General features: G+C 40.2%; 3 protein-coding genes and 1 pseudogene across 4 annotated transcripts; 2 read left to right on the forward strand and 2 right to left on the reverse strand.

Annotated features, from left to right (window-relative positions):
* Positions 1–10,121: 10,121 nt before the first annotated feature.
* Positions 10,122–14,907, reverse strand: LOC117270203 (alpha-(1,3)-fucosyltransferase 7-like). The gene is made up of 3 exons (XM_078162208.1): positions 14,825–14,907; positions 12,163–12,291; positions 10,122–11,304 (listed from the first exon to the last, which is right to left on the reverse strand). Exons 2-3 carry the CDS (start codon positions 12,163–12,165, stop codon positions 10,216–10,218), a joined length of 1,092 nt encoding a protein of 363 aa, XP_078018334.1. The 5' UTR covers positions 12,166–12,291; positions 14,825–14,907; the 3' UTR covers positions 10,122–10,215.
* A 5,716-nt stretch (positions 14,908–20,623) lies between these two features.
* On the reverse strand, positions 20,624–28,988 carry LOC117269902 (alpha-(1,3)-fucosyltransferase 7 pseudogene; annotated as a pseudogene).
* A 5,761-nt stretch (positions 28,989–34,749) lies between these two features.
* On the forward strand, positions 34,750–39,702 carry clic3 (chloride intracellular channel 3). Its single transcript, XM_033646379.2, has 7 exons — positions 34,750–34,940; positions 35,129–35,216; positions 36,023–36,132; positions 37,844–37,969; positions 38,133–38,239; positions 38,335–38,510; positions 38,652–39,702. Exons 2-7 carry the CDS (start codon positions 35,181–35,183, stop codon positions 38,823–38,825), a joined length of 729 nt encoding a protein of 242 aa, XP_033502270.1. The 5' UTR covers positions 34,750–34,940; positions 35,129–35,180; the 3' UTR covers positions 38,826–39,702.
* Positions 39,703–41,391: 1,689 nt separating this feature from the next.
* pnpla7a (patatin-like phospholipase domain containing 7a) lies at positions 41,392–89,758 on the forward strand. 2 transcript variants are annotated; one of them, XM_033647286.2, is made up of 36 exons: positions 41,392–41,506; positions 41,979–42,030; positions 42,152–42,226; positions 44,553–44,640; positions 44,827–44,909; positions 45,323–45,423; positions 45,785–45,925; positions 46,021–46,180; positions 47,712–47,792; positions 49,760–49,888; positions 50,071–50,151; positions 51,451–51,580; positions 51,684–51,755; positions 51,896–51,972; positions 52,097–52,252; positions 52,462–52,539; positions 52,928–53,133; positions 54,822–54,953; positions 55,138–55,261; positions 59,039–59,152; positions 60,999–61,065; positions 61,161–61,310; positions 62,549–62,612; positions 62,866–63,034; positions 67,860–68,042; positions 68,308–68,426; positions 70,797–70,953; positions 72,144–72,260; positions 72,391–72,460; positions 75,831–75,947; positions 77,520–77,668; positions 77,811–77,963; positions 78,082–78,201; positions 82,263–82,347; positions 84,741–84,856; positions 87,951–89,749. In XM_033647286.2, the coding sequence occupies exons 2-36, from the start codon at positions 41,980–41,982 to the stop codon at positions 88,056–88,058; spliced, it is 4,023 nt and encodes a 1,340-aa protein (XP_033503177.1). In that variant the 5' UTR covers positions 41,392–41,506; position 41,979; the 3' UTR covers positions 88,059–89,749. The 2 variants fall into 2 exon arrangements, with proteins under 2 accessions (XP_033503177.1, XP_033503178.1); XM_033647287.2 differs by lacking the exon at positions 84,741–84,856 and having other exon boundaries at positions 87,951–89,758.
* The last annotated feature ends 39,329 nt before the right edge of the window (positions 89,759–129,087 follow it).

The following is a 129,087-nucleotide window of genomic DNA, read 5'->3' on the forward strand; positions in this document are numbered from 1 at the left end:
TGTAACTACCGTATTTCCACAATTAAAAGCTGGTACTCCACAAATTTATGGAGCCGTGAGAGCCACTGCATTGTCAACCACACTGTCATTCATATATTTCACAATTAAAAGCCTCGTGTTAACAAATGAAAGGATTTTGTCAACAGAAATGTGGTCAGAGGGCTTTTGATTTGAAACAGAAACAGGAAAGTTAGAGTTAAAAAGATTTTTTAATATTTTTTCATGACAGATAAAGACATTGAAACTGTAGTAAAATGTGGTGTAATGCCAATATGGTTGTCAAAAGACCACTTTCACTGTCCATTTGGCTGAAAAACTGAGCACGGCATGTGGAAGAAAAAAAATACTCCTATTCTCTAGGATGTACCACAGCCAGTGTTGGGGGTCATTACTTAAAAAAGTAATGTATTACACATTATACATTACTTTGGAAAAAAGTAATCTCTTACTTTACTTGATTACTCTCTGGGGAAAGTAATTAGTTACAATACTCATTACATTACTGGTTACTCTGTAAAATTGCCTGAAATGCATTGTCACATAATTTGCCAGTTAACGATATAGCATTAAACCTTACATATGTGTAACAATCCTAAGGTAGTATAGTTAACTAGATGGATATACCCAGAATTGGCTTCATGAGGGGGCAACACATGAAGCGTCCAGCGTGTCCAGCCGGTGTTGTGCCGTATTAAGCATGCCTGCTGTGAAAAGCACCCCTGGTCGCGGCGGGAACGCGTATTCCCAAGACCATGGGTGCTTTTCACGGCTGGCGTGCTTCATACGGCACAACACCAGCTGGACACGGAGGACGACCCGTTGGCAACAGCCTGAAGCCCGTCGTCACTAACTCTTAAGGAAAGGGAAGCTCTAATGATGAATTTATGTAACACAAGTAATGACTTAAGTGTTTGATTAGTAACTGTAATGTGATTGCTGCATTTAGGGACAGTAGTGCCTTACACTACTCGTTACTGAAAAAAGCCATTTTTGGCGGTAAAGCGTTACTTTGTTATTTTGTAACACGTTACACCCAACACTGGCCACAGCTGAGCAGCATTGTTCATGCAGGCAGTGTGGCTGCTGTAACCTGTTAACATTGGTGACAAAAAAAAAAATACAACAGGTTCCGCGATGCACGCACTGCTCATGCAGGCAGCGTGGCCGCAGGCATCAGAGACTCCTCGGCTCTAACTGATTGTTGCTGACCACACTGTGGTTTGAAGTAACTACGTTCACACTGTTTTTCATACATGAAGAAACTATAGGCTAAGTATAAAATGAAAGGGAGTTTTGCTGCCTTTTCATCTTTACTAGTTAACACTTAGCTAGCTGTGCCTCTAAAAGACTACTGCCGGTGTTGTGTCAGCTCCTGGCAACTTACAATACAATATGTAGCCCATTTCGTAGAAAATACAGAGATATATATCGCCTATCGCCAGTCAGCCTGTAAATATCGAGATATGAATTTTTGTCCATATCGCCCAGCCCTATGCACAGGTTCCTCTGCATGGTGAAGAGGAAGTACAGTAAGAGCCTAATGGAGCAGTGAGTAACCGCAACCCTGCTTACATGTAGCAGTACTGTCTGCAGTGGAAACGCTTAACAGATCTAGGGTTTAGGTACATGTTGGTAAGGGTTACACATGGCTCTAAAGGTACTAAACCTATAAATGTGGTTTATCTGTCACATGTACTTCTTTCAAAATGTCGTGACAGTTTCAGCAACAATGACACAAAGTTATTCTCATAACCAACTGTGTTTTTAATGCATTCTACCATCCTTTACGACTAACTTTGGTATATAATGCAATGTATATGAATACTGAGCACTTTGGGCACAAAAGTTAAATGTTATCCTCTCAGGACCCACACACTAATCCTAGCTCTTTGTCCAATACATAAAGTCACAGTCTGTCTCTCTGTCCCTACCCAGGCCCTTTCATTGCTGATTTCCATCCATCCACTAGATGCCCCTAGACTGCCAGGACACTATTGTAATCCTAGTTCTTGTTCTTGTTCTTGTTCTTGTTCTTCTTGTTCTTGTTCTTCTTGTTCTTCTTGTTCTTGTTCTTCTTCTTGTTCTTCTTGTTCTTGTTCTTGTTCTTGTTCTTGTTCTTGTTCTTCTTCTTCTTCTTCTTCTTCTTCTTCTTCTTCTTCTTCTTCTTTCGAGGAAATCACTGTTACGTTGCTACTTGCCAATTAGCTCAGAGTGGTAGATGACTGCCTTAGGTTCCAGAGGTTGTGGATTCAAGCCTCAACTGGTGCAGAATCCACATTGTAATGTAAACATCTTCTTGTGCTCCAGCTTATTGCTTAAAATTGCCTGAGCTTGACTGATCACTGTGCAGCATCTTCAAGTCTTTTTTCTGCTAGAAAATCTGCCTTCTCATGCTTGAAAATAAACCAAACTTTGCACAAAGATCCAGTGTCAATACTTCAGTGTGAAACCATCTGAGGCTTCTCACTTTGCACATAGCTCAACTAGTTAAACATCAGTTTTTCACTTATGAAGCAAATCAATCATTGTTAAAATAAATTACCAGCATCATAGCACTGAGACAGCACTAGTTAAAATTACAAATGACCTTCTGATTGCTTCAGACAAAGGACTTGTCTCTGTACTTGTTTTATTAGATCTTAGTGCGGCGTTTGACACAATTGACCATCAAATTCTACTGCAGAGACTGGATCACTTAATTGGCCTAAAAGGTTCTGCACTAAGCTGGTTTAAATCTTATTTATCTGATCGTTTTCAGTTTGTTGACGTTCATAATGAATCATCCTTACGTACCAAAGTTTGTTTTGGAGTTCCGCAAGGTTCTGTGCTCGGACCAATCCTATTTACTCTATATATGCTTCCTTTAGGTAACATCATTAGAAATCAGTCTATAAATTTCCATTGTTATGCGGATGATACTCAGTTGTATTTATCGATGAAGCCAGAAGAAAGTAATCAATTAACTAAACTCCATAACTGCCTTAAAGACATAAAAACTTGGATGAGCACTAATTTCCTGATGTTAAATTCAGACAAAACTGAAGTTATTGTTCTTGGCCCCAAACAACTCAGAGACTCTTTATCTGATGACATCTACATGACACCTCTAGCACTACCGTAAGAAACCTCGGAGTAATATTTGATCAAGATTTGTCTTTTAATTCTCATTTAAAACAAACCTCACGGACCTCACGTATTTTTTTTTTTCATCTGCATAATATTGCGAAAATTAGGCCTATCCTGACCCGAAAAGATGCAGAAAAATTGGTCCACGCTTTTGTTACCTCTAGGCTGGATTACTGTAACTCTCTATTATCAGGTAGCTCTAGTAAGTCCTTAAAAACTCTCCAGCTAATTCAGAATGCAGCAGCACGTGTACTAACAGGAACTAAGAAACGAGATCATATTTCTCCTGTTTTAGCTTCTCTGCACTGGCTCCCTGTAAAATCCAGAATTGAATTTAAAATCCTACTGTTAACTTATAAAGCTCTAAATGGTCAAGCTCCATCATATCTTAGTGAGCTCATAGTGCCATATTATCCCACCAGAACACTGCGCTCTGAGAACGCAGGGTTACTCGTGGTCCCTAAAGTCTCCAAAAGTAGATCAGGAGCCAGAGCCTTCAGCTATCAGGCTCCTCTCCTGTGGAATCATCTTCCTGTTACGGTCCGGGAGGCAGACACCGTGTCCACATTTAAGACTAGACTTAAGACTTTCCTCTTTGATAAAGCTTATAGTTAGGGCTGGCTCAGGCTTGCCCTGTACCAGTCCCTAGTTAGGCTGACTTAGGCCTAGTCTGCCGGAGGACCCCCCCCCCATAATACCCCGGGCACCTTCTCTCCTTCTCTCTCTCTCTCTCTCTCGTATTCAATTACTGCATCTTGCTAACTCGGCCATTCTGGATGTCACTAACTCGGCTTCTTCTCCAGAGCCTTTGTACTCCACTGTCTCTCAGATTAACTCATATCGCAGCGGTGCCTGGACAACGTGACGTGTGTGGTTGTGCTGCTGCCGTGGTCCTGCCAGATGCCTCCTGCTGCTGCTGCCATCATTAGTCATTAGTCATACTTCTACTGTTATTATACACATATGACTATTGTCACACATGTATACTGCCAGATATTAATACATACTTTCAACATATTGTACCACAGTAGCCAGAACTATAACTATAATATTATTACTTTCAATAATGTTGTTGTAAGCTACTGTTATTACCTGCATCTCTCTCTCTCTCTCTCTCTCTCTGTCTCTCTCTCTCTGTCTCATTGTGTCATGCGGATTACTGTTAATTTATTATGCTGATCTGTTCTGTACGACATCTATTGCACGTCTGTCCGTCCTGGAAGAGGGATCCCTCCTCAGTTGCTCTTCCTGAGGTTTCTACTGTTTTTTTTTTTCCCCTGTTAAAGGGATTTTTTTGGGGAGTTTTTCCTTATCCGCTGCGAGGGTCATAAGGACAGAGGGATGTCGTATGCTGTAAAGCCCTGTGAGGCAAATTGTGATTTGTGATATTGGGCTTTATAAATAAAATTGATTGATTGATTGATTGATCTCCATGCTGTCTAGATGCAGTATGTGTATTTTCAGATTTTTGTTTCGATAACTGAATTTTTTTTACAGTGGTCTGAAATCTGCTTTTCCATGCATGGACGGCTGCTAAACCTGCACGTCTGGCTTAGTCAGTTTGTGAAGCTACACATGAACTGTCACTGATTAATTAGCTCAGTGAGATAGAAATTGATTCTTAGTCTCAGAGATTGTGAGTTCAAGCCTCAGCTGATGCAAAAGGCAGATTGCGTTGCTAAATTCCTAAATGTCTTCCAATTCTTCTGCTTGTTGCTCAGAATTGTCTAAAAATGCCCAGACCCGACCCATCGCTGCACAGCAGCTATAGATTACTCTGCAGTTTCGAGGCCGTCTCCACCCAACTTTTCACCTATTTAAATAACTCTAATTGACTACATGCAAATTATAATTTGTGGATTCAATAGCAAATAGTTATATGTCAGTATGTGTCCTCGCCTAAAACAACACCGTGTCATGTCACTTAAACCACATCTCCACCGATCTGTTCCTTTCTGTTTTGGGATCTTTATCACACTCCTTTCAGCTTGTGTTTCTCTTTATGTCAGCGTGCTGCAGGAGTTTTTCTCCCTTACCTCAGTGAAACCTTGTCGAATACCAGCTATATGAGAGCATTTTCTTCCTGTCATGAATGCCGATCAGCAACTTAAAGTAGGCTGTGGGACGAGCCCAAACAAAACACATCAAACTGAGAGGATGACAGGGAACCACCAAAGTACAGAAACACTATTGATGACCCAGAGAGAGAAAGAGAGACGGATATGAAGGCAAGTTTATGTCACGTGAGGAAAGTATTTTCTTGTTGAAATGTAGAGATACATCGTCAGACTTTAAAGTGTATCCTCACTGTGACCATTTTTCTCATTCTCAACATCCCTCTGACATGATTAGAAAATACATCATATGGTCAAAAGTATGTGGACATGTTCTTTTGTGCACATTTGTTCTGGGGTTGTTTTTCATTGTTTGGCCCCTTAGTTCCAATTCATGCAATCTTGATGGTACACCATTCAATCATATTTCAGATAACAGATCCCAACTTTATGTCAACAGTATAGGGAGTGCCCTTTCCTGACTGTTTCTTCATGCACTTAAACAAACAAAAAATGCTATTTGAAAATAACTGCAAGAATGCAAAAAATAAATCAAAATCTTTTAAATCCCTGTTTTCTTTTGCAGATAAACTTTCTTTCAGTACCACTGTTTCTTTTTATAATATCAAAATTTTATTTCTCCTTCTTCTAGCTCCATACTAATACCATAGCCTACAAAGTATCTCACTAACCATCTATTTCTGTGGTTCCCCACCTTAGGAGACACTCCACCTGAGATCAGAAGAGCCCATTGCATTGGTCTTCTTTGAGATAGTGGTACTTCCAAGCCAAGAGTGCTCATCTTTATGTGTCTCTGTTATACACACCAGATTACGCATCATAAAAGCAGCAAGAGACTCACCGTTGGAGGTTGCAGGTAAGGAGGTCCACTTCACAGCAGATTTCAGTGCTGTCACCAGGATCCGATGCAAATCCTGCTATGCTGATCTTGCCAAGGTGGAGGACTTTGTCTCTCTCTTGTGTTTTTGGAAGACGGCTAATTATGAACTGCAATGCTAATTGAGCAGCTCTAACTATTGATTAACTCTATGACTTCTTATTTCCTGTTCATGTCTTTTTCTGACATGACAACAGCATTTAAAAGTTGTTCATCTTGTTTTGGTGGTGAGGCTATGTGACCAAAGGTTTTGATGCTGCTTAGTGGGTGCTGCCCTGTTAATTTGCTTAAGTGTTGGTTTACATGACAGACATAAAGAAAAGAGACTGGTGTGGTCCTTTTCTTTACATATAATTAGAAGTTACACACAATAAAGCTTTTTTTCCATGGGTGGAACAAAGGTGAGGACAGGTGGTGATTGTATGTAGATGGGTTTAGCTCTGACTTGCATCGGTTCATAAACAGAATAAGTGGGCTAAGATTTAACATGAATAAGAGTGTTGATTTGCACTAAACTGCCCAGGAAAGGGTTAAAGTTAGTTGAGATAAATTGGGATGAGATGATGAAAAATCCCCAATGTCTGCAAACGAGTACTTCCGAATTAACAGTGTCTTAGCTTGTTACTGTTGCTAAAATTGCTCCAATGTGTTGCCAAATCAAACTATAGATATTATTGATAACAATATAAACAAGTTTCAACCATAAAATGTGATCAGGTTTTGGACCTTGTCCACTTTTGTGTCAGGATTGGCTTCAGACTGACTTGGCAGAGAGGGCTGCCATCTTGTTTTTACATGGATTAGTGTATTGTGCTCTTACTACCACTAGACGGCACAAAAGGTGTCCACAGACGAGGACAACAGGCCTAAGTTAAGCAGAATGAAGTATAAAGTCTAGTAAACCCAAAATGTGATGTCCTCATATGAGGACACAGGGTTTTAGGAAGTTTGAGTTTAATAGTTAATTTGGTCCTAATGAGGCATGTCAACAAACTGAATCATTACCTACAGTCACTGAAAATACCTCCTGTTTTTCATTGGTTTGACGAAGCTGAGCTTCGTTTGGAGCACATGTTGTTCATGGTGTTTCCTGCAATGACACTCAGTGACAATTTCTTTCTTTCCTTCTTTCTTTCTTTCTTTCTTTATTTCTAAGTCATCCTTTTTATTAGCGTGAAATAAACAGTTAACAGACCAAACCCTTGGACATCATCAAAACCAAATACAGTACAAATATAAAGTGACAAATACCAAATACAAAGAAAAAGAAGGCTTTTTGATATCAAGTCATTCAACATAGTGCCTGCTTTCTGAATGGTACCATATTATGAAAATATAAAAATGCTTAGATAGGATACACTGACACAGCAATTGCAGCAGTAGAGAACTGGAGTTGATTTCAAGCTCAAGGCCTTTTCTCTTTGAGTAAAGAGAGGACATTAAAACTAATCAAACTTTTACTGGTCATGATTTTTTCATATGTTAACACATTTCTATGTACTATGCACCAAAAAAAAAAACAAAGCAAATTCCTTGTAAGTGAAAACCTACTTGGCAATAAATCCATTTCTGATTCTCATGATCCTCCCCTTATTTTCAAGGAGCATCTACAACAAAGTATTTAACATAAAACCAAAAGCAAAACTTGTCTTCAGTTCTTCAACATTCAAAAGTTTTCAGTGTTTTAAAGGTCTCCACCATCGTGTGTCCACCAATGATCACGCAGTAGATTTTGATGGATGTAGGCTACATAATTGACCCTTTGATAAGTAGCTAGCTATGTTTCTGCTACGTCTTTGGAGCATGGGCGAAAATCCCATTTCATAGTTGGGGGGGACAATAAACGGTAAAATTTTAGAGAATAATTCCAGGGGGGGACAAGGAAAAAAAAGTTGTAGCCTGTCTTTTATACCGCAATTTGACGCTTTAATCTTCTCTCTATCTCTCCAACAGGCAGGCATAGGACCTTTCTTAGCACTGGCTGAGTCCACCTGCACATGTCCAGATTTTAAACAAAATGATTGAAATCAAATTAACATGTACACATCGACAACAGTCAGGTGCGCCGTGCTGTCCAAGGTGCTGAGTGTGTCTGGAGCAGAGCAGGTCTCTGTCTCACCATGCGCAGTAGTGTGAATATTTATGCTATTAAGTAAAGGGAAAAAACATGTCTCTCATTGTTTAATAGCAGCAAAACAATAAGGCTTCATTCATCAAAGAGAGAAACTCGATCTCTCTCCTTCTCTCCCTCTTTTTTCTCTGGCTCAGGTGCGTGGAATGGATCCTTTGTCTCTGGCTGGCTGCAGGAGCAAACCGTTTTTTTCTTTCGTTTTTTTACCGGCAGTGAGATCATAACTTTACAAAATGTTTGAAGGTATTTTTACAAGGTATTTTGAATTTTGAAACCTGTTTTATTGACCTGTTTGTAATAAATTACTTTTTTTGGAGTTTAAACATTTATCTCAGCATTGCAAGTTATTGATAACAAGAGTGTCAAGACTCAAGCCAGCAGCAGCCACATGTAGAAAAGTGGACATACAGTGAATGTCTATACTTATGAGAAATGGCGTAACAACTAAACATTTCCTGCAATTAAACTGGTAAACTGGTTTATAAGCAGTGTGCTGTGAGATCTGCCGCTGCGCACCTCACAGTTGTGCGTAATAGTTGCGCGTAATGACCGCTCCTTGACAGTTAAACTGCATGTCTTTCATGTTTGTCTCACTGACACGCGGAGAGCCTACAGCCGCTCCGCCACTGACTGCTCTTGTCCTGTCCTCTCCCTCTTCTTTCTCTCCTGTCCTGACTATCACTAACCTCTGAGCTTAATCATTAGCTTTTAGCTTAGCAGCACTCGTAATTGAGTAGGCTTTTGAACATTCATTCATCTTCTAACCGCTTCATCCTCTTGAGGGTCACGGGGGGGCTGGAGCCTATCCCAGCTGACATCGGGCGAGAGGCAGGGTACACCCTGGACAGGTCGCCAGACTATCGCAGGGCTGACACATAGAGACAGACAACCATTCACGCTCACATTCACACCTATGGATCAATTAACCTAGTCCCCAATCTGCATGTCTTTGGACTGTAGGAGGAAGCCGGAGTGCCCGGAGAAAACCCACGCTGACACGGGGAGAACATGCAAACTCCGCACAGAAGGGCTCCCACGCCCGGGATCGAACCGGCAACCCTCTTGCTGTGAGGCGAGAGTGCTAACCACCACACCACCGTGCCGCCCCGGCTTTTGAACAATGCAGGAGAAATGTTGCAGACAGTTTATATTAGCAGCCTGGGCCTGGGGCTTGTTGTAACAGTAAATGGGATGTGTTGTAACTTGTGTAAGTTAAACTGTGTCTGTGTGAGTGAACATCTTACCCTGCGATGCGTGATGTGGGCAGCCGGGTCCAGCCTAGCCCCGCCCGTTTGGAAGAGTGTGGGATATACCACTACTAGGAATGGGAGGGGGGGACTAAATCTTTTAAGATTTAAATAGCACATTATTGCACGATTATAATGAGCACCGCTTACATTGTGCTTTTAATAAATACTACTGCATTGTTCAAAAATTATTAATTGTGTCTCAAATTATTCTAGGGAGGGTACAGCTTAATTGAGAGGGGGTCATGTCCCCCCTGTCCCCCCCGGATTTCCGCCCCTGCTTTGGAGAACATTTTCCTAAGTCTCAAGAATGTCATTATTCAGTTTTTTTTCCTGCAGTGTTCAAATTTTCATTTTCTACCATTTTTTGTCAGCTATGTTTCTCTTGGTCTGATTATCACTGTTTGCAGATTTATTTTATTGGCAGAGCAATAATATTAAAACTAAACACACTGGAAGAAATGAATCATCAGTGATATAAGGACAATAAGTATGATGCACATAAACATTACTAATAATAAAATAGAAATAAAGTGGTCATGATGCCTGCTAATTTGTCTAAAATGTGTACCAAGATGGTGCCACTCATGGCCGCCACAGCTTTTGTGTGTGTTTGTGTGTATTAGTACTTTTAAAAGTATCTTTGTTATATTTTAATTGTTCCTCTTATAACTAATTGCTCGTAAGTGAAAACCTATTTGGTAATAAATCTTATTCTGATTCTGATGTGGTAAGTGACACCTTAACAACTAGGCAAGCTCAGCTGTTACTAGCCTTGTTCCAAGCCTGTAGGTCAGAGTAAACTTTCTTCCGTGGTAAGCTGTTGTACTTCAAGCAGATCTTGCACAGGCTCTCCCTCCAGTCTATGGACAACTTCACTTTCCACTGACGTTTCCAGGCAAAATACTCACTGTAGCGTTTCTTGTCCTCTGCAAGCTGTTGTAGATACTTTGCCAAGTCTTTGACTGAGGCAAACTCATCAACATGGATGAAAGAATTAGGTGGAGCCACGGCTTTGTAATCCTCTAATGGCGGTCCAAGGACGACAGGCACCGCCCCACTTTGGTAAGCATTCCTCCACAGCTTCTCTGTGATGTAATCTTTGGCGACTGAGTTCTCAAAAGCCAAATAGAAGTAGCAGCGAGAGATTGTAGGTAAGAGAGCTGAAGCGTCAAGGGGTGTATTTGCCCATTGACCGTAAACCTTCACAGGAATTCTGGCACTGAGCTCCTTATACACTTGGGTTCTCCTGTGGTGGGCCCTGTAGTTGCTGACCACCCAACAGGCTAAGAAGCTCTTATTCTGAGGGACGTCTTCCGGCAGATGTCCTTCAGCCTTCTTAGGTAGCCGCTCACCATAGGGTATACTGATATCAGCATCCCTCCTGTGGGTTATGGTCATGTTGAAGATATTTGCATACTGGTACAAGTCTCCATTGTGAGCAGGGGACTCCATAGTCATCCAAGCCCACCTCTGGCCCCGTGGCCGTGGAAGGTGCAGGGGCAGTTTTTCGGTGCCCTCTGACAGCTCTCTGTTGTGGAACACCACCACATCAGCAAAGGGGAACAAGGAGCGCTGGTCCACCAGTTTACAGTTAGGGATGCGGTGGAGATCCCAGCAAACATCACCCTGCAGGCTTGACGACTCACCGAAGGGCCGGTGCCACATCAAGATGGTGACTCGTCTACTGCTGCTCCACTTACGGAAGGTTGAGGGATATCTGGCTGTCAGGGTGTGGAATCCTCTTGGCCATCCAACGAGAAGACCCAGTGTTAAAAGACATAGAAAGGAGAGGAAGAAGCGGCTCTTCATGAAGATGAGTACAGTCTTTGTAATGTTATTACACCCCTGTCACAAAAGGGAATGAAGAAGTGGCATTATAAAGGAGCAATGAGGCTTTTGTTGTTTTACCTTTTGCCTTAAGCAGATGTTATATGACCATATCAGCAATATTTGCAAGTTTAAAACTGGTGTGCGGGACTTTTACAAATGAACGTCTATTATAATCAAGCCCTTGCCAGTTTTCTGGAGTTGATGCTCCATATAAAAACCCTGAAACTCAGCATTCAAAGGAAGGATTAAAGACAAACAAGCATGAATTTGCAATGGCTGCAACCTCCAAGCCAAATTTCAGCCTCCTAGGGCAAAATCTGTGGCAGCCAAAGGCTGGGGACAATTGTTGTTGACCAACTGACCAACCAACCAACAGAGTGAGCTATAGGGCTGCTGGTCGTAGCTAAGAAGGACTTAAAGAGAGTGCTGCAGTTTTTTTTTAAAAAATTGGATGCACTTTTCTTTCTGTTTCATGCATCCATTAGTTTCCATTCATTTTTCAGATGGTGTAAAAACAATGGCTGTGAGTTAATGCAACACAGACTTTTTAAATCAATCTGTGGATGCCCTGGTGAGTGTAGATGTTAATGGACTGATGATGAATTGTAATGTCTCCAGTTTGAGTACAGCTGAGGATCTTTGTTGCATGTCAATCCCCATCTCTCTCCCCTCATTTCCTATCATCTCTACTGTCAAGAACAGGAAAAGGGAGATTCTTAGGGTGTGGCAGTGTGAAGCAAAAACAGTGGAAACCAAATAAATTTTCTTAGAGCTACTGATGGATGAAAACACCTTTCTGTACATGCCGTGCAGGTTTTGTTTTAGTGTCTGTGTAACTGACCAACAGCAGTGATGACTGTAATGACGACTCACCATCAGGTTCTCCAACAAGTCAGCCTGTGACTCCCAGCATGAAGAAGACTCACCACCACTCACTAAAACCAGAGACGGCTTTCTGCTCCTCCACAACTGGAGAAACTTATTTTTAAGCTTCCTTTTTTTCTACATGGACAAAAAGGGGAAAAAAAGCAGAAAGTCGTGAGTGCTGTAGAAACCAAAACACACATTAAGATCCATCAAACATTTCATGCAGTTACTTTACTGCATGAACTAATGTTTGGTCCTCGCTGACCTTTTATTATGTTCAATACATAGACACCCAGGTCACTAGGACCTCGCACCAGTCACAGTAATTTCAGTTTGGTCGTCGGACCCTTAATTTCTGTTGCTGTCATGCTGAAAATTGCTGACTTTAATTTATGTTTGGTCACCGGACATTAATGTTCCTTTTAACATTTTATTTAAGTTGGTCTTCTGACCTTAATTTCTGTTTGGTCTTACAACCTTTTATTTCAGTTGGTCTTCACTGACCTTTTATTATGTTATGTCTGCAGAACCATGCACTTTTCAGCCTTCCTTTCTGGCGTATCACCATCACTTCTGTTGTCACAGTTTACTTAATCTTTGTCTTATATATTATCGGGCCGTTAGACCTCATCACGTTTGCTCTCTGCATTCCTTTTCAATCCATCATCTATTGTCATCCATTATTTTGCGGCTCCCTAGCTGTCATTCCAGACATATCCCTACCACACGTTCTCATCAGAGTTGTATTATCTCATTCGGGGCTCATTTTGTCATATACTAACAATGCACATATCCATTTAGTCTTTCACGTTTGCTTTATGCATGTTCTCTAGCTACGCATCTTCTCTTGATTTCTCTTTACTTATTTATTAGAAGCCTATTGCCTGCATGTAAGGTAAAGATCACCTCATATCAAATAGTCAGTCGTCCCTCTCCCTCCTTACTCTTCTTTTGGGGGAGTTCCCCATTCAACTATGGATTCATCACTCTCCTTAAATCAAACCATCTCTATGGGGGCTAATTGCCAAAGACTTTCCACATTCTTATTCATTCGTTCACATGTTAATAAATATTCTTTTACCATAAAAACGTGTCTCTCCTGATTGAAATGTGGTTTATCTGTCACATGTACTTCTTTCGAAATGTCGTGACAGTTTCAGCAACAATGACACAAAGTTATTCTCATAACCACGTTTTTAATGCAATCTACCATCCTTTACGACTAACTTTGCCTGACTACTTTTACTTTTATATAGCTCTGTTCCACTGTAGACGGTATATAATGCAATGTATATGACTATTGAACACTTTGGGCACAAAAGTTAAATGTTATCCTCTCAGGACCCACACACTAATCCTAACTCTTTGTCCAATACATAAAGTCACAGTCTGTCTCTCTGTCCCTAACCGGGCCCTTTCATTGCTGATTTCCATCCATCCACTAAATGCCCCTAGACTTTCCCTACTTTCCCCATCACCCGACTGCCCCACACATATACACATCTACTTCCACTTGCCTCATTTACTCTGCAGTTTCCAGGCCTTCTCTACCCAACTTCTCACCAAAAAACTCTAATTGACTACATGCAAAATAATTTGTGGATTCAATAGCAAATAGTTATATGGCGGTATATATGTGTGTCCTCGCCTAAAACAACACTGTCTCATGTCATTTAAAACACATCTCCACCGATCTGTTCCTTTCTGTTTTGGGATCTTTATCACACTCCTTTCAGCTTGTGTTTCTCTTTATGTCAGCGTGCTGCAGGAGTTTTTCTCCCTTACTTCAGTGAAACTTTGTCGAATACCAGCTACATGAGAGCATTTTCTTCCTGTCATGAATGCCGATCAACAACTTAAAGTAGGCTGTGGGACAAGCCCAAACAAAACACATCAAACTGAGAGGATGACAGGGAACCACCAAAGTACAGAAACACTACTGATGACCCAGAGAGAGAAAGAGAGATGTATATGAAGGCAAGTTTATGTCACGCGAGGAAAGTATTTTCTTGTTGAAATGTAGAGATACATCGTCAGACTTTAAAGTGTATCCTCACTGTGACCATTTTTCTCATTCTCAACATCCCTCTGACATGATTAGAAAGTACATTATATGGTCAAAAGTATGTGGACACGTTCTTTTGTGCACATTTGTTCTGGGGTTGTTTTTCATTGTTTGGCCCCTTAGTTCCAATTCATGCAATCTTGATGGTACACCATTCAATCATATTTCAGATAACAGATCCCAACTTTGTGTCAACAGTATAGGGAGTGCCCTTTCCTGACTGTTTCTTCATGCACTTAAACAAACAAAAAAATTCTATTTAAAAATAACTGCAAGAATGCAAGAAATAAATCAAAATCTTTTAAATGCCTGTTTTCTTTTGCAAATAAACTTTCTTTCCGTACCACTGTTTCTTTTTTTAATACCAAAATTTAATTTTTCTCCTTCTTCTAACTCCATACTAATACCATAGCCTACAAAGTATCTCACTAACCAGCTATTTCTGTGGTTCCCCACCTTAGGAGATGCTCCACCTGAGATCAGAAGAGCCCATTGCATGGGTCTTCTTTGAGATAGTGGTACTTCCAAGCCAAGAGTGCTCATCTTTATGTATCTCTGTTATACACACCAGATTACGCATCGTAAAAGCAGCAAGAGACTCACCGTTGGAGGTTGCAGGTAAGGAGGTCCACTTCACAGCAGATTTCAGTGCTGTCACCAGGATCCGATGCAAATCCTGCTATGCTGATCTTGCCAAGGTGGAGGACTTTGTCCCTCTCTTATCTTAAGATAAGAACTGAACAAGCCTCTTGAATGAAAGGTGAAACGATTACCATAACCCGGATGACTGAGAATCTTCACCAACACGTCTCTCTCTTGTGTTATTGGAAGACAGCTAATTACCAACTGCAATGCTAATTGAGCAACTCTAACTATTGATTAACTCTATGACTTCTTATTTCCTGTTCATGTCTTTTTCTGACATGAAAACAGCATTTAAAAGTTGTTCATCTTGTTTTGGTGGTCAGGCTATGTGCTATGCAACAGGTGGGATGTTTTTAGCATAGATCTCTTTTATAATCATTTTTCTCTGTTTAATGGATTGTATGTATATAGTGCAAGTTCGTTGCATTGGTGTGTTTTTGGACACTTTTGTCTGCTCATGGGCATCATTATGTATTTGTTGATTAGCATTGCTATTTTTGTATTGTTGCTTTATGTATGTCTCAGGTCTGGGACGTTCAGCCCTGTAGACTGTTTCTCTCAGGCTCGTGACACCTGTTGCCTTTCATGTTGATTCCTGAGACCACACCGCTTCCATTTGAGGAGGCCACATGTGTGTTTGCACACATGGATCCTATTGTATAGTCATATGGTCTTGTCACTGATTGGACTTTGGGTCTCACCTGGTTATCTATATTTGTTTTGTCATTTCTTTTGTTCTCCACGCTGGTGATGGCTTTACGCTGAAATGCATTTGTTTTCTGTCCACAATTAAAATACAAAAGAAGATGGATCAGTGAGTGCCGTTGTTTTGTTTGTTTGTTTAGTCTTTATCGCAACTGTTCACCCGACATCATCTTGAGATTTTGAGTTGTGTGCACTGTTTCTAAGTACCAGTTATTATTAGACAATATAAATGCAATCCCAGGGTTCAAGCCTTTTCTCATTTAACAGAAGAAAGCAGACCAGTTGATTTGCTATGCCCCACCCCTTCGTGATGGTCCGACAAGCTGTCACAGTAAGCATGGAGCCCACACTGTCACTAACTGCACTCCCTGAAGAAATATGATCATATTTTTGGAAATATGAAACAGTGATTCCAGAGAGAAGCAGACAGAGGGGTCTATAGTCTGTGTTTGAAGGATATATCCAGGATGTCAAACTGACTCAGCATCAACAAGAGGTTAAAAAGACAAAGATAGTTAGAAGCTAAAGCCGAACTATAGGCTACAGATCACAGTGTAAAAGTGAACCACCACATCACTGCTGATCACCAGAGAAGACAATGACTATAAAGGGATAATTTGCTGATATTGAACCAGCTGTGTGGCATCGCAGTGTGTGCAGATGAATGGTGTTTGGTGTAATCATTTAAAAGCAAAAGCAGCATGTGTATACATTCAGTAGGCTATATCTTCAGTAGCTAGCTAGCTAACCCTACACTTTTCAGGGTTTGATTTTGGTTTTGGAACAGGGAAGAAACGTATACCATTTTCCAACCTCTCCAGATAACGAGTATCATTGATATGAAAGTGCTTTGAGTGGTCAGAAGACTGTTTAGAGTACATTTATACCATATATATTGAGCCTGCATGCTCTCCTATGTCAGCATGGGTTTTCTCTGAGTACTCTGGCTTCCTCCCACAGTCCAAAGACATGCAGGTTAATTGGTGACTCCAAATTGTCCGTAGGTGTGAATGTGAGTGTGAATGGTTGTCTGCCTCTATATGTGTCAGCCCTGTGATAGTCTGGTGACCTGTCTAGGTGAGGTGCGCTGAGATGGGTGTGGCGGTGCAGCAGGGGGAGGTGTTGACAGATCCAGCTTGGCGCAGTGACAGTTTCATGCCAAAAGGCTTCGCCGAAGGTGCGCGAAAAGCTTGCCAACTGAAACCACGTCTACTGTCAGCGCAGGGGGAGCGCAGCCGGTGTAAGCCGAAGTTTGGTTGACCGGCGGACAGTGCGCACACGTCACCAAAACCTCACAGGCAGGTTTCCAGAATATCAGGCACATTAACGATGCAATAAATACCCAAAAAACCACTATTCAATGCAACTATCTGCAATCAGCACATAAACGTATCTCTATATCGACTGTCCCGTCACATCTGATGTCAGATCAAAGGGGATTGGCACCGTTTGGCATATTTGGCACGCGTAATGGAAACCCAACCTGATTTGATTAACACAGCTGCAAACTAATGAGTTCACATCCCTCTCAGCCAACCACAAACAGCCACAGCATCAGACTGGGAGTACATATTCAGCATCTGTCATCTTAGAAAAGTCACAAGAAAAGAAACAGAGTGAGACTGCGAGAGAGAAAGAGAGAGTGCGCGCGCACGAGAGAAACGCAACATTGATTTACAATTGTGGTGACCTCCTCCCAGGCTACCTTTGCATCATCAGCCCGTGGAGGTCTGCTTGCAGTTCCGTATATTCGGACACTGCCAGCTTGGACCTCCCGGACCAAAACATCAGTTTCCTCCTAGGAGAAGTTTGGCCTTCTGACGCTGCTGCTCTCTTCCGCCATAGCGAATTGAGTAAACTCTCATTACGCCTTGGCGTGGTGCATTTAAGGGCGAGGAGAGGGGCTCATTTGATTGGTGTAATATGTGTAAAACCCACTCCACGCCTTCTCTCCTCCCTCTTTCCGACTTGCACCGGTAGGAGGGACAGAGGTGGGATAGAGGAGTAGCTGTTCCAGGGCGCAGGGTGTGCCAAACTTACAAAATCCGCCTGGCCACACCCAGTTGGTGAAGCGCAGGTGCGCTGCGCCTCCACCGCACCCGGTCTGCGAAACTAGAGCCCTAGATGTTATTTAGTCACTCCTCTTGACTGTACCTCACATGAATTAGAAGTCCCTATCCTCCTGAGACCCAAAGTTTTTTTTGGTATGCATTTATAATTTCTCCTAGCTATTTGGGATCAGTAGGACCTGATAAGTATAAAAACTAAACATCACCAATGATAATAAAGTCCTAATGTCCTCAAATGAGATGATAATAAAGTGCTAGTGCCCTTCAATGAGCTTATGAAAAATTCCCAATGTCTGCAAATGAGTACTTCCTAATAAACAGTGACTAAACTTGTTACTTTTGCTAAAATTGGTCAAATTTGTTGCCATAACTAAAAAAACTAAAAATGTTATTAATCATTAATAAACAAGTTTCAACCATAAAATGTGACCAGGTCCTTGTCCACTTTTATGTCGGGAGCAGCTGCAGACTGACTTGGCAGAGGTGGCTGTCATCTTGTTTTTACATGGATCAGTGTATAGTGCTCTCACTCACTCACTCAATCAATCAATCAATCAATCAATCAATCAATCTTTATTTATAAAGCACTTTTCATATAGGGATGTAGCAAAGTGAATGCTAAACAATAGATGGGAGATAAAAATAACAATTAAGACATCAATAAAAGACTAAGAATGATATTAAAACATCAGTAAAAGACTAAGAATGGCAATATAATATCAATAAAAGACTAAGAATGACATTAAAACCTAAGTAAAAGTCTTGATGACAAAAAAACATCAGTAGACTAAGAAAATATTCGTTAAAAGCACAATTGAATAGGTAGGTCTTGAGCCTGCTCTTAAAAATATCAACATTCCCTGCAGCTCTCAGGTCCTCTGGCAGGCCATTCCACAAACAGGGGCCATAATACTGAAAAGATGCCTCACCGTAGGTACGTGTTCTAACTTTAGGAATAATTAAGAGGCCAGTGCTGGAGGACCTCAGGGTCCACGAGGGTTTGTAGGGTGCAAACAGTTCTGTAAGATAAGAAGGCCCAAGACCATTAAGACATTTAAAAACCATTAAAAGAACCTTAAAATCAATCCTGAAACACACGGGCAGCCAATACAGTGATTTTAAAACAGGTGTAATGTGGGCCCGCCTTCTGGTCTTTGTCAGTACACGTGCAGCTGAGTTCTGTAAAAGCTGTCTGGCTGTGTCTTTTAGATGATAAAAACTTGTTTTTGTTACATGCTTAATATGTGGAATAAAAGTAAGCTCAGAGTCAAAAATGACGCCCAGGTTTTTAACTTGATTTAATGGGTTTAAGGACAATGCCTGCAGTTTAGATAAGTGTTTCTCTCTCTGAGCCTCAGGACCGATGATAAAAACTTCAGTTTTAATCATCACTACCACTAGATGGCACAAAAGGTGTCCACAGATGAGGACAACAGGTCTTAGTTAAGCAGAATGAAGTATAAGGTCCAGTATACCCAAAATGTGATGTCCTCATATGAAACCACAGCGTCTCAGGAGGATATAGATGCCCGTAAAGTTTCAGTTTAATAGTTAATTTGGTCCTAATGAGGCACGTGAACAAACTGAATCATTACCTACAGTCACTGAAAATACCTCCTGTTTGTCATAGGTTTGATGAAGTTGAGCTTCATTTGGATCACATGTTATTCATGGTATTTCCTGTTATGACACTTAGTGACAATTTCTTTCGTACAAAATACAGTACAAACATAAAGTGACAAATACCAAATACAAAGAAAAAAAAGTAAGCTTTTTGATATCAAGTCATTTAAATGGTGCCTGCTCTCTGAATGGTACCGCATTATGAAAATATAAAATTGCTTAGATAGGATACGCTGACACAGCAATTGCAGCAGTAGAGAGAAAAAAATATAAGACAAAATGTGCAGGAGAGGTCATAAAAACCTGAGTGGGCTTACAAGTGGCCCCCCCTCCTAAAAAAAACAACAATTACAAAACTATATAAGCTTCGTACACAGGCTTACGTCTGTGCTTAGACACAGTTGATTTCAAGCTCAAGGCCTTTTCCCTTTGAGTAAAGAGAGGACATTAAATCTAATCAAACTTTTATTGGTCATGATGTTGTCATATGTTAACACATTACTATGTATGCACCAAAAAAACCAAAGCAAATTCCTTGTAAGTGAAAACCTACTTGGCAATAAATCCTTTTCTGATTCTCATGATCCTCCCCTTATTTGCAAGGAGCATCTAAAACAAAATATTTAATATAAAACCGAAAGGAAAACTTGTCTTCAGTGTTTTAAAGGCCTCCACCATCGTGTGTCCACCAATGATCACTCAGTAGTTTTTGATGGATGTAGACTACTTAATTGACCTTTCAATAAGTAGCTGGCTCTGTTTCTGCTACGTCCTTGGAGAACATTTTCCCAAGCCTCAAGTCTCAGTCTTTTTTGTCAACAATGTTTCTCTTGGTCTGATTATCACTGTTTGCCGATTTATTTCATTGGCAGATCAATAGCATTAAAACTAAACGCACTCTGAAAAAAATGCATCATCAGTGTTAGAAGCAAGATAAGTATGATGCACATAAACATTAATAAAAATATTAAGATAAAAATAAAGCAGTCATGATGTCTTCCACTTTGTCTAAAATGTTTACCAAAACAGCACTGCTCATGGCCGCCACAGCTTTTTTGTGCGTGTTGTTTTTTCTTTTATCGTATATTAGTTATGTATTAGGACTTTTTAAAAGTGTCTTTGTCATATTTTTACTTTAATTGGTGGTTCTGAGTCCTGCTCTGCTCCTCTGTTATATGGGGTTCCACAGGGTTCAATTTTAGGGCCCCTGCTTTTCTCTATTTACTGCCACAGGGTTCCATCCTTAGAAAGCATGGTATTTCTTTCCATTGTTATGCTGACGATAAATATATGTGCAGCTAAAGGAGAAAGATGCTTTCTTGCTTAAACCACTTCTGTTATGTCTCAAAGACAGAACTTTTTTAAATTGTGATGAAAAGAAAACAGAAGTGATGGTGTTTGGTCTTAACTTTCCTCTTATAGCTAATTGCTCGTAAGTGAAAACCTATTTGGTAATCAATTCTATTCTGATTCTGATGTGGTAAGTGACACCTTAACAACTAGGCAAACTCAGCTGTTATTAGCCTTGTTCCAAGCCTGTAGGTCGGAGTAAATTTTCTCCTGAGGTAAACTGTTGTACTGTGAGCAGATCTTGCACACTCTCTCCCTCCAGTCTGTGTACAGCTTCACTTTCCACTGACGTTTCCAGGCAAAATACTCACTGTAGCGTTTCTTGTCCTCTGCAAGCTGTTGTAGATACTTTGCCAAGTCTTTGACTGATGCAAACTCATCAACATGGATGAAAGAATTAGGTGGAGCCACGGCTTTGTAATCCTCTAATGGTGTCCAAGGACGACAGGCACTGCCCCACTTTGGTAAGCATTCCTCCACAGCTTCTCTGTGATGTAATCTTTGGCGATTGAGTTCTCAAAAGCCAAATAGAAGTAGCAGCGAGAGATTGTAGGTAAGAGAGCTGAAGCGTCGAGGGGTGTATTTGCCCACTGACCGTAAACCTTCACAGGAATTCTGGCACTGAGCTCCTTATACACTTGGGTTCTCCTGTGGTGGGCCCTGTAGTTGCTGACCACCCAACAGGCTAAGAAGCTCTTATTCTGAGGGACGTCTTCCGGCAGATGTCCTTCAGCCTTCTTAGGTATCCGCTCACCATAGGGTATACTGATATCAGCATCCCTCCTGTGGGTTATGGTCATGTTGAAGATATTTGCATACTGGTACAAGTCTCCATTGTGAGCAGGGGACTCCATAGTCATCCAAGCCCACCTCTGGCCCCGTGGCCGTGGAAGGTGCAGGGGCAGTTTTTCGGTGCCCTCTGACAGCTCTCTGTTGTGGAACACCACCACATCAGCAAAGGGGAACAAGGAGCGCTGGTCCACCAATTTACAGTTAGGGATGCGGTAGAGATCCCAGCAAACATCACCCTGCAGGCTTGATGACTTACCGAAGGGCCAGTGCCACATCAAGATGGTGACTTGTCCACTTCTGCTCCAGTAACGGAAGTTGGCAGGAATTTTGGCTGTCAGGGTGTGGAATCCTCTTGGCCATCCAACAAGAAGACCCAGTGTTAAAACACAGAGAAAGGAGAGGAGGAAACGGATCTTCATGAAGTTGAGTACAGTCTTTGTAATGTTATTACACCCCTGTCACAAAAGGGAATAAAGAAGTAGGATTATAAAGGAGCAATGAGGCTTTTGTTGTTTTACCTTTTGTCTTAAGCAGATGTTATATGATCATATCAGCGATATTTGCAGGTTTCCAGTATATTTAACATCACATCTAACCATCTTGCAAACTATGCAGCAGTTTTTAAAAATTTGAATGCACTTTTCTTTCTGTTTAGTGTCCATTCATTTTTCAGATGGTGTAAAACAACTGCTGTGAGCAACACAGACTTTTTAAATCAATCTGTGGATGCCCTGGTGAGTGTAGATGTTAATGCACTGATGGTGAATTTTAATGTCCCCAGTTTGAGTACAGCTGAGGATCTTTGTTGCATGTCAGTCTCCATCTCTCTCCCCTCATTTCCTGTCATCTCTCTACTGTTGACTGCAGGCATGAAATGCTCCCAGAAATTGCTAATTAATTTTCATTTAAGGAAATGCCCATGATTTATAACTTTATAACTATTCACATTTAAGTGGTCTTTTAATAACAATGTGCACTTATAACTCGGTAAATACAATGTTTTCAAATTGAATGAGAGCTTTAAATTATACAATGTTGTTAAAATTATACACAAATTTTACTCACTAGTTTCTAACTTTTGGGATAAAAACAGTGAAGATTTGGAGCCCATATATTACATATTCAGGGACACCATATTTTATTCAGTGCATAAAGTTTCCATTTAAAGTCTGCTCAAGGTTACTGCTGGAGGCTCACAGACAGTACCGAAACAGTTGGTAAGCGTGACACTGCCATTTGTAAACAGGAAAAATGAGACACCATCTCAAAGGGAGATTCTTAGGGTGTGGCAGTGTGAAGCAAAAACAGTGGAAACCAAATGAATTCCATATGTACTGATGGATGAAAACACCTTTCTGTACACGCCGTGTAGGTTTTGTTTTAGTGTCTGTGTAACTGACCAACAGCAGTGATGACTGTAATGAGGACTCACCATCAGGCTTTTCAACAAGTCAGCCCGTGACTCCCAGTATGAAGAAGACTCGCCACCACCCAGTAAAACCAGAGGCAGCTTCCTGCTCCTCCACAACTCGAGAAACTTGTCTATTAGCTTCCATTTTTTCTACATGGACAAAAGGGGGTGAAAAAAAGCAGAAAGTCATAAGACATTTCATGCAGTTACTTTGGAAATCTTTTCTGTAATTTCTAAGGAGAGATAGAAAAGAACATTTTGGCTGATGGTTTGTATGATAAATTTGCATTTCTTACACTGAAATTCCATTATGAGCTATTTGTTGCGCCCCCTGTTAATCAGCTCAAAATGCTTTGGTACATTTATTATCCCCCAACATATACTGAACAAATCTACCAAGATTTATTTTTAATGAGTTATGACCAAATAACTGCTAAGCCCTGCCTGTTGAGAAGCTTTTGATTGATGACGGCAATGTTTTTTTAACCGATCTTGCTCATTTATGATAGAAATGTGTCTCTCAATTACATAAGGTGGTGAAGCAAATTTGGTGTTGATAGAGTCAAAATTACCTACCCCTACATAGAAAAAGAGGTGGGTATACCCTGTGTTGCCTATACCCTCGTATAAACAACTGTTCGTCACTAAATGACTTTCCACATTTTGAATGCAATGAACAAAGACACTGAGGCTGTTTGCTTGCTTCTCATACCTGGACAAAGCATGTTTGATGGGTCATCCTTAAAGTTTTGTTGTGTATGGTCTCAAAATGGCATTTGATGTTCTGCAAGCACCGTTTCAAGACATGAAGTCCACACAGCACGCTCCTTCTGACACACAAAAATCCACTCCTCTGTCCACAAGAGCTGGAATGCCCAATCCTTTACTATCCTTTGCTTTCTTAGCCAGCAGGCAAGCCATCATCTATCTAACCTGCACTGGCAGCATTACTGTTTCTTTCCTTAGCCAATCAGAGGTAAATTAGGGCAGGGCATTGTCTTCGCACAATGCATGTGACTGTGATGAAGATAGCTGTGAAAGATGGCAGATTAGATGGCTTGTCAGAGACTCTTTATCTGATGACATAGTTTCTCTAGATGGCATTGGCATTGGCTCTAGCCTCTAGCACTACCCAAAAAACCTCAGAGTAATATTTGACCAAGAATTGTCTTTTAATTCTCATTTAAAACAAACCTCACGGACTGCATTTTTTCATCTGCGTAATATTGCGAAAATTAGGCCTATCCTGACTTGAAAAAATGCAGAAAAATTGGTCCACGCTTTTGTTACCTCTAGGCTGGATTACTGTAACTCCCTATTATCAGGTAGCTCTAATAAGTCTTTAAAAACTCTCCAGCTAATTCAGAATGCACTACTAACAGGAACTAAGAAACAAGATCATATTTCTCCCGTTTTAGCTTCTCTGCACTGGCTCCCTGTAAAATCCAGAATTTAATTTAAAATCCTACTCCTAACTTATAAAGCTCTAAATGGTCAGGCTCCATCATATCTCAAAGAGCTCATAGTGCCCTATTACCCCACCAGAACACTGCGCTCTGAGAATGCAGGGTTACTCATGGTCCCTAAAGTCTCCAAAAGTAGATCAGGAGCCAGAGCCTTCAGCTATCAGGCTCCTCTCCTGTGGAATCATCTTCCTGTTACGGTCCGGGAGGCAGACACCGTCTCCACATTTAAGACTAGACTTAAGACTTTCCTCTTTGATAAAGCTTATAGTTAGGGTCGGCTCAGGCTTGCCTTGTACCAGTCCCTAGTTAGGCTGACTTAGACCTAGTCTGACAGGGGATCTCTTATAATACACCGGGCACCTTCTCTCCTTCTCTCTCTCTCTCTCTCTCTCTCTCTCTCTCTCATGTCCTGATTCTGCATTTTGCTAACTCGGCCGTACTTCATGTCACTAACTCAGCTTCTTCTCTGGAGCCTTTGTGCTCCACTGTCTCGCAGGTTAACTCATATCGCAGCGGTGCCTGGATAGTGTGACGTGTGTGGCTGTGCTGCTGCCGTGGTCCTGCCAGATGCCTCCTGCTGCTGCTGTTATCATTAGTCATACTTCTACTGTTATTATACACATGTGATTATTATTGTCACATATGTATACTATCAGATATTAATAGATACTTTCAACATATTGTACCACTATAGCCAGAATTATAATTATAATATTATTACTTTCATTAATGTTGTTATAAGCTATTATCGTTACCATCTGTCCTGCATCTCTCTCTGTCTCTGTCTCTTTCTGTCTCATTGTGTCATACGGATTACTGTTAATTTATTATGTTGATCTGTTCTGTACGACATCTATTGTACATCTGTCCATCCTGGAAGAGGGATCCCTCCTCAGTTGCTCTTCCTGAGGTTTCTACCATTTTTTTCCCCCGTTAAAGGTTTTTTTTGGGGGAGTTTTTCCTTATCCACTGTGAGGGTCCAAAGGATAGAGGGATGTTGTATGCTGTAAAGCCCTGTGAGGCAAATTGTGATTTGTGATATTGGGCTTTATAAATAAAATTGATTGATTGATTGATTGATTTCAGAAGAACTCCCTTGCATGCATACATTTTGTGGTATGTTAGATGTGTGGTCATGATAATGAAAAATCTGTTTCCTGAAGGACCTTAACATTGACTGGAACTAGTTATGTTGTCATGTTGTCCACTCATGACTATAGCTTCCCACTGTAGCAGATGCATGTGGTCTAACATGAGTAGTATCTAAACCACCTAGTGTGTATGAAAAGTGATGGATCCAAAACATTTACTGGTGTACATTGTATCTTTACTAACTCAATGGAGCTATATTTGAAGTTATGTCAGTGCCTTTTGGATGTAGTGATCATAATGTAATGGCAGTAGTGAGGAAGCCAAAAGTTTCTAAAGCAGGAGCTACGATCATTGTTAAGAGATCATATAAACATTTCCAGAAAGTTTTATTGTTGTACTCTTTTATTGAGGATGTTAAAAATATGTGCTGGGAAAATGTGTCAATGAATGATGATCCACATGAAGTACCTGAAACCTTTAATAAGCTATTTGTGAAAATAATTGATTAGCGTGCACCATTGGAAAAGAGAACCTTTAAATAATGTTATATCCCCTTGGATTGATGATGAATTGAAGAATTGTATGATACACAGGAATCAAGCAAAGGAAATGGCAAATAATTCAAGCTACATATCAGATTGGCAAAATTACTGCAAGCTGAGGAATTATGTATCGAAGTTGAATAAACATAAGGAAACTGTTCAATAATATAAAGTATGACAATAAAAAGCTGAGGAATACTTTTTAATGATATTATATGCAGAAAATCTTCAACTTTTATACTACTACTACAATTTACAATTATTTTAATTGCAAATTAAATACTGAGGAATGAGATGGACCAAACAAACAATTAACAATTTTATGACCTGATAAAAGATCAAGTTTGGCAGGTCAGTCTAGTACCTGCACTCTTTTTATATGAAGCCATGTTTGAAGAAGTAGGGGCATCCCGTAAAAGACTTTATCTAAACCCGTATGTACCTCTCAGCATTCTGGTATTTTCATAGTTGTGTAAATAACCAATGAAGCCACGGGCAATAACACACTAACAGAACATTGCAAATGCTGGCTTTGGATTTTTTTGTTCTGATAACAATCTGAATTCCTCTTTAGCTCAGAAGTCACAATGATTTCCAGAAACAATTTGAAATATGCACTCGTCAGACCACTGCACACTTTCCCACTCCAGTCAGTCCATCTCAGTTAAGCTTGGGCATGAGGAAGTCAGCTGCGTTTCTGGATGTTGTTGTCACATGGCTTTCACTTTGCATGACTGAGTCCTAAGTTGAACTGTATATAAAGATACAAGCTGTATTTAGAAATCTAAATATCAGGTAGTGCAATTGGAGGCTAAATATTGTTGCATTTTTTTTTATTTATTTGATTTGTTTCACATACATAAATGCAAAAAAAAAAATGGAATAAAAAGGTTTTAAAAAGTGCACGTGGAAGAAACCTGCACATGCTTATATGAAAACCATTCCCAGAAGACATAGAAGTGGTTAAGTTCAACAGCTAAAATTTTCAGTAAAAATCAAGAATAACTGGTCTCTAAATCATATTTGTGGTGCTGAAAACATGGTAACAGCAGCTTGAGGGGTGACCAAAGTGTTCTATTTCAGTATATTAAGATATAAATGTACCAAATTTGGCGCTTTTATCACAAAAATGAACAATTTTTTAGCTATGCCGCCCAATTTATTAGTTTGTTAGCAGAATACATAACTGCCTGATGGATTTTCACAAAATTCGGTGGAGGGATGTAACACATGCCAACTTAGAATACATTAAATTTTGGTGTTGGTCCAACTCAGGGGGCGTGTCCACGGCCGCCCACACATGGCCTCCCATTCACTTCCATTCACTTTTTGGATGAGGATTACGTGAAAAGTGTCCAACCGATTTTCACAAAACTTGGCGGAGGCATGTAGCGTGGTCCAACTTAGAAGCCATTACATTTTGGAGTGGATCCAATTAACAGGAAGGGTCCATGGGCAGGTAGGATTCAATTGCCTGCTATGGCCACCAGGGGGCGAGTTTCTGATGCCCCAATATCCAGATTTGTTCTAAATATATTTGTCAACACATCTGCCAAATTTGGTGCTTTTATCACAAAATTGAACAATTCTAGAAAAATATTGAGCTATGCCGCCCCACTATCCCAAAAAATACATTTCAAAATCTCTCAGCTTGCATTAGTAAGAAAAACTTGTAGGGATACAACTGCACTGGCTTCCTGTTAAGTTCCGGATCACCTTCAAACTTCTCCTGCTCACCTACAAATCTCTGCACACCCTTGCCCCTCAGTATTTAACAGACCTCCTTCATGTCCACCACCCGTCCCGGAACCTGCGATCTGCGGACTTGGGCCTCCTTTCAATTCCTCGTACTAGAAGGCAAACCTTTGGGAGCAGGGCCTTCAGTGTGGCAGCTCCCACCCTCTGGAACTCGCTTCCGCTGGAGATTCGCCAGGCACCAACTCTGGACTCCTTTAAATCTCAGCTAAAGAGGCACCTTTTCCTGCTGGCTTTCGCCAGCTAGTTGTGTTTTCTGTTTGTTCATGTCATGTGATTTTGTGGTTGTCTGTGTGATTTTGTGGTTGTTTGCAATTGTGAAAAGACCTTGGGTTTCTTGAAAGGCGCTATATAAAATTGATTTATTATTATTATTATTATTATTATTATTATATGTTTTCATGGAAAGTGAGCATCGATACACAAATAGGAAACTTTATAATGAATACAACAAGGCCTCCAAAATGCCACTGGACAGAACTGCATCAAAATATATAACACAATAATCAAATTACTCTCCACTCTATCAAGACTGCATACTTAAATCCTTCAGCCCCCCAAATGGTAACTGCAGTCAAACAATACAGGTGTCACTTGTGGATGAACCTAACACAGCATATAGAAAAAAAGCCAACACCAATAACACATTTTGAGAAAATCCATCCATCCATTTTCATCCGTTTATCCGGGGCCTGGTCACGGGGGCAGCAGGCCAAGGAAAGCACCCCAGACGTCCCTCTCCCCAGCAACGCTTTCCAGCTCCTTCTGGGGTACCCCAAGGTGTTCCCAGGCCAGATGAGATATGTAATCCCTCCAGCGTGTTCTGGGTCTGCCCCGGGGCCTCCTACCAGTCGGACGTGCCCAAAACACCTCCAGCGGGAGGTGCCCTGGAGTCATCCTGATCAGATTCCTGGACCACCTCATCTGACCCCTTTTGACACGAAGGAGCAGCAGCACTACATTAAGCTCCGTCCGGATGTCCGATCTCCTTACCTTATCTCTAAGGCTGAACCCAGCTACCCTTCGGAGGAATCCAAGATGTCATTCTTTCGGTCATTACCCAGAGCTCATGACCGTAGGTGAGGGTTGAGACATAGATGGACCAGTAAATCGAAAGCTTTGTCTTCCAGCTCAGCTCCATTTTCACCACCACAGATCGGCACAGCGCCTGCATCACTGCAGAAGCCGCACCAAACCGTTAATCCATCTCACGAACTCCCTTGCTTGAGGCAGTAACTCTCCCCCATCCCGGAGGAGGCAATCCACCAGTTTCCGGCAGAGATCCATGGCCTCAGACTTGGAGATGCTGATTCTCATGCCGACCGCTTCACACTTGGCTGGAAACTGGCCAAGTGCATGCTGCTCCGAGAATGGCCACTTTAACATGGTGGAGGGGTTTGCGTGACCCTGTGAGCCTGGGACCTGTGTTGTCTGGGGCTAATAGCCCCTCGTAGGGTCCCCAAGGCAAAGTGGTCCCAGGAGAGGAACCAGACTAAGAGCCATTCAAGAAGACCTTGATGAAACTGACTTTTTGGAAAATATAATATATAAACATAAAGGTCGTAAAGGCCTAAAAAAATCATGAAGAACCTTTGCTTACAAATGTAAAAGGACACAATCAACAGGTCACACTGGTAAAGGAACCTGATAATATGTGCACATATCTCTAAGTATCCATGACTATCTGGGGGTGAACTAGGAACCCCTGGGGTAAATCTTAAAAATCAACTCCAGATTGTACAGAATTCAGCTGCCAGGCTTTTAACCAGAACCAAGAGATGTGGTCACATCACTCCAGTTTTAGCTTCTTTACATCGGCTCTGGTCTCAAGCCCATTGTTGAGGGAGGTTTCAGACGTAAAACGGATTCAGTCCTTTTCAGAGCCAACGTTTGAAGAGTATAAATCTAGTAAGTCTCCCACTGCTTCAGTAGTTTGTCATGGTCATCACCCCTAGGTGGCAGAGTGACCTGTTCAATACCACAGAGATGTGATAAGGAGATGTCATGGTGTGGATCATTAACAGTGTTGGGTGTAATTACAAAGTAACGCGTTACCACTTTTTTCAGTAACGAGTAGTGTAAGGCACTACTGTCCCTAAATGCAGCAATCACATTACAGTTACTAATCAAACACTTGAAGCTCCAGTAGGCAACATTGTTTTGGCATAACCATGGCTCTGTGTTCAGCCTCTAAAGAATCAGTATCGTGCCGATGTGCATCAACCTGTCAAAGGTCAGCTCAGACCACTGCATTCCTATTGGCTGTTCTACTGCATATGTGCGTTCCTGTGCCGCCGGCAGAAGGGGAGAGCAAGCGGCAATGGCAAACAGCGCACCAGGTAAAATAGCTATTCCAGCATTGGCTACAACTGCCTACATGGCTAAACAACCCAAAAAAAGGAAGACAGAACTCGGTTCCCCAGAGCCCTGGCGTGAGGGTTGGCCGTGGGAGCGGAGCCGAGGGCTCTCCGCGGAAAGCGAGACCCGAGCCTCGGGAGTATGTGCAGGTCTGCGAGAGAGGGATGGGGCGGGCTGCTGCGCGGTGAGCCTCGGGAGTATGTGCAGGGCCGCGAGGGAGGGATGGGGAGGGTTGCTGCGTGGTGAGGGAGAGCCGAGGCTCCCAGAGAGGGAGAAATAGAACCAAGTAGGATAAAATACTCGCATGCTCGTCTGGTAGGAGGGGCTCAGGGTGGAGACGAGCAAAACCTAACTCAGATGAGACTCAAAAATCAACCGTTTTCAGGCTTTCTACCTACTGCAGCTTTAAGTCATTACTTGTGTTACATAATTTCATCATTAGATCTTACCCTTACTTAAGAGTTAGTGACGACGGGCTTCAGGCTGTTGCCAACGGGTCGTCCTCTGGTCGCGGGAATGCGCGTTCCCGCCGCGACCATGGGTGCTTTTCACAGCAGGCGTGCTTAATACGGCACAACACCTGTCAGCCGCGAACACAGATGCGGGGACGAGCCAGAGGATGGGAGAGTTTCTGCCGCAAACAAGCACCAAGACCCGGGGAGACATGGGAGCAGCTTCATGTGTTTACAGCAGATAGCAGGAGCGAGGACAGACGTCTCACTCCGCCACAACTATGCTGACAACTCTATTGTCCTACTAAGTATTGATAACAAGCTTAGTATTTTACAAATTCAAGTTTTTTTTTATTTGATGAACATGGCGCAGATATGCAAAAATGAACTAAATGACTGTGGGGCAGTGGGCAGGTAATATAATCATCACACCTTTACACACGGTAACCACCCCCCGCCTGGCATAACAACTTCTCTGGCGGAAACCCTGCAAATACTAGTTTTTGTGCTCACTGATATTTTGTTTGAGTTTTCTGGTGGTTTTCCCAGCAAGCCCACATGGACAGTGTGTCAGGTAGATCATGTGTGGATGCACAAGTCTGGGAAATCTTTAACCTGTGTGGGGATCAGTTTTCAAGGTGCACAGCTGCTGCAGCGGTAGTTGGCTTTAGGGAGGGTATGCAAGCGTGCTTGTGTTTCTTGACTGGATTTCGTCTTATAGTCAAAATCAGCATGGACCAAGTGATCTCTTTAGTCCTTGTGCCCGGCCTTCTCCATAGAGTCCTCCGTGGAGTGACAAATCCCTCTCAATCAGAAGAATTGACTCATAGGGAGACCCTTTTTTCAGGGGGGTATGGTGAAAACTTGTAGCCAGCAACAAGGTGTTTTTGTCAGTGTCCTTTTGGTAGGGTGTTGTAGTGATTGAGTCCTTGTTTTTCATAACCAACATGTCAAGGAAACTCACCTTTTCATTATTACAGTTCTATGTAAAGTGGGGGTTGCTGTCTAAACTGTTCAACAGAATGGCAGTCTGCTAATTCATCAGGACTTCCATCACAAATCCAGAAGATGTCGTCTATGAATCTGTACCATTTTAGAAAATGCAACAGTGCAGCAGTGACGACTTTTGTCTGTCTCAGCCTTCTGTCAGCACAGTGATCACACTAACAATGTAAAATGTTTGTGAATAAGGCCCCTGGACTTTTGCTTAGTGGTATGGTCCAGGGGACATATTCACAAATATTCCCAGAATACTCTCAGAGAGCTCCCAATTTAGACTAAAAAAAATTAGAAAGGAGTCCTAGCTTAGGAGTGATTTAGGAAAGTTCTCAGAGCAACTCTGAGCAAGGAAGGGACAGAAACTTTTATCTTACTGAGGAGGTGTGGCTGCCCCTGTTGCTAGGTATGACGCATTCTTTTAACAGATGTTTGGTTGTCAGAGTAACAATCTTGTGTGAGCACGCAAGGTGTGGACACCCAGTGGAAATGAAATGAACTGCGTGACAGCACGAGACTGTGAAAGTGTTGTCATTGTTCATGTGATCACTTCAGTCACTGCTGCACTGTTGCATTTTTTTTCAGTTTTTCAAATATTTTGATGTTGTGATCATTTTGTTTCTGGCATTATATCGTTATTGCGTTGGGTGGGAAATGTGTGTTTATCCCTAATGAGTTTGACCACAAACATTATCGCTGCACAGTCTTATCTCATAGCATTTTATTTACTCACTGCCATTATGTGTTTGGAGAATATTTAACCCACCTCTTTACATTTCCACCATTTTCTCCTCTCCTTAAGAAACTCTTAAAACTCCTCTTCTCTATTCCTAACAGTTTTTCACCTTAGGAGTTCTTTTAAGGTCTAAGGTGCATTGTGAATAACCTTTATCTTTACAAGGACCTGGTCTTAACTTTAAGGATTCTAAGAAAGCATCATAATTCGAAGAATTTTCCTATAATTTTTTTCACTCTGAGCAGCTCTTTATAGGATGCTTTGTGAATATGACCCCCATGCTTCCATGACCCAGAAAAAGAAATTGCACATTGTGCAGAATAAAACCGCACGTTGTAGCCTTCAATTTGATAAAGTATAATATATAGTCAAGAGGATCTTATATAGTATATACTACTAGGGATGCACAATAATATCAGCCAATATTGGCTTTAAAATAGAATCAGCCAACATGCTTTTTCTTAATTTACACAATAAATTAATACATACATTAAAAAGCACTGCATTTCATGTCTCCATCTGCTGGTGGGCCATCACCATAAGCGCATGCATGCATACTACGATGTTAATTCCACTACAGAAGAGACTTGATCACTAAATTAGGTAGAGAAAAAAGTGGATATGTCAATATCGGTATCGGTTATCCGTCAAATGAGTTGTTACATATCGGCACATCAGATACTGGCAAAAAAAATCCAATATCATGCATCCCTAGTATATGATAGTTAGATTATATGTTTTATTATCTAACACTGGTGTGGGTTACTATAATGATGATGATGTCGAATATTGGAAGTAGGGGAGACAGGGGTCGAATGGCACACTCTTCACTCTTTTACATATTTCTCTGGCATAGTTTATGTTAAAATATTCTAATCAGCAGCAAATGAAAGCTAAAGGTCTCAGCTGTAAATAAATATGTTTTAATGTGCACTTTTTTTTTTCCAGAATTAGGTGATTTGCGGTTAAATTCATGTTGTGCATTTGTGTCACCCAGCCCACATAAGAGATTGGTTGACGTACTGTTAAAATGCTATAGTTACAAAATATGAAGCAACCAATGGAAACAATTTGAGCATTTAATTCAAACGAGAACCAGAAAACATGAACATTTCATAAGATATCTGCCCATTTTTAAAACCAAACATAATTTTTAAGCAAGTTATCAGTAGGAATGTCTAGTTACTTTTGCCATTGACCATTCAGAATAATGATAATTAACTAACAATATAAACATAGTTTTTATTATTTTAAAATAGTTTAAATTTCTCAAAATACAGTTACAGTTACAATTGTTAGATTTAGAATTGATTGGCACATGTGCCAACCAATCCCCCAAATCAGTGTGCCAACCAATAGCGCTCACATTTGACCCAACTTTGTGATGAATTATGTTTGCCAGCTGCCATCACTCATCGCAGACTGTCAAATCATATATCAAAATGTAGCTGATTCCTTTGTCTCTTAACTAGAAATAAAAAAGCTAACACTTTGATGTTACATTTATGTTTCTGTGACCTTCTAAGGACCAAAAAAATAGCTGTGTGCCAACCAACCCTAGTCCCCCCTACCATGATAATATTTTGATTTTTGATTTTTTTTTGCCACAGTGATGATTTTTGCAAGGGCTATTTTGATTTTGATTTATAATAGGTATGTAGAGACAGGTAGATCACTTCATTTTAAAAAAAAAAAAAACTCTGTGGAAGACCTTTGCTTTCAGTTTCACTAACTAGAGTTTTGTTTTGCTGAGTCATTAGTTTAAGGTCCACACAGCCTAATATATTTAGCCTCATACTTGCATTTGGCCATGTCTTGAGGGTGTTGCTGTCTCTGTCAAGTAGCTGTCCATTAGTCGCTTACTCCACAGCAGGAAACAATACTTCAAAATAAAAGCTCTGTGCAGGAAATTCACTGCACTCCAAAATGAAGTGTGTTTTTTACAAACTTGACACATTGGTGAGTCACTTCCAATCCATTCAGTATGGATTCGTGACCCACTTTTGGATGTAACCTATCAGTTGGGAACTGCTGGTATAGAATATAGGATATAGGATAGCTGCTGCTTTGGCTACAGTTAATGGGGATCATAATAAATTAAATTAAGCAATCACATAGGCTATGTTTTGTAATGTTTAGACACATACATACCTTACAGGGTACAAACAGAGTGCTCAAAGACTATAAAGACTCTTCAAGCACTCGAAGAAAAATGAACTTATGTTGTAAGTTATAATCATTGTAAATCAACATTTTAATTGTACATTATTCTAGCTGCACAAAGCCTAAAATCTCTAATTAAAATCAACTGTGCAAATTCTTTGGCTTTAGAAAATACTCGTCATCTTGTGATATGGCTTCTGTGACATGAACTGACTTATTTTGGTGGAGAGAAAGTGACAGAGAGCAAACAGGGACAGACAGAGACAGGTAAAGACCAAAGTGGACAGACTGCAACAGTTACAGACTGAGAGTGGCAGGGTGCTTTCAGAGAATATGCTGGAAGGTTGAGACGCCGAGATCCAGATTTGCTGGTCTGACTGGAAAGGCCGGAGGGGGTGTAGGCTGCTGCCTCTTGGAGCATGACAGGTGTGGTGAGAGACGAACAAAAAACAGAAACAGGCACAGAGGAGAGAGGAGACAGGGAGAGGTGAAAGACTGGAATAAAAATAAAAAATCAACAGGTGCAGCGAGGATAAAGCGGTGTTCCTGCATCCAGTGCTGACTGTGAGTATAGCACAATTTTTTTATACCAGTTTCATCAACACTGTGGAAGAGAGATATGTGTGAGATTGTGAAGGAAAGAATGAGGTTGCAAAACAGTCATGATTACACAAGAATGTAAAGTTCACAGTAACTTTTTCCTGACTTTGGCTTGATGGTGACTGAAATGAACCATTTTGTGGATCCAACAGAGACGGGCGGACATCAGGAGACAGAGAGGAAAAGACAGAAAGAGAAAGAAAAATGGCCGAGGCCCCGAAGATTGAACTCTTCATTAAGGTGAGACCGACAATAATTTTGATGTGCTGTGTTTAAAAAAATCTGCTAAGACACCACAGATGTGGATAACACAATATAAATGCAGTATCTGTATGTTATTATATGTATTTGGTGCTTCAGTATAGTGCTTCAGTATAGTTTATGTACTTCATGAAGTGATTTTCTTGAGCTCAAAATGTCTGGGATGTTCAAACATGCTGCTTGAGCTTGAGCAAATATGTTTGTTACAAAATGTCAGTACCCAAACACTCTAAAATTATCATTTTGTATGTTGCAATAAATTTCAGGGCAATGCTAAACTGAAAATGTACAGTTCTATTGTCTTTTTGTGCTGTACTGCACTGATGAAGAATCCTTAATGTCATTATATGTGTCACTTGTTATTTATGGACAATGTCAGTGTGAGAACTCGTGAGCAGGTGAAACTGAAAAGAGGCCTGTCCAGTTTAGAAACCTGTGTCCTGCCCTCTCAAAAATGCAATTGCCTCCACCTTGCATGCCTGTGACACAATTTAAGACTGTGGTGGAAAATGTATGATACAGCAGAGACACCACACACTATCTAAATACTAGGTTGTTCAATCTGTGTGTAAAGATGCCTCAACTCTCTTTTTGAAATTCCTCAGTGGAGGGTTTGGAGTATCAGAGCAGAGCAGGCTCGACGAGAATGCCTGTGCAGGTATTTGTGGTTTGGTTAAGAGCACAAAACCAACGTCCCGTTTCAAAACATGTTTATTGTTTTAATGTCACAAGCAGTGAGAAGAGAAGTTCATGTGTTCATAATGTCATGTCTATTTGTCTATCAGGCCAGTGACGATGGGGAGAGTGTGGGGAACTGTCCTTTCTGTCAGAGACTCTTCATGATTCTTTGGCTAAAAGGGGCCAACTTTACCCTCACGACTGTGGACATGAAGAGGTGACAACACATCTTTTTTATTTTTTCCATGAAGTTATTTGTATTAACTTTGAAACTGATAGGGGTATGACACATTAAAGGGACAGTACACCCCCCAAAACAAAAATCCATATTTTCCCTCTTACCCGTAGAGCTATTTATAAGTCTAGATTGTTTTGGTGTGAGTTGCTGAGTGTTGGAGATATCAGCCACAGAGATATCTGCTTTTTCTCCAATATAATGGAACTAGATGGCGCTCGGTTTGAGATGTGAAGTGCCAAAAAAATACATTTGAAAAACTCAGCAGCAATGTCTCTTTCCAGAAATCATGATTCAGTTGCTTAAGATAATCCACAGACCTTGTTGTGAGCAGTTTCATAAAGGAACTATTTTCTTTTTACCAAACTACACCTGCCAGCTAATCACCACGCAGAGGGAAGCATGCATTTCCTGCTAGCTCACCTAGCACCACTAAGCTAGCTAATGTTACATCTCAGGAGGATGCCCGAGCCTCTCATCCATGAGTAGTTACACCATTACCTCTGCGCGGTGATGTGGTTGGTGGATGTATATCGATTGAAAAAAAAATAGCTCCTACAGGAAACTGCTCTCAACATGGTCTCCGGATTATCTTGAGTAACCAGGTCGTGGTTTCTGGAAAGAGACATTACTGTTGAGTTTTTCAAATGCTATTTTTTTGGCGCTTTGAGCACCACAGTCCCGAGCACCATCTAGTTTTTTTTATATTTGAGAAAAGGCAGACATCTCTATGGCTGATAGGTCCAACATTCAACAACTCACGTAATAACAATCTAGACTGATTAACAGCACTACACACCTATTGTATTTCAATTTGACTCCAAAGAAAAGGTTGATGTGAGGCATAAAACTCACGAGACAATGCTTGTAGACCATGGAGTGTTATGGTCTGAGTGTCATCAGATTTCAGACAGGTTGTGGGGGGCTGCAACAAAATGCCAACAAAAACGGGGTGAAAATGGTGCAATAACAATGCACATGGACAGACAAACACATTCACACTTACTGTATACTGTATAATTTATAGTTCAGGAGGAAATGAGCATACCTAGAAGACACCCACACACATTGAATAATAATCATAACAATCCAGAGAGATTAGAATTTTAAACACAGTAGTACAAATAGTATTGATAAAGCAGCGGTGCTCCCCAGAGATATTTCTTAGTGGTGGCCACTGAAAATCTTGGGATGGCATAATAAAACTAAAAACCAAAGCTTAATTTCAGGAATTTGCTTACTGATGTGCTGTTGAAGTAAGTGAAAACTATGTGAGAGTTATAGGGACCCCCTTAAAAATGGTACCAATGGATGCCTTAAGTTGTCTAGTCTCACATAATACTGCTTCCTTCATTCCACTCCTACCTTTACCTGGGGGATGGTAGCAGCAGTTGTATCAGGGGGGGCCATAGCACCCACTGGTCCCCCTTAGGGGCACCGCTGCAAGAAAGTTAGAATAACACAATCAAGATTTTCTCAGACAGTAAAGATTTAACTCAAAGATGCTCAGTCTGCTGGTGTCCTTAGATGGTCAGGGAGGGTACAGATACATTTATCAAAGCATGTATCTGAAGTAAATCAGACGAAACCAAGGAAAGCCATCTCATTATTTCTGCCTTCATCATTTGTATTTGTTTAGTTCAACATTTGCCATTAAGATAAACCTTGTTTGTTGTTTGCTGTTGTGTTGCAGGGCACCTGATCAGTTGAAGGCTCTGGCTCCAGGCTCTCAGCCTCCCTTCCTTATCTATAATGGTGAGGTCAAGACGGACACTAACAAGATTGAGGAGTTCCTGGAGGAGACCTTAGCCCCGCCACAGTGAGTAGACTGCATTTTGATTGTTAAACATATTTGTTGTTGCCTGCTCCATTTCCAGACAACTCGAACTCGGTGGAGTTGGCGGATTCCAAGGTCTGGGCCCGGGCAATGTTTCAGTCATTATCCCACTGCATTCACAACATTATCACTGTACCCATGGCAGGTATCCAAAATTGTGCTGTCGATACAAAGAGTCCAACGGTGCCGGAGAAGACATCTTCCAAAAGTTCTCAGCATATGTAAAGAATCCCAGACCTGAATTCAATGAAAGTAAGGGGGCGTTATCTCAGGAAAGCATTTACACTCATTTTGGAGACTGTGACCTGAGGAATAATAAAAGTCTGTTATACCTTTCTGCCATTTAGTGCAGGAGAAGAAGTTTCTTTCATCTCTGGTGAAGCTGAACTGGTACCTGGAGACGCCTCTCCCTCATGAGCTGGACCAGAAGCCCAATGCCACTGTGTCTTCACGCCTCTACCTGGATGGTGACTCCCTCACCTTGGCAGACTGCAACTTGCTTCCCAAACTCAACATTGTCAAGGTCAGCAGAGTTCAGCAGCATAAAAACTCTACTCAGAGATCTGTTCATTTTTATCTCAGTGGCAAAGAGGAGTTAAAAGTGGTAATGAGCCATATCTGGACTGTTGCAAATTATACAATCTTAAAACCCCTCTTCCCTCAGGTGGTGTGTAAGAAGTACCGTGACTTTGACATCCCCACAGAGCTGAAAGGTCTGACGCGTTACCTGGACAATGCCTACAAACAAGATGAGTTTCGTTACACGTGCCCAAATGACTCAGAGATCCTAATTGCCTACCATGCTGTGGCAAAGTACCTAAATAAAATAAAACAATGAGAGTGTAAGTGGGAATAAAGAAGAATAGAGTGAGAAATGTGGAGAAAGAACAGAGAATAGGTGACAAAATGCCTAAAAACTGTACATGATTTATATTTTATTAAGGCCAAAATAAGAGGCTGGATGATAAAAAAAAATTGTTTGCAGTGGCATGATCAATAATTAGCTTTCTATAAAGAAGTATTCTTGTTTTCATCAGTTGGGTTTGAATACATCAGTTGGGTTAAACTACTTCTAAGTCGCTTGAAATGTGTATTTAGACGCACTGTACGTATTGTTGCATGCGCTGATTGTACTGACGTGGATTTCTTTTTTAGCCCCAGTAAGAATGAGAAAGCACTGTAAATCCCAGATAATATTTATGTTATGTCTCACTTTGCATGCATGTGTTGTGTCTAAGCATTTATGCTATGTTGATTGCTATATTTTAATAAGTACATCTTGACGTGAAATCAGATGCAATTTTAAATCAGATGTTATATATTCAGAAAATTACGAGTGTAAACATAAAAAAAAAATGGCCTTGGCTATAGATAAGACAAACTGTAAAGTTGCTCTGTGCTTTTAAAGTGTATGGACATCCCTAATGATTATTCATAGTCCGTCCTCTTCAATTATTTGTTTGTTTGTTTGTGTCTCTGTGTGTAAATGACTGCATGTAGTGACTCAGTTATGTTTAACTTTGACATAGACAAAGACTAATATTTTGATGTGGTAACTATTAAAGACTACGTGAACAAGTTTGGTGTTGGTTGTATCAATGTCGGGATAAATTGCAATGATGTGTATCATTAAATGTCAGGAAAAATATATTAAGTTATACATATAAATTTATATACAATAATTGTATATGATGAAATAAAAGTTTTTATTCTTACGTCTCGACTATATATTCACTGGATTATTATCACTGATGAAGTGATATGTAAGCCGCCTTAAGGAGGTGTTAATTTTAACTAGTTTGTATGCTGTTGTGTATTTAATTTTACTGTAAAATATTTGGCCTCATGTTGCAACATTCTCTTAAAATTTTCTTATATTTTCTATTAAAAAAACCCCCAAAAAAACATAAGTCAACTCTAGATGTACCAAACACTCTTAACAACTCTGCTCTTACCTAGGTCTGTTTAATGATGACTCCACATTGATGATAAATAATCTATTAGCACAGGTAACGCCCTCTAAACACTGTTTAAGGACAGGTGTTGTGTCATGTGCAAAGAATCTGCCACATCATCAACATTTGAAGATGCCACCAAACAAAGGCTGTAAGAAGAAGGAGAACATCTGCAGTGGTGAAATCAATGTTCTGGTAAATACACTTAAACCAAGTAAATGTGGTTTTCCAGTGTGTCTACTGGTGTTACAGGAAAAATCCAACGATGGCAAAACATTAGCCATGTCAGCAGCAGTGGTGGAGAAGTATTCAGATCTTTTACTTAAGTAAAAGTAGTAAAACCACACTGTAAAAAAAATACTCCTCCATACTAGTCCTGCACTGAAAATGTTACTTAAGCAAAAGTATGCATCAAGAACATGTATTTAAGTATTAAAGTAAAACACGCATGCAGACGAGTTAAAACAAATCATAAATATAAGTAATTAAACAAATTAAAAGGAAAAGCAGAAAGTTTTTGCATCAACAATGGCTTAAACAATTGTCAATATAGCTGCCAATTAATTTTCTAATCAATCAACTTATCATTTCAGCCGCACATGTATATTTTCCTGTTGTTTGTGTGCAAAAATCTTCACTTGTAAAGTATGTAATAGCTAAAGTTATCAATTAATTGTGGAGGAGAAAAAAGTAAACTATTTCTGTCTGAGGTGTAGTGGAGTAGAAAGAGATTAAAACAAACAAGTGAGGTACAGGTTCCTCAAATTTGTACTTAAATACAGTACTTGAGTAAATGTACTCAATTACACTCCAGCACTTGTCAGCAGAGAAGTGCACAATAACTAAAATTACATAATTGGATCAATGGAGCAAGTACAGTTGTATTTCTTTTGCCCTGAAATTTAATAATTAATTTAATAATTCAATCGTTATAATTACTCTAAAACATAATCTAATCTTTATATATTAAATTTAAAGATATATGTATATACATATACATATATATATATACATATATATATATATGTATATTTAAATTTAATACTTATGGGAAACAATTTGTGTACAATGAAAGCAAGATGGTTGTCTCTAATCATTTACCTCTGAAACATTGTATAATTATAGTATAAGAGTATAGTATAAGTATAAAGTAGCATAAAATGGAAATGCTCGAGTAAATTACTGTGTTGTACTCAGGTACGGTAATTTGGTTATTGTCCTTATTTATAACCACAAGATCTGATTTGATTTTTAAAGCCTTAATCCTTAAATTAAAATTGTGTGTTGTGCAAATGTAGTCAGTCACAGGACCTGTGATAGGAGATGCTCTCATGTTGTAAATAGGAAGTCCAGGATGTGCTTGCTTCGCTCTGACTGGACAAGTACCTTGAGCGGTACCAAGGTAACGGATGATATCGAAAACGCTATTGGTCGACATATAGACGTGGGCGGGACTAAGCAAGTGACAACATACAAAAACTTTGTTAGCTGCCTGCTAACTCTACTCCATCGTCTGTCAAGCAATGTTACGAGCCTGAAGCAGCACTTGTGAAATCCTCGAAAAGTAAGAACAGTGATTTCTGTCCACTGAGAATTTCATAACGTTAACGCTTAGATGTCAAGTTGACTTTTGTTTTATATAACTAGCGGTAATACGTGTAACTTAAGTCTACCAGCTGCTAGCTAGCTAGCTAGCTAACGTCAAGCTATAGCTAACGTGGAGACCACTTGAAATGAGCAACAGTCATCAGTTACCTTGTTACGGGCTAATTATGCTAACTTGTCGCTAATTTGTCATGTCATGTAGTCTCATTTAAATGAAGACACGAAGCCAAAGGATGAGGGTAGCAGCTGCTGATTCACAAATCCATGTTCCTGTTTTCATAGTTTCCCTTTTTCCCTCTGAACAACTCGTGAGCTCTTCGTGTTACCTCCTCACATGAACCCCCACTGTCTGTGTGTCACAACAGTTCCCCAAATGTCACTTCACATTTGATTTGCCGTGGTAGCGTTTAATTAGCACTGCTGTCTTGCAGGATGGACTGCAAAACAGAGGGTGACGGAGAATTCTGCAGATGGGCGAGTTCAGTAAGCAACACTATTTATTTTAACACAGAGTGAAACATCTGGCATAGCAACGGTGACTTTATTTCAGTTATTACTGATAATTTGATTTAAGCAACTGTGCTAACTGAACTTGTGTTTTTAGGTGCTGGTGAACAGCAAAAATGACCTTACATCACGACTGCAACAGTTTGTGGAGGATAGGATGCAGACAACCATGGTATGAAATAACAATTGAGTGTCACAACCCTTTCTACAAGCAGTTAAAGCACTGCCCTGACCTGTGTTGACAGGGGTTTTGTCTAAGGGCTACTTTTTATTTCATTGATTGAGTAAATATAGTTGTGGAGGAGTTGGGCTTCTTTTTGCACCATTTCCACAGACGAAAATATTCCAGTTTATCGGACCCACCATCCCTCTGGTTAGCATGTTTGAGATTCACAGGAGAGAGAATCAAGAATCAAATGTGATTTTGATTTCTTACAAGTACCTTTAACATGTTTTCCTACTCAAATTACAACCCTGATTTTTTTTTTTTAAAAAATGTAGGGGCGGTGTGTGCAAGTCTTTTCTCTGCATGTAAAGGGCAAGGCTGAAAACCAACATTGAATGCCTGCGACCTTTCACCCCTCAGGCTGCATGGCATTTAAAACTAACATGATTGTATAAAGGATCTTACTACATGGTCTGGGGAACACATTGTACAACCATTGTGGGTAAACACAGTTCCTCGCTGCATCTACAAATGCGAGTTAAGACTCTAGCATGCAAAGCAAAAGCCACATAACAACGATACGCAAAAACGCAGCCGACTTCCCTGGGCCCCAGCTCATCTGAGATGGACTGACACAAAGTATAAAATTGTGCTGTGGTCTGATAAGTCTATATTTCAAATTGTTTTTGGAAATCACTGACATAATGTCCTCCAGGCTAAAGAGTTTAACGACTATCCAGACTGTGTGAAGTTCAAAGCCAGTATCTGTGATAGTATGGAGGTGTGTTCATGTCCATAGCGCAAGTAACTTGCACATTTGTGAAGGTACCATGAATCTTGATACATATTCCAGCAAGACAATGTCAAGGCACGTTCTGCTCCTGTTGTAACAGCTTGGCTTCATAGTAAAAGAGTGCAGGTACTAGGCCGGCCTGCCTGTAGGCCAGACTTGTCTCCCATTAAAAAGGTGGGGCACATTATAAAGCCCAACGTACGACAACAGCAACCCCAGTCTGTTCAGCAACTGAAGTCGTATATCAAGCAGGAACAGGAAAGAATTTCAGTCTCAGAACTTCAATAATTTGTTTCCTCAGTTCCCAAACACTAAAAGTAAAGGTGATGTAACACAGTGGTAAACATGCCCCTGTCCCAACTTTGTTGGAACTTACAGCAGGAATCAAATCCAGAATAAGTGTATTATACGATTACATTTATCAGTTTGAACATTAAACAAATTGTCTTTGTACTGTATTCAATTGAATATATGTTGAAAATAATTTGCATATCATTGCATTCTGTTTTCATCTAAGTTTTACACTATATCCCAACTTTTTTTGGTATTGGGGTTGTATTATCCTGTCATATCACTGAGGTCACGTTACATCTGTTAATTAAAGTGAAGACTAACTGTAGTTTTTAGCATCCTGTCTGGTCTGGAATCACTTCCTGCATAAAGCATGTTTGCATTTATCCTTGCATCAAATGTAAAGAACTTGTAACATGTCTTAAGACCATACAACATACTGTTTCTTTTAAGTATGTATTATAAATTATTTTCATAGTATACTGTTATTTCTAGCTAGTGTAAGAAATCAATATTAGGCCTATGCTGTTTCGTACTAACAAACCATGACTTAGGAATGTTACTGCCAGTCAAACTTCACAAACACACTGCAAAAGATTAACCAAAGATTTAATACTGATTTGTTCCTTTTGCCCAGCAGTTAGCAGGTCTCCTTATTTAATTTTGGCACTCCATTGTGGGACAATATTGTACATCAACAGCACACTCCAAACTAGTGTGTTAATTATAATAACTTTATTAATATAGAGCCTTTGAAAACTACCATTAGAAACTGCTTCACACACAAGGACAAACGAAAAAAAGCAGGAAAACAATAAAATACAATTAACAATGACAAATAAAACAGCTAAAAAATGAAGGAAACTTGATAAAAGTGGACATAAAAGAACAGAATTTAAGATATAACAATTAAGAAAATGCAAGGCAGTAAAAGTGAGTCTTGAGAGACAATTTAAAAGAGGGCAGTAAATGTGGTCTAAGTTCCTCAGGGAAGCTACTCTAAGGGTGGGAGTCCTAACAGTATATGTGCATTGTGTGGTTATATTTAGTCTCTTTCAGTGTGAATTCACTGCATACTCAAAACCTGTCTCAAATTAGTTGATGGTATTTTACTCAAACACAACTTTGGACTTCAAAGCATAATATTACTAAGCTAGAGGATAAAACATCCTATTCTGCGGACAACTACACCACAATGCATTTTTCTGTGTCCATACAATTGTTACACTGCTGTTGTCTGTCTTCCAGCTCACAGGTGTACTGATTGGAGCTGCAGTCGCCATCACACTGATTGGGATCGTGGTGCTCTTCCTTTACAGGAGATATAAGCTGGCTCGTGAGTCATCCAACCTCTTCCTGAGCTTGATTCGTGTTCTAATCCTTTAATACATATTTTACATTTATTCTGTCTGCCTCTGATGATAAGGCTCTTCACAAAGGTATATATTTTCTTTTTAGTTTTCCTCAGAATGTGGTCTTAATGTAGTTTTATCTGCATTTTGTTTTTGGATTCTGTGACAAGGTGAAAAAGAGCCTGGCACACCACATTATCGCTTCAGAAAACGTGATAAAGTGCTCTTCTATGGGAGGAAGATCATGCGGAAGGTTTTCTCTATTTCTATTTCTGTCTCACACTCACACATAAATATTTATAGTCGGGTAGACTCGTCTCAGTGCTGTAAATTAGGCAAATAGACTTATATATTTATTTATACACAGGCATGCTGTGTGAATTTCTATTTCTACATTTACCCTGAATCAAACTGAATGTAATCCTTTAAGTTATTGCACAACAGCATGAAACAAGGCTGCAGTAGCTCATCATTGTAATGCACTCTGATACAGTTAGACTGAAAATTGCTCGCATGATTTAGCTAAATAATGAATGCATGATAAAATTACCTCCCTACATTTAATCAAGCACTTTCTGATATTATTTTCACCCACTGTCTCGATTTATTAGTTTGACTCCTGTGTTAAAATATAAATATAATCTTGAATGTGTTTGTTTTTCTAAGGTCCGGACGCTGTCCTCGATTCCTCCTCCCACCACTACCTCAGTATCAAAGCAAGTGCCACGCATACGCAAAAGAACCAAAGTTCTAAGCATAGCTCGCAAGTATGTACCATTACATTTTTGTGTGTTTTTAAGCAACAAAATCCAAATGTTTGCTAATTGTACGCTTCCTAAATATGCCATTTTCATGCTTTTTCTTGTGCATGATATCAAACTGAATAGCTTTGGATTTCTGGACTGTTGATTGGATAAAACATAACATTGGAAGATGTTACTTGGGGCTTTTGGGAAGTACGCAGGCCTTGGTTCACTAATTTTCTGACATTTAATTAACAAAACGATTAATTGAGAAGATAACGAGCAGATTCATCAATGAAGAAAATAGTTGTTAGTTGCAGCCCTAGTGTGCAACTTGAAACAATTCTTCAGAATTGGTTAGATATCTTTTGGTTTCTCTCGACAGAATCCTGAGGATCCGCAAAGATCCTCCCACTCTGCAGCCCAAGGAGCCCCCTCCCTCACTGCTGGAGGCTGACCTAACAGAGTTTGATGTGCAGAGCTCAAACCTGCCCTCCGAAGTCCTCTACATGCTGAAGAATGTCAGGTAGACAAATAAACAACTTCGACAGATTTAGCCTCTTTCATTGTTTCTCCCATTTGTTTTTATGATGTGTGTGTCCTGCAACTTTGTGGTTGTAGGGTGTTGGGTCATTTTGAGAAGCCCCTGTTCCTGGAGCTGTGTCGACACATGGTGTTTATCGAGCTGCAGGAGGGTGAAGGTCTGTTCAGGCCAGGAGACGATGACGACAGCATCTTCGTGGTCCAGGATGGACGGCTTGAGCTTAGCATCCAGGAGAACGTAAGTGGATTTCATGTTGATTTGTAGTTTTTTTTTTTTCCAGAAAAACTTGTTTTTTGCGTACAGTAATTTACCCATCATATTACACACTCGCATTTGATCTTTTTGAGAAGGTTTAAGCTATTGCACAGCTCTTGTTTCTTTGGCAGAGTGATAAACTGACTGAATATGAGGTAAATATCAAAGTAGTCCCCCTCCAGACATATTTTAAAGTATGAAATATTTGTCCTAATATTTTTGAACATAGTTTCCCACAAATAGACCAAAAAAAGAAAAGGGGCTGGAGGCAGATGTACTCTTCTCCCTCGTTGAGAAATTCTGGATCTGGCCTCTGCCCCGCCCACCTACGCTGCTTGTGCTAGGTTTAGCTTTTGCTAGGTTTTGCTTTTGCTGTCTGCTTTGTCCATCGCTGCTTTTGCTAGATTGACCTGTCCAAGAGTAGTACACACAATGATGGCAAGCGCTAGTGTTAGAGCAGTCATTGGAGAGATTCATTCGTACATGTTTGAGTCTCAGTCAGACCCAAACTCAGATGAGAAGTCTGCTGTGCACCAAAATTTGTGTTTAGCAGACGTATCAGAATGGTAAGTATCATTAGCATCTTTATTTCTGTTGTGTGTTAGCTTGTAGGCTAAGTGGAAGTGCCTGACGTGGTGTTAGAGTTTGTGAATATACACTAATATTTGCTACAATGGGGTTGTTGGTAGACGGTGGAAGGAAGCTCCAGGCTCCAGTTTACATCCCCAAACTGCAAACACTAACATTAGTTAGCAAATATTAGTGTATATTCACTGCAAACTGTACTCTCTGTACTGACAAGTCCGCTCTGTGCTGGAGGTTTCAGGTTTCTTTGCTGGCATTGTGTCGAAGCCTGTTCCCCTGTCAATATGTGTTTGCCATATTACACAGAGACTGGCTTTTGTGTTCGCAACGTAGCTTGTCTCGCTTGCTCAGCATACGTTTGAATGTCAGATTTTAGGGAAGTGCACTGACATCGCCTCCTTCAGTAGAGGAATGTGAAAACACGTCTTTAGTGACAAACTTTGCACAGATACAAGTCACTGTAGTCAAGATCAGACATTTTATGTGACATAAACATAAGGAAAACACATTTTTTTGCAGAGGGGGACTTAAATGAAGTGTGAAGCAAGAGTATATGGATCGACTTTTTCAGTTTCCTCCTACACCTTCCAGTATCCATGTGCATAGCTCATGAAAAAATATGAACAGGAGAGGGCACTAATGCAACATTTATCTAGATGCAGTCTACTGCTTAGGGGTCAGCAAGTAGACAAAAAATGATGGCTCTCTCTACACGTTTTGTCTGTGTTTAAATGTGTTTTCTGTCTGCTGCTTGAATCTGTTTATATGTACAAATCAGGAGTACCATATCATTCCTAATTTAAGCTCCCTGCATTGTGGCTAGTTTTGGAAGTCCTCCTGCATGATCCTGCAGATTAGTTTGAAAGGTGGCTTTGCAGTGAAGTTAGACTCTGTTGTTGGTATCATTTCATGTGTTTTCTGCTTTTAGGATGGGACAGAACCAGTGGTGAAGGATGTGCTCCCAGGAGACAGCGTCCACAGCCTGCTCAGTATCCTGGACATCATCACTGTGAGCTTCTTATTTCCCCTCCACCTCATTTCTCCTCCATCAGACCAACCTCTCTGTCTCTGTCCTCTTTTGCCCTCTGATCTGTTTGTCTCCTCTCAATTGTTCATATTTCCACTCATGCTTCTTCCTGTTCACCTCAATTTGTTCATCTATTACACCCACATCACCTTGTGTCACGTAGTTAATTTAGGTATTTTGTCCAGTGGCTTGCTCTGTCTTGTTTCCATTACCTATGCCATCCTGTTTTATTTCTCCATTCAGGTTAAACATCTTTACTCAAAACTGCATCTTTTAAGCAGACCCTTCAGGATTTTTTTTCACATATTCACCCTGAATTCTGTGCGACTGTGAAATTTTGTTCAGTTACTGCAACTTAACTGTGAATTTGACTAATTTGAAATGGGTAAAATGTAATTTCATTGTAGAGCTGCAAGCAGCTTATTCATTCACTCAAACCTCAACTGTCCAATCAATCAATCCAGTCATTATTAACAGGTTTATTGACAGTAAAGCCTCTTTAGTGTGAATGTAACAGCTCATGTCAGATAATAACTGCTGCTGCGGGTCTTCTGCTCAAGCAGCAAACTATGATGAGTAGTGGTGAGATGTAGGAGATCAAATGATGTAGTGTGTAAGCTCATTTTAACTGGGCGGAGAGCAGGGGGAGATGCTCTCACAAGGACGGTCCTTCAGCGCTATGTCAAATGACATTAATAGCAGATGGGTGGCAAGCAGCTGTTGTTATATGCTTTGTGACGTGGTGCGTTATCCTGCTGGAAGTAGCCATCAGAAGATGGGTACACTGTGGTCATAAAGGGATGGACACGGTCAGCAACAATACTCAGGTCGGCTGTGGTGTTTAAACCATGCTCAGTTGGTACTAAGGGGCCCAAAGTGTGCCAAGAAAATATCCCCCACACCATTACACCACCACCACCAGCCTGAACCCTTGATACAAGGCAGGATGGATCCATGCTTTCATGTTGTTTACACCAAATTCTGACCCTACCATCTGAATGTGGCAGCAGAAATCCAGACTCATCAGACCAGGCAATGTTTTTCCAACTTTCCATTGTCCAGTTTTGGTGAGCCTGTGTGAACTGTAGCCTCAGTTTCCTGTTGTTAGCTGACAGGAGTGGCACCTAGTGTGGTCTTCTGCTGCTGTAGCCCATCTGCTTCAAGGTTCAACGTGTTGTTGGTTCAGAGATGGTCTTCTGCAGACCTTGGTTGTAACCAGTGGTTATTTGAGTAACTGTTGCCTTTCTATCATCTTGAACCAGTCTGGCCATTCTCCTCTGACCTCTGGCATCAACAAGGCATTTATACCCAGAGAACTGCTGCCCACTGGATATTTTCTCTTTTTGGGGCTATCCTCAGTAAACCCTAGAGATGGTTGTGCGTGAAAATCCCAGTAGATGAAATACTCAGACCAGCCAGTCTGGCACCAACAACCATGCCACGTTCAAAGTCACTTGAATCACCTTTCTTCCCATTTTAATGCTCAGGTTGATCTTCAGCAGGTCGTCTTGACAATGTCTACATGCCTGAATGCATTGAGTTGCTGCCACATGATGGCTTTGCAATTTTCACTTGCCCCCCGCAATTTTATTGCAAAGAAATGCCCATAAACATTGGACTATGCATCGCAATTTTTTAGAAAAGCTATCGTAAAATCAGGTTTTTCCAGCTGCAACAATCCCAAAGTCAGCTCGCAAAATCCTGGAGGCATTGTTTAGGGTTCCTGTGATGGTTTGGCATGTGTATATGATTTGTCAACAACTGTTTAGACTCAGGAAAATCAAGAAATCAAAGCTTGTTAAAGAGTTGTGAATAATGCTCTTGGTCCACTTCATTATTACACGGACAGGTTAGGAGGTTATTGACACTGAAGTCTAATATGTGTATGAGATTGACTGAGGAGACTGCTCCCTCTGTCTTAACTTTATTCTTTTTCCTGCCTTTGACAGGGTTATCCAGCTCCATATAAGACTGTATGTGCACGGGCTGCGACTCGCTCCACCATCCTACGTTTACCTGCATCAGCCTTTGAGTCTGTGTTTAAGAAATACCCAGAGACACTTGTTCGCGTCATTCAGGTAACGGATTGTTTAACAATAAATATACACTGTGCAGTGTAGTTTTTCCTCAAGACAAATTTTCCTCCCCCTGGTGCAAAACATTATTGGTTAAATATGATCTAATGTAGATATAACTACAGTCTGATGTATATAATGTTCTGCTCTGTTCACCTCAGTGTTTGATTTTATGTGTGTTGCAGATAATCATGGTGCGGCTCCAAAGAGTCACCTTCTTGGCGCTTCATAACTATCTGGGCCTAACAACTGAGCTCTTCAATCCGGTAGGAGGGAAATTAATTAGTGCACACACGTTTGCGTGTATACACACAGTCACACAGAGGGGTTCACACTGAATGCCTAAGCACCGGTGGGTATAAATTTGTACATAAACAAGCACAGTAAGGCACATACACATCAAGTCACACACATGCAAGCTAATTTCACCCAACATTAAGCACAGTATCATAACTCGGTCCTTCATAAAGCTCTGTGAAAATGAGTAAAATTGATTACGACCCCTCTGCAGGAAACAGGGAAGGCAGTAACCTTTAAACCCGGCTTGCCTCAGACTTTATGATGTAGTATGATAATGAACCAGAACACTCCTTAAAATCATTTGGGAAGGGAGTATGTGGAAAGGTGTTGTCTTTGCCAGTTCCTGAAGGCTTTTTTTTTTAAATTATCTGTTACTGTTTTCATAATAAGTCCAGTACTTGCTGTTAACCAAGTGTTTGAGTGCACATGATGGTTGCCTAACCTACCTTGCACATAGACTATAAAAAAATAGACATAGCTATTGTGATGTCACCCTTGGGTTTGTTGTTTCCTATTTTAAAGCCTCAAGTTCAGCATTTCTTGTTTTTTTTCATTGAGGCTCCATTTTTCAGCCCTGGAGGTTGCCGCTCGATCCTGCGTCTCTTGTGCACGTCCACAGAAATACATGCAAAGCTTTTGCAAAATGTAGCACACACATAAACAGCAGGGGCAGTGTTGGCAGGATGAGAGGAACATACTCACCATTGTCATGACATGCTTGATATATACAATCTGTGATAGCGTGCTGCTGTCGCTTTTTATGATCTCAGAATTAATAATGCAGTTACCTCCTGGAGTGTCTCCATGTTCATTGTAAACATCAGGCAAATCCCAAAGTTCTATATGTCTTGAGGTCTCTGGTGTACCCTCTAGTGGAATCCTTTAGTAACATGTAGTACATAGGCCGGAGGTACAGTATACTTTGCTTTTATCGTAATTGTTCACATACCTGCCTCAAAGTCTTCAAACATTCTCAGGTAACTTATAAATTAAATACAATAGAAAATGAAGAAGGAAGTGATCACCAAATGGAATAAATACCATCAGTGTTTTTACTAGTACCACCCACTGACCCACATTGGATATTTTACTGTTTTTTGATTTTGTTGATTATGATGAGATCAGTGATGATCTCAATATGTTCATTTTCCTGTTCTTCAAATCCACTGTGCATAAACACTTTATGGATATTCAAGGTGTTAGTGTAGTCCTGATTAACTGAAACGTGGACTGTTAACTTATTTGTTTTGTTGCCTAATGGACAGGAGAGTCAGGCAGTGCCCTTGTCCAATATAAACAATGTGATGGGAGAGGCGGCTTCTGGGAAGACGACTCGTCGTTTGCACTTCCAGGACGAGTTACCCGCTGGGACCACGGAGAGCCCCACAGAGACAGGTCACACTCACACACACACATAAACATACTTTGCGCACACATTTGAGATTGCGCTTTGTGTTGTGTTGAGACTGATCCAGTGCTGGCACTCTACCATAAACAGATGGTGTAAAGGACAGCCCTTCAAATAGCTACAGGAAGCCGCGATCCACCTCGGCGCCCGCCGACTGCGCAGGTGGGTCACTGACTTAGACATAAGTGATCACCAAATGGCACATGTCTGCGCTAATTTCCTGCAGTCACTGATCTGAAAGCAAGGACACGGACACCAACGTACCTTAAACTCATAATCCTCCTCTTTGTCCTGAGTTGCAGGTATCGACCTGAACATGGCTTGCGAACGAGCCCGAGTCACTATAGATGAAGCTCCACCCAGTCCTGTCATTCCCAAAGTAAGACTCTCCTGATACATCACCTCTTTACACTGAATCAGAGGGCAGCGGTAAAGATGTAACACCCTGTCCCAGCATCCTCTGCATCTTATGCCACTGCTCTCTCTTATGTCTGTCTTTGTAGTCTAGTCTAAAGAAGAGTGTTACAATGCAGCACACGCCCTCTGAAGTGTTTCACTACACAGACGGTGGGGGGCACTCTGATGCCATCTACCTCAGTAAGAGCTGCACAATCCTCCAGGCTGCAAAGAGGGACCTGCTGGGAATCATCCAGCTGCAGGTGAGAGCTCAATCAAACAAAATGAACACCAAGTGTTATTAATATTTTAGGGCTTACCACATTTTTCAATATTAATTTTGCATATTGTGCAATGTGGCACATCTTATGGGAAAATTCTGATCACTGTTGTGGATAGATAAGGTGTGGCAGTTCTTGTACATAACGGGAGCTTGCTGTCTTTTGTGATTATATAATTTTTTCTGTCCCAGGACCCCAGTCTGCTTGAGGGCAGAGTGACCCTCCATCAAGTCAAAGCTGGCTCCGTGGTGGCTCGTCAGGGAGACCAGGTCAGAACAACAACTTACAAAGAGTTACAACTTCGTTTCTGTGTCATGACACTGAAGATTTATTGCAAGGCTTTTTACATTTTTACTCTAGGCTGTGTAGAGGAACCTTGTGTATTTTTAATGTATTAAACATGCTCTGTGGTCCCTTCAACAGGGAAACTTTAACCGCATTCACCTGTTGTAATTCAAAACAGGAGTTTAAATTCTCATATTGCCTTTAAATCCGCAAGTAAAATTCATATAATATCAATAATGAATTAATGCTGTGATAATTTCTGTGGAATTAATTTTTGACAGCAAATCATTGTGTCCCAGTAGCACACCTGAATCTTGGCATTCGCCTTCAGACTGTCAAAATTTGCACTCTTCTTTTTTCCTGGCACTTTAGGAGGTGAGCATCCAGTTTGTGATTTCTGGCCTCCTCCACGTTTACCAGCGGATGATTGATCGTGAAGAAGACACCCGTCTGTTTGTGACGCACCCTGGAGAGCTTGTAGGTCAACTCGCCGTCCTGACTGGAGAGCCGCTCATATTCACTGTTCGAGCTCAGCGAGACTGCAGCTTCCTCTCCATTTCCAAAACCCACTTCTATGAGTGAGTCACATGGACGCATCTACAAACACACCCATGCAGAAATAGATACAGTGTGGAGTTCTGCGCTACCAAGGGCAGGGACTGTTTGGAAAATGCGAGGTTGGGCGCTGGGTGCTACCCTCGTGCCTACTCTGGGCCAGCTTGTAAGGGCGTGGAGGCAGGTTGTGCTAGATGTTGCCAAGCAACCATACAAAGCACTATATCATAGCCTACTTACTAGACATTGAGCTGATTCTCCTCTAGGCGTTTTTTAAGTTTGTATTAAGCCTATAATATTATCTGTGGGACAAATGTAAAACTCTAGGTAGCCCTACACTAAAATCTCTTCTCCATATTTATCACAGACTGATATTTACAGAAGAAAGGAAAGATATCTGCCAGCTGTGATTGGTTTTTCCTTATCAGATGACATGCAGCGCGTGTTGCTGTATTCCAAAAGTTGAAATTTGTTTATCTCAGGGTGCAGCCATTGCACATTGTGACGGTGTTGCTCTCGCTTTTGAGCGTGCTGTCCAAGCATCTACATTGAAAACAACGGATTTGAGGGCACAGAAAACACAGCGTGTGTACTGGCTCTCACAAAGGCAGAGAGCGGTAACTATAAGTACATGATGAGGTTTTGAGGCCAACTTTTATAAAAGATGTATTGGTTTTAAAACCCTTACTTTAAGCCTTTTTATTCTGATAATAAATAATTGTCACCGAACTGATCTAAAATCTAAACGTTGATGATGACTGATGATCTACAGTCGGTTTGGACCGTCTAAAGGGTGCAAGAAAAATGCATTAGCTACAAACAAAATACGCTCTCACGTCTTCATGAGCTTTCTTGTTCGTTGTAATAAGGAGCCAGTTTAAGAAATTAATCATGAAATAAATATGTTATTTAAATATAGTTTGCCACACAAAATCGTGTTGATTGCAGTAGAGTCAGACTCTGCTAAGCTAGGCAAGGTAGCTGGCCTTTTTTAAGCAAGGTGATTTACTTTTTTACCTTCCATTATTATTTAGGATTTAGCTCCTGTTTGAATTGTGTGGGTAAATTGGGTCAGTCTCACCAGTTCACCGTTTGAATTTACCTCTATTTTCTAGTCCTTAAGAATTTTTGAGGCTTTTTTTCCCTTCACAAAAATGGAGAAATATAATATTTTTATGGTAAGAAAAGACGTCAAAAAGTCAAATTCTGATCTTAAGTCGATGTTGACCAAATATGTAGTTATTGCATTCTGGTTTTGTTAGACATTGTAATCCAGGGGTGTCAAACATACAGCCCCTGGGCAAAACCGGCCCACCAGAGGGTCCAATCTGGCCCACTAGGTGCAAGATTTTAGGAACAAGTTAACTGCACTTATTTATTCAAAACATCCCAGGTTGTTCATCTGTTTTATGAATGGATGAAGGTCTATGGAATGTTCTTGTACTTCTTTACACGAAAAGAAACGGACAAAAATTGAGCTGTTGTTATTTTAGAGGTTATTATGCAATGGTTTTATTGGTCTGACCCACTCGAGATCAAGTTGGGCTATATGTGGCCGATGAACTAAAATAAGTTTGACACCTCTGGCGTAAACTGTAGAGTTAAAAAAAAAACATACCTACACTCAACCAAAATGTTTGAAAGAGTGATGAGAATGGTCTATCATCTTTCTTTTACCTCCTTTTCCTGTTGATTTGTGTCTGTTCCCCAGGATAATGCGTGTGGAGCCGCAGGTAGTGCTGAACGTTGCTCACACAGTGGTGAGGAGGATGTCATCTTTTGTCAGACAGATAGACTTTGCTCTCGACTGGATGGCTGTGGAGGCTGGCAGGGCAGTCTACAGGTATTCTGCTGATAACCGTGTATATCTTATAAAAACAGTTTCCAGAAAAACAACTGTTGACAATAATACATTCATGTGAGAGCAGTCAATAGATGTTAGATCCATACCAAACAAGTCAACAATGGAGGGTCACAGGCTCATTTGCATTTTTGCAGCGACTTGAAGTTATCTGTATATTTTTCAGGCAGGGCGAGAAATCGGACAGTACTTTCATCGTGCTGAGCGGTCGACTGCGCTCTGTAATCATGAAGGAAGATGGCAAGAAGGAGCTGATAGGAGAGTACGGACGTGGCGACCTGATTGGAGTGGTAAGGATCATGATGGTGGGGGGGAAGACAGATGGCTGATAGTAGTTGGAAGACCATGAACATCTACTATGTTTTTCACTTCTAGTATCTTTTTAAATATTAATGACCGTATATCAGGATGAACAGAGTTTTTCTACAAAGTCTATCAAAATTGTGGAGGCCTATCTCTGCAAGTGTGATGGAAAAAAAAAAGATCCTTTATGTCATAATGAAATCAGGGGAGGGAAACTGGTGTTGGAAGTGCTCCATTTTTTGTGTTAGTTCCGCATTGAGGTTGTTTCATTTATTCGTTGTGCATCTTATTCATTCTTTGACCAGAGTCATCCGCACTTGCCTAACCATCCGCTCGCGTTCTTGGTTAGGATTGGGTTTTTGATGTTTAGGATGGCCAGTATGACTTCCTCATCCTGGCAGCGTAGGTTTCTTTGGCGTGCCCTTTTTCCTGTCAGTTGTTCCAGGTGGCGAAACTCTTTGACACAAGTTTCTCCATAACCTTTGCTTAATAGTTCAGTGGTGTTCATTATGTCTTCAGTTTCTGACAATGACTTTAGTTGTTCTTTTATCTCAGACATGTGTTAGGATGTCACATACCTTGACATGTTTTGGCTGAAACTTGCGCCTTCCTCAGAAGTGTCGCTTGGTGGTTGTGACGCATCTTTATCAGCCGATCTATCAATCAGCTAATATGAGGGAGGTGTGACCATCCTGACAGTTTTGACAGTTTTGACTTCCTTATTTTGATAGCCTTGATAGCTGATTGATAGATAAGCTGATAAAGACGCGTCACAACCACCACCAAGTGACACTTCTGAGAAAGGCTGAAGTTTCTGCTGAAACATGTCATGGTGTGTAACATCCTAACTAGGGCTGTAGTCAACCAAAGAAAATCTTTGTCGACTAAAGTACATAATCTTCAACTAATCGATTTTTGTCACTCTGCAGTTACACCTCCAAAACACTAGTTGGCGGTAGAGGACTGTGTTAAGTGCTGTAAAGTTTAGTTGATTCAAAACACACATTAAACATGACTTAATAGGGACAGTTTCAAACACAAGTACGCAAATCAGCTTCACTATAAATGAAAATTGACAAAAACTTGTCTTTATCTGGACACGTTTCCCCCACGAATACAACATGCTAATGTTATTAGCACAAGCCTATGGCACTTTACATTGTATAAATTAGCCTAGTGTCTAGCGATCTTTTCCTCTTCTCATATAAAACCAGGGACAACAGCTACATGTAACAAAGGTTATGGCACATAATTTGGCTCCGTTACAACTCACAAGATTCACAGACAAAACAACTGTCTTATACTAAACACGTTTTCCAAACAAATACAACATGCTAACGTTATTAGTGCCAACCTATGGCATTTTACATTGTATAAATTAGCCTAGCAGCTAGCGATCTTTCCCTTGTCTCATATAGAGTGTGCCAGTAAACCCGGAACTCCGTTAGCGCTTTTAGCACTTCCGGTTCTCTCGTCTAAAAGTCAATATGTGTTTTTGAATGGGATTTTGGTAAAATGCCTCAAATAAGGTCTGTGGTTAACAAAAGCTTAAGCAAGATTCAGGTTTTGTTCTACGACATAAAACATGTCAGTAAATACCTTACTTGTGAATTTTGAAGCTTTTATGTGTCGTAAAAAAGGCAGTTGCTAACAAGTTGCTCAATACGACTACAAACCCTGTTGGGGACATTAAACGTCATCACCCCCGAACAGGCGAGAGTGCTGGCAGTCCGCCATTACAGCTTCTTATTTAGCTTAAACAGGCCGCTTTATTTTAAAAACACTGTATAATGGGGTACAGTGTTTTTAAAATAAAGCGGCCGAAATCAGTTGAAAGCTCAGTGGCGGTGACGTCAAGAGTCATGCGACCGTGGAGCATGTAGTCCGTTAAAGCCTAATGTTAGCTTTTTACTTCTGGCGATCGCATTTAAGCTTCAAATGTGGTATGAAAGGTGTTCATATGTGAAGATTATCTCACTGAACAAAACCTGTAAGTATCATGAAACTTGTGTTAGCCACAGAGCTTATTTTCTGACATAATCCAAAACGCAATGCAAAAATCACATTCACTTTCTCTTCCGGGAACCAGCGCAATGCTAAACTTCCGGGTTTTGACGTCAGCCCTGGCACACTCTATAAAGCCAGGGCCAACAGCAGCATTTAACAATGGTAAGAGCAGTCAATTTGGCTCCATTACAACTCACAACTTTCACCGACAAAACAACCGTCACACTAAACACGTTTTCCAAACAATTACAACATGCTAACGTGATTAGCGCCAGCCTATGGCATTTAACATTGTATACATTAGCCTAGCGATGAGCGGAGATTTCCTCTGCTCATATGAAGCCAGGATAAATCCTGAAGTCTAAATCCCTAAAGGATAAATCACACACAAGACTTAAAATGCTGTTTTAGTGGAGGCTTTACTGTCTTCACAATTTATTGTTTCTTATGTGAAATACAACTAAATACAAGTTTCATTTCCACTGAAGGAAATCGTGTCAGTACAAACAGACAGGAGGTCTGCGTCACCGCGACACTGAGGGTGGGCGAGTTTAATGTTGTGTAAACAAAGGGGGTGCTTCGAAAACACCCCCATTTCACAGGTAACTTAATAAATAAAATAAGGAGTTAGTATCTCAAAATAATGACCAAGTGTCTCGAAATTATGGGAAACTTTTTTCAAAATGGGTTAGTATCTTAGAGAAACTAAGCTAACAGAGAGAAACTTGAGCTAACAATGAGTTATTATTAAGTGTCTCAAAATGAAGGGAAAATTTCTCAAAATAATTGGTTAGTATCTCAAAATAATGAGGTGCTTTCTCAATAAATCACCTCGTATTTCAAAACGAGTTAGTATCTCAAAAAATGATTTTCATTAGGTATCATTTCCCATCATGATGTTTTTTTACTTATTTTCATCACACTGGTGGAAATGGGCTTCCATACAAAACCCTGCAGATTTAAATATGCATGAGGAAATAATTACCAGTAATTACTCATCACTTAACATATTCACTGTCAGTATGTAAAGCTGAAAAAACGGCCTGCCAGTATGCTTTTCAAAAACATGACCATAAGACTGCTGTCACTGCCAGTAAATAAGATGTCAACCAAGTACATCTTATGAATATTGGGGGGGGGGCTGAATACGAGCTACAGACCAGCTGAAATTGAATTCAAACAAAACTTCAAGATAATACTGAATTTATATTATCCTTATATACTTTTCATTGTGACAAATTATATAAAGCAAAGTCACTTTGTCACACTTCACCCACTTTCCCATTGGCCAGCGTGGCTCATCTCTGCCCCGATGCTTCTATTAATACCTGGGTTGATGGATGCTATGGTTACTGTTACCTGGAGGAGGAAAGCTGTCGTGGCAGCTCCTGTGATTGTGATAATAGGATTGTAATAAAGGTAGCTAACGTGCAGACACATATTTAGCGCAGCTGTGTTGACGTCAGCTCTGACTGATGAGATGGAGAGGTCTTATTTATAGTTGCTTTTTTTCTTTTTTTTTTGGTCACTTGATTGATACAAAGCTCAACAGTCACAAAGTAATAGTGAAACTAAGTAAGATAGGTATTCGCCAAAGTGTCTGTATCTTGAAGTGAAGATTTATTTAGTAGTATATCATATCATGTCATGTGTTGTAATGTTCAGGAATGATTGGGGTTGCCTTTTACTTGTGATGGACCTTTTTTTAAAAAAAAAATATAATTAAAGAATTTACTGTTTCCTTTGTTTCTCTGCAGGTGGAGGCCTTGACCCATCAGAACAGAGCCACCACAGTGCACGCTGTACGAGACTCTGAGCTGGCCAAATTACCAGAGGGAGCTCTCAGCTCTATCAAAAGGAAGTTCCCACAGGTAGGGCAAACCTCAACTGAAATGAAAACGCAATTAATTTTTTTGTGTACAGAGTGTATAGTGATTTGATTGTGGTGATTTCCAAAAGGTCAGCTTTGAAAATTAATAGAGTTGATTTAAACCGTACCCCTGACCATGAGCATTTGAATAATTCAGCATCAATATAGTGGGTGAAGGGTTCCAAGACTTTTATTTTAACTGTTTGAATGGAAAAATACTTCACATACATTACATTTTGAAGCATTGTTATGTACATGATGAGGAAACTGCTGCTGTCAGCAGAGTTGGGGAACTCAAGGCACATGACTTGACTCAACAGACTTGAGCTGCAAATTCAAGGACTTGAGACTTGCCTTTGACTTGGTTTTTATTACTTGAGACAGGTGACTCGAATGGGGCTTTATTTTTAGTAAATATGTGCATTTTTCTTTATATAGAGAAGTTCTGTTTTTGAAACATGAGTTAGTTATTTCTAGTGCAATGCCCACAAACCTGGCAACCTACGAAGACTCAGCACAACAGTCGAGGCCAACCCACAAGGCAGCAATCATGGAGGGGGCTGGTCCAGAAATAATATCATTTGGATGCAAGCATTGTTGCTGATGATGGTAGTAAGAATAGAACAGTGCTATGCAAGGTCTGCAGCTCGGAAATTGGTGACACCACCACCGCAAGATTCAGTTTATTGTGTTCTTCTATTTTTCCTTAAGAGCCTTTTAGATGTATAGGGCTATATTATAATTTCAGAGCCCCTCTCTCCACTGTTCTTCATTTCGGAGGCTTGTTATTGGTTGCCACAAAATGTTTAAAATAAAACTTAAATTTTCATGACCACTGTCTGAAAAATTGATATGTGGAAACTGGGGTAGATCATCAGAACTTCATATGACTTGGCTTGTCTGGCTTGACCTATCGCAGGGACTTGACATGCTTGATTCTCATCACAGTAACTTGGGACTCGCTTGAGACTTTTAGGGTAAAACTTAAGACTTGGGGCTTAACTCTTGAGACTTAAGCCCAATTCACATTACACGATTTTCCCCCTGATTTTGCGTCACGGAGACTGTCGTAATCTTTTGAGTGTTCATACCTGGCAACGTGTGTTTCTGTCAGCGGGAGTCTTGCCAACTGCGTTACGACCTGTGTGTGCACACCACAAGATTTCTCCACCGAGCCCTCGCCGACAGAGCCCCAGATAACGCGGTGACGTCACCAAACTTGGAGACGATACATCGTAAAGGCATGGATGTACTTCCCAGTGTTGAATCAGATCTGCCTCCAGGGGCTGGGTCCAAACACAACGCGCTCCCTGTGATCCTGTGGACGCCGCCATAGTTGTTGTTGCTTGCCGGCTTGTCAGTGTTGCCAGATCTTGGGAGAGAAACAAGCAACCAGGGCTATGGAAACAAGCCCAAAAGAAGTGACGGATATATATAGAGAAAGGCGACGTTAGAGAGCAAGCCCAAATAAACAACTCCACTTTAGAAACATGCCCAAAAAACTGCAACCCGACTACCAATATTTGTAAGCAACTTTACAAAAAACAAGCCCAAAAGTTGTGGCTAATAAGCGGACCTGGCAACCCTGCGGCTTGTCCTCCTCACGTTTCTTCCGTCCTCCTGCGTGCTGACGTGGGACGTATCCCGCCTCTCATTGGCTGATGCTCTTTGTCATTCGTGTCAGACTTGCCAGATATCCAGTCCCAGTCAGTTGTGACTTGCTCCCGCCTGTGGCCATCTCTCTGATTACTAGGTTAGGTTAGGTTCTTTAATGTCCCCATAATTGTTTTCACACATCATTGTTGGTACTTACACACAGTCTCTTATAAAATGTTTGTGCCTTTCAGGTTGTCACCAGGTTGATCCACTTACTAGGACAGAAGATCCTCCAGCAGGTCAATGGTCCTCTGACAGGTGTGTGCATCTACATGTGCACCTAGTGTTGTCACATTGGTGTTCAACTTGCGTATGAAGGGGAGTTTTATTAACATGTACACGTTTGTCCCCAGCTCGCAGTTTGGCCCTCCACACTCCTGGCAGTAAGTGGGATGCAGGGAACCAGGCCTCCAACCTCTCCACTGTGACAGTCTTGCCTGTGTCAGAAGAAGTGCCTCTCACTGCCTTCACCATGGAGCTGCAGCATGCACTCCTGGCAATAGGTAAGAGGAACAAAATCAGGAGCTTAAACAGTTTCATATGTGTTAATTTCACTTCAGTCGTCCACAGTGAGGTCAGAGCTCAGGGTTGAGGAAACTTTAGGTCCTATGTGGTCTTTGTAAACATCTTACCACCCTACTGCTGTGCTTCTAGGTCACAAGTTACGTGTTACGTGTCTGGTCCTCATGTATTATAGATACTTCCTGCTATGACGTAACTGCTCTGGCTCTTCTCCCGTAGATTAATTTTAGATGTCCTGTTTACTCCAGTTTTAAATCTGAACTGGGACAGTGTTTGCTGTGTGTGTACTTTGGGTCAAGTACGATTACCGACATTAGTTCACATTAAATTAAGAAATGAGGTTATTATGACAGCACAGTATTTACTGTAAGGCTTAAGGGAATGACTGTAAGAAGCGTGGCAGACCTGGCATGTCTGTGTGTGTGCTTTAGGGCTTTGAATATATATTTAACAGCTAACAGAGTTGTGTTACCTGTACACCAAGTGCAGCCTTGGTTGTTTTGTTGCAATATTTTAATTTAAAGCTTTTCGCCAACTTACGCGCCACCTCTCTAAAGCAGTTTTCTTATATTAACTCCAGAGAATCAAGTCCAGTTATTGTCCGAATTTCTCTTTCACACATGTAGCACACAACAGGAGACTGTCTGTTTTAGACGTCTTCACACCTACTGGAAATACTCTGTTTGGTTTAGGTGAGTAGTAGCGCCTGGGTAGAGTGCGCAGGAGGCAGGATATGAGGTAGATTACACAACAGTCTTATAGCCGGTTCGTAAGTTGGTCATAAACACCAGATCTCTTGCTGTTCCTTGAATTTGTCTGACAGAATTTCCAGAATCTTGTCAACTCTACAGTTAGATATTTACATCACCGTCTTCGTGTAAATGACTCTCATATGTTTGTTTTCTTTCAATTTTGCGTGAGCCGCATGATAGAGGTGTCATCTCGCCCGCTAGCTGTAAATTGTCTGGACTGTTTCCTGATCTTTTCACACACGGACATTACATGGATTTTGTACTCGGGAGCTGGCAAATATAAAATCAATTTATTGTCAAATCCAACTGATGTGGACATTTGCGTTCTCACATACAGCTCCTTCAGGTAATGTCTAGATGATTTCACGTTTGCGGTGCATGTGTGAAGGGGGCTTCAGTCAAGAGGATTTAGTCGAGTGCTTCGACCAGACATATTGATTGTAACTGCTCTAATCTCTCACACACAGGTCCCACTCTTCTGCTGACTAGCGATATTATCAAACAGCGACTTGGAGTTGCAGCACTAGACAGGTAGGTTTTGTGGCTGAAAATGACTGAAAATTTGTGGGAATGTTGCATCCTTTTAAGCACCCACCAAAAACTCATACTACTACTCATACTAGTTTTTGCCTATTAATTTTTGTCCTTGGGCTCTCAGCCTTTTTTGACTCACTCATTAAATTCAGTTTAAGTATGCTTTATTGGCACAGCAGAAAAATGGATCTACTGTGTGCTGCCAGCTAGGCAGTGCCGCCTGTCATTAATGGACTCCTTTTCTCTCCAGTGTCCACGAGTACCGTCTGTCCAGCTGGCTGGGCCAGCAAGAAGACATCCATCGCATAGTTCTTTACCAGACGGACTCCACACTGACCCCGTGGACACAGCGGTGCATCCGTCAGGCCGACTGCATCATTATTGTGGGGCTAGGAGAGCAGGACCCAGCCGTTGGGGAGGTGAGGTGTTTGTGGTGGGTTAAGAGTGAGAGGAGAATGAGAAGCAAAGGTAGCTGTGGGTTTGGGAATTCAGTTTTTGTTTGATTGGTTTAGGGTTGCTTGAATGATGATTTGTTTGTTCTATAAAATGTCAAAGAATACTGTGAAAAAGCCGATGATCAAGATGATATCTTCAGATTGCTAGTTGTGCCAGACCAACAGTACAAAACTCAAAGATATACTTTTATTTGATTATTATTTATTCAATTTACAATTGCATGTGAAAAGCCTGAATCATTTTTCATATTTAAACCTTCAAAACTGATTTCTTTAATTGCCTGCTGCAGCTGAGAACAATGCTTTGAGAGCTGTGAGAGTGAACACGGGTGTTCTCACATAATTCCCCGCATAGTTCCACCCATCCTCCACCTGACAGGGGCGCTAATAATCAGTCAGGGAGATTGAATACACCTGTCTGGGCGTGTAGGGTCTTTCATTTCAACAGTTGGGAACCGTAGATTTAATCAAATGTATTATTGTATTTGTAACATTTCAACAGCTTATAAGTAAAGATTCAACAATTAAGCTATTTCATGTCGTCTGTAGATGGTTGTCTATAGCAGTGGCTCCCAACTGGTCCAGCCATTGGGTCCAGATTTGTCCTTAGTCATCAGTTCAAAGGTTTACACAGTTTAATATATTCAGTGTCATACTTGTGTTTGGCCATGTAATTGAGCTAGTTTGCTGTCTCTGGGCGTACTATCCAAATAAGGTGTCACCGAAGTGATTACTGTAGCTGCTCTGGACTATTTTCCGTGGCATGTTTGGTGAGCTAGTGAGTATTTACTTTAGCAGAGCAGTTGTACAAGGGTTTGACTCAAAATAAACTCATGTTCATCATAGTCACTGAAGTACCACAGAGGAATAAACTATACCAGGCTTTAGACACACACACACACACACACACACACACACACACACACACACACACACGGTAATTGTTAGTTTAGTTCATTGTTTGGTCTTTTCATGGGATTTGTTTGCTGTAAGAAAAATATTGAAAGACTATAACTGCTCTTAAAGGGCTAGTGTGTAATATTTGGCATGGTTTATTGTCAATCGTAATCTGAATCTGAATATTCTGCCCATTAATATGTTTATACAAGTGTATAATCGCTATAAAATAAAATTCGTTTGGTTTTCGTAGCCTTATATAGCCTTTTATTTATATATATATATATATATATATATATATATATATATATATATATATATATATATATATATATATCTATCTATATATACAGTACAGGCCAAAAGTTTGGACACACCTTCTCAATTAATGCGTTTTCTTTATTTTCATGACTATTTACATTGTAGATTCTCACTGAAGGCATCAAAACTATGAATGAACACATGTGGAGTTATGTACTTAACAAAAAAAGGTGAAATAACTGAAAACATGTTTTATATTCTAGTTTCTTCAAAATAGCCACCCTTTGCTCTGATTACTGCTTTGCACACTCTTGGCATTCTCTCCATGAGCTTCAAGAGGTAGTCACCTGAAATGGTTTTCCAACAGTCTTGAAGGAGTTCCCAGAGGTGTTTAGCACTCGTTGGCCCCTTTGCCTTCACTCTGCGGTCCAGCTCACCCCAAACCATCTCGATTGGGTTCAGGTCCGGTGACTGTGGAGGCCAAGTCATCTGCCGCAGTACTCCATCACTCTCCTTCTTGGTCAAATAGCCCTTACACAGCCTGGAGGTGTGTTTGGGGTCATTGTCCTGTTGAAAAATAAATGATGGTCCAACTAAACGCAAACCGGATGGGATGGCATGTCGCTGCAGGATGCTGTGGTAGCCATGCTGGTTCAGTGTGCCTTCAATTTTGAATAAATCCCCAACAGTGTCACCAGCAAAACACCCCCACACCATCACACCTCCTCCTCCATGCTTCACAGTGGGAACCAGGCATGTGGAATCCATCCGTTCACCTTTTCTGCGTCTCACAAAGACACGGCGGTTGGAACCAAAGATCTCAAATTTGGACTCATCAGACCAAAGCACAGATTTCCACTGGTCTAATGTCCATTCCTTGTGTTTCTTGGCCCAAACAAATCTCTTCTGCTTGTTGCCTCTCCTTAGCAGTGGTTTCCTAGCAGCTATTTGACCATGAAGGCCTGATTGGCGCAGTCTCCTCTTAACAGTTGTTCTAGAGATGGGTCTGCTGCTAGAACTCTGTGTGGCATTCATCTGGTCTCTGATCTGAGCTGCTGTTAACTTGCCATTTCTGAGGCTGGTGACTCGGATGAACTTATCCTCAGAAGCAGAGGTGACTCTTGGTCTTCCTTTCCTGGGTCGGTCCTCATGTGTGCCAGTTTGGTTGTAGCGCTTGATGGTTTTTGCGACTCCACTTGGGGACACATTTAAAGTTTTTGCAATTTTCCGGACTGACTGACCTTCATTTCTTAAAGTAATGATGGGCACTCGTTTTTCTTTAGTTAGCTGATTGGTTCTTGCCATAATATGAATTTTAACAGTTGTTATCAGTTATTTCACCTTTTTTTGTTAAGTACATAACTCCACATGTGTTCATTCATAGTTTTGATGCCTTCAGTGAGAATCTACAATGTAAATAGTCATGAAAATAAAGAAAACGCATTGATTGAGAAGGTGTGTCCAAACTTTTGGCCTGTACTGTATATATATATATATATATAGCAAGGGCCTTGCTTTAGAGAGGTCGCCATCTTGCGCCGCCATGTATGTACGGCAGACCGAGCGGACAATCCAGCCAGCCAGAGAACGCGTTTCACGTGTATAAATGAACCAACGAAGACAGCGGAAGGAAGGAAGAAGGAGGATGAAACAGCAGAGAATGTTAGTAGTTTGTCGATAGAGAGTAGTGAAAAGTTTTTTTAGTTACACAGTTTGCGAATGGACCACACTTACCACGCAACAGGAGAGAATGAAACCGAACCGTCATCTGCGAGGAAAAGAAGATGCAACTTCACTCCTTGTGATGCACTCTCTGCGTCGCTTTTCCTCCTGATGATATATCTCCCCAACGATGGTAGCAGTAGCACTGAATCCCATTCTGTGCATTCAGCCTCTCTTCTCACCCGCTCAGCATCAAACACATGGAGTTCCTCATCTGTGTGCTCCGGCTCAAACAGGTATGGCTCTGGGTCTGTGTCCGCTACAAGAAACTCTTCAAAATCGTGTTCAAAGTCGTCCATTGCAGCTACTATAGTCCGGAGATATCGCTAGGCTAAATAAACAGCTGAGCTCTGTTTACCGGCTACGCTGTCAGTCAGTGTGCGGGCTGGAGATTGGCGGAGCAGAGGGGGGAGGGGGTCCCCGCTAGGTATTGTAAACGAGTATGTGTGTAAAGTTATGGAGTGTGTCTGTTACGCTAGAAGGGTCAGAGTTTGGGACGGAGTCTTTTACCCCCTGGAGTGTTACCGGAGTTTTTGGAGTGCTCAAATAATCAGGCCTTTTTTCCGAACGCTCCTCTGGTCTCCTGCTCGTGAGGGATTCATTACAATATCGTAACATGGCTTAGATTTCTAAATAAACATTCACCTCGTCGCTAGATAGACCTACTCCCGAAAAACTCGTGCGCAAGGCTTTTTGTTCCTACGAGGCCGCCGTCATTTACCCGACGGGAGGGGTGAGCGAGTGAGCCCTGCAATCTAGAATTTGGCCACTGATGTCACTGTTTTCAACCCATTTTACACACTGGCCCTTTAAACATTGCTGTCGATAAATTACTTTGTTGACTCACCTTTTCGACACTTGACAGGTGTTGATATCTGGAGTTGAAAATATGTCTGAACCTCTTGTGGAGCTGAAGGTGAACTAAAGACAGTAATGGGCTAATGGTGCGTGTTACAGCTGACCATACGTTCTCAAGCCTTTTCTCTCCAGAGAAATCATCACACCAATTACTATTAACACGTCTCTGTCTGGTTTGATATTGGGGTCAGTGCTGATCATTATGCTCTTAAATCGTTCTTATACCCAGGGGTTTAACCAACTTAATGGTCACACCGATCGTGAAAGGTTATTATCTGACTCTTGGGTATATTTGCGAAATGACCAAAGTGGATGTTGTGACAGAGAGGTGTGGTGCGAGAGAAAGGAAGTGCGCGTCCAGCTGATGAAGCTGAGGTAATTGCCTTCCAAAGGAAAAATGGGCACAGAGAAATGTAAGGAACGTATCCCCGTTTAACAGGAGATGGTGGGAGAAATGGAAAGAGGGATCAATATTTGCTCAGGCTCAGAATGAGTCATAGCTCTCTGGGTTGATTTTATCTTTCAGGGCACACACACAGACACCCTCTTACCTTGCACATACACTAAACCTTTAGAAGAGGGCCTGTTGTCTGAGTAACAGATCTGACCTTCCTCGCAGACTATTTAGCCTTTTAAAAAAACATAAAAAACAACCTCTGCAGGGAAATTGCACTTGGAAAAAAGCAAATTAAAATGTAATTAAAAACGAATCTCTAAAATAATTGCCAAGTCTGTTCTTATTTCCCAAAATGCTACCCAGTATTATAGTGAATATAATGGTTTATTTCAAAATAAGAGTCTTACTGAAATTGCTTCTTGATTTGTCCCTGCAAACATTAAAATTTTTCCCAAACATAAATATGAAATTACAGTCACATACCTGTACACGTGTAGTTATTGTGCTCACTTAAACTCTAGTAGTCACGAGTTTGCAGTAATTTTCTTGGCTAGCACTCAAAATTCTGTGCAAGTGCTTCACAGGAGCCACTCAGAAGAAAACTGAGGAGAATAAAATCGTCTGAAACATCTGTGCTCGATGTCTTCCCTCTAGCTGGAGCGTATGTTGGAAGGAAGTGCAGTGCGTGCCCAGAAGCAGCTGGTGCTGCTGCACAGAGAAGACGGCCCCCCACCCAAAGGAACTGTGGACTGGCTCAACATGCGAAGCTGGATCTCCAGACACCTCCATCTCTCTTGTCCCCGAAGGGTCTTCTCTAAGAGGAGCCTGCCCAAACTGGTAGGAATGGAAAATATGGCCAGAGCGTTTTTTTTTTTTTGTTTTTTTTTGTTTTGTTTTGTTTTTGTCCTCATCTGCAGATCAAAACACTTTCTTCAGTCCCTTTCAGGCTGCTCTCCTCTAAGCTTCTCATTTACTACTCACAATCCTCTCTTTTTCATTCAACATCTACATATTTTCTCTCATCCTCTCAGTTCTTCTTTATCCTCTTACCATCTCACTCGTTCCTCTCTACTTTAATTACAGTGATTTCCCTGTTTTTCAGATGGAGCTGTATCAACGTGTGTTTGAGAAGCCAGCAGACCGCCACTCAGACTTCTCCCGCCTGGCTCGAGTTCTAACGGGCAATGCTATTGCTCTTATCCTGGGTGGAGGAGGGGCTAGGTAACATTACCCCACTGTCTGTCTTCCCAAACAGTTATTCTAAGACCTCATGTCATATTAAAGCAATGTCCCGATCGAGTTTGTGCTGCTGTTCTGAATATCAGCATGGCTGTGATTCGGTGGCGGCCTCATGCTGAAGATGATCACAGCTGACAGACCTCAAGTGTGATATTGCTTTAATACAACAGTTCTACAAGCACCCTTAATTAGTTAACAGTAATACACAACAACAGATTATGGTTTGTTTATTTATTTGATCATTTATTTGGCTCCGCTTACATAAGTAGTTCCACACCTAGACTGGGACTGGACTGTTGCCAGGGGACACAAACATTTCTGCGCAGGGGTTTGCTACTTTGTGTAAGCTAGGTGTACACATTACTGTGTTTTCAAGTTGGAAAAAAAAGAAAAGAAGAAACGGTGAGTGGGGAATAGGGGCTGGTTAGAGCCACGCATAGGTACAGAACAGGGTTTTCCAACTAACCAGACAATAGGTGACATCCCTTTGTGTATACGGTCCATTTTTCCCAGTATTTTATATTGATCGAATCTCAGTCTTAAAGAAAATATAAGTTTCCCTATCCAGTGAATTTTGTTAATAATTGCAATCCAGTCATCCTTTAAAAGGGGGCTTGCCTGTAGCCACCTCTGTGTGATGGCTTTCTTGCTCGCGGCCAACTTAACTTTGTAAAGGTAATTGTCCTGGGTCATGAGATTGTCCGGGATGACAAAAGAACAGTCGACTTCGATTCCAAAGATGATCCGTATCTCTATGGCAATCTCTTGCTAATATGGATAAATAAGTGGGCATTAGTGTTGTCACAGTACCAAATTTGGGACTCACAGTACGATACCAGTGAAAGTATCATGATTCTGAGTAGTATCATGATACCACGGCAAAAATGAGGCAGATGTGCCTTTTGTCATTTATAAAAAGATAAATCACTTTTCTATAATACATCAATGATATTTCAATTGAATAAATTAATTACTTACTTATTCATACTTCAAAAACAGCATCAATAAGTGATTAATATAGGGGGGATTGAAATAAAATAAATAAATAAATAAAATAAAAATCAACCAGCCACCCTCCTCCCCTGACAGGTAAAGAACAGTGCCTTAAATACAGTGAGGTTTGTGGACCGTTACCTGCCACAAAGAGAGAAATGTGAACGGCTCGTCTCTCCTCTGACACGTCACATACTTGTGTGCCGCCACGGCTCGGCTGTTCAGGTATTTCTGGGCAGTCATGACACCAACGAAGACTTAGTGGACCTTCTCAGTCACCGGTAAACCGTTATCTTGCTCTGCAGAGCACTATGGCCGCCGTATTTGACAGGAATACGTATTCCTGTTTGTGTCTGTGACCCCTGTCCAACCCACAACCGGCAGGATTCGCCTTTCGTTTCTTTTGCTGGTTGAAATCTTTGAACTTATCCCACAGTAGTGGTTCCATGAGGTACCGTAGTACTACGGTACTCCAACATTATGGTATCATATGTACCGTGGTGTTTTAGTACCGCGGTCTACCGTTGGTACCAGTATACCGTGCAACACTAGTGGGCATCCCCAAAAAATATGAAAGTGGTCCGCCATTGATTTACCACACAGCCTCCAGCATTCATCCTGCCCCTGAGACCCCTGTTGTAGTCACAAATTATCATATTAAGTTTTTCCAGCAGAACTCCCACCAGGATCTTGAAGTGGTGGTCTGGTATCTTTAGTCTTATATAAGTATCATGTACCTTTATTTATATATTTACATTTATGGTGCAACCAGTGAAATAAGAGTCCGTTTACCATTGCTTTGGTGGCATGTATGATTCTAGTGACTTGGAGCCTGATCAGACAGTATGTTCCAACATCAGCTGATGTCATGTGAGCACACCTGGAGGTCTGCAATGAAGTATCCAGGCTTTTTTCCCTTTCTTTGTCCATTTCTGACAACCATTTATTATTTTTTTCAAGTGTTATTTGTGAAAATATGTTTATGTTTGCTGTGAAAAGTTTGTTACAGTGACCTTTAATACAGGCTAATTAACAGTGAATGTAGTTAACGGTTTAGAACACCTGTAAAGCAGAGTGATAAATGCATAGTTAAAAGTCCCAGTGCTGTTATACTCTGTATCAGCACTCATGCAGTGCTTCTTGTACAATCAAATTACTTGGTCAGAACTAACAGGACAATATAATATTTTAAATATGACGCCTGCTCTAGGCTTAATAGATTTTATCACTGCCAGAGGCTCAGAACATAATTAAAAAGCTTTTTGGTTTCATCCTTATGCAGGCTGGGTATGTCTGTGTCTTTTTGGTTACATAAATGTATCTGTCTTTTCATGTGTATTTCTCCACCCACCTGTTCAGGGGCTGCTCCCAGGTGGGGGTAATGCGAGCTCTCTGCGAGTCCGGCATCCCAGTGGACCTCATTGGTGGCACCTCTATCGGTTCCCTGATGGGGGCACTGTATGCTGAGGACCGAAGCCACAGCCGCATGAGGATGAGGGCCAAAGAATGGGCAATGGTGAGAGTCAAAGCAACAGTGACACTAGTCTTGCAATAAACCCAAATATTAAGAGTCAGTGATCTGTTTTATATCAAGTAGGAATTTCAAATGTATCCCACCTATCATCAAAAGGTGCCTTCTCCATATTGTTTTTTTCCTTTCTTAGACAGGGGACACTATAGAAGTGACAGTAAATGAATGCAGAAAGACAGAGGTCGGATTTGAACCAGGGATGTTCTGCGTCGTAGGCCACCAGAAAACTCCTTCCCGTAGTTTTTTTTTAACTTGTATTGAATTGACTTACAGTAAAATGTTGATGCATCATGACCTTGATCAAACATCTTCAGCATGTTACACATCTGCTCACTGCAGAGCTTGGAGAGAGACGACCTACAAGTGTGTTCTCCTTAGGTGGTGTATTTGTAATTATGTCTAGAATTAGGCTAAATAATTGTGACAAACAAATGGTTCAAGTGGGATCATTCAGTCGACATTATTCTGTTTGTGGAACAGAAGCTGCGTTCAACAACTCCTCCTCCGCATGCCCCAGTTCGGAGAGAGGAATATTTTCAAATTTCTGCCTGTGAGTCTGTCCTTGTGAAGGTGACTCTTTCTGACAGCATTTTTATTTCATTACCTCTGTTTTGCTTTTCATATGATTACCCACGCTGTGCTGATTAACCATTAATAGTAATTGGCTGGTGCTGCACACACAGCCTCGAGTGGTTTGCACGTTGAGCTCAGGAACAGAAGCGTTTTGGTTGTAATGTGCAGCTCAAACTTATGTCTTTAATCCTGTGACCATTCATGATGGCTGATTTGAGACACCTGCTCAGTCTCCAGGTCGGCAGGCTGAGCATATGGTATGATTCGTCCTCCTCAGTGTATCCAGTCCCTCCTCCTCTGGCTCTGTCCTTGGTTCTGAACCTTCCCTTTAGGAGCAGCTGGTTAAGTTACTGCTCCTTAGTATCAAATTAAAAGAACCACTGTTGCAATAAAAAGTTTGCCCCTAGCAAAGATGGAGCGGTACAGTTTGCTCTGTTTAAATGCATTTTATGACAAGTGAAGATTTTTTTTAACTGCTAAGAAAAAACAATCAGAGCCCACCAGATTTTCTTACATCAGTTGTGCTTTGTACTGGAGAAAACATCTTGTTGTGTGGAGCACAGAAGCCATTTGACCTTTCTTCTCTCCTGCTCTCTCTGCAGGAAATGACATCAGTGTTTAAGAAGGTTCTGGATTTAACATACCCAGTCACCTCCATGTTCACCGGTGCTGCCTTCAACTCCAGCATCAGCAATGTCTTCAAGAGCAAACAGATTGAGGTGATTTTACTTAAGAACCCTGAGGTGACAATAAATTGTTCAAAGAATCTGGTGGTGGTGCAGGATAAGCAAATGTATTATGTGACTCTACTATATTTATCTGTCTTGATGTGACCTTCTGTGTATGCAGGACCTTTGGATCCCATATTTTAACATCACAACTGACATCACTGCCTCTGCCATGAGAGTACACACTGATGGTAAGTTCAGTATTCTGCTTTTTATTTTATTTTAGGAGAAGACACTACAGGTGAATAAGGTGAAACTTTTAACAGATATCACCATGAAACCTCCCCAGTAGATTACTTGCAGTTAAAGTTGTGTTCACACCGGACCTGTTTTTTTTTTTTCTGCTGTCGCTTGGTTCGCCCCTTTGATATCGCTTCATCGCTCAGTTGCAATCGCTCGTCAATGTGGCAGAAATCAACAGACTCGCTTTTTCACTTTGATGACGTCATTGAAGCAATCAGGGTATTTGGGGGGGGGGGGTCTGCTTGACTGTCATGACATGTCAGCTTCATTAAAAGTATAGCTGCAAATTAAAAGCAACAATAGATGTAAAAACACACAGACAATACATCTGAGCATTTATACCTCTGACCGCGGCAGAAAATTATACATTTTGATACATACAGGTGGCTATACACATTGCAAAACTCTGTAAAAGTACACCAAAGCATACATTGTCGTTTCCAAATATTTATTTGAAAACAAAACCATTCATACGGTCACTAAAAAAACATTTTGTCAATAATAAAAAACGAATGTAATCTCAACAGTGACCGCGCCATCCAGCGGGACTGCGGCTGAACCGCTTCCAATGTTCATTCATTCATTCAGTTGCGTGTTCAGTGTTTTCATTAAAATGTGTAGTATTTTTCATTAAAATGCGTAATATAGCCAACAATATTATTACCAAAAGTTATCTAATTTATTATTGTAGAATGTATTTAGCAAATCGCCACTTTCAACTGGAGACACAGCGCAGCATCAGAGCCTCTGAGCTACAGCGAAAGATGCATTGGCGCTGTCCGTGGTGCTTTACACTAGGACCGCCAGGATTACAGCGCCCCTCCAAGCGCCGCAGTCCCGCTGGATGGCGCGGTCACTGTTGAGATTACATTTGTTTTTATTATTAACAAAATGTTTTTTTATTGACCGTATGAATGGTTTTGTTTTCAAATAAATATTTGGAAACGACAACGTATGCTTTGGTGTACTTTTACAGAGTTTTGCAATATATAGCCTACCTGATACTGCTGATCACAGATTGTCTCTGTGTGTTTTTACATCTATTGTTGCTTTTAATTTGCAGCTATACTTTTAATGAAGCTGACATGTCATGACAGTCAAGAACCACCCCCCCACCGCCCCGGGATTAGGGGATTACGGCAGCCAATCAGCATTGAGCTGCAAGCGACAGGACCCAGCGAAATACCGCTCCAGATGAGATTTCTCATCTCAAGCGATGAGCGAAAAATCGCTCTGTTGCTGTTGCTTGGAGCCCGAGCGATTTTTCTCCCGGGCGAATATACGCTCAATCGCCCGTTTGCATTGACTTTGTATGTAAACTCGTCGCTAGTGGAAAAAAAACAAGTCCGGTGTGAACACACCTTAAGACAGTTATTTTTAGTATTACAAGTTTTGAAATTTTGAAATATGCAAATGATGCATTATCTAAATGAAAATGCACTTATTTACATACATTTGATCCTGAACATTGGAGAAAATCAGGTGCAAATTTCTTGTTTCATTTTGTTGACATATTAACAGTTAAAATACTGTAAAAAATCTTTAGAATATAAATAGGAATCAAATGTAAAGTTTGGTGTATATAAGTGCTACTGAAGTATAGGGCTGCAACTAACAATTATTTTCATTGTCGACTAATCTGTCGATTATTTCTTCGATTAGTCAACTCATTGTTTTATCAAAAAATGTGTTAAAATGTTGAAAAACGTCGGGCTGTCCCAAACCCCAAAATTATGTCATCTAATGTCTTGTTTCGTACTCACACCAAAAGGTTTTAGTTCACCGTCATGTGAGTGTGTAAAGCTGCCAATATTTGAACATAAGAAGCTGCAATAAGAGTATTTTGGGGTACTTTTATTGTACTTTTCTGTGAAAAATGACTCAAACCGATTAGTCGACTACTAAAATAGTCACCGATTATTTTAATAGTCTATTAGTCATCGATTAATCATCTAATCGTTGGAGCTCTACTGAAGTAAAGATTCTTGGCTCAGAGTATGAAGAAATAATCATTTTAAGAAAATAGCCTTTAAAGATATGTTGCCTGTGAAATTCAGAATATTTATAGATAAAAAAAATAAGACACTACACGTGAATAGGGTAACATTTTTAATAGATGTCACCATGAAACTTCTTCAGTTGATTACTTACATTATGACAATTATTTTTTATATTTTCAAGTTTTCTGAAAGTTTGTTTGAATATGCAAATGAAGCATTACCCAATCAAATATATTCCTTTTGCATACATTTCCAGAAAAGCAAAAACAAACCAAAATCAAAATAACTTAATTTGTGTAAATGTGTAAGTGCACACACAACATATTCAGTAACCAGACAAATGACAAACCTAATTTGACAACACACAGTGCAGCTTAAAATAATTTAGAATAGATATCCACCTTAAACAGAACAGAAACCTGGACTGTAATAAACACCCAAATCTCAGGGTTACTACGGTCATGAAAACCTGGAAAAGTCAAGAAATTTCCCATTTTCCAAGCCTGGAAAAGTCGAAATTAGTAAAATCATCAAATGTTTTGGGAAAGTCATGGAATTTTGTTGTGTGTAATAAAGTTGTTACAGTAATCTTCCATGGAAAACCTTCCATGTACTGTTATGTAACAGCAAAATTATTTTCTGTAGCTGATGACGTATTGTAACTAACGTGGCGATGTATGAAAAGGTTTTGTTTACCATCACGTACGTTTCTTCTTCATTCTCTCCCTGTGATCCTTCTCTCCCTTCATGTATACCAGCTACCCAAAATTATTTTTTTATTATTTTTTATTTGTTTAAGTCTGATATGTTTGCAAGCGAGGCAAGAAAAAAAAATGTATCATGGGTCCCTGAAAAGTCATGGAAAAGTTTTTAAATTTTGTCCATGAAAATGCATGGGAACCCTGAAATCTGCATTTTGGACAATTTTCTTTCAAGTAGTCTTAAAGAAGACATGTTATGGGTGCAAAAAAGCCTGAAAAATGCAAAACTGACTAGTGCATGGGAAAACTTCTTTTCATCTGTAGTGTCTCCCCATAAAAGAATTATTTGTTCTTGTTTGTTCTTGCGTTAACTGCTGCTGAAATGACCAAAAAAGAGAGTTTTCCTCCCTAGAATTGTATCTGGTTATGGTAGTAGATAGTCTTTGTTTTATCTGGCTTCTAGATTTCTGCCACCTCTGTCCTCATTGGTGAACTGACCCTTGAATTAGTCTCACTGATGAGTCTAATTTTCTGTCAGTTCAGGTTGGTTGCTTTCAATTAAATAAATTGTGCTTAATAGACATAAAACTTAAAGAGTTGCCTGTTTGCTGTTTGAGGTTCTCTGTGGCGGTATGTTCGTGCCAGCATGTCGCTGTCTGGGTATCTGCCTCCTCTCTGCGACCCCAAAGATGGACACCTGCTGATGGATGGAGGTTATATCAACAACCTACCAGGTGTGTTACACTCAGTCCTTTCAGTTTAATATTCATACCTCCCAGGGTTCAACGCTAAGGTTTTTTTTCACTTGCCCGGTTGGGCAAGTTGGTCAGAGATCAACTTGCCTGAAGTCAGTTTTTACTTGCCCTATAAAAATTGTTTAATTTAAGCGGCTATCAAATAACAAAGACTGCAGTTATTTTTATGTTATGTAATCTTTATTCACACTGTATTTATTAATTAAAACAACATATGTCATGTATTGTAGCTTAATTCCTACACAAATATGACAGTGTCAGGGCTGAAAGTGAAAAATTTGTCAATCATTCTCCGTCTATAATTTTGCGCCCTACTTGAGCCATGTCCACCTCTATTTATTTTTCACCCCTCTCTCCAGTTCTGCTGTATTAACACCAGGTTTAATATATTTTGCTTCCATCTCTCTGCCCTGCTCTACTCTACTTCAACGCTACTTAGCTCTCTCTCTACTCTACCGGTAGACTACTACATCCACCTGTTGCACAAAACGCACACAGCAGTGTTTCCCTAGGATGGAGTTGTAGCAGCGGAGGTGAAGCACACGCATGAAAAATAATTTTCACATGTGTGAAACTTTTTTGTATGCTTGCAAAGCACAGCCTGCTGGGATGTTTCTATGTATCTACTGGCACCAGAAGGGCTCTTTAGGACTAAGTACATACAGTACATGTGTGCAGAGTAATGAGCAGGTGAAATGTCTGTCTAGCTTACATATGATGTGTCTCAAGATTTAGGAACATACAATTATATTGAATATAATAAAAGTAAAAAGTCACTTGACATGCTGCTGTTTTGTGCTATGACCTATTTAAGTGTTGGAAGTTCCTATTTACGTGACAGCGCCTGAACGCAACACAAGCTCAGCATGAGTGCCGTGCTACGCTGCTCGTCTGTGCGTAACAGCAGTCTGTTGATGGTTATTTAGGCTACACACTGTCCATAACAATAACTTTGTCAGCTGACAAACTGCACCGGGCTCGGGGTCAGGTTTGGTCAGGAAGATGCGGCCCGAGCCGCTCTAGCGTGCTCACCTGTGTGTGTGGCGGAACTCCGCCGTGCACGATACAGAGAGCAGAGGAGAATTGTTAACACGTGACCATGTAGAGACAGAAATGACACGACATAACACCATAAATAGTATATTGTTATGTTATTATATGAAGTGTCCGTTGCGCAAAATAATATCAATGGGGGCTGTGGGCAGGACATTGTTACGTGTGCCTGTGATTTCAGGCAGAGAGACCGCTGCATCAGAGCCGTAGGAGCACGTTTTAAAATACATTTATTTTATCAATTACTTATTAACTTTTACTATTTTTAGCAACTTGCCCGATCGGGCAAGTGAGTTGTTAGTTTACATGCCCGACCTTGAGTTTTACTTGCCCCGGGCAATCGGGCAATCCTTATTGTTGAGCCCTGCCTCCATTGGCATTCTTTCTCTCTCTGCCTTGATCATGTTGTTTTGACTGTCTTATCACACATATGATTGATGAATCTCTCTCTTCCTCTGCTGTTCCACCTTTTGTTTCCATTTCCTCCTCTTCTCCCAGCTGATGTGGCACGCTCCATGGGGGCCAAAGTGGTGATAGCTATTGACGTGGGCAGCCGGGATGAAACCAACCTTACTAATTATGGCGACTCACTCTCAGGCTGGTGGCTGCTATGGAAACGCCTCAACCCCCTAGCAGAGAAAGTAAAGGTAATGGATTGATTAAAAATAAAGACAACAGACTGTGCGAGGATATCTTTTAAAAGTAAATGAGTCCTGTGAATAACAATGAGGAATTTTTTGGAGTGTTTTTCAGTGATGCAGATGTTCATTTCTACCCTCGTGGCCTCAGGTGTTAAACATGGCAGAGATTCAGACTCGACTGGCCTACGTGTGCTGTGTCAGGCAGCTGGAGTCTGTGAAGAGCAGCGACTACTGCGAGTACATCAGACCTCCGATCGACAGATACAGAACACTGGAGTTTGGCAAGTTTGATGAGATTGCTGTAAGTTTAAGTGACAAATATCTAGAAATTCCCACAAGGCCTTCTGGCATATATTGTATAATGATTTTGCCATCAGTATAGAAAATAATATTGATGTGTGTGTGTTGGTGTTGTGTAGGAGGTGGGATACCAGCATGGAAAGACTGTGTTTGACGTGTGGGGCCGCAGTGGAGTGGTGGAGAAAATGTTGAAAGACCGACACCAGGAGGAGTTCCACCACACCCAAAGCAAGAGTCATGTAAGGACACAGGGAGGGAAAAACACTTGGGAATACTGTAGAATATATGACAAGAGAGCCATTAAAGGGTAGGTCCATTCCATCCTGGACCTTTTTCTCCCCCCCCCCATGTTTTTCTGTCTAAATGACTAATGGGAACAGCAATTGTCTAAATTGATTCAGTATTGAGTGACAGGGCTGCAGCCAGCAGCGAGGAATCAGGCTGCAATGTAACCACTTGGGGCATTTGTGCACATTCAGTTGAGTTCACGTCCACTTAAAGTGCTTGTTTTTGCCACAGACAGGCTTAGATGATTATTTTAAGTATCTTACTCTTTAACAGAGGTCTATCTCTGTTGAAATACTTTTCATAATGATGTCAGGCTTTTTTTTTTTGTTTGAACCAGAAACGGCTCAAAAATCGCCATCGCCAATTCCACCAGACTCCATTTAAGTAAACAGTAATTTTAGCGTGTGTAGAGGCAGCATATTTTCACATCTATTGGGGTGAACTAAGGGTTTATTTCAACCAAACCAGAGTTGGTGATTGTCAAAACAGTGAAAAGATGAACCAAGATTGTGTTGGTTAGTTTTTTCTTGTGTCTGCTGACTTTAAATGAAGTCTGTTTTACGTTGATACAATTGCTATTTAATTTAATGGAGTCTGGTGGGATTGGTGATGGCGATTTCGGGGCTTTTTCGGGTTGTTATTCTTTAACAAAAGGTCTTTCTCTGTAGGGTTCCTTTCCATAATGTTGCAAGACACTTAATATAATAATCTGAACCTGTCTGTGCATGTGATGGTGCGAACATGCTTGGAGTGGTTACATTGCAGCCTGTTTTGCGGTCTCACACAATACTGGACCAGTTTCAAAAACTGTTGTTTCAATTACTCACGTAGACACTAAAATATGGGAAAAAAGGGTACAGGTTGAAAAAGGTTAAACTTCCCCCTTGAGGACTGTTTAATGCAGAGCAACAACTGAGTCTGGACCAAATTCTCCTTGTGGTTTAAAGTGTAAAGCCTGGTTCAGACCAAAGATTTGCGACAATACGAGTCGAAATGTGCAACTACTTGCAATGTGCCGTTCTGCAGTGTTCTAAAAACCTGCCAGTTCACACCAGTGCAACTAGATGGGATGGTGTATCATCTCTGTGCAACAACTCTCCGTACTTCTGTTCTGATTTGTAGCTTTTCAGGCTTATTTTGTGGCTGAATATAATTTGTAGCTACTTTAAATATGAATGAGGATAGTGATAGAAATATACTGGCTACAGTTGCATTTGTAGTATTGACCCACCGTCTGACACTGGCACACCATGAGGATGAAAACAGAGGGCTTGGCATGGACGGATCACCTGCTGCAGCAAGCGAATACGCCGTCTGTGGTCATTTTGACTTGACCAGCGGACTCCACTACAAACCAGTTGGTCTGAACTGGGCTTAACTATAGATTCTCATCACTACTCTGAAGTATCTCAGTTGGTCTACAGTGAAGTAGCCGACATGAGACATTTCTAACTCAAATTATCTTGCGTTCATGGTTTAGTCCAAGCTAGTTAAAAACATGCAACCACAGAGTCGCAATGAAATACTGTGTCATAATCTCTCTTTGTTTTGATTGTCTGAGTTTTGCAATCAAACTGATTAGCTCACAAACACATTATCTCAGTAACTGCTCTGCATTAGTACCCACCTGTGCAAAAACAAAGCAAAATTCACATCCTCTGGAGTGTGGTCTCTATCTGTGATTTCATTTGCAGTCCATGTATGTTTAATCAACCACATGGGTATACTATAATGGCTACATTTTCTCTCATTGTTATTGTTTCTACATCCTCATTGTCAGCTGCATGGCATCGTCAACAGCCTCATGTGTTAGGCCTTGGGCTGCACTGCTGTTAAAGCAATAACAGTAAAACTATGCATCACTCAGCTCTTAAAGCACAGAGAAACAGATTTACTGCACACCAGATTTGTCCCCCAGCAATGTCAAAGAAAGACAAAGGACCAACTAAACAAGGAAGGAGACAGAATGATGAAGAAAGATGAGATATTTACCCCCAGTTTTAACAACAACATGAGCAGGATGCAGAGAAAAATAACAGGGTTGATATTGAAAGGAGTTTTGATAATAGCCCCAAAGCAACAAACTAACAAATCAACCTGAGTAATTGTGGAGATAAGGACGGCGCAGATTTGAAAACGGTCTTATAAATGAATCCAATTTTCATTCTTTAAAACAATAGCTACCCCACATAGGCAGTTAATGAGTGTCTTTCTATTTTAGGTGCTAGTGTAGGGTGCGACTCTCAGGGGAAATAATGCATCTCTTACCGTGATGGATTCTACATAATGTGCTCAGTAATGCTGCACAAAATGCTGAACGAAAAAAAAAACCCAAATCAGATGGGGGAGATTTAAAACAAAAGGAGGAGTTTGTGGTTAAAGCTAACGAAAAACTGAGAGTATTTAAGATCCAGAATAAGCAACTAATGATTGCAAGACGTGATCAGTGATCATTAAATTAGCATGGTGGAGGAAGAGCCTGTCAATCGGAATGTATGTGGACAGATTGTGTGTCTCTTCATCCCCTTCTGGCACCATAGGACCCTGACACACAGGCGTCAGTTGCCCTAATTTTTGCGGTGTTTCTCGTACCGTTAGCACTAGTCAGCCCGCCAGTCCTTGTTATTTTTTGGCCAGTTCGGCATGTTGAATCTGCGCAGGAGAGCCGGTAAGAGATATCCCTCTGATTGGCAGTTCAGCTCAGTGCACGAGAAGAGAAACAGGCGTGAGGAAAGTAAACAACCTGCTGAAGTCTAGAGGACGTGAGATTGAAAGCAATAGCTGTGTCTCAATTCAGGGGCTCCAGCCTTCGAAGGCTGCATTTGAAGACCAACTGCGTTTCATCTGCGCGACCGAGGCTCTCCCAATTGAAAGGCTCCTTCAAATGCATAATGAGAAATGCAGCCCCCTTTCCCAGAATGTTGAGGATGCAACGGATGAATCCTTCATGGCCCAGCCTATCCCAAGATTCATTGCGCATTAACTAACAGTTGTTCACTAGCTAATGGTTAACATTACTATTAGCTAAAAACATGCAGCTTAAACAGTCTTAATTTAATAGGTTGACCTGAAAACGGTCCTCCGTCAGCCTGAAATATATCAAACGGCGGTGTCTCAGGCGGTGAATCATCTCCTCAAGTATTATTTAAAGAAATATATATATATATAATAACAATCTCTGGGTCCATTATTCAGGGCTAACTAGCTTACTCCGTCTTTTGTCAAGCGCAGCTGGTTGCAAGGTAACAGTAACGCCAACGTGTCGGGGTGAGAACAACTGGTGATGAAACCAGGAAATCCTCCGCAGACCAGACCGCCCTATTTCAGAGACCTTTCAGTTTGGCTGATGCAGTCTTCAAAGGAGGCAGCCAACATCAACCGTGAAGGATGCATCCTTCAAAAGCTGCAGCCCCTGAATCGGGACACAGCTAATGTGTGATATTACGTTTTTCTTCAGCCATTGAGCTCTTCAGCAGAAACAGCTCTTGGTTGTTTGTGTTAATATTTGCCAGCACACGATAGATGCAGTTCTAAATCTAATTTGTTCTTTCAACATCGGTTCGTGTTGTTAATGTGCTAACTGACTAACTAGTGTCTTAAATCCGTCCTGTCGGTCTTCCAGCTTCCCTTTTTTAACGATGAATACAGACTACCGCCACCTGCTGCTATGGAGAGTTATTTCCTCTCAGTCAGGCGCAGAGCGTAGGTGCTAGTTGGCTCTTGGCTGTAGTCTTTGCGGTGTGTTGAAGTGGAATATTTTCATGTTTTCACCACTGGCTTATGTAAGGAGGAAGACAGTGAAGCGTTTTAACAGACAAGGTGTTGACGCCTGGCAGCTGGCGAAGTTAAAGCCCACTGGTTAGTTATCTTATTCCAACAGATTAAAATAGACCCAGTGCCTGATTTCAGAATCTCTCCAACTGTTTGTTTGCTCAGTCTGTGTTGAGCATTTTTGTGTATTTTGAGTTTCTGTGTGTGTGTGTGTGTGTGTGTGTGTGTGTGTGTCTTTCAGGTGGTAACTTGTCCCAATGCTTCCTTTACCGACCTGGCAGAAATTGTGTCACGCATCGAGCCCGTCAAACCTGCTCTTGTGGATGGTAAATCTACCGACACACTCTCACTTTGAGCCACACTCATGATCACAGTCTGTAAACATGCATGCACTCTGTGTCTGGGAGAAGACGTACTTTTACTCTTTCATGTTTGTCTTTCCTGTGCTCGCTGTTCTTTGTCTTTGGATGGGTTTTCTTTCTTTCTTTTTTTCCTGTCATTCTCCATTACCAAATGGATCAGTTTCACGCGGAGGAGGAAATGGGTTGCTGAAATCTCCATTGCAGAATACATTTTAGCAATTATGTGTTAAAGTAAACATTTTTGTGGCATGCTATGACAATTTTTATGAAACACTATACTGTGACTTTGTATATGCCATTTTTTATGGCTATAGCATTTTTTTCTGACATAGTATACTATGACATTTCATATATTATTTTTTATGGCATACTATAATATGAAAGTTTTATGGGATTTTTTTTTTAACATTACTATGACAATTTCTATGACAAAAGATACTATGACTTTCTATTTGACATTTTTTATGGCATACTATACATGACATTTTTTTAGAACATTTTATGGCATTTTTATGACATCCTATACTATAACCTTTTACCTAAGTTTGTTATGGCATACTGTACTGACATTTTTATGATTTTTTTTTTTTGTTTTTATGGTATACTACCCTATGACCATTTTTATGAAAGTGAATACTTTGACTTTCTATATGGTAGTGTGAATCTCTTTATGAGATGGCATGTTAATTTTTTTTATAGCATACTATACTATGACATTTGTATGAATTTAACAGATTACTTTGACTTTCTATTTGACATTTTTTATGGCAACCATATTATGATTTTTTTATTAAACAGTTTATTTATGTAACAGTTTTTATAGTGTACTATATTTTTGTTATTTTTTATTTTATGCAATACTACACTACAACAATTTTTACTCTGACTTTCTTTATGGCAATTTTATGGCATACTATATTATGAATTTTTCATGGCATTCTATGACTTTTTAGATAACATTTTTATAACATTTTGTCACATACTATACTATGACTTTTTATATAATTTTTTTATGGTATACTATACTGAGACAATTTTTATGACATACTATATTATGAATTTTTATGGCCTTCTATACTATAATTTTTTTTAAGTGGCATACTATATTATGATATTTATCATGACATTTTTATGGCTTATTTTACTATGTGTGTGTGTGTGTGTGTGTGTATATATATATATATATATATATATATATATATATATTTTACTGTACTTTTTTTTTAATTACATTTTTTTGTTGCTGACTATACTATGATTTTTTTATATAACATTTTTTATGACATACTATGCTATGACATTTTTCATTACATTTTTCGACTTTACTTACTGTGACCGGAACCTGTATGTACGCCTGATTTGAAATATGTGTGAGATGAGCACATTCTCACCACAAAGGGAAAAGGCATATGCAAGGTTTTTGTTTTTTAATGCATCATTTATACATCTGGTCCCTGGTCTCTACTGTGCATTTTATGTGCACATGCCATGATGGGTTTTTGTTAGAGCTCCTACATGACATCACCCTCCTAAAGCTCACCAAAGTTTTATTACCTTTTATTAGTATAAGTTTATTGGTCAAATGCTGGATATATAAGTACATGTACTGAAATTCTTGACCTTCAATTCCTTTAATTGTGTATTAACATACATATAAAAGACGATAATATAAACAATCTGTTTATTAGCCTGATAAAAGAAGTTTGTGTTTGTATTATAGGGAACAAGATTTGTTTCTAGCTTTTATGCATTACTGATATTACTCTAATATACCTTGATGCAGTGGTCCAAAGAATTATCACAAATTAATATTGTTTAGTTGTGCTATCTTACAATCAGTATATACTAAATGCAAGTTTAATTGTGTTGCTAATGTAACTGGTTAGAAGTTGAAGTGGCAATGGGGTCCTTAAATGTATGGAAAGGGTTTTAAAAGGTGGAACATTAAGGAATCCTGCATAAACCCTGTTGTAACATGCTGATGGAAATTAGGACCTGTGCCAATTTCATATTTCAAATCAAGCATTTGCAGTCAAACAGAAACAATATACATTTTTAAGATTGTTTTTAGAAACCATCTGTAAGTGCAACCTCATAGAACATCCAAAGGTGTTTTTCCTCAGACATCTCCATCCTCTCATCCGTCCTCTTCTTTCTGTTTATAACCTGTTTGTCATCCATCACTCGTCACATTGCCCTGTTTGACTTCTCACAATGCCTCACATTTTTTGCTTCTCTGACTCATTCACCTGAACACCCACTTTTGTTTGTCACCTCTTCTACACACCACATATTCCAACTTATTCACCCACAATGTGCTTCTTTGCTTCCTGTCCTCCGCTCCTTCCCTTCATCAGAGAAGTCAGAGTACAACACTGACTATGAAGAGGAGGCAGTGGAGAGTGCTCTGTCTGACATGGAGCTATACAATCGCTATGGAGAGCACACTGAAGGGGAGGAGACTGCTGACACGGTGGGAACCACTGCTTCTAAGGGTGGACACGATGGGGGTTTCTTCTACTTAAAAATGCATCCTGTGGTTTACTTGCACACTTTTATTGGCCACAATAACTTTTTGTTAAATCTAGACTTTGGGAAAGTCAAAAGTGTCCTGTTGGCCCATGTACAGGAAGAGATTAAAGTTCACTCTGGAGCCAGGCCAATTAATACTCTAAATGCGATCAATAAGACCATAAAATATATCTGGATATTAATTGGAGGACACTGCAGGGCCACATAATTTAACTAAAATGGCATGTTTTAGTACAAGTCACAAGCCGGGGCCTGAGAAAGTGGTAGGGCTTTGACTTTGAGTCGAACATAAGGGGATTGGGCCAAGACTCAGTTAAGCCCTAAATAATGTTTTCCAAGTCAGACGGGGGGAAAAAAATGGCATATTCCACTCCATAAAAGATTCAGGTCTACGGGAATCACTGAGTTCAACTGACAAGCACAGCTGCATTGTGTTGGAAGAATTTAATCTAGGATTTTAAAAAAAGGATAACACTCATAAGTCTAAACTTTGTCATTGAAAAAGGGAACCGATTTTGGCCGTAAAAATTACGGCACTAAACAACTGAGAAAAATGTCAGCGATTCCTTCAAAGTCTCGTCAACTGTCAATTGAGATATTGCGATCAGTTTTCACAAGAGGACAAAGGTCTTGTAACATGACTACAGAGCGTCTTTCACCCTGACTCAAAGTAAAGCTGTTCATATGTTTTAAACTGAAACGCAAAACAAGTTGCTCCAACTTCTACTACAATCAGCCTATTATACACATCTGTTACTACTGCTTCAGAGACGAAGTGCAGTGAAGAGATGTCTGAAGATTCTCAGTCATCCAGGTCATGGTAATCGTAAGCGCTATTATATCGTAGCCAACTGGACTTGCTTGCGTTTCTTGAAGACGTTTTGCCTCTCACCCAAGAAGCTTCTTCAGGTCTAAATGAATTCACCCCTGGTCCCACCTGACCCTAACGACACACATGATGGCCAGGTGGGTCAACGACTCACATCGTGACCTTAACGGCTATGAAAGTATGAGTTCACATGTGACTCCAGCGACTCTGCAAGGGTTCACACCCACACAGGGTTTAAATCCTGCAACTCCGTAACAGTCAGTTAGAACTGAAGAAGCCTCTTGGATGAGAGGTGAAACGTCTTCAAGAAACACAAGCAAGTCCAGTCGCCTATGATATAGCACTTGTGATCAGTGAAGAGATAATTAGTGAGAATGGGTTGAAGGTGTACAGCACAGTTCGTCAAAGAAAGGTTTAGAGATATGCCTTTTTTTACCTGGATGATTTGACCACGTCTGTTACTTCTACTACTACTTCAGATGTCTACACACGTATGCAGAATCAGTTGGCAACTGTACAAGAGTTTGGTACTATGGTTAACTAGGGGTGAAAATCACTAGCTTCATCACGATACGATATTATATCGATTTGTTTGGATAATGATACGATGTTTGCTGATATCACAAAGTGTGTCACGATACAATTTTGATACGATTCGATTCAGGAGCCTGCGATCGATATGACGCGATATCATATGCCCATCTAACACAATCATTTACATCAACTCACAAAAACAACTAGATTTGACCATTTTATTCCTGAGCTCTGTTTGTTGTTTGAGCGGAGGCGCGCTTGCCCAGAAATGGTGACACAGACGTGCTATGTGAATTTCAAAATAAATGTGTATCTTTAAGATATGGATCAATGTATCGTTACACCCCTACAGTTAACACAATTCGGACTACAAATGAAAACCAATCACCTTTGAGCAGGCTTTGGTTTCCTGCAGGTAAACAGTCAGTGTGGAGAGCAAAATTGCAGTGTTGGAACACATTGGCTATCACATTATGCTGACTTTTTTAAAAATTTATTTGCATCCATATGCAGATATCTGTTAATAGAGAAAAGCCGCAATGTTGCCAGACAACAAGCTACACCTGTCTCTAGTTGCTAATGAAACTGTAAACAATGATTGGGACACAGGAAACGTCCAGATATCCGCTGGCTACACTGGATCTCCTGAAATATTTGCAGTTGTCACCAGAGGCTTTATTGAGGGTGTCTACAGGTCCTTAAAAAGTCTTAAATTCAATGTTACAACAATAAGGCCTTAAAAGTCTTTGTGAGGTCTTAACGGCTACAAACATTTTATCTAATTTTATTTATCCATTTTTTAAATTTCTTTTTGTGAACATGAGTGAAGCCTTTCTATGTGAAAGTCCACATTTCTGATGTTATAGATCTTTTAAAAACTATAATACTGTAATTTTACTTAATACCTGCACTTACCTGTTAGTACAGTGTAGATTGACTTAACTCATGTTAAGTAAGTAAAACATTAAGTAAAACATGATTTGTCCAAAAATCTGTCCTAAATTTGGTTAAAATGTGTCTTAAACAGCTCTTGAAAAGCATTAAATTTAACTGTCTGATACCTGTAGACACCTTGATATTGTAGTCAGACAACAGCTGATGGGTTCTGGGATTGGTTGCATCTATGATGAGGCTAGTCAGAATTCTAATGAGCAAGATGAGCAGTTCAAATCAGATCAAATGTGAGATTATTAAAGGATAGGTTCACATGTTTTGAAGTTTTTCTTTCTACAAAAGCATCCATAACCTTAATCATTCCTTATGGCCACACTGATCACAAAAGAACCCCTTTTAAAGCCATTTTGACGGCTTTAATTAAAGTGACGAGGGACGAAATGCACAGTAGTGTAAAGATTTTGTCGTTAACTTATTGCTGCCAAATGAGACTGAAGGGGAAATTCTGGTAATACGTACCTTGAATTTACATTTTCTAGCCGAGAGGCGTAAAAAACAGAAAGGGAACAAAATATTTATCAATAGAACCAGATGCTTTGGACAAGGGCCATGTATCACAGTAACCATGTTATTTGATAATGAGCCATTAAGTAGAAGTCTGTTACGCATTTGTAACCTCTTTTTCTTCAGAATCTGATTAAATGTGTATTATTGAGATGAACTGTTATTTGAACTCCTCTTCTCCTCACTGATCCATAACTCTGCTTTCACTTCTCAGGATGAAGAGGTGGAAGGGAGACACGCACGCCACATTACCTCACTCACCAGCAGCAACCCCCAGTCTCCCACCGCCTCTGACAGTCCGTCAAACCACGAAGTCCATTAAGTGAGGACCAGTCTAATGAGCTCTGCTCGATCAGGTCGTCACAATTTAACCTGCCACATTTTACCCTCCAGTCTGTCCCGCATGACTCAAAACCTGTCCCCTGTCCCCTGCCCCCACGACCGTCGGCATGACTGCGATTACTATTTTGCCCTCGGTAACCTGGCCTCGTTAGCTGTGTGGCTGACATAACGAATGTGCAGCCACTTTTAAAAAAAATGAATACGGACAGGTAGTAATGTACTTAGCTGCAATCCTATGCATTCCTATTATATAAGAGCAGCTGCAAGCTCTATCATTTCTCATATTGAGATAGTGGAGAGTGCATCTGTAGCTTTACATGAATCACATAGACCAAGATAGAAGGTAGGAGAGGTCGGGAGATACTATTTCCATGAAATAATAATTACATGAGTCAAGGTGTCAACTTCGGCTGTTGGTTGATTACATAAAGAAGATAGATTTGAGATAAAGATTCACTTCACCTCACTTCTGTTATCTAGACATGCAGATAGTTTTGACGTATGCATCTCTGAGATTTCTGCCACACACAACGTTAAAAGATACAAGACAAAAAAAAAACTGGCACGTCCAAAGAAAAATGAACAAAAGGATAAGACAGAAAAAAAAGTTGCAGATTTCCTTTTAATTTAGATATCATCTCATCATCTCAGGCCACTGAAAATCCTTCAAATTAAAGCACCAAGATGGCATAATCACTCTTTGGTTGCCCTGCTAATAATTCCTCTCCACAGTGACGTGTTGAGCAGTCACAAGTAGGCATTACTGTATTATAAAAGTGCAGTCAGCGATTCTAATCTAAATGACTTTGTGTCATATTCAGCAAAGATCTCACGCTCCACTAGCTGTCTGCTCTGTGTGGGCACTGAAGAAAAATAGACAGATTTGTTAGATAGATAGATAGATAGATAGATTCAAAATACTGAATTCAATTCACCTCACTTGTATTTGGAGTGGCAGAAATCTCAGGGCAAATAACACCAAAACTAACAACATAGCTAGATACCCTGAGAGGAAAGTAAGACTAACAGTCAGTGGCTACTTCATCAGGTACACCTGTACAATCTAATGCAGTCCAATACAACAGCTCTGTCATAACATCGATCTATATAAAGCTAATAGCGCTCAGTTATTGGAGACAGTGTTGGAAATGTGTAAATTCAATTAGATGTTCATAATTGAGGTCAAATGAGGTGTTTCTATTATTTTGTCCTCCCTATTTGCATACATTAGGAGGGCAGAATATTAGAAACACCTCTGCATATAATGCAGTCCAGTACAACACCATCATATGACCTCAGTGCCCAAAAGAAAACTGATTACATGCATTATAAAAGTAGACTTTTTTGCATAACAGTTGTATTGGATTACAATAGAATGTATGATTGTACCTAATAAAATGGCATGTGAGTATTGCATTGATGTATTAAGTTAGACTTGACAAAAATCAGAGCCGCTCCTTATCGTTTTGTGCATTCAGTCTACGTAACGATCCACATCAGCAAGCCTGATGTAAAAACAGAAAGCGAGCAAAACAAGCAGCGCGCTCTGCGGCCATGGCTGTCAGCACAGCTTTGTCGCACCCAGTGTGCCAGGGACATGGAGGGAAGTAATGATTGCAATCCACTTCAAAGCACTGGTTTCCCCTCTCAGCTGGCGAGAGAAGCCTCCCCCCCACCCATCTGTTTTCTGGCTCGAATCTATCAGACACAGACTGAGCGGCAGACAGTGTGGATCTGTCGAGTGAACTGTGACGCTCCGCTCGCCTCAGTACAGTTTATGCACAGGGGCTATTTGCAGCAGCGGGGCAGATCTTCACAGGAACACATTGTAACACGAGTTATTTGGCTTGTCAAGACATGCTTTAACTTTTTTTTAAGTGACTTGGATCAGATTTTTCTTTTCAAACTGCCATTACGATGATCAGATTTTTGTTGCATACATAATATTATCTGAGTAAAATGAAAAGAGTCTCTGTAGGTCTTGCTTTGATTTTCTTAACATCCGTTTGGCTGATTGATTATGCACTTATGAAGTGTATTGCTGAGGACCCAAGGGAGTGCGAGCCCTTAAAGTAGATCTGTGGAACATTTTATCAGTATTGTATTATGTTCATACTGTGTAGCATATTGAAAAGGGACCCCCGGTGTTGTAGTCTAGACCATTTAATCCAAGACCAAGTCATAAGCAGTCATGAGTCAAGGCCAAAGTGTAAATTTAAAATAAGAAATGAGTTAAGTTATTGGATGCATTATTATTGCATCATATCACTGTGATGATGTTAGCCAACAAATCAAACAATGCACAGACAATGTAGTGATATCCCCCGCAGCTGTGGACTCGACCGGTCTTGAAACAAAATCCTGCATACTCTTTAGTCCCGTTTCCATCAAACATGTTCAGTATGGTACCTTTGTAACCAAAAGTAACCCTTCAGACATGGTACCTAGACCCTAGTGTTTCCACCTCAAACAGTACTCTTAAATGTGAGTGGGGTTGTTGTCACTCACTGCTCCGTCCAGCACTCACTGTATTTCCTCATTCCTCATTACCAGTGACACCAGTCTGCATCTCGTTTATCGTCCACAGAACGGGGTTGCACACAGGCCCAGATCAAAATAAAACAGGCTGCAGTGAGAGTCTCTCTCCATGGGATATTTAAATTTTTCCCACTTGTTATGTGTATGTCATGGGAGAGGCAGAAAAACATTCATTGTATAGTTACAATTTACTAATAAAACTCTCCACGGTATGAACAGTGGCTACATGAAACCAGCCACAACTCAGCCTTGAGCAGAGTGACTGTCCTCTATTGACCAATCAGACTGCAGTGTTCACAGCTCCACCTTTTAGTACCAGATCTGTGTGCTAGGTACCCCAACAGAGGGGGGATGAAAAATGGAGACAGTATGGAATGGTTCCATTGGTACCATCCACAACTTTTCACAGTGGAAGCGGGAAAAAAAAGCGTGTTGAGCTGAACTGAACCATACTGTACTGCTTGGTGGAAACGGGGCTTTTGAGACAGGAGTGAGTAAAAAAGCAGTCAGTTGTGGTCTCAAAACCAAGACCGATCTTGAGTACTACAACACTGGGAACCCCTATTTCTCTCCGTTGCTTGCTACAGTACATTCAAGAAGAGATGAAAAACAGAGATTGGAGACACCTGAGATGTTAAACTGTAGCAGACTCATATTAACATTTCAAGCATCAGCAATGTAACTTTCAAAATGAACACTTTTGTTCCTTGAAATAGCCTGGTCCCAAATACCCAGCTGTTAGCATATGATGCATATACTGTAGCAATGTTTTAGGACGAAACTATATCATAACAGCATGCTTAGGAAGGAAGCGCAGTGTCACGTGTGAGGTTGATTGGATGAGCGGTTCTCGAGAAAGCTGCAAGCAGAAACAAGAGACCAAGGAATGGGACTGTTCTAAACAGATACTTTAAACGGAGACTGCAGTCATTGTGAGAAAAGTGAGAAACTGAATATATTCATATTTAAGCCGAGAATGTATACAACCTTAGCCCTAGATGTTTTTATGCACAACATTCTGACAATCACTCCAGAGATGCAATGCAATGTACAAACACACTAACACATTGTTACATAGCCTTGTTTAACACGCCTCTGTATGGCACTTTACCATGTTTAGAGTTGACCTCAGTCACAGCTAGAGCTGCAACTTATGATTATTTTCAGTATTGATAATCGTGATCTTTATGTTTATGTTGTATGTATGATCTTTGTGTTTAATTAACACATTAATATTTTGATTCATATAACGTTACAAAATAGAAAATGGATTGTCAAATTTCTTAAAGACTGAGGTGACGTCTTTAAATTGTTTTTGTCTGACCAGCCGTCCAAAGCCCAAAGATTTGTAGTTTACTTTGAAGTGATTCCAGGAAAAACAACAAAGCCTTATGTCTTAGAAACTGGAACCATTAAAAGGTTTGCATTTTTGCTTTACGAACGGCTTGAAAATTAATTATCGAGATTAATAGTTAATGGTTTTTACTAATTGTCTCAGCCCTTATCGCCTTATTACCAGAGCCCTAACAACAGAGCATGACAAACATTTTTTTAAGTAGATCCCTTCAATATGTTTTTGAAAGGAGTGTGATAGTCAAAAAAAAAAACTTGCCTGTGTTCTCTGACCGAAAAAACATGTAATAGTGCAATTGTGCTGCTATTTCCTGTTAATTATCTGCTGACACATCATCTACAAATGTATCTGCAATAAGCTAATATCAACCGGCCAGTTAATCAGTCAGGCTTTAATCGTTTGAATATCAATGCAACATTTTTATTGTTTTATTTTCACCCCACTCAATAAAGCACCCTGTGAGCCTCACCGTATGAAGCTGCGATCTCTGCTTATACCGGTGACACAGTCCCTGTGGCCTTACACGTGTAGACAGTAGGAGAAACGCTGTGACAAACACTAAGGGTTTCCCACTTGGTGTTGGTTAAGAGTCTGGACACAGAATGTGTGAACAAGGCGGAGACAGAAAAATGTTGTTTACCAGTGAGGTAATGTTGTTTGCACTGGTGTTTTTTTTTTTGTACTTTTGGGTGGTTTCCAAAAACTGAGCACAATGAATTGATGCTGTCTGGCAGAATGAATGTTTGGCTACTTTATAAAATGGGACATGGTAATGGATGAGGTGCTTACGTAATGTGTGGGACTGTGCCATGAGTTAATGTTACAAAGCCTTAGATGACCTGTACAGAAAAAAAACAACCACTTGTGCCCTCATTTAGCGTAAGTGTACAATGATGAATGTTTACCAGTAAGCCTGTAATGTATGACATCAGTTACTTATCTATATTTATGATATTTGATAAATATGTTTTTGATAATCAATTGTTACTAATAAACAACTGTTTGATGTATCCTGTGAGCCTGTCATTGTTTAATTTCCCAATGGCTTTGTTTGCTGTAGAAAAGAAATGATTATTTTCATCTTTGATTAATGCGCTGATTATTTTTTCAATTAATTGTTTGGTTTATAGAATTATGAAAAATAGTCAGAAATCAGATTATGGTGCCTCGCAGATCCCTGACAGAGTGACACTTCTCTGTAGAGGTAACAAACTCAGAGGGAAGTTAAATTGGAATACATAAATCTGCTTAGTGCTGTTGCTTGGGGGCATCTGCAGATTAGATCATGTGTTAATGAAATTCACCTGAGTAAATAAAGCATTATTGGAAAAATAAATTGTCAACCAGTGAAGAGGTGGTTCCAGTGGGTGGCTCGGTGTTAAATGTGCTTCAGTGAAAGTACCCTGGCCTCAACACTGGAGTCAGCCCTGCTCAAGTTTTGTGCTACGTCCTGAATATTTACCAGCTTCAAAGTTTTATGAAGCTCTTTTGTCATACAGAGATGGACAAGGGGAAAGAGAATTCCCCTGTAGGGGACCAGTGGTTTGCACTGTCTCTTCATAGTAAGCACCTGGGTTTGAATTTCAGCACAGGTCCTTTCTGTGTCAAGTTTCCATGTTCTCTCTTGCTAAAACTAATGCAATAGAATACGACACAACCCGGAAACACATCTTATATTTATGAAGATTACAATATTAAAGGAACAGTTCACCCAAAGATCAAAAATACATATTGTGGTGCTGAGAGCCAATATAATACATTTCAAAAACTCAACAGCAATGTCTCTTTCCAAAAATCATGACCCAGTTAGTCAAGGAAATCCCCAGACCTTGTTCTGAGCAGTTCATGTAGGGACGATTTTCTTTCTACCAGACTACACCTGCCAATCATTTCACTTTTTAGTAGAAGGCATGCATCTACTGCTGAAGCACTGAGCACCACTGAGCTAGCTAATGGCTAGGCAGTAATATTGTGGGAATATAGTACAGTATGCTGTTAAAAAATGTCACAGTATAGCATGCCATAGAAACCTTTTAGTGTACCAGACCTATGCCATAGGAATGTCACTGTATAGTATGCCATTAAATCTGATGATATATTATTGCATAAAAAATCATAGTATGACATAAAAAAGTCACAGCATAGCATAGTGTTGCATAAAAACATCATGCTTTCAAAAAAGTCATAATGTAGTGCACCATAGAAGCCTCATAGTACAATATGCTTTTAAAGATGATACCAAGTTTAAGATTAAAGTCACAATATTTATTATGTCTCAAAAAAGTCATACTATGGTGCTATAGTAGGTCATAGTATATTACGCCATAAAAACGTCAGCCATGAAGTCATATTATGGTATGCCATAGAAACCTCATAGTATGGTATGTCATAAAAATGTCATAGTATACTATGCCATAAAAATGACAATACAGTATAACAAAAAGGTCATATTATGGTATGCCATAGAACCCTCATAGTATAGTGTGTCATAAAAGCAGCAGTATAGTATGACATGAAAAAGTCACAGTATAGTATGTCATCAAACACAAAGAAAAAAAGTCTTAGTATACTTTGTTGTCACAAAAAAATGAAAAACAGGTCATAGTATAGTATGTCATCAAAAATCATGAAAAGAAGTCATAGTATACTCTGACTTTTTTCATGATTTTGGACGACATACTATACTATGACTTTTTTTCATGATTTCAGACGACATACTATACTATGACTTTTTTTCATGATTTTGGACGACATACTATACTATGACTTTTTTCATGATTTTGGATGACATACTGTACTATGACTTTTTTGTGTGTTTTGTATGTCGTCACAAAACACGCAAAAAAAGTCATAGTATGTCGTCCAAAATCATGTAAAAAAGTCATAGTATAGTATGTCGTCCAAAAAAAAGAAAAAAAAGTCATAGTATAGTATGTCGTCCAAAATCATGTAAAAAAGTCATAGTACAGTATGTCATCCAAAACCATGAAAAAGAGTCATAGTATAGTATTTCGTCCTGAATCGTGAAAAAAACGTCATAGTATAATATGTCGTCCACAATCATGAAAAAATATCATAATATAGTATGTCGTCTAAAATCATGAGAAAAAGGTTACAGTATAGTCTGTTGTCTGAAATCATGAAAAGAAGGTCATAGTCTTGTATGTCATCTGAAATCATGAAAAAAAGTCACAGTATTGTATGTCGTCACAAATCGTGAAAAAACGTCATAGTATAATATGTCATCCAAAATCAGTAAAAAAAAATGCATAGTATAGCATGTCGTCCCAAATCATGAAAAAAAGTCATAGTATAGTATGTCGTCCAAAACCATGAAAAAAAAGTCATAGTATAGCATGTCGTCCCAAATCATGAAAAAAAGTCATAGTATAGTATGTCGTCCAAAATCATGAAAAAAAGTCATAGTATAGCATGTCGTCCCAAATCATGAAAAAAAGTCATAGTATAGTATGTCGTCCAAAATCATGAAAAAAAGTCATAGTATAGCATGTCGTCCCAAATCATGAAAAAAAGTCATAGTATAGTATGTCGTCCAAAACCATGAAAAAAAAGTCATAGTATAGTATGTCATCCAAAACCAACTAAAAAAAATCATAGTATAGTATGTCGTCCCAAACCATGAAAAAAAATCATAGTATAGTATGTCATCCAAAATCAGTAAAAAAAAATCATAATAGTATAGCATGGTATCCAAAACCATGGAAAAAATTCATAGTATATTATGTCGCCCCAAACCATGAAAAAAAAAGCCATAGTATAGTATGTCATCCCAAACCATGAAAAAAAGTCTAGTATAGTATAGTAGGCAAGGCAAGGCAAGGCAAGTTTATTTGTAGAGCACAATTCGTACACAAAGTAATTCAAAGTGCTTTACAGAGCAAGAAAATGCATTAAAATCACAATACAAAATAAAAACATAAATAATCATTATAAAATGAACTTTAAAAGAGAAGAGTGCAGATACGATCCTTTTAGTCATATGCGCAGTGAAATAGAGCTGTTTTGAGCCTAGATTTGAACATTGTCAGAGTAGAGGCCTGTCTCACATCTTCAGAAAGACTGTTCCAGATTTTAGCTGCATAAAACTGGAATCCTGATTCCCCATGTTTAGTCCTGACTCTGGGCACCTGCAGGAGGCCAGTCCCTGAGGTCCTCAGAGTCCAAGATGGTTCATATGGCACTAACATGTCAGAGATGTACTTTGGTGCTAGGCCGTGGAGAGACTTGTACACAAGCAGAGCTGCTTTAAAGTCTATTCTCTGAGCCACAGGAAGCCAGTGTAGAGACCTGAGCACAGGACTAATGTGCTCATACTTCCTGGTTCTAGTATGTCGTCCCAAACCATGAAAAAAAGTTATAGTATAGTATGTCGTCCCAAATCATGAAAAAAAGGTCATAGTATAATGTGTCGTCCCAAACCATGAAAAAAAGTCATAGTATAGCATGTCGTCCCACATCATGAAAAAAAGTCATAATATAGTATGTCATCCAAAACCATGAAAAAAAGTCATAGTATAGTGTGTCGTCCAAAACCATGAAAAAAAGTCATAGTATAGCATGTCGTCCAAAGCCATGAAAAAAGTCAAGTATAGTATGTTGTCTGAAATCATGAAAAAAAAGTCATAGTATAGTATGTGGTCCAAAACCATGAAAAAACATGATGGTATGGTATGTCATCCAAAATCATGACAAAACTTAATAGTAAAGCATGTCGTTGTTGGGTATCGGCAGTCTCCTTCCTCTTCCCTTATGTTTGTTGTGTTTTCCCCTCTCCCTAGTGTTTCTTGTCTGTCTCTCTCCCTTGTCTGTGTTCATCTCCCTCTCTGCAGGGCGTGGCTGGCAACACTTAGTTTCCTGTTCGTCCCTGCCTTCTCTGCCTCCACTGCACACCTGCCGTCAATCAGCCTTTCAAGAACTCACCAGTCTGCTCACTATAAAGACTCCAGTTCAACTTCCAGTATTCGTCAAATCATCTGTTTCCCATAGTGGTAACTACTCAGACTCTGAAGAACCTAAGTGAATGCTTTTGCTGCCTGTTTTTGCTTTTTTGGGTGGCTCCTTTTCCCTGACGGCTGTCTCCTGTGCTTCAGGTCTCATCTCGGTCATAAAACAGCCTTGCCCTGCTTTGTGTCTGTCCTTGAGAGTCTGAAAATTGTGTGTTTGGATGGAAACCCTGACTTCTCTGCCTGTACACTCTCTACCCCTTTATTATTGTACAGTTTTGTTTGGAACATTCCATTAAATTTTTGTTGTCTTTTGCCTTTTTATTTCCGAGTCTGAATTGTTGCATAGTGGGTCCTATTGAGTACTTAAATATATAACAGACGTCCCAAATCATAGTCATAGTATAGTATGTCATCCCGGAACGTAAAAAAAATTCATAGTATAGCATGTCGTCCAAAATCATGTAAAAAAAAGTCATAGTACAGTATGTCATCCAAAATCATGAAAAAGTCATAGTATAGTATGTCGTCCAAAACCATTAAAAAAAGTCATAGTATAGTATGTCGTCTGAAATCATGAAAAAAAGTCATAGTATAGTATGTCGTCCAAAATCATTTAAAAAAGTCATAGTATAGTATGTCGTCCCAAACCATGGAAAAAAGTCATAGTATAGTATGTCATCTGAAATCATGAAAAAAAGTCATAGTATAGTATGTCGTCCCAAACCATGGAAAAAAGTCATAGTATAGTATGTCATCTGAAATCATGAAAAAAAAGTCATAGTATAGTATGTCGTCTGAAATCATGAAAAAAAGTCATAGTATAGTATGTCGTCCCAAACCATGGAAAAAAGTCATAGTATAGTATGTCATCTGAAATCATGAAAAAAAAGTCATAGTATAGTAAGTTGTCCCAAATCATGAAAAAAAGTCATAGTATAATATCTCGTCCCAAATCATGAAATAAAGTCATAGTACAGTATTTTGTCTGAAATCATGAAAAAAAAGTCATAGTATAGTAAGTCGTCCCAAATCATGAAATAAAGTCATAGTACAGTATTTTGTCTGAAATCATGAAAAAAAAGTCATAGTATAGTAAGTCGTCCCAAATCATGAAAAAAAGTCATAGTATAATATCTCGTCCCAAATCATGAAATAAAGTCATAGTACAGTATTTTGTCTGAAATCATGAAAAAAAGTCATAGTATAGTATGTCGTCCAAAATCATTTAAAAAAGTCATAGTATAGTATGTCGTCCCAAATCATGAAAAAAAGTCATAGTATAGTACGTCGTCCCAAACCATGAAAAAAAGTCATAGTATAGTATGTCATCTGAAATCATGAAAAAAAAGTCATAGTATAGTAAGTCGTCCCAAATCATGAAAAAAAGTCATAGTATAGTATGTCATCTGAAATCATGAAAAAAAAGTCATAGTATAGTAAGTCGTCCCAAATCATGAAAAAAAGTCATAGTATAATATCTCGTCCCAAATCATGAAATAAAGTCATAGTACAGTATTTTGTCTGAAATCATGAAAAAAAGTCATAGTATAGTATGTCGTCCAAAATCATGAAAAAAAGTCATAGTATAGTAAGTCGTCCCAAATCATGAAAAAAAGTCATAGTATAATATCTCGTCCCAAATCATGAAATAAAGTCATAGTACAGTATGTTGTCTGAAATCATGAAAAAAAGTCATAGTATAGTATGTCGTCCGAAATCATGAAAAAAAGTCATAGTATGGTATGTCGTCTGAAATCATGCAAAAAAGTCATAGTATAGTATGTCGTCCGAAATCATGAAAAAAAGGTCATAGTATAGTATGGCGTCCCAATCATGAAAAAAAGTCATAGTATAGTATGCTGTCCGAAATCATGAAAAAAAGTCATAGTATAGTATGTCGTCCGAAATCATTAAAAAAAATTCATAGTATAGTATGCTGTCTGAAATCATGAAAAAAAGTCATAGTATAGTATGTCGTCCAAAACCATGAAAAAAAGTCATAGTATAGTATGTTGTCTGAAATGATGAGAAAAAGTCATAGTATAGTATGTTGTCTGAAATCATGAGAAAAAGTCATAGTATAGTATGTCGTCCAAAACCATGAAAAAAAGTCATAGTATAGTATGCTGTCCGAAATCATGAGAAAAAGTCATAGTATAGTATGTTGTCTGAAACCATGAAAAAACATCGTATAGTAGTAGTAGAGTACAGTATGACATCAAAAACAATGAAAAAAAATCATAGGAAAGTATGTTGTCACAAAGCATTTAAAAATGTCACAGTATAGTATGGCGTCCCAAATCATGAAAAAAAAATGTCATAGTATAGAATGGCATCCCAAATAATGAAAAAAACATGATAGTATAATATGTCAGAAAAAGGTATTGTATTACATGAAAAGTCTTACTATAATATAAAATAAAGAGTCATAGTATAGCATTACATAAATAAAATCATAGTATGTCATTAAAAGGTCATAGTGTAGTATGTCAGAAAAAAGTCAGTTTATTATGACATGATAAAGTCATCATATAGTATGTCCTAAAAAAGTCATCGTACAGTACAGTACAGGCCAAAAGTTTGGACACACCTTCTCATTCAATGCGTTTTCTTTATTTTCATGACTATTTACATTGTAGATTCTCACTGAAGGCATCAAAACTATGAATGAACACATGTGGAGTTATGTACTTAACAAAAAAAGGTGAAATAACTGAAAACATGTTTTATATTCTAGTTTCTTCAAAATAGCCACCCTTTGCTCTGATTACTGCTTTGCACACTCTTGGCATTCTCTCCATGAGCTTCAAGAGGTAGTCACCTGAAATGGTTTCCACTTCACAGGTGTGCCTTATCAGGGTTAATTAGTGGAATTTCTTGCTTTATCAATGGGGTTGGGACCATCAGTTGTGTTGTGCAGAAGTCAGGTTAATACACAGCCGACAGCCCTTTTGGACAACTGTTAAAATTCATATTATGGCAAGAACCAATCAGCTAACTAAAGAAAAATGAGTGGCCATCATTACTTTAAGAAATGAAGGTCAGTCAGTCCGGAAAATTGCAAAAACTTTAAATGTGTCCCCAAGTGGAGTCGCAAAAACCATCAAGCGCTACAACGAAACTGGCACACATGAAGACCGACCCAGGAAAGGAAGACCAAGAGTCACCTCTGCTTCTGAGGATAAGTTCATCCGAGTCACCAGCCTCAGAAATCGCAAGTAAACAGCAGCTCAGATCAGAGACCAGATGAATGCCACACAGAGTTCTAGCAGCAGACCCATCTCTAGAACAACTGTTAAGAGGAGACTGCGCCAATCAGGCCTTCATGGTCAAATAGCTGCTAGGAAACCACTGCTAAGGAGAGGCAACAAGCAGAAGAGATTTGTTTGGGCCAAGAAACACAAGGAATGGACATTAGACCAGTGGAAATCTGTGCTTTGGTCTGATGAGTCCAAATTTGAGATCTTTGGTTCCAACCGCCGTGTCTTTGTGAGACGCAGAAAAGGTGAACGGATGGATTCCACATGCCTGGTTCCCACTGTGAAGCATGGAGGAGGAGGTGTGATGGTGTGGGGGTGTTTTGCTGGTGACACTGTTGGGGATTTATTCAAAATTGAAGGCACACTGAACCAGCATTGCTACCACAGCATCCTGCAGCGACATGCCATCCCATCCGGTTTGCGTTTAGTTGGACGATCATTTATTTTTCAACAGGACAATGACCCCAAACACACCTCCAGGCTGTGTAAGGGCTATTTGACCAAGAAGGAGAGTGATGGAGTGCTGCAGCAGATGACCTGGCCTCCACAGTCACCGGACCTGAACCCAATCGAGTTGGTTTGGGGTGAGCTGGACCGCAGAGTGAAGGCAAAGGTGCCAACAAGTGCTAAACACCTCTGGGAACTCCTTCAAGACTGTTGGAAAACCATTTCAGGTGACTACCTCTTGAAGCTCATGGAGAGAATGCCAAGAGTGTGCAAAGCAGTAATCAGAGCAAAGGGTGGCTATTTTGAAGAAACTAGAATATAAAACATGTTTTCAGTTATTTCACCTTTTTTTGTTAAGTACATAACTCCACATGTGTTCATTCATAGTTTTGATGCCTTCAGTGAGAATCTACAATGTAAATAGTCATGAAAATAAAGAAAACGCATTGAATGAGAAGGTGTGTCCAAACTTTTGGCCTGTACTGTATGTCATAAAAAAGTCTCGTATAGTATGCCATTAAGCAGCATATTAAAGCATACCATGAAAAGGTCATAGTGTAGTATGCTGAGAGAAGGCCGACATCTTCACAGCAGATATCTCCAACACTCTGCAACTCACATAAAACAAGATAGATTGATAAAGAGCGCTGAAGGCAAGAGAAATACATGTATTTGTGATTAAGTGCCTTCCATTGTTTTGTAACTCTTTTGCTGTTAAGCTGCACTGTGTTATACTGAAACTGTTCTGAGTTGCATGATGGTATGTCTGTTCAGGATGTGCCCCTGCCTTTGGCCTGCTGCATATCACTGCAACTACCTCCTACCTCCAGAGACCATGAGTAAGAATGAGTAAAGATGATGGATGGATGCAGTACGTACAGTAAGATGAGTACATGTATAAGAATGTGAGATTTTCTAAGAGATACCCACTGAAGCAACCATTTGATTTGTGATATACTGAGCTCAAGGGAGAGTGCTACAGAAAACAGAGATTACCACAGAAGAAGAGCTCTCACACCTGTGGGCCTGTTTACCACACACACGCACGTACAGCAATGGATAATATATACCAATGGATGATTAATCCTACCTTATTGATGTGTCCTATAATGAGCTTTTTCAATCCCCCACACTCCCCCGGGACCGCAGACTTGCATCAGCTAATTAATGAGCACGCAGAGGGGAATTTAGGTCACAAGAAGGGAGAAGCGTACGAGAGGGGAATAAGTGGCACTCGCTTCAATCGATACATTACAGAGAGGAAAGTGGAGGGCTAAAAAATAGGGTGAATGAGTACAGGCTCCCAGGATATTAGAGTCTTTTGACAGAAAGACAAGGTTGACAGTGAACAAGAGGTGCCATGGCGCTGCTGTGTTGGTGGACAATGACCCCACTCTGGACTGAATTACTGTGACAGGCAGCAAGAGATTTGGCGAGCCATTTATGGAGGAATGAGGCAGGGAAAGAGGGGCGACAAGGGGAAGTTTCTGCCCTCAAACAAACGGACATTTTGATTTATAGAAGGTCATATTTAACGGTCCACAGCCACATACTGTATATCTCATGCTTTCCATCTTTCCATCCACACAGCCCTGCTCTTTCCCCTCCCTCCCTCTAGTATCATCTCGTCTCATTCGTCTTCTTCCACTGCCTGCAGGCTTTCAGAAAATGGGGACAAAAAGGACTTAAACAGGTAAGTGGGTCACACTTTTTGTTGCTGTAGTGAAAGGGCCTCTGTGACGTGTGAATACAATAATAGAGAGTCAACACACAGGAAGGTCCCTGTGCAAAACTGTGTCAGCACCACCTACTGAACCCGAAATCATTTCATGAAGGTGATAGTACAATATGTAACAGGAGACCTACAAACCCTGTCTTTGTCACATTCTATGAACTCAACTATTACTACAAAAAAATCAGTAGATTAATCAGTAATAATTACTACCAAAGCACACTCTATACACAAAAGATCATACATCCATTATTGATCTATCAACTCATTGCAATTCATTTGATTTTCTGTGTGTCCCAGTGCAGCTGGTTAGTTATCACCATGCTGGGAAACCATCAGGAGGCACATAAATATCAATTATCTCCTCGCAGGTGCCGGGTGACAATTACATGCACACTTATAATGTTTACACATGAAAGCCCATTTGGGCCAGTGTGATGAAAACAAAGTCATGTTAAGTCATTATAATGAGAAGCTTTCTTGGAATAATGGTTTATTATTTTTAAAATAATGGGAAACTTTTTCAAAAATAATGACCTCATATCTGAGAAATATGAGAAATAATTATTTCATAATTATAATTAGTTACTTCTGTCAAGTCATGGCTTAGCATCTCAAAATAATGAAAAACCTCCCTCCCAAAAATGGACAAGTTATCACAAAATAATGAGTTAGTGTCTCAAAACTAAGTCCATTTAATTGTCAATTAAAACTTATTTATAAAACCCAATATCACAAATCACAGTTTGCCTCAGAGGGCTTCACAGCACACAACATCCCTCTGTCCTTGGACCCTCACAGCGGATAAGGAAAAACTCCCCTAAAAACCCTTTAATGGGGAAAAAATGATAGAAACTCACATACACATAAAAAAAATAAAATGAGAAAGAAATAATGACTTAAGATCTCAAAACATGAGAAACAATACTAACTCATTACTTCTGAGATACTGAGTCATTACTTTAAGAAAGCTTCACTTTACATTGTGATAGTAAATCTTTTTGAAAAAGCTGCTCATTATTTTAAGATACTAGGTCAATTTTTTCATAAAGTTTCTTTTTATTTTAAGATATTAAATCATTTTTGTGATATTAGGTCATTATTTTTTTAGATACTAAAAAGTTTCTATTTATAGATACTCATAATTTTAGGATACTATATCATTATTGTGAGATAAATCATTATTTTCAAAGTTTCTCATTATTTTTAAATACTAATTATTTTAAGATACTAAGTCATTACTTAGAGATAAGCCCTTATTTTCAGAACATTTAACATTATGCTAATTATATTGAGGTCCTACATCACTATTACAAGATAAGGAATTTTTTCATTAAGTTTCTCGTCATTTTAAAAGACTAATAATTTTGAGATACTAACCAATTATTCTGAACTTTATTCATATAGCACCTTTCATGCAAGAAATGCAGCACAATTACTTTACAATAAGGGTAGTGTAAGCCCTGAGTGCTTCACATGAAAATAGACAGAATGGACACAAAATAGAACCGACTAATAAAATCACTGAGTTGTTAAACTATAAATCATAATATCAAGTATGATTTTAAAAGAGTTGCAGCAGTGTGAAGCGTGAATAGAAAGTAAACGGGTAACTTGTTGGACTTGTTGTCCGATCTTCTTCCGGCTGTTGCTGGGAACCTCCAATAAACCAGCAGCAGATGATCACAGTGTTCTTGGAGGTAAATCGTTAATAAGGGAGTTGGCAATGTAGCTTGGTCCCAGCCCATGTAGGGCTTTATATACAAGGAGGAGGAGCTTAAAATCAATTCTAAATGAAACAGGAAGGCAGTGTTGATCAGCTCAGACTGTCCTGATGTGCTCTCTCTTCTTGGTTCTGGTTAATAGCAGAGCTGCAGAGTTTTGAATGAGTTGAAGTCTCTCAGTGGTGTTTTTTGGGAGGCCAGTAAAAAGTGCGTTACAGTATCCGAGTCGGCTCAAAATAAAGGCACGAATCAATTTCTCTGCATCTTTTTTATTTAGACATGGTCATACCTTGGCTGGATACCATGTCATTATTCAGAGATAAGTCCTTGTTTTTAGCAAGTTTTACATTATTTTGAGACACTAAGTCATTATTTCAAGATAAGTAATTTTTCATGTAAAGTTTCTCATTATTTTGACATACTGATTATTTTATATACTTTTTTTTAGACATTAAGTCATTATTTATGGGTTTATAGGTTGTTATTTTCAGAAAATGTCTCATTATTTTGAGATACTTATTATATTGAGATACAATTTTTAGATACTGAGTCATTGTTTTCAGAAAATGTCTCATTATTTTGTGATACTACATCATTATTTTTAAGATACTGAATCATTGTTTGAGAATTAACAGGGTCTTTTTGTTCATCAAACAGGCACTAATGGGCCTCCATACTCTGCTGCATCATTCCCAATTCTTTCACTCCAACATTTTGACTGAAGGCGACCATGTCTGGTTGAAACTTTTGCATTTCCATGTAAAATTAAAGAAGAGTTTGGAGGGAGGAAGCTGTGTTAGCATAGCCTACTTTTCTGGGGCAACTGCAGCCCTAACAAAATGTAACATGAATGTGGGATCAGGTTGGACTGCACTGGGGATTCTCCACAATAGCACAGGGAGCATTTCTGACTGATGTTAAGGCCTTGCAGCTGAAATCATTCTGCTGCAGTCACTTCTCTTCACTACCCTCAAGTTGAGAGCACCGTCAGCCTGCAGCTACCACTTGTGTAAACCTTTCCCTCTCAGTATGTCTCTGCCATCCATAACATGTGACACTTTGTTCCAGGAAGAAGCAGCAGCAGCAGCAGCCTATTCCAACATGCTCCCTCCTTATTGAATAGCTCTCGACAGATGTTATTCTCTAAACTGAGGCACAGAGTGTCATTTGAGGTGAACCAGCACATTTTAGTGCCGCATAGAAGGGTTGAGTGGAATTTGCGTTTAATAATAAAAAAATATATCTATTCAGTGGAATAAAGTCGCCACAATTGCAAATGGATGCATTAAAAGGAGAGCACTAGACATTGGAGGACTCAAGAACAAGACCTTTTTCTGAATGTTAAAAACTATTTTGGAAATAATTCCTGCTGGGGGTGGATCAAAGGGTGCAGAAAGTATTGTCAAATGGGTTGTTCAATCACTTTATCTTCCTGTTCTTTTTTTTTTATTATCTCTCTGTCAAAACACTGCAATAGGAAGTGCAAAGAGAGCAAGCCAAAGGAGAGAGATCCAGATTTATCAGATGGTTGAAAAAATAATGCTACAGACATACTGTGTATGTGTATTAAGGAGATCTGGCATCAGAAAAGTTTGGTTTAAGTGCTATTAAATGATGTGACAAGTAACTATGATTCAAATTAGTACTGAAATGATTGATCAACTGACCAATCAAGATCTCTCACCAATCAAAAATACCATCTATTTGCCGGCTGCAGCTTCTGAAATGTGAGAATATCCTCATTTTCTCTGATTTATACCATTGTAAATTGAATCTCTTCACATGTATTATCATTGCAATCATTTGCAGGCATTGGTCAGACAAAAAGCAGTTTGAAGAAGTCACGCATCTTAAACTCTGGGAACTGTTGATGGGCATTTTTTTTTCATATTTTACACACTAAAATGACTAATCAATAAAAACTATAACCATCAGCTGCAGATCTCGTTCAAATAAACATTCCAATAAGGTCAAAACACACCCTACATTTCAGGCTTTAAAGGGACAGTTCATTCCAAACTGAAGAATACATATTTTTCCTCTTACCTGTACAGTAGTGCTGTTTATCAGTCTAGATTGTTTTGGTGTGAGTTGCTGAGTGTTTGAGATATCGGCTGTAGAAATGTCTGCCCTCTATTGAATATAATGGAACTAGATGGACTAGACTAGACTACACCCACCGACTGTATCACCGGGCAGAAGAAAGCATCTACTCATGGACAAGAAGCTTGTGCTCAGCACAAGAGGTATACGTCACATTTAATCAACTAAAATGTGTTTCAAACGTCTATGGCCTTCTTCTCCAAATTTTGCAAAACCTCAAAAACTACCAAGCAGGCAGACTATTTATGGATTCCAAATCCAAACTAGAAAAGCACTCAGAGAGCACAGACCTCCGCCAAGCAGCTTGGATTTCCCGCCATTTTATTATTTTATCCACTGCGCTTCAACCGATCACCACCAAAATTTTATCATCTGTTCCTTGTCCCATTATCAACCATTCCTGAAAATTTCATCAAAATCCATTCAGAACTTTTTGTGTTATTTTGCAGACAAACAAACAGACAAACAAACCCAATGCCGGCGAAAACATAACCTCCTTGGCGGAGGTAAAAAGTAAGGAGGAGAATATAGAAATGAATAGTGTGTGAACAGCAACATTTGCTTTTACCACCAGCTCTGCAAAGTTAAAGTTCCAAATAATCATAGACTGCCCACTGCAGAATAGCCACCTTGTGGTAAAACATATTAAATTAAATACTATTAGTAATGCTGATCGGCCAATTTAGACTTACTCATCTGTGTTACCTTCATGATAATGCTAAAATGTGTTTTGTGGCTCCACACAGATTTTTTAAAAATTATTTTTAGTCAAAAATGGCTCTTTTGATAGCAAAGGTTGCTGACCCCTGTTCTAGTATTAGCTTAGTAGTGCTAGATGAGTTAACAGTAGCTGCACGCTTCCTTCTGCATGGTGATACAGTCGTGGGTGTAGTTCTGTCATCTCGTTACATTATATTCAAGAGAGGGCAGACAACTCTGTGGCTGATATCTCCAACACTCAGCAACTCACACCAAAACAATCTAGACTGATAAATAGCTCTACAGGTAAGAGGAAAAATATGTATTTTTGATTTGGGGGTGAACTGTCCCTTTAAGCAGAGGCTCATCCTACAAAAGCAGAAAGCAGAGTTTGAATCATGACACCACAGATAATCACATGCTGGTAACTTACACAAGGTGGTGTAGGTCATTTACAGAAACTAAATTTCAAGTGTATTTGATTTGTGTTAGAGATACATGTTTTAGAAGAGGACAAAGTAGTTTTCAAAAACCTCTCCAACAGCTTGCTTCCTCAGCTCTGGGCTCTGTAGGGTCCAATAATTTAAGGTTGTCCGTTATCTCTAGATTTCTCCCCTTATTTGTCTCGGTTTCAATCTGTCTCAGCATGAGTCAGTTGATCACTGCCTCAGGTCTGTACAGGATGGAGCGATAAGGAGAAAATGAGATCTGTCTGTTGTTCCAGTACAGACACTATCAACACACAGCTGTTGCCTCCAGGTTTCTTTTATAGCAGTTCTTATAGTATGTGAGGACACAGAGGCGATGATTCATGTTTTACTTTACATAATACACATTTTCATCTCTCAGACATACAGTCAACGCGGCGCTTAAACATTTACAGTAAATGTAACACCCCCCCAGATACACGACTGAAGCACTCGTGTACATAACAGAACTCTGCACGACTCCACTGCTCCAGGACACCACTCAAACACTTTTACATCACTAAAACACTCATATAGTCAACTACCGCTGCTTACCTAATTTCCAACAACAACATGCTGAAATATGTGTGAAATCTGCAGCCCACCTGTGTGCATTTCATTATGGTAAGTGAGGAAATATTGCTAGAGTGCTACTGTCTGAGAGGAAATGAGTTAATATGCAACCAGGGAAACAGGACACGAGGACTAACAAGCAAACATTCGCCCACCACACAGGTTGCTGCATTGGTTATGATCATGAGACAGAAAAAGTATACCGTCTGAAGCAAAGTGTGAATAAAAAATAGTCAACTGAACAGGAGTTAACACCACGATAGAAATACTTATATTTTGTTAAGGTCAATTTGTTTTGTCTGATATACTCTATTTGTTCCCACAGTTTTCAGGGCATTTCCAAAATACATAATGTAGTTATTTTTGGTCTATTCTAGAAGTCCTCTCTTTCCTGTCTCTCATCATATCACTAGGCCTGTTATGCAAAAAGTGTCTGTCAACAATTAAGTGGTAAACAATATGCAACCCACAGTTTTGTGCACAAATTTCCCTTCATTTATAATGTCTGTCAGCAACAACCTGTTCTCTCAGTACCCAAGAATAATTGGACAAAATAAAGCCCATTCATGGATTTTTCTAGCCTGCAATACTGGCATCTCTACTACTAGGTTGTGAAGGTTAAGTAGAATCCACACAAGACAACAAACCACTATTATTTACTGGAATTTAATTAGTAAGAATGTGAGCTAAAAAATAAACCACTAAAAAAATGAATCCAAAATTATCAGGGCACTCAGCTGATTTTGATATCAACCCTCCATGTAGATGCAGAAAACAATGAAGCTATGTGTTACCAGCTCAAAATAAAACCATGTCCTCAGCTGGCATCTCTGGATATGAGTCTGCAGAAACCCAGTAAGGATACAGCTACAGATTTGTGTGTAGGAGTTCGGGTCTTGTGCGCTGTGTACTGTGTAATACGCTCACAGACACACAGCATCAGAGGTCAGGATGAAAACAAAGATGGAGTCACAGCTGCTGGTTGATCCAGCATAAGGTCTGGGCAGAGCTGCTGACTTTTTTCAGCTCTCAGCCAGGCTAATAATATCCTGCTAACGCTGACGATTGGGAACACGAGGTGAGGGCGCCTCGCTGCCCAAGTACGTCACCGGGGTTTGCAGCTGCTAAAAAAGAAGAATAACTTTTCCCCAGATAGAAACAGGGTCATGAGTTTTTGAATATGCACAGCAGAAATACTCCCACATGCTTGATGGAGCCTAAAAACAGCAAATACTGCAATGACGTGAATTATGTATTTTAACACCAGGCTTTTTTGGGGGTTTATCACACATGTATTTGGGGCTGGTTTTAGATAAATTAAAGATATATTTAAAACAGGTGTGGTTGCTTTTAGTGTAGAAGCTCACAGCTGATGAGGTGGAAATGCAAATGCAAAAGAAACATACTTTAAAGGAACATTTTACACCCCCAATAACCACCAAATGACCATTTGTATATCAGTCACTCACCCTGTGTTACGCTGAATTCATGAGGATAACTTTGTTTTTCTCACATGCCTCCATGAAGGAGAATCCAAAACTGAGTCCACAACAAAACTACATAAAAACATTAGTTTGCAAACTCTCACACAACTCATTCAGTATCAGGGTAACTGTGGCTGATCAGGTAGAGCAGGTTATCTAACAATCAGAAGATTGTTCGATCCCCGGCTCCTCCAGTCTGCATGTCGAAGTATCCTTGGGCACGATACTGAACCCCAAATTGCTCCAGATGGCTGTTCCACTGCTGTGCAAGACTGTGTGAATGGTGACTGAGTAGCAGGTGGCAACATGAATGGGTGAATGTGCAGTGTAAAAGTGCTTTGAGTGGTTGGAAGACTAGAAAAGCACTATACAAGTGCAGTCCATTTTACCATTTGTATAATCCAAGTCTTATTTATTTAGTCGTATGCTCAGTACCTCCCAAACAGATGGCCTTTTCCGACGGGAAACTGAACAGAAAGTGAAACTTACAGTTACAGTAACGAGTAATTTTACCTTGCTGAACATGGGAGCTGCTGGTCTACCACGGCCTCAGTCGGATAGTTACTGTAAACATTGATTAAAAGCCCAGTCCCAATTAAACACCCAGTGCCTTTTACTAGCCAGGTGTGGCAACACATTTTAACAAATAAAGGCCTGTTTCGGTTAAATGCCTGGTCTGGTTGCCATGCAATTCATTGCTATAGAAGTTCTTTAGATGTATAAATCCGGATTGTTGGCTACCCACTTGAGCTAATGTTAGTTAGCTGTTTAGATTGTGCATGCAAATATAAATGTCTTAATTTTGGTCAATATGGAATTGCTACACATTGTTAGCTCGGTTGATTTCATTTCACTGAAACCATGAGCATCACGGAAGACTGTAATTCATTCAGATTTACTGGCATGACGAAAAAAAAAGTGGTTCTTCTGAAGCTGTCATAAAGTCAGAATATGTGTCCATTCCTCACATTATTCTATTAGTCTGTAAGAGTCCATCAATCAAAAGAATCAAGTGTTTTTCATGAAATGTAATCCAAGTTATAAATATTGTTTTACCAGGGCAAAGTCGTGCTGTGTCTGTATGCTAGGTGCCGTTTCCTTGGGTGCCATGAAGCATCATGACGTAATTGATATGTTATTTAAAGCCTAATTTTAACACAACTAATATTCATACTGGTTCAAAAACGATTTGATTGCCTTTCCCATCTTTGCTGAGCAACAGTTTTCTGTAAAAGGAATTAAAGGCCTGTCCTATATGGACGCCTGTTGTGTTCAGGGATTTAAGCAAGTTCTAGCCCGGGCTACTAATTGAAGTTTTACAGTACTTTGTATTATACAACAGTTAGTTCCGGCCCTGCAATCTGATTGGTCGACAGACAGTAAAACCGTGACGATATTGGAGTACAACATCACAGTTATTTCACTGTGTATGTATCACTCAGCCTCACAGCTGATTACAATCAACAATCAAATCAAAACTGACGGTTAGTGTCAGTTAGGTCAGCAGTTGCATTGCATCCCTGGAAAAGTATTTAAACAAACTTCCACCAGATGCAAATGCCCTTTATCTGAAGCCCAGGATGACAGCAGCTCACACAGACAATATCTGGTACACTAAAGCTCCGCTGGGAATAAACTCACTCGCACAGATGCTGCCGAAGATGTGTAAAGAGGCGGGGACAACAGCTATCTACACCAATCACAGCCTCAGGGCAACTGCCATACAAAAGCTGTCAGATTCGGGTCTTGAAGCGAGGGAGATCATGACAGTGAGTGGGCACAGGTATGATGTTGTTTTAATGTAGCCTATGTGTAAAGTTAGTCTTCTAATTAGGAGTCGGGTCCTAAAATATACCTTTTGTCTTGCACGTCTGAGAGCTTGATAAAAAACTACTGGAAGCCATCCATGGAGAGCAGAAAACAATGGAGCAACATACTGTCAGATCAGAAGGCAGAGTCGGCTGTGCCTGTGAAACGACAGTCCACCTTGCAGTCACTAGAGACTTATTTCACCGGCTGCACAATTAATGGAAACGTGCAGATAAATGTGTATAAAGAGTAAGTGCCTGGCGCACCATGTCTGCGTTACATAGCAACGGTGACAATGGAGTCCTGAGGGAACTATTTTTGTTGGCGGAAGACAAATAAAATGCTTAAATTATCTATTTTGTCCTCATTTTTCAATATTTCTTAATCAGCCTTGCTTATTTAACTGTTGAACTGTTGTATAAAAGCAATATCACACTCGAGCTCTTGATGTTATACTCGTATATCGTCACGGCTGTGATTGTCTTCAGCAGTCGGCCTGCGGCCTCGTGCCTATGACCGAATCACAGCCGTGACGATATACGAGTATAACATCATGAGCTCGAGTGTGATATTGCTTAATTATTGTGTAACTTTGGTGTTTTAAAGAGTTATTTCAGCTTCACCAAGGTCACACAATAACACTAACTACCAGTCCAGGCAGCGGTAGTGTTTGAGAAGTACTGTGCATAGGACTCGATAAATGAGACTTGAATTATACTGCCCGTTGGAGAGTTTGTAAACTGATGTTTTGATACAGTTTTGCTGCTGTTAAACATGGACCCCTTTCACTTCAATTCATCGAGAATTTTCTCAGTTTTTGGATTCTTCGCTCACCTTGGAGGCGTTCGAGAAAACCATGGATGCATTTCTTCAGAAATTCAAAGCAACACAGGGTGAGTAATTGACATACAAATGGTCATTTGGGGGGTGAAGTATTCCTTTAACCTCACTGCCAGTGTGGTTGGGTGGCTAGAGGCCTCAAAATCATATGTCATCATTTTTAATTTCCATGCTTTTCGAAAGGAAGTCTCATTTTCAGTACCAAATGTACAACAGTTCAGCTACTTTGCTTACTAATTTCGGGCCAGAAAAAGCTGGATTTTCTCCAAGGTTGCACTGAAGGCAAAGAAAAAAACCCAACAGATTTCCAGCCTATCACTTGACAAACATTTACAGTCCCAAATTTAGAGCGATTTAGTCTCACAAAACCACCTGGCATGCTTCTCTTTGAGAAAAAAACCCCACAGAAACATGGGCCAGCATGCCACCTGATATTTTCATATCAGTATATGAAACATCAGAATCCAATCTGCCCTTTCTGCAACCAGACCTCATAAAACTAGATGAGAGCTGCGTGACTCACAAGGGGAAGATGTACAGTAAAGTGCAAAACAAGAGGATATTTAGAAAGAAGAAACTAATGCAGAAATACCTTGAGATGCAGTTCACTAGAGACATTCTGACTCAGTGGGACGTTTCTGTTTCCCATTAGACGCTACAGTTTCATTTCATCTGATGTGTATTTTGGTGCCAATTTAAAATATAAAAGGCAGAAATTGTCTACAGACCATGTTAAGTATGTTTCAGTATCCCAATGTTCTGATGTGTATCCCACTCTGTTATCCAGAGCACTACTGTAAATGCTGTTTAAATTTTTCTTAGTGCTGTCAACAACATGGTCATAGCACTGTCCTTCCCTTGAAACTGGTGTGTGTAAGTGTGTGTATCAGTGTAAGGGTCTGAAGGAGTGCACAGTCTGTCAGCACCAGGGTCTCCCATAGCTCACCCACCCAGCTTTCTGATGGCCGCTCATTTATCACTCGCCCGTCCGTTCGATTCTGTGCAGGATGGGCTGTCACCACCAGCCTGCTTCTCTTCATGTGTCATTGCTGTATGCAGTTACTCTCCTCCCCTTTATAGTCCACTCTCTGCTGCCCAACATCTCCACATGCAGCCACCGTCACATTCATAGGTTCAGTCACAGCTTACTCATCTGGGTCCTTAACGTTTTATCGGTCTGTCTCTTTGCATTCCCCTCACTGGCCATGCCTTCCTTTGATTCTGTGGCAGGAAAAACCCCTCCTCCTATAGTGAACTGTCTCTCTCCTTCTCTCATTGTTTGCCAACACACAGAGATCTGAGGCGTTTTGGCAGGGCTGCCCTCGGAGGCATGAGGCCATGGTGAGTGAGAAACCAAGCCAGAAAGAGATGACCTTTTCCCAGCTGAGCAGCGAGACAGAGCAGGGAAGCAGAGAAGCACAGGGGTTTAAATCAGATCAATGTGCCCTTTGTCATCTCGCTGTCTGCCCTGTCAGTCTGTGTATCTATCTATCCATTTGTTGTCTGTTTGTTCCTCTGAATTTATTTTCTGTGTCATTCATCGGCCTATCTGTCCGACTATCTTTATTTCTGTCTTTGAATTTGTTTGATCTGTTGGCGTGTAAAACCACAGGTGTCTGAGCCAGTTTGTACTTACTCTATATCAGTGTGCAATATCAGTATAACAATATATTAGCTGGTATTTCTTTTCTTTACGTAAACACAGGGAACTTTTGTGGACAAATAGGAGATGCCAGCACTATTTCTACATTACCTTAAAAATATCTGGTATCTCAAACATCTCTATTCCATTGTTTAAATTAAAGATTTTACGCAAGCTGCAATTAAGAAGACATACTGTGCGTTCAGGGTTGATACATACATCTCTTGATGCACTTGGACACATCATCAGCAAAGTACCTGGCATCATAGGGGGTTTAGGATCTTTCAACTTCAGACCCCCTCGCCCAGGCAAGTGATCAATACCCAGCCTGTGTCCAAGAAGCATTAGCCCACAGCTTGTCCCTAGTAATCCACAGCCATCTTGAGGCCTTCTCTGCAGCTTCTGAGGCTCTGCTGATAGCTTTCCTTTTGCGTGCTCCAGTGATACCCAGGAGGCTGTAGGCCTTACATAATGACCTTCCCGCAAAGCCCTTGCTCCCCACTTCGATGGGCATGCACCGTGCACGCCACCCCCGTCTGCGGCAATCCTCCACCAGCTCTGCATACTTCTTCTATATAGTATGCCAGACAAAAGATTTAGTATGTCCCAGTACATAGTATGTCAAATGCAGTATGCCAGAAATACCAGGATGTTCTACAGAATCCAGTTCAATGTTGCAATATGCAAGCTGACCCACAATCGTCTGTGCAGTGGATGATACGTCACATCACATTGACAGAGCCGTTAACAGATGACAGTTTGACAGCTCATTGACAGCTGTGTGACATCTGTCAGAAGTCGCAATTATGGATGACAGCACATTCAAGTGACTGATGACCAGTCGAAGAGTAATAATAGGAATGTTAATTGTTTAAGTGAACAAAATAATCGAAACTATAACAAACAACAACAGGACATAACTATAAAAATGACAGAGAACTGCAGATGTAATTTCACTGTCGCAAATGTATGTTAGAATCTATAGATTTTTCAACATCAGAGCTCTTGATCTCTGTCTCTGGCGAACGCGGTAACTGGCATTTTATTTCTATTGTTTAACCTCCAAGGTAAAAGATATAAATGGAAGAGGGTCAAAGATCAGGAAGTAATCTTATGTGCTATATCGTAGGCAACTGGACTTGCCTGAGTTCCTTGAAGACGTTGAACCTCTCGTCCAAGAGGCTTCTTAAGTTCTTCAGTGAAGAAGCCTCTTGGCTGAGAGGTGAAACATCTTCAAAAAACTCAAGCAAGTCCAGTTGCCTACGATATAGCGATTAAGATTACCATGACCTGGATGATTGAGAATCTTCAACAACATTATGAGAAAGTAGTATGTCCCAATTGTGTGCATACTGCAACAGTACATACTTTTAAGGGCAGCTGCATACCTACTAAAAGTAAAAAGAAAAAGTGTGATTGGGAACGCAACTTAAGAGTCAAGGGCCACACTAGCAGCTCTGTGAGGCTGGTCCACTGCTTTGAATTGAATGCTAACATTAGCATGCTAACATGCTCAAAATGACAATGCTGGCGAGCAGATGTGGAGCAGGTATACCACGGTCACCATCATAATATGGGTTAGCATGCTAATCAAGAGCAGGGCCACACCTCAACCACACCTGTGATTACCTGCCAAGGCTACTCATACCTGGTCAACCCATCCTACTCTGTTTGTCTCGGATTTCTCAACCCACCCTCCCTACCTCATCCCTACTAACATTCCTTCATCCTCTCTTCCCTTCTCCCCTCATCTCCTCTTGTTCAATCTGGTGCATACCTCTCCCATGTCTAATTCTAGGTACCATCTGGGGGCCGTTATCAGCTTGGGTGGAGAAACCGACTGAGACAGAAACTGCACACTGAGTCTCCCTCTGCCCGATCTCCAGTACATGCTCCCAGATCAACCTAACAGACATCCGTCTTCTTCTTCTTTAACAACTAACACCTCCTGAATTACAGTTAAACAGTTAAACGACATATTGTTGTGATGTGATCATTGTTAATAAGCACTAAACAAATGAATATTTTAACCTGATGATGGTGCTAGGTGAGTTAAGGGGTTGCCAAAGTTATTACAATTTATCCTGAGGGGGACATGAATACATTGTGCATTGCACTTAAAATCAGAAATGGCAGCGCTACAAGGAAAGCCAATGGATTACCAAAGTCTTCAGGATACATCCTCTGGGAACCATGAATGCCTGTACCAAATTTTTAACCAGTCAGTCTTGTAGATGTTCTGACACCTCATATGATAAGTGAAAAATGGTCTGCTTGTGGTGCTTGAGGAAGATTCAGGGGATCAGTAAAGTCAGTAGGATTCCTCCTCTGAGAACAGTGAATTTCTGAAATATCTCAACAACTATTAGATGGACAGCCTTGAAACTTTGTACAGTCCGGGTCACAGATGTGAAGCAACTGACTGACTGACATAACCATCCCTAGAGCCATTCTGCTAGCATGGCTATAAACTAAAAGGTTGTTTTAAGTAAACTTTTTGTTGTAAGAAAGATGAAATGGCTGATTTTTAAAGACTATCATGGTTCAGCCCCAAATACCTGAGGGGCTGCAGCATACGGTACAGTGTCATGCATGCTACATGCCTTTTTTGTATGTTTTGTCTGTTTTTCCATCCATATGTCACTTCATACATTATCGTCTGTATGTTTGATCATTCCCATCCCTCTCCTGGTTTTCTTACTGTCTGTCAGCTGTTCTGTGTTGCTACACATGCCTGTATATCTGCCTGTATCTCCAGCTGTCTCTCCCTCTGTCTGCCGTGCTTGTGCAGTGAGCTGCCGCCCAGGACAGGCAGACACTTTCCGGCACTTTGGCTTCATATTCAGCTTCATCATGATGTCTACTAGCCTCCCTGTCTGTGAAGGACACATTGTTCCTGATGGTTTTTGGTATCTGCAAACAGAGTCCTCAGGACACAGAGTGTTGTGAGGAGGAAATCTCTTGTCAGCTGATGTCTAGTGACACCATTGAGCTTCAGCTTGACAACCTTGGCATTTCTCTTTCCTCTCTTTCACATATACACTAGAAGTGAATGAATCAAGCAAGGGTACATTTGTCTGAGTAAACAGAGACAAACAGGGCTCCATAATTCATCATTTAGCCTCTGGGAGGACAGCCAGCCCTGGCCTCAGTCTCTCATTCATCTGCAGTGTAACACCGTCGTAGCGGAGCTCCATTCACCCTGGGCAAAGCTTAAATATACCCAGTGGACACTTCCCAAAGAACCACTCAAATCTGTTTTCATTCTAATACCTGCTAACGCTGCAGGAGCCACACTAGAGAGCATCCCACCGGACCTGCAAATAATACATTCATGCTGTTGTAGTCATAAATATTGACAAAAATAATAAGCCTTTTTATGGCGTCTTAGATTGTTTTGCAGTTTTATATGATGCAAACAAACACCCAGAACATCATATTCACAGCTTGGCAGAGGTGCACCTATTCCCCTTTTACAGCTTAGTGGAGTTCTAAGTACCCGTCAAGTGCTGTTGTTGTCTTGAAGTAATGCTACCAAGAGGAAACCATTTTTAAAATGTTCTTGTCGGTGCATTCAAGGACAACAAAGATTTAAGATTTTGCTGCCAAAGAGTAACCTCATTACTGAAAGAAACAGCCATATTCACATCACCCTTTTCAGCCTACATGTTCATGTTTTTGAATCTCCAAAAATTAAGCTCATTGTGACAATGTTTTTCGGCAGCTCGCTCTCCACTGTCTGATGTCAAAGAGACCTTAAATGTTAGTTTTCAAAATGGGTCCTGCTTACTTTATAAAACTTTAAAAACTTTGTAGAATGTGCTGATTATTTATCTTTGGCAAGTTTCAAGCTTGTCATACCACAATGACATGACCCAAAACCCACAGCTGCCTGGAACGTTGGAAAATGTTGTTTAGTTGTTTCATCTATCAGCTGTCGGACAGAAAATTCATCTGCAACAATATTTAAAATAAAATCAAAATGCCAATCATTTGCTGGTTTTGGCCTCTTCAGTGAAGGGAGTTGCTGCTTTTCTGTCTTTAATACCATGGTAAACTGAATATTTTGAGTTTGGGACTGTTGATAAAACCATGACTGTAAATAACTAATGGACGTCACCCATTGGTTTGTAGAAAATCCCCGTTTTGAAGCCTCAAATTTGGCATTTTGGCCGTCGCCATTTTGGTTTTTTGGAGTCAGAAGTGACCACTAATAAAACATAAGCATATACATACACCTACACCAACATTTACACTTCACTTAAACACATATATACCTGTAAGCATGCATACATATACACGGTTGCATACATACACACACTCAAACACTACTACCCCTAGCCCTTGCCCACTACCCCTTGACCCTCGAAATGAAGCAACGAGGGGTAGGGGTTGAAATCTTTCCCTTGGAATTGGGACACCACTCACTACGTCATCGCGTTGGTTACATTCATGCATACATAACTATTTTAAACAGGAAGCTGCGAGCCATCTACATTTCCAACCAGCATCTACAATGGAGTCTCCAGTTGAGTTCATCCTACCGATTGCGTTTGCATCAGTCATCATGCTTCATTTGATGAACGACAGACGATAGGGGACTTCTGCTAGCTAGATAGCTAGCTAACCAGCTAACATTACGAGGCAGCATAGTTATACTAGCTGGCGTGTTATCGTAATGTGAAAAATCCGACAATTTTGCAGAACAGGACAGATGACAGATGACAGATGCCAGATAGTGCTAGCTAGCTAGCTAGCTAACAAGCAACCAGACGACGGTAACGTTAGCTTTGTATGAACTTTTTTCCCCATCTCTTGCTTGGTGGTAGCCATTACAACGTCTACCCCTCGCTGGCAAGTCAGCATCTGAAATCCCTCGCTCCGAAGGGCTAGTTTCATACCCACTACCCTTCGTTATGCCCCCTACCCCTGCACGCAAAAAGGAATTGGGACACCCCTACCCCTCGCGGGAACGCACAAATGTAGGGGTAGGGCAAAGGGGTAGAGCTAAGGGGGGGTATTGGGATGGGCCCTAAGTCTGTCAACTAGCAGGAGAGGCCAATCTGTATAAGTACGTTTGCAGACGAGTTTTAAAGACGTGAAGAGAGCCAGCTGATCTGATGCGTAGTGGTAGGCTGTTCCAAAGCTGAGGAGCAAGAACTGAAAATCACCCTTTGTCTTTAATCTGGACTCTGGAACAGTTAGAGGACCCAGACTAGCAGACCTGAGGGGCTTGTTTGGATGATACGGTGTGAGAAGCTCAGTTATATGCTCCAGTGCCAGATCATTGAAAGCCTTGTTTGTGATTAAAAGAACTATGGGTTCAGAGACTGGAAGCCAAAATAGGTGTTATGTGCGAGGATGGTTTTGTTTTGATCAAAAGTCTAGCTGCTGAATTTTGAACGATTTGGAGCTGATGTATAGCTCGATTTTTTAGGCAGAGCACGTATGATTTTCTCTGTGTTATTGAAGGACAGAATTGACCCACATTTGGAGATAATCCTCAGCTGGTAAAAGCAAGACTGGACTACATTCTTTACATGTTGCTCCAGGGTCAAATTACTGTCCAGAATAACACCCAGATTTTTTACACCTGAGTTTATGTTAGGTGTGAGGGGGCTGAATTTGTTTTGAGATATGTTCAGGGCCAATGATGAGGACTTCTGTCTTCTTAGAGTTGAATTTGAAGAAGTTTTGGGGCATCCAGCTTTTTATGTCATACTGGCAACTATGAAGAGAAGAGAATTTACTGGTGTCAAAGGATTTAAAAGATAGGTAGAGCTGTGTGTCATCAGCCTAGCTATGGAAAGAGATGTTGTGATGACGTATCTGGAATTGCAGTTTTTGGCACTTCCCATTGGCCTGATTTTTCAGCCCCGAAGGCTGTTTCAGTAAACCAAGAAAAACGGATTTAAGGACAATTTAACAACATTAATCATGAATATATGATTTAGTGGCAGCCATATTCAGAACTAATGCTATGAAGAGTGGTTAGCATCAATTCATTTTTTTAGCCATGCTAGTTGCATGGCTCTAGGGATGGTGATGTCAGTCAGTTGTTTCACCACTTTTGTCCAGACTGAAATATCTTTGCAATTATGGAATGGACTGGAATGAAATTCATACAGATATTCATGGTCCACAGGAGGATCAGTCCTAATGACTTTGCTGATTCTTGGATTTTTATCCAGCAGCTCCAGAAGGCAATAATTTTCATTTATAATATAAAGTGAAAATATCTCGAGAACAACTGGATGGATTAGCACAATATTGTGTACAGACATTCATGGCTCCCACACAATTTAACCTAATGACTTTGGTGATTTCATGAGAACCACTTCCAGTTAAGAAGCTGTCCCAAATTGTTCATCAGAATTGTCTGCCTCCAATCTTATCAATTCCTGTTATTGATACCAGCATGTTTGTCAGACAGTTGCACATTGCGTAACATTCACATCAAACTCCTGCGCCTACACTGTTGGAAACAATAAAAAGTCATGAAGGAGAGGAAGAAACAATCTAAAGCGTGACTTCATTTCATGAAGAAAAATGACAATAGTACTGCTTGTAATGTCTGCAAGATGATAATAAATTAAAATTAAATGAAAACTAAAGCTGTACAAATTTTCTAGCATTTCATCCATTTTAGATGATGCCAGACAGACTGAGTCACCTGCCCTTTTTTCTACTCTGTTTCTACACTGTTAATACTCAGAGACCTACAAAACAGTCGTGTTGATGCTGGAAACCTGTAGGCTTGCTTGTTTACTACAGAAAAATTCATTAGGAATCAATAAGGGAATTGATGAAGAATCAGATCAATAGAAAAAAAGGAGAAGAAGATATACTTTATAAATCCCTGAGGTGAAATTCTGTTTTTTCACTCTGTTTTCATATACACACAAGCCTGAAATACACACACATGCACAAATAGACCTATGCATGCATTGAATGGAGAGATGTCAGAGCGAAGGGCTGTCCATGGACAGACACCCCGAGCAGTTGGGGGTTCGGTGTCTTGCTCAAGGGTACCTCAGTAGTGCCCAGGAGGCAAAGTGGCACCTCTTTACCTACCAATCCACACTGGTACCACCACACTGGACCCCTCCATGTTTGGTCTGGACAGGGACTTGAACCGAACCCAACTCCCTATGGACTGATCTACTGCCGCTGATAAGCAGATTTGATAATGGCATTGGTATCAACAAATTTTATCGTTCCCATCCCTACCGCGGACATTTCATCTAGTGCCATCATCACATCAAAATTAACCTAAAATTGCAAACAGTAATCTCTTGGGTTCAGCACAGGAATGGCGGACTCCGCCACTATCAATGAAAAATACTATTTATGGAAATAATTACAGAATATGAATATATTGAATGGCTATTAGTGAAAAAACGGCTACCATAAATAGTATCAAAAATGAGGTCTGACACCATGACAATCTACACACACTACACTACACATTTACAGTGTAGCTGAAAAAGTACATTGGACAGAATCAAGGTACAGTGTGACCCAGTTCAGTCCCTCTTTCATCTGCTACCTCAACCATGACTCTTATCACCTGCTCCTGCAGATGCCGCACCAAGCTGTGCCCTTTTTTTCTCCATTACACATCAGCTATTTGTGCTTCTCCACTTTTATTCCCATTTCTTCCAATCTCTTCCACTTTCCCCTCTCCATCTCTCCTCATTTTACACCCTCCTCTCCCTCTGCCATCAGCTCTTTAACCAGCCTCTCTTTTACCTTTCAGAAAATCAAACCACTGCTCCATAGCCAACCAGAGAGCGCAGGAATCTATTAAGCACCATAGTGGAAATATGTCACCTGGGAGTGGATGTTACGAGCGATTTAGTGTGGAGGGTGGAGAAGAGGAGCAATGGGAAAGGGGAGGTGTACTGCAGTGCCAAGGTGAGACAAGGTGGGGATAGACATGGGTGTCACGTAGGGAGAAGGCCTTCCCTCTTCTCTTGCTCTTTACACACACACACACACACACACACACACACCATTAGTCTCAGAGGTGATTCTGGACCAGTAATGAGATTGGAGGACTGCCCTGTTAGAGTTATATCACCCTTAACAACACTGTAAATTCACCTGCTTACACTGCAGCGGACAGACATACATGACAGCTCGATTTTTTTCAATTTCCTGAGGCTTGATTTTTGTTGTTGTTGTTTAGTATTGGATGGTAGAGGTGTATAGAGAGCCAGTAAATCAAAGTATTGATCCAAATACTGTGTAGACAAGAAGAAAGGTTTGGAAACACCAAACGTTTTGAAAGAGATGTGTTTACTTAAAGGTACAGGTTAAAAGATCTCCGTTTCATTCTCTCTAGTTACACCTATGGCAATTAACAATAATTGAAATTATAGCTGCAACGTATAATTATTTTAATTGTTGATTAATCTATTGATTATTTTCTTGATTAATCAATAAGTTGTTTGGTCTATTAAATGTCTTCTTTTGTCCACAACCCAAAGATATACAGTTTGCTGTCATAGAGGAGTAAAAAAAGAGAAAATATTCACATTTTAAGAGCTGGAATCAGAGACTTCAGACTTTTTTTCCTGTGATAATTACTCACAGTGATAAATTGGTTATCAAATGAGATGGCAGTTAATTTAATAGTTTATAAATGATTGATTAATTGTTGCTCTACTTGCATGTGTAGTTTTGGATGTCACTTATCAGAGATCCAAACAGATGTGTGACGTCAGTTTGTTTCGTTTTCTTGGACTTCGATTTGCACGTTTTTGAAGTTTCATCGTCTGCCATCATTGTAACAATTTACTCTCAATGCTAGCCAAGACCAGAAAAAACAGTACATAAAAAACAATAAGTGAGCTGAAGAGTGAGTCTGTTGCGTTAGCTCCACCTTCCCTGTCTGACGGACCAACCCCTGCTGGGTGATGAAAAATGCGTCACTAATAACAATGCTATATTGTATTTTGTGCAGATAGCCAACCCTTGTTTACCTGATCATTAACCGTTTACAGACCAATGGGTGTGAGTTTGTTGGGACTGTTTAATGGCTCGGTGTTGGATTTTACCCACCGCTGCTGTGTTAGCTAGTGCTAACCAGGCAGTCATTGAACTGAGGAGCTGCGTGATGGCAGCAACAGAAAGTCTGCTGGCCTTTCCACTAGTACGCAGGATTAGGATCCATTGGGCAGGGGATTGTCTCTCATAGAAGAGTGCACCTCTGCCTCTGGGTCATTAGCTATTTGAGGGGTGCTCATCTCGCAGGAACAACATGACATTGCCCTGGTGGCGGCGTTTGACTCCAGCCTGGGCAGCAGCAGACTCTGCTGTCTCATCATCTTCCCCCTTAGCGTCAGTATATTAATTTGATATATGCAACTGTTTAACTGATAGCATGAAATTGGTCAAAATTCTTATTGTTGGTTGACAGTTAAACGGTTAATATTAACATCCCCAGTCACTAACTGTGTGCCACATGTGGTTTTTCCCAGCAATGTCGCAACACAAACCCACTTTTATCAGTGGACCATAAGTTCAATCACTGTGTTACTTCATTCAGCTGTAGCAGACATACTGTAACAGACATTTACTGTAAAACCTCAATTTAAAGCCGAGTCCTTTTTACTAGCCTGATGTGGCGACAACTTTTGATTAAAAAAGGCCTTATCAATTAGTCTCAATTAAAGGCCTGGTTTGGCTGCCAAGCAGGTTGAAAGCAGGTTTTTTGGTAGTGGTTTATGATACATAACGTAACGTAACGTAACGCAACGTAACGTAAAGTAAAGCAATGTAACACAATGTAACATAACGTGTAACCTCATGTAACCTACCGTAACATGTAACCTAACGTGTAACATAACATAACATAACATAACGTAACGTGATCATAATCATAATCACATAACATAATCAGTTATATTACTTTTATTCACAGTAGTATCTCTCTAGTATCTACAACAATGTTATTCTGTTATTCTGTTATTCTGTTATTCTGACATTGCTTAAGATCTGTTATTGTCATCTTAAGAGTTTAGGTCACTTCGACCTAAGAGTTTGGCAGGATGAGAGAGTGTCATAATGCGTGGAATTTGATAGTTGAGTTAGAGTCGACCACCGAATGTTACCTTATTAGGAAACAATGTCCCAACAGGAGATAGGAGGTGGGAGACATTGACATATTAAGACAACACAAGCAGAGACTAGTCTGAGTCTCTCCGCTTCTCCTCTTCTCCTCATCAGATCATCTAACTCTATTGCTCCAACCTGCAGGTGAGATGTACTTTGTTCCAACCAGAGTTCCAAATATTGTACCATCATTAAATACATAATACATGCACTATTGAACTATATTAATTGGTCTGTCATTATTATTTGTCACCACATTTTTTTTTGTTTTGTTTTAAAAAGAAGATCTTCGGATGTATAAAACCGGGTTGTTGGCGACCTCCAGTCCTCGATTACCCTGTAAGTTATTCATATTCTTTTAGTCCATAAGGGTCCTCAGGTCAAAAGAATCAAAAGGGTTTTTTCATAAAAATTAATCCAAGTTGTGAGCATTGTTTTAACAGGAAAAAGTGGTGTTGTGTCGGTATGCCAGTGGCCATAATGTTCAAGTGCTGTAACGTCTCTGATGCGCTGTCTGTCGGAGCTAGATCAAATGAATGATTCACACACGACACATAATCTGAGGGGACCCCCCCATTATTGACCCGATCAAACAAAATGGGGGCACTAGAGAACTAATTTCTTATCTAGACCTAACAACCATATCGATTTTTACTAAACTTGGTAGATATGTAGAACAGGATGCCTCGGTGGCGCTATAACAACAGAAAAATGCTTAAAAATGGCTAAAATGTGACCGATCGCTGTGGCTCCCCCTGTGGCCGTATGTTGTTTTTTTTCTTCTAATTTTTGGTATGACTAAGTCATGGTATGGTATGCTGTACTCAATGGGTATGGACTAGTTTTAGTGATTTAAGCAAATAATAGCCCGGGCCATTGTTGAAATTTTACGGGTCAATTAAAAACTTCAAGCATTAGTACAGCTGTAGATATTACTGACTTTATTATTTCTTTTCATATCAACAAACATTTGTGGTCATGAATTATGTGTTGACGGAGTTTAGAAATCTCATACATGAGGGTGCATTGGCTGCCAACTTTGAGAAATAAAGTTTAATACCTAAAGCAGCTCACAATTTAAATGGATAAAAAGTTAGTCTTTTGGTCATTTAGTTTTTAAATCATAATTGATTTATGGAGATTATTTCATCACAGCCTGACTGTAATAGTCTGGGGTCCATAGGGGAACAGGTGCTAACGTCACTCACCCAATATACTGCACTGTGAGTGAAAGCAATTAAATTTCATCATTTCCCCGTTTATAAGGTTTTCTAATGTGACACTGTAAAAGGAGCCATTTGCACTACATTTGATATAAAAAAATATTATATTTTGTTATTATGTACATATGTGTTTTTACTTTCTTATTTTTTTAACCTGAATTATTTCTTTTCAATCAGCTTCATGCAATGAGCAATAAGGTCCTACATTTACACATATTCTTTACGGCGACATGAAGCAAAGGGCCACAATTCAGACTTGAACCCAGGCTGCTTCTAAGGACTCAGCCTACTGTACATGGAGTGCACGCTCTAGGTGAGCTACCAGAGACCCATTTGCAGACAATTTTCTTCCTACGTTGGAACATTTTTTTGTATTCAACATTGGTATTTCACATGAAAGATTCCTGTCTGCTGCCATAACTTGAATTTAAACATCAGCTGCTGCAGGTAGTGGAGATACTGTGGAAAATCTTCCAGCTTCCTCTCTCCCTCCACACCCTCAACTCCTTGTGTTTTAATTATGCACCACTGTACTTGCTTATGGCGTCATGCCTTCTACATTCTGTGCATCTCACATCTCAGTGATATTAAAAGTGTCTGCTTGAATCTGTTCTATAGAGTGCTTTAGGGGTGTGCTGTGCTGCAGCTAAAGCCAGCAGGGAGCACCAATAACAGCGGAGATTATCCTGTCAAATTACATTTCTTAACCATTTATGGAATAAAACTGTGTTATATCCTCTGGTGTATGAGGCTCTGTCTGAAATGTGTAAAGTGGGACGCTGAACATTCACACTCTGGAGCCAATTTAAGCTAGCAGTGGTAATTATGATCGATACGTATATGTTATACATGTATTATATGTAATTGTGTTTCTGTGATGTGCCTTTCTTGTCCCATTAAGCCACTGAATATAAAAAAATTTTGTATGGCAAGCCATGCATGTTTTGTGCATTGGTATGGATGCTAAAATAATTGCATATATTTGCACGTGAAACTGCATTTCACCAAGTGCTACATGTGTGAATTAACAGCCTCTGCTGTCAGGGAGCACGGCAGAGGAGGATGTGACTGTTTGACCTTACAGCTGAAGGAGCTTTGCCCCGGCTCTTCTCTGCCTCACCGTTAGAAAGAGAGCCTGCTTTTGTTCAGGAGCGTGCAGATGACAGAGCTGACAGTGATAGCTGCCTTCATAGAGCAAAGGGCCATCTCATCACTGTCAGCACCATGCGGAGCTGCGGTATGAAGTACTCACAGTGCCGCGGAAGCAATTCACTGTACACACTGGGGAGGAAATCTCTTTGTATGCAGCTGAAATCAAGTGTCGAGAATAGTGGCATGCAGAAACTTCCCAAAAAACTAATAAAAATAATAATTATCAGTTCACTTTTGGTGAGATGATTGGTGCAAATTAATCCTACTGGTTTCAGGGGAACAGCTCATTTAAATCATTTGTTGCATAATGTGTCCGATGAGGAGGCCAGAGGGGAAGAAGATGAGCGCTGAACACACGAACAAGAGAAAGAACATAAGGAGAAATGGGCTGAGGGAGGGTGCGGGGTGACATCTGAGCTTTGCCATTCCCTGTGTAGTGTCATATCCTCATGATAGTATCATTCACCTCATCATTAAGACCTTTAATCCTCCACATCATTGACAGCATTCTACAGCTCATTTATATCGCTGTTGCCTGAATGTCACAGTGGCGTGGGTGGACGACACAACCGCGGGGATTCCCGTTAACCGGGGAGAATGACAATTACCACCCAGCCACCTTTGCCCAGCAGAGAAGAGAACGGACATGGAGTGATGGCGGATGAGTCACCAAGAGAGGAACCGCAGTGTGGCCCTCTAATGAAGCTCATGTCCACTGGTGATAAATAATGAGGGCTGTCCTACTGTAAGTCTCGGGGAGGTGGGAAGGAAGTGGAGGTAGGCACGGCGTGTGACGCAGGTTCGCTTTTTAGACACGGTGTACACATGTGCACACCGGACATAGACACCCCCTTTGTCGGGAAGTTATAATCTCCATTTCTCTTTGTCTAACATCTTATTTCATTAGTCTGTTTCATTTCCCCACAGCCCTCTCCACCTCTGTCTATTAAATTCATGTTTCCCATCTGCCCACTTACTGTCCTCTATTTTGAAGTCTCTGTTCTCTCCTTTCTGTATTTCTCCTTGGGCTCATTTAGGGTCAGCCTTCTTTTTCCAACACTCTGCCAAATGCTCTGTCTAGGTCATTCTCAGCATTAGTATTCACAACAACAGTCATTTGCCTCAGTGAGTCTCCTTCCAGTCCTGGAGAGTGTCTGGTTTCAGCACCATGGAGAGCACCGTAGACTTTCACTCCCACATGAGAGGATTTTTACAACCGTATCCTTGTAGTTTTGGTGATCGTTCCTTTGAGTGTTGAGAACATTTCAGTCACTGGTGACACAGCAGTATTGCTAGAAAGGCTTCTAGCAAGTCTGGTGTTATCATTACGTCAGGAAACCACGTGAGGATTGGCATTCTTGGCCTACTTCCAGCATATTTATGTGTGCACATTAAGCAAAAACTGGAAATGGCTGTGCCCTATGTTCACCTAGCATGTTCTTATTATCTATACTTTGGGTATGTACAGAGTCTGGCAAGCGAGCATTTATGGATGCAGCTCCTTACATGTGGAATCTTCTGCAGAAGTTGCACTCATTGGTTCCTCTCAGCCGTTTTAAAGCACTGTTGCATGATTTTTGTACGCAGTCATCTATATGCCGATGTCAGGGTGTAAAGTAAAGATATCAGACAGTTTAAAAACAGGTACAAAGACAAAGTACGGAAATGATTAGAGGTAATGTAATGCACACTCAGGGTGAGACTGTTACCTGTATTCTTCGTTCGTATTTTCGTATTTGTTTCATACACGTGGTAAAACTAGGAGCAAATCATGGCACTCTCAACCAAAATATGCCAAGGCGCCAGAAAACCATGTGTCAAACTTGTGTAGAAAAGAGCATCTGCACACTTGGATCAATGCAACTATCTTTAATGAACCAAGCTTTGGGTCGGAGGACCTTCAGCAAGGTAACAATCCAATTTCATACATGTGGTAAAATTGTTAGGAGTAGTATTAAGAAGTACAGTAGTGTAAATGTGTGGTTGATCGATGGTGAGGAGAGTATATTTATGTAACAGTCTGCTTAGTGATGGATTGGTATAGCTTGAGATTGAGGGTAGGACTAGACAAGCATGTTGCTTCTTCCTACTTCTTTTTGGACATGAAATGTGAATATATGTTTATTATCGTAAGTCTGTTTGATTTCTTGTTTGTCTCCGTTTGTGGGGTTTTCCCCCCCTGCATTATATTTTATTTTATTATTATTATTATTATTATTTATTTGTATTTTTTTTACATGTTCGAAATAAATCAATCAATCAAATCAAATCAAATCAAAATAATTTAGCTAGTCTTTGTAATCATTTTAAGTTGCCCTTTATTTGCATTTTTATGGTTTACTTATAGCACACTATTTGGCTTTTCTTTGTAGTTATGTCATTTTGTATTTTATATTGCTTGTTTTACAGCTGTATATTTTTTATTTCGTTATATTTTATTTTATTTTGTTTTGAAAAAATATATTTTTTATCTCAAGAGTTTTTTTTTCTGTTTAAATAAAGGTTTAAAAAAAAAAAAAAATACCAGCACCACACCTGCCCTCCAGCTGGAGATTAGATGTAATGCTTTAAACAGTATCTCTCTAATAAATAAACATAAAGAAGTCTGTCAATAGGTGCTATCATACAGTATGTAGTTGTCAAAGAACAAATGACGACAGTGAATGGAGCTCTACAAAGGTCAAATGATCTGTGACCCCAATTGCTCAAGCACCAGTCCAAAGAAATTGCTAAATGATTGAAGGAGTCAGTGGAAAAGAATTATTGGCATCTGCCAAATAAACTCCTTCTACAAAGATGAACAGCAGTCACATGATAAAGGTTAAGCCAGGTGATGTTTTACAATTTTCTTGAGAGCCCTTTTTTATGCTTTTTTA

The sequence above is a fragment of the Epinephelus lanceolatus genome, chromosome 19 (assembly GCF_041903045.1).
Source record: "Epinephelus lanceolatus isolate andai-2023 chromosome 19, ASM4190304v1, whole genome shotgun sequence".
Classification (NCBI taxonomy): domain Eukaryota; kingdom Metazoa; phylum Chordata; class Actinopteri; order Perciformes; family Serranidae; genus Epinephelus; species Epinephelus lanceolatus.

Bases quoted from the DNA above. Each gene is read 5' to 3' on its own strand.
- pnpla7a (XM_033647286.2), top strand. From the start codon at position 41,980: ATGGACTGCAAAACAGAGGGTGACGGAGAATTCTGCAGATGGGCGAGT. The intron at 50,152-51,450 runs GTAGGAGGGAAA...CCTAATGGACAG, and splicing joins CAACTGAGCTCTTCAATCCG to GAGAGTCAGGCAGTGCCCTT. The intron at 51,756-51,895 runs GTGGGTCACTGA...CCTGAGTTGCAG, and splicing joins GGCGCCCGCCGACTGCGCAG to GTATCGACCTGAACATGGCT.
- clic3 (XM_033646379.2), top strand. From the start codon at position 35,181: ATGGCCGAGGCCCCGAAGATTGAACTCTTCATTAAG. The intron at 36,133-37,843 runs GTGACAACACAT...GTTGTGTTGCAG, and splicing joins ACGACTGTGGACATGAAGAG to GGCACCTGATCAGTTGAAGG. The intron at 38,511-38,651 runs GTCAGCAGAGTT...CTCTTCCCTCAG, and splicing joins CCAAACTCAACATTGTCAAG to GTGGTGTGTAAGAAGTACCG.